Source organism: Hyperolius riggenbachi, chromosome 3 (genome assembly GCF_040937935.1).
Source record: "Hyperolius riggenbachi isolate aHypRig1 chromosome 3, aHypRig1.pri, whole genome shotgun sequence".
NCBI lineage: Eukaryota > Metazoa > Chordata > Amphibia > Anura > Hyperoliidae > Hyperolius > Hyperolius riggenbachi.
The window spans coordinates 226,648,972-226,778,137 of record NC_090648.1 but is presented as its reverse complement, the minus strand read 5'-3'; the positions used below and the strand labels follow the sequence as shown (position 1 = coordinate 226,778,137).

General features: G+C 44.3%; 2 protein-coding genes across 2 annotated transcripts; both read right to left on the bottom strand.

Moving 5' to 3' along the window:
• Nucleotides 1–18,959: 18,959 nt before the first annotated feature.
• LOC137563442 (TRPM8 channel-associated factor homolog) lies at nt 18,960–86,200 on the bottom strand. Its single transcript, XM_068275880.1, has 8 exons — nt 86,120–86,200; nt 42,446–43,067; nt 36,717–37,672; nt 32,803–32,897; nt 31,064–31,277; nt 28,632–28,871; nt 24,402–24,739; nt 18,960–20,206 (listed from the first exon to the last, which is right to left on the bottom strand). The coding sequence occupies exons 2-8, from the start codon at nt 43,060–43,062 to the stop codon at nt 19,931–19,933; spliced, it is 2,736 nt and encodes a 911-aa protein (XP_068131981.1). The 5' UTR covers nt 43,063–43,067; nt 86,120–86,200; the 3' UTR covers nt 18,960–19,930.
• An 8,167-nt stretch (nt 86,201–94,367) lies between these two features.
• LOC137563441 (guanylyl cyclase-activating protein 1-like) lies at nt 94,368–122,888 on the bottom strand. Its single transcript, XM_068275878.1, has 4 exons — nt 122,322–122,888; nt 109,608–109,757; nt 97,981–98,071; nt 94,368–95,678 (listed from the first exon to the last, which is right to left on the bottom strand). The coding sequence occupies exons 1-4, from the start codon at nt 122,517–122,519 to the stop codon at nt 95,551–95,553; spliced, it is 567 nt and encodes a 188-aa protein (XP_068131979.1). The 5' UTR covers nt 122,520–122,888; the 3' UTR covers nt 94,368–95,550.
• Between the last annotated feature and the right edge of the window lie 6,278 nt (nt 122,889–129,166).

The following is a 129,166-nucleotide window of genomic DNA, read 5'->3' as shown; positions in this document are numbered from 1 at the left end:
AAGAAACCTACTGGATATATACTTCAGGGACTGTAACACCAAAGGGTTTGAATCAACGAAATTCATATACCTGCTATCTCGGTGAGAAATAGTTTTTTCTCCTACAGTTTGTTTTGAGAGACTATAGTAATGTTTTAGATCCTGGGGGAGGTGTTGACTTGTATTAAATTTGTGGGTTGACCTCCAGATTTATAACATTTTTCCCTTTGATACTGTAACATTATGCATTTGCATGTAATTTTTGTTCTGCACCGCCCATGTTCTCCTCCCTTCTTCTGCCTTTCTGACCCTCGTCCCTAACCTCTTCCCCCCTCCCTTCCTTCCCTTTTCCCTAATCTCCCCTTCTCTTCCTCTAGCACACTAGTGGTTTGCATATGGTATGCAGATTGACTAGACAAGACAAGACAAATAACATTTATATTGCGCTTTTCTCCTTGCGGACTCAATGCGCCAGAGCAGAGCAGCAGCCACTAGGGCGCGCTCTATTGGCAGTAGCAGTGTAAGGGAGACTTGCCAAAGGTCTCCTACTGAATTAGTGCTGGCTTACTGAACAGGCAGAGCCGAGATTCGAACCCTGGTCTCCTGTGTCAGAGGCAGAGCCCTTAACCATTACACCATCAGCCTAATGCCCAGATTGTTATTATACCCTTTCCGCCTCTTGGGTACACCCTGGGTGACTTGCCAGGGTTTTCATGATACTGCCATTCACCTTTATTGAAATGTATAGTATGCATCCTTTGCGTGGGTGCATATTTTTGTTGGTACCGGGACTTGTTGCGTAGCAACAATGTGCAGCACACTGGGAGTGGTGTGATGGTTATACATCCACCAACCATTGGCGAGTCTAGGGCCGGCCAGGTGTAACTCTATTATGCCCCTGCTGCTTTTTCTGTCCAAACACGCTCAATTGTTTGCTGCCGGGGTTGCCTTGGCAACATTTGTTTCCTCCACGCGTGCGCTTTTTCCGTCTTGGGCGGTGGCGCGATTTCATTGTCCAATAGGTTTGAAATGGCAGTTGACTGACAGGTATGACACGGGATATAACTTATGAATATTGTTGTTGAGGACAAACGTTGATACTTTGGTAGCACTGATTTTGATATGATGTGAGCGTCTTTCAGTGTATGTGACTCTATATGATGCTGATCACTGACATACATTGCTTGTACATTTGGTGGGCGTACTGTTTACCTTTCATACTGATGAGGAGGTGGTGTCTTATGATCATGGGTGGTAATGCAGTAGTTGTTTGTATATATATGGAGTGCAATTTATGTTGGCTATATGTCTGCACTTTTCTGATGAAGGGGACCCTGCGTGGCCCCGAAACAATTGTCAAATGAATGGTGTTTTGACACCTGCTTTGAAGAAATAAAACATTGAACTTTTTGCTCATGAGAAGCCCGGTGTAGTGAAAAATTTTGCTACCCTTCATATTTTGCAACTTGCCATAGAGGACATTGTATGACTGTGTAGGCGTGGCTCCTCTCTGTTAACACGCCTGTAATTTTTTGCAACCACAGATCCCATTGAGCTAGAAGGAGGATTGTTCCCTACAGGGGGGGTTATTAGTTGAGCAAGAGAGGGGATTGTTCCCTAGGGGGGTTATTAGTTGAGGAAGAGGGGGTTTGTTCCCTCCAGGGGGGGTTATTAGTTGAGCAAGAGGGGGGATTGTTTCCTCCAGGGGGGTTATTAGTTGAGCAAGAGGGGGGATTGTTCCCTAGGGGGGAGAGGGTTATTAGTTGAGCAAGAGGGGGGATTGTTCCCTCCAGGGGGGGGGGTTATTAGTTGAGCAAGAGGGGGGATTGTTCCCTTCAGGGGGGGTTATTAGTTGAGCAAGAGGGGAGGGTTCTGTGTGAGAATAGGGTTTGGTTGGGTTGCATTTTCTGATACAGATAGGTTAAAGTCAATGGTTAGGTTGCACTTTCTGATAGCTATACCTATAAATAAGTGCAACCGGTTGCAAAATCTGCTAAAGTTGCAAAAAATTTCACCACACCGGCATGCTAACCAACCACTGGACTTACTGTATGCTACACTTTATGCAACTTTTTTTATGTTGTGTTGCGTTCCTGTTATACCGGAGTGACAAGGCAACATCCTACTGTAAACGTGACCTCGCAGCATGGAGTAACTTTCCTGCAGGAAGTGGCATCACTTGCATAGCAAGAATACCCTGTACATGAGTTCTAGTATATGTAATGGCATAATAGGGAGACATACTTTCCACTGAAAGTTTCTTCCAGACTCTACCTCTGCATGTGTGCATGTTTGTGTGCCTTTATGTAACCAAACATATATGTTTCCATGCACTGTTTGTACTTTACAATGTATGTGCGGGGTCCGTTAAAAATGGCGCCAGTTATCGTAGTTAAAAAACGGCGCCCCATAGAGAACCATTATCACTAATTATTTTTCGTTTTTGACAGCTAAAAAATGGCGCCGGCTTTAAAAACGATATTTATCGTTTATATTTATATTTGTATTGCTCCCAAACGATATTTATCGTTTTAACCCCTGCTTTGCTGCCGTTTTGAAAATATTTGCCCGCCGGCTTTAATGTTTAATAGCAAAGCCGCCTTAAAAGCTAAAAACACCATATTTGCAGAGAACGTTGAGAAGAAAATTGTGAACAAGAGGAAAAAAAAATCTTTTAAAAAGACCTTTTAGTTTTTGAGAAAATCGATTTTGAATATTCTTCTTCTGACCGTGAGAAAATTAAACGCCCGCCGACTTTAGCGGTTAATAGCAAAGCCCCTTTAAATGCCAGAAACACCAAAATGTGTAGGGAATGTTAAGAAAACTAGTGGGAACACGAAGAAAAAAAAATTGTTCAAAAAGACCTTATAGTTTTTGAGAAAATCGATTTTAAATCTTCAAAGGAAATGTAACTATTTAAATCGCGTACTGACATTCCCGTGGAAACTTTTTCCGCCGACTTTAGCAGTTAATAGCAAAGTCCCCTTAAATCCTAGCAACACCAAATTTGCAGGATATGTTAAAAAGATGGGGTCCGTTAAAAATGGCGCCAGTTATCGTAGTTAAAAAACGGCGCCCCATAGAGAACCATTATCACTAATTATTTTTCGTTTTTGACAGCTAAAAAATGGCGCCGGCTTTAAAAACGATATTTATCGTTTATATTTATATTTGTATTGCTCCCAAACGATATTTATCGTTTTAACCCCTGCTTTGCTGCCGTTTTGAAAATATTTGCCCGCCGGCTTTAATGTTTAATAGCAAAGCCGCCTTAAAAGCTAAAAACACCATATTTGCAGAGAACGTTGAGAAGAAAATTGTGAACAAGAGGAAAAAAAAATCTTTTAAAAAGACCTTTTAGTTTTTGAGAAAATCGATTTTGAATATTCTTCTTCTGACCGTGAGAAAATTAAACGCCCGCCGACTTTAGCGGTTAATAGCAAAGCCCCTTTAAATGCCAGAAACACCAAAATGTGTAGGGAATGTTAAGAAAACTAGTGGGAACACGAAGAAAAAAAAATTGTTCAAAAAGACCTTATAGTTTTTGAGAAAATCGATTTTAAATCTTCAAAGGAAATGTAACTATTTAAATCGCGTACTGACATTCCCGTGGAAACTTTTTCCGCCGACTTTAGCAGTTAATAGCAAAGTCCCCTTAAATCCTAGCAACACCAAATTTGCAGGATATGTTAAAAAGATACTGGGAAACAATATTTTAAAAAAAAAATTGAAACATTTTATTTATTTTATTTTTAAATTAAAATTTTTGGGTTATGTTCAGAGTGTGGGAAAAGTTTTGAAAAAAATGACGTGGGGTCCCCCCTCCCGAGCCTCTGTAACCCCTTGTCTCCCATGCAGGCTGGGATAGCCAGAATGCGGAGCCCCGGCCGACTGGGGCTTCGCACCCTGAGCTATACCAGCCCGCATGGTCCATGGTATGGGGGGGCTTCGGGGGGGAGGGGCGGCCAAGCCTTCCCCTCCCCCCCGGAGCCCTTGTCCAATCCATGGACAAGGGGCTCTTCCCCACCTCCGGTGCCCCAGGAGGAGGTGGGGGCGACGACTCCCTGGGGGGGGTTCATGGTGGCATCTGGGAGTCCCCTTTAAGAAGGGGAACCCAGATGCCTGCCCCCCTCCCAGGAGAAATGAGTATAGGGCTACTTTGTACCCCTTACCCATTTCCACAAAGGGTTAAATGAAATAAAAACACAACAACGAGAAAAGTCCTTTAATGTTCTAAATTAACCAGAAATACTTACCTGTACCTTTAAGAAAAAAATCCCACGTCAATTAGGTCCCACGACAGTATCCTCCATCTTGCGACCTTCAGTTACATGTTGATTGAAGATCTCCGCTGCCCCGACGCCACACACGCCGCCTCCGCCGCACTCACTGCTCTTAGCTATACTTAGTATAGCTAAGAGCAAAAAGCATCTTTAAATTTTAGCTCCAATGGTCCCCATTGGTTCCTTAACAGACCAATGGGGATCAGGAGGATCCCCATTGGTCGATAAGGAACCAATGGGGAGCCTTGGAGCCAAAATTTAAAGATGCTTTTTGTTCTCAGCTATACTTAGTATAGCTGAGAGTTGCGTCTATGCATCTATATAGACGCATTAGCGCTAGCTGCCGCTGCCCTCCCTGCCTCCCCCCACCTGTCACCCTCACCCATGCTGGCACCCATGGGTGCATTGGGTGCCAGCATGGGTGAGGGTGACAGGTGGGGGGAGGCAGGGAGGGCAGCGGCAGCTAGCGCTAATGCGTCTATATAGACGCATAGACGCAACTCTCAGCTATACTTAGTATAGCTGAGAGCAGTGCGGCGGAGGCGGCGTGTGTGGCGTCGGGGCGGCGGAGATCTTCAATCAACATGTATCAGAAGATCGCAAGATAGAGGATACTGTCGTGGGACCTGATTGGCGTGGGATTTTTTTCTTAAAGGTACAGGTAAGTATTTCTGGTTAATTTAGAACATTAAAGGACTTTTCTCGTGGTTGTGTTTTTATTTCATTTAACCCTTTATGGAAATGGGTAAGGGGTACTCCTGCACCCCTATACTCATTTCTCCTGGGAGGGGGGTGGGTATCTGGGGGTCCCCTTCTTAAAGGGGACTCCCAGATGCCACCATGAACCCCCCCCCCAGGGAGTCGTCGCCCCCGCCTCCACCTGGGGCAAGGGAGGCGGGGAAGAGCCCCTTGTCCATGGATTGGACAAGGGGCTCCGGGGGGGAGGGGGAGGCTTGGCCGCCCCTCCCCCCCGGAGCCCCCCCATACCATGGACCATGCGGGTTGGTATAGCTCAGGGTGCGAAGCCCCAGTCGGCCGGGGCTCCGCATTCTGGCTATCCCAGCCTGCATGGGAGACAAGGGGTTACAGAGGCTCGGGAGGGGGGACCCCACGTCATTTTTTTAAAAAAATTTGCTATCAATTTTTTTTTTAATCTTCTGAGTGTGGGAAATAAATTTAAAAAAAAAATGACGTGGGGTCCCCCCCTCCCGAGCCTCTGTAACCCCTTGTCTCCCATGCAGGCTGGGATAGCCAGAATGCGGAGCCCCAGCCGACTGGGGCTTCGCACCCTGAGCTATACCAGCCCGCATGGTCCATGGTATGGGGGGGCTCTGGGGGGGAGGGGCGGCCAAGCCTCCCCCTCCCCCCCGGAGCCCTTGTCCAATCCATGGACAAGGGGCTCTTCCCCACCTCCGGTGCCCCAGGAGGAGGTGGGGGCGACGACTCCCTGGGGGGGGGGGGTCATGGTGGCATCTGGGAGTCCCCTTTAAGAAGGGGACCCCCAGATGCCCACCCCCCTCCCAGGAGAAATGAGTATAGGGCTACTTTGTACCCCTTACCCATTTCCACAAAGGGTTAAATGAAATAAAAACACAACCACGAGAAAAGTATTTTAATAATCTTAATTAACCACAAATACTTACCTGCACCTTTAAAAAAAATGTTCCCACGCCAATATATCCTCGGAAATGATCCAACGAATAACAATATCCTCTTATCTTGCGATCTTCAATTAACTTGATTGAAGATCTCCCACGCCAATTAAAATACTATACCTTACAATGCGTCCTGCGTAGGGACGCATAGCACGGCTCCCGCTGTCCTCCCCGCCTCCTCACCTTTCACCCTCACCTAGCCTGGCACCTGGTGCACCCATGGTTGCCACCCTAGGTGAGGGTGACAGGTGCAGGCAGACGGGGAGAGACAGCGGAGCTGGCAGCTATTCGTCCTGCACAGGACGCATCCTAAGGTATAGTAACCGGCTCATAAATGAGCCGGTTCTTTTTGTATTGAATCAAATGAATCGATTCATTTGATTCTATACAAAAAGAACCGGCTCATTTTCAGGTTCTTTTTGTATAGAATCAAATGAATCGATTCATTTGATTCAATACAAAAAGAACCGGCTCATTTATGAGCCGGTTACTATACCTTAGGATGCGTCCTGTGCAGGACGTATAGCTGCCAGCTCCGCTGTCTCTCCCCGTCTGCCTGCACCTGTCACCCTCACCTAGGGTGGCACCCATGGGTGCACCAGGTGCCAGGCTAGGTGAGGGTGACAGGTGAGGAGGCGGGGAGGACAGCGGGAGCCGTGCTATGCGTCCCTACGCAGGACGCATTGTAAGGTATAGTATTTTAATTGGCGTGGGAGATCTTCAATCAAGTTAATTGAAGATCGCAAGATAAGAGGATATTGTTATTCGTTGGATCATTTCCGAGGATATATTGGCGTGGGAAATTTTTTTTAAAGGTGCAGGTAAGTATTTGTGGTTAATTAAGATTATTAAAATACTTTTCTCGTGGTTGTGTTTTTATTTCATTTAACCCTTTGTGGAAATGGGTAAGGGGTACAAAGTAGCCCTATACTCATTTCTCCTGGGAGGGGGGTGGGCATCTGGGGGTCCCCTTCTTAAAGGGGACTCCCAGATGCCACCATGAACCCCCCCCCCAGGGAGTCGTCGCCCCCACCTCCTCCTGGGGCACCGGAGGTGGGGAAGAGCCCCTTGTCCATGGATTGGACAAGGGCTCCGGGGGGGAGGGGGAGGCTTGGCCGCCCCTCCCCCCCAGAGCCCCCCCATACCATGGACCATGCGGGCTGGTATAGCTCAGGGTGCGAAGCCCCAGTCGGCCGGGGCTCCGCATTCTGGCTATCCCAGCCTGCATGGGAGACAAGGGGTTACAGAGGCTCGGGAGGGGGGGACCCCACGTCATTTTTTTTTAAATTTATTTCCCACACTCAGAAGATTAAAAAAAAAAATTGATAGCAAATTTTAAAAAAAAAAATGACGTGGGGTCCCCCCTCCCGAGCCTCTGTAACCCCTTGTCTCCCATGCAGGCTGGGATAGCCAGAATGCGGAGCCCCGGCCGACTGGGGCTTCGCACCCTGAGCTATACCAGCCCGCATGGTCCATGGTATGGGGGGGCTCCGGGGGGGAGGGGCGGCCAAGCCTCCCCCTCCCCCCCGGAGCCCCTTGTCCAATCCATGGACAAGGGGCTCTTCCCCGCCTCCCTTGCCCCAGGTGGAGGCGGGGGCGACGACTCCCTGGGGGGGGGGGTTCATGGTGGCATCTGGGAGTCCCCTTTAAGAAGGGGACCCCCAGATACCCACCCCCCTCCCAGGAGAAATGAGTATAGGGGTGCAGGAGTACCCCTTACCCATTTCCATAAAGGGTTAAATGAAATAAAAACACAACCACGAGAAAAGTCCTTTAATGTTCTAAATTAACCAGAAATACTTACCTGTACCTTCAAGAAAAAAATCCCACGCCAATCAGGTCCCACGACAGTATCCTCTATCTTGCGATCTTCTGATACATGTTGATTGAAGATCTCCGCCGCCCCGACGCCACACACGCCGCCTCCGCCGCACTGCTCTCAGCTATACTAAGTATAGCTGAGAGTTGCGTCTATGCGTCTATATAGACGCATTAGCGCTAGCTGCCGCTGCCCTCCCTGCCTCCCCCCACCTGTCACCCTCACCCATGCTGGCACCCAATGCACCCATGGGTGCCAGCATGGGTGAGGGTGACAGGTGGGGGGAGGCAGGGAGGGCAGCGGCAGCTAGCGCTAATGCATCTATATAGATGCATAGACGCAACTCTCAGCTATACTAAGTATAGCTGAGAACAAAAAGCATCTTTAAATTTTGGCTCCAAGGCTCCCCATTGGTTCCTTATCGACCAATGGGGATCCTCCTGATCCCCATTGGTCTGTTAAGGAACCAATGGGGACCATTGGAGCTAAAATTTAAAGATGCTTTTTGCTCTTAGCTATACTAAGTATAGCTAAGAGCAGTGAGTGCGGCGGAGGCGGCGTGTGTGGCGTCGGGGCAGCGGAGATCTTCAATCAACATGTAACTGAAGGTCGCAAGATGGAGGATACTGTCGTGGGACCTAATTGACGTGGGATTTTTTTCTTAAAGGTACAGGTAAGTATTTCTGGTTAATTTAGAACATTAAAGGACTTTTCTCGTTGTTGTGTTTTTATTTCATTTAACCCTTTGTGGAAATGGGTAAGGGGTACAAAGTAGCCCTATACTCATTTCTCCTGGGAGGGGGGCAGGCATCTGGGTTCCCCTTCTTAAAGGGGACTCCCAGATGCCACCATGAACCCCCCCCCCCAGGGAGTCGTCGCCCCCACCTCCTCCTGGGGCACCGGAGGTGGGGAAGAGCCCCTTGTCCATGGATTGGACAAGGGCTCCGGGGGGGAGGGGAAGGCTTGGCCGCCCCTCCCCCCCGAAGCCCCCCCATACCATGGACCATGCGGGCTGGTATAGCTCAGGGTGCGAAGCCCCAGTCGGCCGGGGCTCCGCATTCTGGCTATCCCAGCCTGCATGGGAGACAAGGGGTTACAGAGGCTCGGGAGGGGGGACCCCACGTCATTTTTTTCAAAACTTTTCCCACACTCTGAACATAACCCAAAAATTTTAATTTAAAAAAAAAATAAATAAAATTTTTCAATTTTTTTTTTAAAATATTGTTTCCCAGTATCTTTTTAACATATCCTGCAAATTTGGTGTTGCTAGGATTTAAGGGGACTTTGCTATTAACTGCTAAAGTCGGCGGAAAAAGTTTCCACGGGAATGTCAGTATGCGATTTAAATAGTTACATTTCCTTTGAAGATTTAAAATCGATTTTCTCAAAAACTATAAGGTCTTTTTGAACAATTTTTTTTTCTTCGTGTTCCCACTAGTTTTCTTAACATTCCCTACACATTTTGGTGTTTCTGGCATTTAAAGGGGCTTTGCTATTAACCGCTAAAGTCGGCGGGCGTTTAATTTTCTCACGGTCAGAAGAAGAATATTCAAAATCGATTTTCTCAAAAACTATAAGGTCTTTTTGAAAGATTTTTTTTTCCTCTTGTTCACAATTTTCTTCTTAACGTTCCCTGCAAATATGGTGTTTTTAGCTTTTAAGGGGGCTTTGCTATTAAACATTAAAGCCGGCGGGCAGATATTTTCAAAACGGCAGCAAAGCAGGGGTTAAAACGATAAATATCGTTCAGGCAGGACAAAAAAAAAAAAAAAACAACAGTTTTAAAACGATAAATTTCGTTCTGCACTATTTTAACCTTTAAAACGATAAATATCGTTTTAAACATATATCGGGCAGAAGGGGGCGCCATTTTTTTGCCGGCGCCATTTTTCACTAAACGCGTATGTGCTGCCTTTTGCTGTGTCATTCATATCTATGTGAGTGTGCTTAAAAGGAACCAAACGGGGTTGAGTGACATATGGAGGCTGCCATATTTATTTCCTTTTAAACAAAACCAGTTGCCTGCCAGTCCTGCTGATCTTTCTGGTCACTAACGTCTGATTCAAACACCTGCAACTAGCATGCAACTAACTTTGTCAGATATTTGTTAGAGACATCTGATCTGCATGCTTGTTCGGGGTCTATGGCTAAAAGTATTAGAGGCAGTGGCTCAACAGGACAGCCAGGCAATATGCATTGTTTAAAAGGAAATAAATATGTCAGCCTTCATATGCCTCTTACCTCAGGTTCCCTTTAAAGTGGTCCTGAACTTTTGCACAGGACAGAAGGAAAACAGAGAAATGCACATTGTATGTATTTAGAGAGTTTAGCCTGTCTTATTCCCCCTCATCTATCACTAGCCAGTGTAACCACCACCGTAATTTGGTCTCTCAGCTGTGTCAGCTCAGGAATCTCCTCTGCCTCAGCAGAGCAGCTAACTAGATGTTAACCCTATGTCTGCTTCCATGAAAGCAGGAAGTAGACACTGCAGATTTATTGTAGAGTTTGTATCAGCTGTAACACATGTTTTTCTTTAAAGGTTATTATGCTGCTTCTTATCTTTTAGAGCAGAGAGGAAGTTCTGAGTTCAGATCCGCGTTAAGGATTTTGCTGTAAGGCCATCCATCACTCATGGAACACAGTTAACCCTTTAGCCCTATGAAGGAATCTGGTGTATTTGTAGCCCTGAAAAGGCTATTTCTACATAGATAGGGGTATGTAATTAAATTGCTCCCCACTACTGAAATAACAATGCAAAACAGCATAATTAGCAGATGTTTATTTCTCTCTACAAAGTACAGCATTATCACAGCAAAGGTGTTCAGAGATTACTTATAGGAAGGAGCTTGGAATGTACCAAGAAAGGAAGTAAATTCATTGTTTTCATACACTTTTGGTGGAAGGGATTGGCCATTTCCTTGATATATTATTTTGATTGAAAGGGCAATTCATTCCTGTTAGCTAGTAAACCATTAATTGTTAGCAGGGCTGGGGTGCCGGATTTGTACTTTTTACCGCCCAAGGCCAACTATAGTGTCTGTATGGTTGTTATCTCTGTGTGTCCCAATGAGAATTATTCTTACTCTCCATCATTGGATGCCACAGACAATAACTATTTTAGTAATATGCGTATAGATATGTTATGTTTTCTTAAGAACTTTTATGTTTGCAATCTCATTAATGATGGACCCATTGTGTCACCATGAGAGTTAGGCTGATGTGTACCTGCAGGACAGAGCTTACAGGTCTTGCAGGGATGACAAAAGTACAGGACAGAGAGTTCAAAGGTTAAAGCTGTCCTTGTAGATAGGCATGGCTCCATAGAACAGCTTTACCCCTCACTGAGCCGCCCCTAAATTTCTGGTGCCCTAGGCCATGGCCTTGCCAGAAATCCGGCCCTGCTGACAAGGTCCTGCATACAAAGCACTGTGCTGCCACTGTATGTAAATAACAGTCTTCCCACATCTCCTTAGAGCAAAATTAGTACTAAAGTTACTTGAGTTATCTAAAGGTGGCCATACACTGGTCGATTTGCCATCAGATTCGACCAACAGATAGATCCCTCTCTGATCGAATCTGATCAGAGAGGGATCGTATGGCTGCCTTTACTGCAAACAGATTGAGAATCGATCTCAGCATGAAACTGGTCACAATCTGTGAAGCTGCCGCTGCCGCCACCCCCCGCCCGCTATACATTACCTGATTCGACCGACGCTAGCGGCAATACATTACCTGCTCTGCAGGCACGAGTCCCCTGGTCACCACTGCTCCTTCTCCTCTGAGTTCTGGGTTCCGGACCGGCTGGCTTCACTTCTTTCTGTCCGGGGAAGTTTAAACAGTAGCGGGCGCTCTACTGTTTAAACTTCCTGCCGGGACAGGAAGTGAAGCCAGACGGAACCCGGAACTCAGCGGAGAAGGAGCAGCGGTGACCAGGAGACTCGCGCTGGCGGAGCAGGTAATGTATTGCCGCTAGCGTCAGTCGTCGGGCATTCGAATTCTGCTATCGACGCACTCCCGACCCGCCGGCGATCGAGCGAAATGTTCCGCGCGGATGGATCGATGGGAATTGACGGGAACGATTGATTTCGGATGGAAATCGATCGTTCTGTCAGTGTTTGCGCAACGATTTCACAGCAGATTCGATCACAGTGATCGAATCTGCTGTATATCGGCGGGAAAATCATTAGGTGTATGGGCCCCTTAAGAGTAGAAACTTTTAAAACACCATTTTCATATTAGAAGCATTCACCATCTTTTACACAGGATGCGAAAGTTTGGGAAAACTTGTTAATTGTCATGATATTCCTGTATAAATCAGTGATTGTTATGATAAAAAATGTCAGTTAAATATAAAGCACATTTGGACAAGCCAGGTGCTGTGAACTGATGAAACTAAAATTGAGTTATTTGGTCATAACAAGGGGCATTCTGTATGGAGGAAAAAAGCATTCCACAGAAAAACACCTGCTACCTACAGTAAAATATGGTGGTGGTTCCATCATGCTGTGGGGCTGTGTGGCCAGTGCGGCCAGTGCAGGGACTGGGAATCTTGTCAGAGTTGAGGGACGCATGAATTCCACTCAGCAGATTCTGGAGACCAATGTCCAGGAATCATTGACAAAGCTGAAGCTGCCCCGGGGCTGGATCTTTCAACAAGACAACGACCCTAAACACTGCTCAAAATCCACTAAGGCATTCATGCAGAGGAACAGGTGCAACGTTCTGGAATGGCCATCTCAGTCCCCAGACCTGAATATGATTGAAAATCTGTGGTGTGTGAACTGTCCATGCTCGGAAGCCATTAAACCTGAATGAACTAGAGATGTTTTGTAAAGAGGAATTGTCCAAAATACCTTCAACCAGAATCCAGACTCTCATTGGAACCTACAGGAAGGGTTTAGAGGCTGTAATTTCTGCAAAAGGAGGATCTACTAAATATTGGTTTCATTTCTTTTTTGTGGTGCCCAAATTTATGCAACTGCCTAATTTTGTTTAAACAATTGTTGCACACTTTCTGTAAATTCAATAGACTTCATTTCACTTCTCAAATATCACTGTGTGTGACTCCTATATGATATATTTAACTGACATTTTTTATCGTAACAACCAACGATTTATACAGGAAAATAATGACGATTCACAAGGTTGTCCAAACTTTCGCATCCCACTGTATCTGCATCTGCATAGGATTTCCTTCTGTGAAGGTTCTCATTTATCCAGTTCATGATATATCCAAAGAAAAGTAGGATTCAGCTGGACAGCTTTTTGTTCTTTAAAAGACATTTCATCACTCCTGCAAAGAAACTTCTTCAGTTCTAATGAGTGAAGGGAAACATCTGAATCTACCCCCCTTGTGACTGCGCTCCCCTAGCTCCTGCATTTCCAACATGCACTCCCACCCAGACAGCAGTAAAAGGGATGTGGATCAGACATAATGTGCATGAACAGCCAAGTACTTCCGGGTTAAAGGTTGGTGACGTAGCCATGTTGTGGCGGCGGCCACTAGCAGGGCCTTTTGCAGGGGAACGGGAGTGATTGGGAGGAGCGGTACGCCTCAGCACTCATGCACACACATGCTTATAGCCTCTATTTAAATAGATCAGTTCAGCTTAGGTAGCCTTTAAAAAGAATCTGAAGCTATTTTTTATTTTATAATGCAGTCCTCTTACTTAATGTATTTTAAAATGTTCTGCCGCATATCCGCCCCTATCTCTGCCTATCTCCACCCCTGTCCGCACCTCATGCGAGCTCCCGAGGCTCGCAGCATAGATTATTTATTTATTGTATTTATAAAGTGCCAACATATTACGCAGCGCTGGACATTAGTTAAATTGGACCTGAACTCAGAACTCCTCTCTGCTCTCTAAAAGATACACAACAGCATAATAACCTTTCAAGGAAAAACATTTCTTTGTTACAGCTGATACAAATCCTAAAATAAATCTGAACTGTTTCTACTTCCTGATTCATGGAAAAAGATATATTGTTAACAACCTGTGCTTTCAAATGATGGCTTATCTGCCATCTCTGCCGTGGCAGTCATGTGACACAGGGGATATATTAAATTACAGCTTGTGATTAGACACAAATGAGGGGAATTAGACAGGCTAAACTCTCTAAATACATACAGGGTGTATTTATCTATATTCTCCTTCGGTCCTATGCAAGAGTTCAGGTCCACTTTAAGGTTGCAGACAATATTTAGGGGCGACATACAGCAATAAGACAATACAGGAATACATGCAAATCAGATCACACAGCACAGTATGAGTACAAGGCAATGCTTAGTCAGTCCCTAGATGGGAGCATGGAGATTAGGCCAGTCGAGTTCAATCAAGAGTTCACTCAGATCCATAGGATGGGTATACGGTAATGAGGGGGCAATGCATGAGCAGGTAGGAGACATAAGGAGGAGGGCCCTGCCAAAGGTTTACAATCTAGAGGGAGAGGGAGAGACACGATAGGTAGGGTACCAGAGTTCATCTGCGGGTTTAGAGCATTAGTGAGGGGTGGTAGGCCACAGTGAAAAGGTGAGTTTTGAGGACCTTCTTGAAGATGTTGAAGGAGGATGAAACCCTAATGGGGGGACGTAGGGAGTTCCATAGTGTTGAAGCAGCTCTTGAGAAGTCCTGGAGGCGTGCATGGGACTGGGTGATGTGGGGGGCAGTCAGACAAAGTTCATTGGAGGAGCGGAGTGAGCGGCTAGGTGTGCACCTTTGAGTAAAATAGGAAGTGTAGGTTGGGCAGGTTTTGTGTACAGATCTGTAGGCCAGACACACTATCTTGAATCTGATTCTGGACTGGACAGGAAGCCAGTGGTGGGATTCACAGAGTAGAGCTGGCGTGGTGGAGCGATTGGAGGAGTATTTTACATTAGCAGTGCGCGCTGAGCTAGTGTGACAATCTGTCAGCAAGAGCACAGATATCTGATTACGTGATGATCTGCAGTATGACCACCAATGCAGATATATTTGAGCAAAGTAATCAGTATCTTCCTGATAGTAAATCAGCGGAAGGCTCACTAACAATGTTAGTGCTTGTAACAATCAGACGAGATCAGTGTCACACCCAGAGCCTTGATTATTGGGGATCCGCAGAATCACCAATAATACAAGGATAGACCCGATTATATAGCAATCTGCAGAATTGCTAATAATGCGGGCTGATCAAAAGAAGGTAGTAGACACACGAACAATGTGGTAACAATTAATGCAGTATAGATTCACAAAGTAGTGGAAATGTCCACCACACGGTGATTCCTCAGATGTGTGGTTACCTCTGAATGGGAACACCGTGTGTGAGATCCTCCAATGGGGCAGAGGAGGAGTCTCGGCCTCTGGCAGTAACGGTCTGCTAGGGCAGGCGTCTCAGAGAGGCAAGCCTCAGAGATAACCCTACAGTGGGAGACATTCCACTGAAGGGAGAAAGGTCAGACAAATAGGGGTTCGGCAACAGTACAGGCGGCAACAGTACAGAAACGTGAGACGAGAGAATAGTCAGAAACCAAGCCAATAGTCGATAACGGTACGGACTAGTAAAGTACAGAAACAGAAGGCTGATTCAGAGTCAGTAAACAGGCAGCAACTTGAATCAGATAGGCAGAAGCACAATAACGATTAGAGCAAAGGATAGTCAGGGATAGCCAGAGTCATACACAAGTAAATAATCATATACAATCCTAATCTGAGGTGTGAAGTCCTTGGTTTCGACACCTGGGATCTAGTCTAAGGTCTGAGCTCTAACACAGAAGTATTTACGACAGCAGACGACTTGCTACTAACAAGCAAGTCCTATATGTAGCTAGAGAGCTGCCCAGCGCCGCCCCAGAGCCCCAGCCAATCCAAAGACCTGCTGGAGTCAGCTGGCCGGCCTGGTCAGCTGACTCCCCTTCTAGAGGCATAAAGTTCCTGTCTCCGCGCGCGTAAGGCGGAGACTATGAGGCGGCGAGGGAGCGGACGACCCCCCAGGCAGCAACTGTGCGGCGGAGTCCGCCGAGCTTACAGACTCCACCGTCTGCACTACCCCGCCCGCCGGCAAGGATGCGGGGGCTACCGCTTGTGATGCGGAATGTTCTGGCGGCGGTTCCGTTACCCGTTCCGCTACAGCTAGGTTGTTGAGGAAAGTGGATTACCCATAGCTCCCAACTGTCCCTCTTTCGGAGGGACAGTCCCTCTTTGGGAGCCCTGTCCCTCTTTCCTCCTCATTTGTCCCTTTTCAGCACTTTGTCCCTCTTTCTATGTAAATATATATATTTCTCTACTAAGAAATTAGTTTTATTGACTCTAAACTTTGTTCCCATCCTTTAAATTGATATTTTACTAATTTTAAAATGTTAATATGAAGGAAAATGAACCAGGATAGGAAGGACCGGTGTGGTTTGAATTATAAAACAACATATGTGATGAATGATGCGGAAATCGAGACGAGTAGCGATTCTGTATCGTTCAGGCACAGCAGAACAGAATGACATTTTTGTTTTCTTTTTAAACAAATGTCTTTCCTTTCCCTCTCTTCTGCTGGGAAGCAAACCCCTCACCCAGAGAGGAAATGTCACACGTGGCTAACCCTCCTGCTGAGACCATTTGGTCTACAGCATTCCCAAAAGAAACCAGACACAACCAGTAGAGATAAGGAATTCCCTCCAAAACCTTAGAATCAAACAAAGAGAACTTTAATGTATTTGTAATTCAAAATAGGCTTGTCACAGAAAGACAAAAAATACATTTTCTGATACCCATAAACCAGTTCTATCATCCACCCGAATTACAATTTTCCAACTGTCAGGGGTCAGTCGGGAAACTGCTTTATTCAGCATGCGCAGACCGAACGCAATAGAATAGGCATGTGTAGCCTCATTTGATACAGGGTTGCAGGCCGCTTATGGATATAGTCTCGGATTTGCGATACGCCAATCTGGGGTGGAGTCACACAGATGATTAATAAATGTTACATTTTCTGCTCTGAGTTCTGGGGGCGGCAACCTTGCTGATTAGGAGGTAACCCCGCCTTAAACACACCTACTTTCCAGGTAAAGACAGCCCAAAACTCAGTTCCTATAAAAGTTGGGGCAGGAACAAACCCGCCCAGTTCTCCAAATTCCATCAACCAGTACTGTCTATGCATGCGTTCCAGGAGGACCGAACGCATGCTTTCTTTCAAGGACTTTTCTGATATCAATGCCTGCATTTGAACTGGACTTTATTTCTTCCAATATCTCACAAGGACTGCTCAGCTAAGTAAACCTTTCACAATTATTCCCTTTTTTTTTAAGCTTTGTGTGTATATGTTAATTAGTGTATATAAATGTATGTAATGCATTTTTGTTATTAAACGTTTAAAAATCGTTTAGCGGTTATGACCTGGTGCTGAACATACACAATCGTACCTATTCTCCTGAAACCGCTACGCTGTGTTTAATAGAAGTGTACATTTATAACCCGTATGCGTGGACCCGGCTCAGATATTCAGATCTGACCCAGATTCCTGCATACTGCAAAGGGTTAACAGAGCGTTCTCGAAGTATTAGCATAATTACAGTAGCGGGCTGTGTAACCCGCTTGGTGGCAAATCTTTGAATTGTACATGTGTGGTGAATTCTTTGGCGCCCGAACGCCCCTCCGCTAGTCGGTTCATCAACTCGTGAAGTCAGGTTACGCTTCGTGATGAGCAAAATGACAGTGTGAGAGGATTTCTGACTCTGATCGATTGACCTTGATCGCAGACCGACCCTTGCGGTCTGTGACAACATATTTTTCTTATGAAATCTTTATAGTATGCGTGATTAGGGGTGTGATGGAGGCGTGATCAGGGGTGTGGCTTAAGTGTCCCTCTTTCTCATCTCAAAAAGTTGGGAGGTATGGAATTACCTGTACTTATTATAAAAGGCAGAGGACTCACCTTCACTATCAGAACTAAAGTACCGTATTTCGCGCCGTATAAGACGCTCCGGAATATAAGACGCACCCAGGTTTAGAGGGCAAGAAACAGGGAAAAAAGAAATATAAACTAAACTTGGTGCGTCCATATTTCAGGAGCATCTTGTACATGTCCCCCCCCAAATGGTGTCCTCCTTTGTACCTTATGTGTCCTTATCTCCCCCTGTCTACCCCAAGTGTCCTCTGGTCTCCTACCCTGTGTCCTGTGGACTCCCCCCTGTGCCCCCTCGTGTGTCCTCCTTTGCCCTCTGGTCTCCCCCCTTTGTCCTGTGATGTTCCCCCTGTGTCCTCTGGTCTGCCCCCCTGTGCCCTCTGGTCTGCCCCTCTGTGTCCTCTGGTCCCCTCTGTGCCTTGTGGTCTGCCCCCCTGTGCCCTCTGGTCTACCCCCTCTGTGTCCTCTGGTCCCCTCTGTGCCTTGTTGTCTGCCTCCCTGTGCCCTCTGGTCTTCCCACGTGTCCTCTGATCTGCCCCCTCTGTGTCCTCTGGTCTCCCCCCTTTGTCCTGTGATGTTCCCCCTGTGTCCTCTGGTCTGCCCCCCTGTGCCCTCTGGTCTGCCCCTCTGTGTCCTCTGGTCCCCTCTGTGCCTTGTGGTCTGCCCCCCTGTGTCCTCTGGTCTACCCCCTCTGTGTCCTCTGGTCCCCCCTGTGCCCTCTGGTCTGCCCCCGTGTCCTCTGGTCTGCCCCCTCTGTGTCCTCTGGTCTGCCCCCATGTCCTCTGGTCTGCCCCTTCTATGTCCTCTGATCCCCCCTGTGCCCTCTGGTCTGCCCTGTGTCCTCTGGCCTGCCCCCTCTGTGTCCTCTGGTCCCCCCGTGTCCTCTGGTCTGCCCCCTCTGTGTCCTCTGGTCTGCCCCCTCTGTGTCCTCTGGTCTGCCCCCTCTGTGTCCTCTGGTCTGCCCCCATGTTTCCCCCCTGTGCCTGGCTCCCCGCTATGTGTTTATCCTACCCCCACCCCGCTTACATGTCTAAGCCCCCTCCCTGCTTACATCGCCTGGTCCCCTCTGTGTATGCAGCAGCAGCGGGCAGCAGCTTACCTCCTCCATCTTGCCCGCGGCGATTGAAGACATCCGGCTCCTGTGGGCGGCTTCCTCTAGTGCCGGATTCTAATGACGCGTAATTGATGACGCGTCATTAGAAGCCAGCACTAGAGGAAGCCGCCCACAGGAGCCGGATGTCTTCAATCGCCGCGGGCAAGATGGTGGAGGTAAGCTGCTGCCCGCTGCCGCTGCATACACAGGGGGGACCCGGCGACATAAGCGGGGGGCTTAGACATGTAAGCGGGGGGGGGGGGGGGGAGCAGGATAAACACATAGGGGGGAGCCAGGCACAGGGGGAAACAGGCAGGGAATCTCCGACATAGCGGCAGTTCGTATCAGCGGGCGTTCGGAAGTCGGGAATTCCCTGCCTTTGCCGTATAAGACGCAGGGACTTTTTCTCCCCATTTTTGGGGAGAGAAAAAGTGCGTCTTATACGGCGAAAAGTACAGTAGTTACTTTGCAGGAGTCATAAAACATCTTCTGGAACAAAAAATATGTATCTAATAAGTTTCTTTTTTCTTTGGATATTTGTACATTTAAAGAGAATCTGTATTGTTAAAATCGCACAAAAGTAAACATACCAGTGCGTTAGGGGACATCTACTATTACCCTCTGTCACAATTTCGCCGCTCCCCGCCGCATTAAAAGTGGTTAAAAACAGTTTTAAAAAGTTTGTTTATAAACAAACAAAATGGCCACCAAAACAGGAAGTAGGTTGATGTACAGTATGTCCACACATACAAAATACATCCATACACAAGCAGGCTGTATACACCCTTCCTTTTGAATCTCAAGAGATCATTTGTGTGTTTCTTTCCCCCTTCTGCTCTCATGCACTGAAGTTTCAGGCTGCTCTTTTCTTCCTGCAAACAGCTTTGCCCTTGTCTGAATTTCCTCAGTATGTGAAAGCCCAGCCAGCTCAGAGGACACTTTATCCAGCTTGTAAAAGATACGAGAGCAGAGAGAAGCTGCACTAATCTAAATATCACACAGGCAGTGTGCAGAGAGGGGCCTGAAAGGGGGAGTTCATAGCAGAACCACAACACTGAAGAACTTGGCAGCCTTCCAGACACTGGCCGACAAGTCTGACAGGGGAAAGATACATTGATTTATTACAGAGGCTGTGATAGCAGAAAGTGTTGCAGTAAGCCAGAACACATTAGAATAGCTTTTGGAACTTGTAGGATGATAAAAAACAGGATGCAATTTTTGTTACAAAGTCTCTTTAAATGAATGCTTGGTTTGGTTCAGCTTTCATTGCTGTTATATAAGCCTTCATAGGATTCTCCCACTCAGGCAATGTGGATAATTTTTGACTGGTACTTTCTTCGATGGGCCAGCCCCAAGACTTGAGGAATGGAGACAGATTCTTATTGACAATACGAGAGAAAGTCTCAGCATAGAGATTCATCTTAGCTGTTTTGTCATGGCTGACATTTGGCATTGACTGATATTCCAAGAATAGTTGTTCGAAGGGTTCCCAGCCGAAGGCTTCCTGTAGCTGCAACACACAAAACACTGGCTATTAACTGCTGGCATGAGTATTTGTACAAGATGCATGTTTAGGATAAAAACACAATCTCTACATTTATTTATGGATATACAGTAAGAGCTACATAGAAAATAAACTTATTTTGACAAAGTTTGTACTTGTGATATTGTTCCTTATCTGTTAAGGGACATTTACTTTTTCTGCAGATGTCATCATTTTATCAAATTATGGTATTAATCCACCATATTGTTTCATGTGTGGCTGTCATAAAAGGCACAATAAAAGACTGGTCAATGGTATTTAGAGAAATTATTATGTCATACAAATGGGGCTTTCTCTGACGTCTTATTGATAATGAAGGTGAACATGGGACAATGCTATTATACAACATTTATCATATTTGATGCAATCATTCCAGAGAAATTCCCTTAGGAAATGTCAGTCATATGACCCATAGATGTGTACACAATGTATGGAGCTAAGAGAAGAGTGGAAGTTGCTTCCCCACCACAAAGCTGTCACTGTGAAGTACAAAGAGGAGATGGGCAGGGTCAGCTCTGTGTTCAGAGGTAGGAACTAGTCGGTGCCTCCTTCCAGATCTTCCCTGACTACTTCATGTGAGTGATGATTGGATAAGGGGAGGAGTTTAGTTGGTTCTCAGACTTGCTCTTCTCTCAGGTATCAGTGATTGGTTCTGTAAGTCAGCTTTACAAACCCAGGTGGTCAGGTAATAAACAATGAGTAATGCCAAAATAACTGATGTGCAATGTACCTCTAAATTTCTCTCTGTTATCTGTATCTTGCTCATCAATGTATTTCTCTCTCTCTCTCTCTCTCTCTCCCTCTCTCTCTCCCTCTCTCTCTCTCCCTCTCTCTATTCACCTCACTTCTTACTCTCACGTCTAACTCTCCTCCCCCACCTCCTTTCACTTCCTGTTCCTCCTGTAATGGATAGTGGAGATGCCGCCGCGGAGACAAGCGGCATGGCGGCTATCTCCGCGTATCAGCCAGCGGCTTCGGCCGCGCAGTTACATGCTGATGCTCTGCCTGGTCCTTCTATTGCACATAGATTGAGGGCTACGCGCCCGCGCGCCAGGCGACAGGACCTTTATGTGAATAGAAGGGGAGTCAGATGATCTGCCAGGTCAGCTGACTCCAATCGCTATCTTGGATTGGCTGAGTGACTGGGGCGGCGTTGCGGAGCTGCTATGTATATGTAGTGGTAGTCTGTCAGTTGTTCCGTGTCTGCTGTTGCGAATGCTAACGTGTGAGCGCACAGACCTAGTCAGATCCCAAAGTGTGCTAGAACCAGCCGGAGCTGGGGATCCACACTTAGCCAGATTCTGTTGATAGCTTAAAGTACTAGTTTATTGTATTATCTGTTATGACCTTCTGCTTCCGTTGACTATTCTCCTGCTTACTGACTCTGTACCTCTGCTCATCTGATTCATGTTGCCAACCCTGCCTGGACCGGACACTGAATCAGTCTTCTGTCTTTGTACCTTATCTGTCCGTACGTTGCCTACTCTGCTTGTCTGACCTTCTTGCCTCACCAGTGGGCCTAGCCACTGGCGAGGGATCTGTGGCTTCGCACCTGCTCCTCAGGTGAAGCTCCACTGCAGCACTGTCTGTAAACACCTGCTCCTCAGGTGTCCCTTGGCTGCAGTGTAGTCTTAATCACCTGCTCCTCAGGTGAATACCCTTTGCAGCACTGTCAGTAATACCTGCTCCTCAGGTGCCCACTGGCTGCAGTATAGTCTTAATCACCTGCTCCTCAGGTGAATATCCTTTGCAGCACTGTCTGTAACACCTGCTCCTCAGGTGTCCACTGGCTGCAGTATAGTCTTAATCACCCGCTCCTCAGGTGAATATCCTTTGCAGCACTGTCTGTAACACCTGCTCCTCAGGTGTCCACTGGCTGCAGTATAGTCTTAATCACCCGCTCCTCAGGTGATCATTCTCTGTTTAGCTGACACCAATCGTTACACCTCCCCTGCATTGCGGCTACAATTGAATGCAGCTAAATTGCAGCATTAGTAACCACGTCTGTGTAGACAGTAACAAAAAGTCTCATGTCATATCTGAGTACAGCTGTGGCCCCACCCAGATGCATGCTTAGTATCTAGTATTTTTAGTGAAGGAAAACAAAGCCTCTTCTTACAGAATACTTATTTCTACTAGCTCCTACTGGCAGGCTTTTTTTCTGTTAAAGTCACATTCTATACTTTTACTTTCTTTATGCAGCACTTTGTACTGGGCTGACTAAAGATTATTACGCTAAAAAAAATCTTTGAAACAATCTCTGAACGCCTTTTAAAACACCATTTACACTTACCTGGGGCTTCCTCCAGCCCACCGTAGGCTGCGAGGTTATCCGGGGTCCTCCTGGCTACTCTCCTAGTCTCGCTGGTGGCTCCGTTCAGAGGAACCACGCATGCGCGGGACTCTCATGCCGGCCGGCGTAGCGTAGCGTGCGTGACGCGTACTAGCAACTTCAGGCTGAAGTCGCCGATTAACAGAGCCGCCAGCGGGACCGGGAGAGGACCAGGAGGGCACCGGAAGACCTCATGCCCTACGGTGGGCTGGAGGAAGCTCCAGGTAAGTGTAAATTGTATTTTTAAAAGGTGCTCAATGTTCCTTTAAGTTTTTTAATTTGCTGGGGTAACTGGGGCCACAAGTTTACAGATCAGTACCTGACCTAATATTGCCAGTTGGTTTAACTAAGATAGTGGAAAGAACATTGATATGACAAGTGGATTAACCTCCAAGCTTTTCCCTAAAAAAAAAACTAGCAAATGATTTCTGATGGTTACTAATCTTATATATCCCCACTGGTTTTTGCAGTGCCTCACAACCATCACCCATTGATAATAGTTGATGGGTAAAATTAATTCTCACAGGAGTTTTACTCTTAAAGTAGACCTGAACACTTGCACACTACAGAAGGAAAACATAGAGAAAGGTGACCTGTATGCATTTAGAGACTTAAGCCTGTCTAATTCCCCCTCATCTGTGTCTAATCACAAGCTATAATTTGATCTCTCCTGTGTCACCTGTCACGACAGATAAGGCAGATAAGCTCATTTGAAAGCATAGGATATTAACAAATATGTCTGCTTATGTGAAATCAGGAAGTAGACACACTGTAGATGTATTGTAGCATTGTATCAGCTATAACAAAGAAAAGGTTATTATGCTGTTCAGCGGCATAACAATAGACCCTGCTAAGGATGCAGCCGCAGTGGCCTCCATGGGGGGAAAAGTTTCTTTTCCCTGTCCTGAGAGACTGACAACTAAGGGCACAGAAAGAAAAACCTTTCTGCTCTCTGCACAATTGTTCTAATGACTGCATCTGCTCACCCACAGATAACGTATCATACAAAGTTTTGCAGACAAAGATTTGTAGACAGTCCCTTTTCAGTGTGCAGCAGGGTCTTGTGTACAGCCCCTGCCCCCAGCCTCTCCACCCCTCCCCAAGTGCTGTGTACTATAGTGATGCTGTTAAAGTCTGCAGAGCCAGTTCTGCTCCATCAGAGATGTACAGAGTGAGTATAATAAGCTGAGGCTGGGAGCACACTCGTCAGTTGGTTTTCTGTATGTGTTTTCTTCACACCATGGGCTTGATTCACTAAACCGTAATAACACATATCATGGCCGCGCTAGCATTTTCGCACGCAATCGCAAATTTTCGCACGCAGATGCGCATGAAAAATTTGCAATTGCGTGCGAAAATTCACGCTACCGCGGCAGTGATATGAGTTATCACGGTTTAGTGAATCAAGTCCCATGTGTATCTATATGTATGAAATCATGCATGTTTTATTACAGAAGCTAATGTAATTGATAGAGAAAATGCCTGCAGTGCTTCACTGCTGTCTGTTTTTATCTGCATGGAGTAAATACATTCAAGTGTGCACTAGCCAATTGTATAACATTGGTTCTCAGTTTACCTGTGCGGGGGAGGGGGGAAGCATCCAAAGTTTTGCAGGGGGGCCCGGTGATTTCTAGTTCTGCCCCTTATGCTGCTTCATAACTTTTAGAGCAGAGAGGAAGTTTTGAGTTCAGGTCCACTTTAAGAATCGAAAAAACTCTTTTTTATAAAGAGAAAATTGTTCTACTGGTTGCTGTAGGAAATCGTGGTTGTGAAATATAATTGCTAATACTTTTTGTTACCATTATATCAAGGGATTGCACCATTTTATACCTGAAGAAAAGTTTCAAGTGCTGTCCACACTGACCATTTCTCCAGTTTGGCACCATTCTGTAAATACTTCTTAATACGATCCTCTCTCACCGTTGGCCTTAAGTCACCATGAGCTTTCTCTCTTGGAATGTTAAAGAGAGTTTCATGTACGTACACGGACCACAAGTTGCATGTAGCTTCTGTAGTGTTAGGTGGAAATTCCCAAGGAGATCGCTGTTGATTATGTCCTAGTTCATGAACTGGACCCCAGATTCCATTTTTATTCATACCTTCAAGATCTACTAATGCAGCTGCTGACTGTAGGTGGCACATTATAGGGTACCCAGCATGCATCCATCCTATGGAAATAAATTAGTTAATTATATAACTGTGAATAAGGCCGGGTATTTATTGTAGAATTCCAGCCAAAACATGTTTTTCTTATTTGCTTAGTTTTAGACACAGTGGGAAAGGTTTAGAACTTCCTTTGGGTTTTCGCTGCTCTCTGTTAGTGTTACTGTTTAGGTCAACGTTAACTTTGTCTTGAATATTAGCTATTTGATTCAGTTTAAGCAGAGCTAAATAGCAGCGATTTTCATGATGCTTAGTTCAGGCTTCTGCTCAGTTGACATATTTTACCTCTATGAGATACTTGAGCTTTTGTAGGTTTGGGCCTCCAGAGGTTAAAGTGAACCTGACGGAAAAAAAGTGTCCCTGGGGCGGGCACTTACCTCAGGAAGGGGAAGCCTCTTGATCCTAAAGCAGCTTTTCCCACCCTCCCCAGCAGAGGCGTTCCAGCGCTGGGACCTCCTAAAGTCTTGTTGCCACTGCACGCAGGTAAACTAGCAGCTTACTGCTACAGCTCTAGCGGAAATAGACGACCCCGATCAGGTCTGCTCTACTGCGCCGGAGCCTGAGAAGAAAGCCGTTAGTACGCCTGCACAGGCAGGCAACTTTTATTATTATTGTTTTAGTTAATTTGGATGTGCCAGCGCTGGATTGGGCTGGCTGAGGAGGACGGGTAAGCCTCATTAGGATCCAGAGGCTTCCCCCTCCAGAGGTAAGTATCCGTAAATAATATTTTTTATTTATTTAAAAGTACAGATTATCTTTAACCCTTTGGGGACCACTGATAGTAAATCCTCCACCAGCATTTAGTGGCACTTTATCTGGTCTGAGGAAGTAGGCAAGTTCCCACGAAACGCGTTGCCTGTGCTCTATATTAATAAACAATTCCTATCTTATGAATCTGTCGTCATTGAGGTAAGCCACCTCATTTTTTCTATTTTTAGTTGTTTTTAGCTACTTTAGGACCGCGGTGACTGAAATCTATGCCCTGTTTTGGTGGGCTTCTCTCTGGAAGGGCGTAGATTTCAACCACCGTCCGTGGCGCACACTCGCTGTTTCCGTCGCTCCCCGCTGATTGCGCCACTCAAACCTGACGTTTCTCGCCGCAGCTCACAGGCTCTCTATGACGGCAAAGCGATGTGAGCCGGTCAGGAGACGATTTCATTGGCTCCTGGCCGTGTCTATCAATGTAAGCCGCTCCCATAGGCTTACATTGATAGACATGGTCAGGAGCCAATGAAAGCGGTTCCTGACCAGCTCACATGACTCTGCCGTCATAGAGACGGCAGAGTCCATGTCCTGAGGATCCCAGCGTGCGGCAGTGACGGCGGTTGCGGCAGGTATGCGTGAAGATTCGTCGGTTTTCCGTCGGTACTTAAAGAGACACTGAAGCGAAAAAAAAATATGATATAGTGAATTGGTTGTGTACTATGAATAATTACTAGAAGATTAGCAGCAAAGAAAATATTCTCATATTTTTATTTTCAGGTATATAGTGTTTTTTCTAACATTGCATCATTCTCTAATATGTGCAGATTACACAACACTCAGCATTCAAAATGAGTCTTTCAGAGCAGTCTGTGAAGTAATGACCTCTCCTCTAGCAGAGGAAAAGTAAACAGTTCACTTACAGTTGAGATAATAAAAGTCAGATAACAGCCCTCTCCACGACTAACTTAAGGGGCCCATACACTCAGCCGATTTTCTGGCCGACCGATCGATCCCGATCGACCGATCGATTGATCGTTTGCTAATCGGTTGACCAATCGACCGATCGATGGCCGATTTCGATCGATTTCGATGGATTTCCATCGAACTGGCAGGGTAGAAAATTTAGGTCGATCTGATGAGATTGCTTATCAGTTTGCATTGGCCTTAATGGAAATCTGATGGCAAAAAAATGCCATCAGATCGAATTTCAATAGATTTCAAACTGAAATCTATTGGAATTCTATCCTGGTAAAAAATGTTCTAAAAACGCATCAGATAGATCATCAGATGCATTTCTTATCTATCTGCTGCCAATCTGACGAGTGTATGGGCACCTTAAGTCTGAGAGCTTAATGGCTTGTTTGCATAGAGATAACAACTGGAGTTTCTCAACTCTTCCTGTACTGGAAACAATTAGACTGATGTATCTGATCTTAATGTTTTATTTCTTAGCTGTACTACACATACAAATCATAATATCATCATTTTTTTTCGCTTCAGTGTCTCTTTAAGTGTTTAATATATTTTATCGTCTTGGGCGCCTCTTCTCCTGTACTTCTCCCGAAAATTAGTCCATAGAGATCATATATGAGTAAACTTATCCATTCTGCCCCGGGCCAAAAAAACCCGAGTTCCTCCAGCCGCATAATTTTACTTGAAATGTCGATCAAATCTGCTGCCCCGGGTATATATTCTGATTTTAAATATCGAGCTACCAAGGCTCTTGCAGCAGTCATTAAGTGATGCAATAATGAGTTCTTCATCTCTTTAATAGATATGGGGTACATTGATAACATGGCCACCTCGGGGTAATGGGGGACTGCACTAAGATACCTCATACCATTCAAACACCATATCCCAAACCGGTTTAACCTTAGTACAATTCCACCACATATGGAGATAGTCTCCAACCTGAGCTCCACATCTCCAACAGGTCACAGAACTCAAAGGGTCCCACTTGCTCATTGATAGGGGGGTTTGGAACCAATGAATCATAATTCTATAATTACGTTCCCTAACATTGTTAGGTACAGAAATTTTATGTGTCATTATGGGAGCTTTCCTCCACTGATTCAGGGGAAACATCCTCTGTAGATCAGATTCCCAACATTCCCGTACCCTTTGAAATGTACAAAGGAAAAAAAAACAATAATATTTGATAGATCTGTGACAGTATATGTGTGGGGCAAGCTACAGAAGTGCATACCTCTTCAAACCTAGTTAGGTCCTTAGATACTATTTTAATGGAAGTCAACGAGGCAATATATGTTCTAAATTGAATGGACTAAAACCAGCTAGAAGAGGAATCCGAGCCTTCCTCACCTGCCCTGATCTCTATGGACTCCTTATTTATTTGGGGCCGAACTATATTACGCAATTGGGGCCAATCTGATTGATTATATCCTCAAAAAGTTTTGGTCCTAACACCTGGAGTAAAAGCTAGATTATCAAAGAGAGACATCAAAGGGCCTGGAATGGAAGAAAACATATCGTTTGAGGTACATGTGGAATCCCAGACCCGCAGGACCTGTCGGACCAATAATGGCAAGGCTCCACATGTTGTCCTGGCAGGCCCAGGGGTCCAAGGTAACGCTCTTGTATCTAAATTCAATATTTTTGATTCCAACATTACCCATTGTTTCACATCTCGATTTCTATACCAATCAAAAATATGTATATCAGTAGCTTTATAGTACATTTCTATGTCAGGGAGGGCCAACCCATTATCTATCATTTGTTTGCATAAAGAGTTATAGCTAAGGCAAGCCGGTTTACCATGTCCCGACTCATATTTTATGAAGGTCGGATCAAGGGGAGGTGAGCAATATGCAGGGCTGCTGCAGATCTATCTAGCGGAACGATTTTTAGGGTCTAAAAACTTGTTAAAATATTTCACCCATTTTGCCCTTATCAGCCACAAGTGAACTCCACCTGACCTGTCCTCAGTCTGACCTTCACGTGACGTCTAACTACGCAGGCTTCCTGTCTGCCCACACCTATTCTAAAAGCACGAAGGAAACCTAGAGGTTCCCCCATGTGTACATTGACTGTTCCACAACCTGTTGGTACAGAGTTGTCAGAATAATAATGACTAAAGATGACAGCTATATAAGAAATCATTCATTTACCATGCATTTTATAAATGTACATCCTATATGTAGGTGTACAAGTGCATTTAAAGTCAATTCTCACCAGCTGAGATTTGCACATCTGCTACAAATCTTTCAGGTCTTAGAAATTTCCTTGGGATTGATGAAAGGTCAGCTATACATGCCATGATTCCATCCCATTTACTCATGAGAGCTTCTGGATCATCTAAAGTTCGGATTGCATCAGAGGGGACAGTTAGAATAATATTCTCTGTAATAAGTTCAGCCCAAGGTGCAGGCAAGTTCCGAATGGTGTCCACCCAGGATGAAAGTGTTGTCTGACCTACAGAGTATGAGAAAGCATTGGGCGTTATGCACAGCAATATTCAGCAGAAGATTCTATACAGTGACTGGTAAATTTGTAGAGAAACTAAAGTGTCACTCAAATCACAGACCTACAGCAATACAACTTGCAATAAGACCGGGCTAAAATCCAGTAGTCTGCCATTATTAGAAATTATTTTCATGATATACTAAAAGTATTGTCCATGAGCTTCTGTTGAAGATAAGTGAGCAATATTCCCTCTTAATCGAACAGACACACCTCCAGTTTTACCTTTCTCATTTGCGTGAGCTTATGTAAAATTTTCATTCGTGAATGCAGTTGAGTCTCATTTCAGCAATCAGTGGGCAAGGGTGCCAAATTCTGTAGAAGAGTTTGTTGTCACTCCCAAATATTGCATACGTACATTGTCACCATGTATTGTTTTGGTGCACAATATTGCTGAGACTTATTCTTTTCATTTACTGCCTCTTCTATGCAGGCACTAACTTCCCTGCACTTTTTGCCGGTTTCCACTCATAACACTAACATCCCGTCTCCACTCACAACACTAACCTTTCCCCTCCCACCCCAACACTAACCTCCCCCCTCTTCTCTTAACTCTAACCTCCACTCTCCTTTCCTGTCCTCAAACTAACCTCCCCCCTGTTGTTAACGCTATATGGAGTATTGATTTTATCAATGCTCCCGCTGCTTGAAGTGCTCGGTGGGTGCACCAGCTTACCGTTTGGCTTCATGATCAAGCACTTGGCTATCTATTAGCCAAGTGCTCTGATTGTGCGCCAAAATTCTGGCCCCCAATACCCCATAGCTGCAATATATTGTGGTCTATGGGTTATTTAGCCTACCTAGTTTAGGTACCAGAATGTAGGCAAACTTTTTACAAGACATTTCTGAAAATAATTTAACAGCGTCTTTCTTCACTACTTTCCAAAGCATGCCTCATTTCCTTTGCTCTGGACCATATTCTCTCTTATCTTATCCTAGCTGACCTCCTCTTTTCATTCCTTCTTTAACATTGTTTTTTAACCTCTCCATCTCTACCGGCATTTTGCTTCCTCATTTAAGCAAGCAATTATAACACCACTAATCAAAAAAATCTTCTTTGGACCATATAGCCCTCTGTGGCTATTGCCCAGTCTTGCTTCTTCATCCATTCAGCACTGTCTGGCTTTCTCTCTACTAACTCCTTGTTCAGTCACCTTCAGTCCAGTTTTTGTCCCCACCATTAAACTGAACAGTTCTTACTAAAATTGCTAATTACCTCTTGGTTGCAAAATCCAAAGGATCATTCTCCATACTTCTTTACTCTAACTTTGACTCTTAATCTGTTGATTACCCACCTTCTCTCCTCCATCTACACTCATGGCCTTGGACAGTCAATTAATATACTTTAATCAAAACATGGCAAGCTTGGATCACTGAGAAAAACAGGCAGGGGCTTAGGTGAGTCGTATTACTGTAACTCCCTAGGCCAATAGGATAATAAAAAAAAACACTTCTATTATCCTATTTTTTTATGTCTCTTGCTTCTAACAGTTGTACCACGTTTTACTCCATTGAGCTATCTGTGCAACCCCTTTATAAGAATTGTTGTTTGCCTACATTGCTTTAACCCCGACAAAAGTCTGATACTAAAGTAAAATTACATTATTGCTGAAAAAAAGCCAATCCCTTCAGTTCAGCGCTATACATTGTAAAGTTGAATAGCAGCGGCATTTCAGCTTACTTGAATGTATTGCTTGCAAAACAGTTATTTGTTAGGAGTTCCTAACAGAGACATATGGGAGTGTGGACGGGGATATGGGAATGTCCAGGTTTACTGCCACGAAATGGATTTGTCCAGGTGTGGAAAATGAGCAACTAGCTCCTACTCTGTGTAGTTAATTACTCATACAACAAGATGGGTGGTTTTTAGGAACTACACACTGCACAATAAGATTACATATTCCAAGCTTGCAAAGAAGAATTTCAGCATCAGTTTTGGTAATTTACAGGTGGCTACAAACTGAAATGCATAAAGGGGAGTTTAACATTAAAGTATTCACAGTCACTAAAAAATCTTCTTTTTCTGAAAATATTAACTTGGAATCATAATGTAAAATAACATGGGCTGTCCGATTTCATGCGTATTCCCATACAGAGAAATCACAATTCACGATACTTGTAAGTGTGAACCCTGCCTAACTTACCATTTATAAATGTTGGTGCTTGTTGTGCTCCATATACTGTAACTGGTATAGTCCCCAGTTTACAGTTTGCTTTCACCACAACGTACACAAGTCCTCCCCAATAATTGGATATAACAATTTTCTCTTCCACAACAGGTTTTTGGCGCACAACTGCTGGAGCACGACAGAATTCTTTTTTTGCATTCAGGTTATCTGAGTGACAGCCGACTTGAACCTGTAGTGAGAATCAAACAGCAAAAGACAACAACAATCCAAGCAAAATGTATGTACATTCTTACTCCCTCAATGGATCTCTAAAAATTGTGGTGTAACTACAGGTTCTTCAGCCCCATTGCAAATGGTATAACTGAAGACATCATTACTACTACAGCAACAATAAACAACTAATGCAGCAACTGGAAGAAGGCCCCAGGTGGCTCCTCAGGTCCAGGGGCCCTGATGCAGACGCAACTCCTGCATCCCCTATTGCTACACCATGGACTAAAACCCCAGCGGGTTAGATGCAATTGGAAGCCCTAGGGGTAATTACAAATATTGATTTTTAATTATTAATTTAGTTATAAGTGAAAGGATACCCTGGGAAGGGACAGGGGAGGGGGGGGGGGGGGGCCTGCAGTCTTTCTGGTCCATCATTTTCCTCCCAGTCCCTTCCATTGTGCCGCTGTCCCCCCAAAAGGCTCACTGGCTATCCTAGCTGTGGACTACTGCGCATGTGCAATTCCAGACGCAGGCATCCTTGATAGTATTCCTGTGGACGGGAGGGTTCTGTGCATGTGTAGTTCATAAAGCCATGTAGCTACTCCGTGTGAAGCCTTGTAACCACCCATAGCAGCACAATTGAGAAGGCATGCCTCTGGTACGCAATAGCCTGCGAGTCGGCGATCTTTCAGAGGGGGACAGTGGCACAATGGAGGGAACTCAGAGGACACTGAAGGACATCAAAGACTCCAGGGAGGTCTGGAAGAAGCCCCAAGTAAGTAAAAATCTTATGCCCCCCCCCCCCCACACACACACCACCACCACCTCAGGTTTCCTTTAAAGGACACCTAAAGGGCAAAAAACAGCCTAATTTGGGTACTTACCTTGGGAGTGGGAGGAGGTTTCCCCATCGCCCTCCTCCTCGCCATTCCTTCACTGAGACCCCCGCAAGCCAAGTGATCAGTGTGGACTTTTATAAGGTTCTATGATCGTGCTGATTAATTTTAATTGCAATGCGATCAGATGATGGCATTGCCCCGCAACACTAAAAAAACAAGCTTCGTAGATACCTGCAGTAATGAGCATTAATGTAATTCTTGGCAGCAAAACACACCTTAAGTAAGGCTTTCTACTGCTCACTTCCTGTAGCACTTCCTGTGCGCACAGGCAGATTCAGTAGGCATCCGGGCATTTGCACCGCAACGCGGTACATGAAAAGGTTTAAAAAATCAGAGGCACCATTGAATTACATGGCTTCCGGTCAACACGCGTTACCGCAGATGCTGGCCCATAATGCACTGTTGACCTAGTGTCAGATCGGATGCTTCCGGCGCACCGCATTCGATTTGAAATATCCCATAGACTTTCATTGCTTTAGCATTAAAAAAGGGTAACGCAACCCAATGAAAACATACCAGTGTGAAAGGAGCCTGATGCCTCTGATAGCAGTAAGTTGCAGGACCAAACTGATAAAATGCCAAAGTGGAGAAGAGAAAACCTTTTAAAATCCAAAAGAACATGAAGATGTTAATGAACATTACCTTAAGGTCTTCTCCCAGAGCTGAAACCGGAAACACGAGTACGGCTGTTTTTTGAGGGGGCAGGTAGAGTCCAGTACTCCTCCAAGCATTACCACCTAGAGTACAATACAGGCACCAGAAGAAAAGTTCAGAATGCAGCATGTATATCGAAAGTGTAAGTATGGATTGTGTGGCCTGCTTAAAAACTTTGATGGGCCTCTCCAACCTTCACATCCCTTTACCTGACTCCCTTTGGTCTCCCCAACAGCCTGGGGGCTTTCCTGCCAGGAGTCACAAAACATGCATGGTCATCATGATTCTATCACACCAACACAAGTTTTGGAGGATGGACTATTTTGCAGGAAGAGTGATTGGGTAGTTGCTAACCCCCACAACCTTGCGTCCCTCTGCAGTTTCTGGGGTTGTTTTCCTATTAATACACCCCGGATATACTTGGATAAACAACTTGTTTGAAAATGGTTGCCCCTATAGCATTTACTGTAGCAAAAGATTTACACCAGTTTGCAGCAGTAGAAAAAAGACTACCACATAGTCAAGATTAAGATGGTGCATGACATGCTTGTGAAATAAATATCAACATAAACACATGATATAACAGAATATGATATAATTTTGTTTCTGATGTTCAGCCTTTCCTGTCTCAGTGAACTCTGGGTGCACCTTAAGCATTTTGAGCCGGAATTACTAAGGGAAACCAAAGATGAAAACCATTGGAAAATGAAAGTGATAATTTTAATCCTGGCTGGAATTATTAAAAATGCCGTCAAATGTATTGTTAGGTGTCGAAGTTTGAAAACCTGGGTCAGTTGGGATCATAGAATGTTTTCTGAAAGCGACAGTCTGGATTTACTACAAACAGTTCTCATTGGTGGTTCTTACATGTGACTGAGGGTTCTCAATGGCTAATTCTTTAACTTTTCAGCAAGCCTCACTTTCAATCCTATATTAGCCAGGCCAATAGAGTTGCAAACTATTGTTACTTAGCAGTCAAGAATTTCAGATGAATCAAACCACTGGTGTAACCCCTGTCATCATGGGAGGGGGGGGGGGCAGGGCCCCCCTAGGGCCCGCTCAGGGACTTGTGGGGGGCAGGAGTGGTCGCAGCATAAGAGGAGAGTGTGGCAGATCGGTGGGGAGGGGGGAAATTCCCCCCCCCCCTCCCTCACCTCGGGCTCTCCTCTCAACGCTCCCCTTCCTGCAATCATTGGTGGCAGCGGGCAGCGGCGGCGGCGGCAGGCTGAAGCTGAACACATTACCGCCTTCTCGCTGGAGGAGAAACTTCCTGTGATCCCCACCGATCTGCCACACTCTCCTCTTATAATGTAAAAAAAGGAAAAAGAAAGCCCACATGTACAGCACCACTAGGAAAATGCAAAAAGTTTATTTCGTAATTCTAACATCCAATAATTATTGACACAATGAAAATCAACATGATAATAAAATCAATTAAAACTACGGCAAAATCAATTCCCTGCTGAGAAAAGCAATCATATAAACACAATAGTATACATTATGGCATCATAATACATGAGAATATATACTGAAAAAAGTATTCAATAATACCAGCAAGGTGGGCGTCAATCATATAAACACAATAGTATACATTATGGCATCAGTTGTCCTCTCTCCTTCAAAGCGGGGTGACACCCGCGGAGCTAGCGGGACTGTCCTGAGGGGTACCGACCTATCTTCCTGCTGACTGCATCATACCAGCTTCACTTGGGGATAAGTATCTTCTTTGTTGCACTCTGATTTTCCTCTCATGCACTTTACCTTATAGGCTGCTCCTATATATTTGTGTGTTTGCAGCCATTGCACAGATTATTTGTATATACATGTATATTTATTTATTTTTTGCTATTTGCACAGATTTTTTTGCACTATTATTACTGAACCCGGGTTCAAGCATTGTTGGGCTCTTATCAGACGCCCACCTTGCTGGTATTATTGAATACTTTTTTCAGTATATATTCTCATGTATTATGATGCCATAATGTATACTATTGTGTTTATATGATTGCTTTTCTCAGCAGGGAATTGATTTTGCCGTAGTTTTAATTGATTTTATTATCATGTTGATTTTCATTGTGTCAATAATTATTAGATGTTAGAATTATGAAATAAACTTTTTGCATTTTCCTAGTGGTGCTGTACATGTGGGCTTTCTATTTCCTTTTTTTTACATTATATATGTCTGAGCCCTAGCACACTTGGTGATTTATTTATATTGCTAGTGTTGCGGACACATATTTTTTGTGACACTCTCCTCTTATGCTGCGACCCCTCCTGCCCCCCAAAAGTCCCTGAGCGTGCCCTGGGGGGGGGGGCGGATTTTTTTTTTGCAGGGGGGCCTGGGATTTCTAGGTACGCCCCTGAATCAAACACAAGTTTTTAAGATCACTTATGTTTTGCAGTTTGGTAAAGTCTTAGTACTTGGCACCTGTGTTGTCATTCGAGGAGGTGAAGAGAATTCTCTTCAACAATAACACAGATAAAAGTAAAAGCTTCAAGAATTTCTAACACTTTCCCACTCTAACACCAACTGGAATATTTTGACTGTAGCTGGAGTTTAAGGAAGTTTCTTTTAAAGCCTTGTACACATGGTAGGGGGAACTTGACAAAGGTGGCAGTTCTAGGCTTTCAGGGCCATGACTTTAGCGTGGGCACAGATGCCCTTCAATGCTGAATTTTTAAAACATATAGTTACATAGTACATAGTTACATAGTTATTTGGGTCGAAAAAAGACATACGTCCATCGAGTTCAACTAGAGAACAAAGTTCAATACCAGCCCAGTGGCGTTCCTACCTAAGGGTGCAGGGGGGCGGGGCGCACCGGGTACCAGTCAGCCAGGGGGGTGTCGCCACGACCCCCCTACACCTGACTAAGGAGGGGAAGAGCAGCGCTAGGAGGAGGGGTGACAGCAGGGATAGCGGCGGGGAGGGGGAAATATTCCCCCCTCCCTCACCTGGGTCCCCTCCTTCTGCCTCTCTTCTCCCCCCAAAAATGCGGGCAGCGGGCCGGTGGCAGTGGGCAGCGAGCAGGCGAGCGCGGAGTATACTCACGTTACTTCCGCGTATCAGCCTGGAACGCTGCGTCACCGTCACGTGCCTCTTCTGCGCCTCCAAGATTGAACGTATTCTCTGGGCAAATCTGCAGACATGATTGAACGTATTCTCTGGGCAAATCTGCAGACATGATTGAACGTATTCTCTGGGCAAATCTGCACACATTACGTGTATTTTCACCCGGGTTCACGTCAAATTACAGTTAGCTCCGCCCTCATCCGATCATGGCCACGCCCATTTTTTTGCCGTTGCATGTTATAGCGCCACCCATTTTTTGCCCCTTCACCTTTTTTTTTTGGGGGGGGGGGGTGTCTTATAATACCCAGCACCGGGTGTCAAATGCCCTAGGTACACCACTCTACCAGCCTGCTCCCTCACATATCCCTGTTGATCCAGAGGATCATTTTCCTCTTTCACACCACTGAAGGAAGCCACTACATTGTGCACATCGTCTTACCTCCTGCTCCCTCCCTAGGAACAATATACATCACTTGGCTATCTCATATGTCTGTATCATAACCTGAACTGTTATCCAATCGATCAAGTTCTGCTTGTGTGAACACTGAGGGCTTGATTCACTAAACTGTGCTAACTCATAGCACGACCACGCTAGCTTTTGTGTTCGCATGCAATCACTAATTTTTGCCAGCGATCGTGAATTTCTGCAAGCAATCGCGGGCGCAATGCGTAAACGCTAGTGCAGCCGTGCTATGAGTTAGCACGGTTTAGTGAATCAAGTCCTGTAAGTGTATACATGTTTTTCTGGTGTTTATATAATATTAGCATATTCTACTAGAATTTGTAGCATCAATATTTTTTGTTAGTTAAAACATCAATAATACTCTACCAGGATTAGTTGCATCAATCTGCACCGTAACAGGAGATGGATCCAACTCGTCAACATTGTCCACTTGTGGATCATCCAGTTTACCCAGACAACAGATTTCCTGAGCCAACCACATCAGAAAACTTTCCTTGGAGTACTTCTTCACTTTATTTTGATTACCAACACTAGGAAAGGTACATTCCTTTACTAGATTTACTAATTCTTGCTGTAATGGTGCATTGAGAGGGGTGGCTGGAAGCTTCATGAAATCTAAAATATCCTCCTTGAGTGCAGGTAGCCAAGAAATCATAAGTGATTGAATCTCTAAGCTGCTTCCCAGGGCATCCAGGAATTTTTTTATTGCTGTGACAAAAACATAGATCGTATTAAGTGGCTCAGTAAGTGCATCATAAATTTTTCTTTCAGCTGTTCTTGGTGAAATAGTAAGTCCAACCTTATTGAGTATTTTGTTTCCAGGATATTGGGTAATCGTGTCTGGATTGAAATAGGAAAAATACCATGCCTGACCAGCCATGATCAAGCCTCCTCCTTCGGCCACAAACTGCAAGAGTTCTTTCATTTCTGCATCGCTATAAGATGTGCAGCAGTAAACACTTAAATTTGGGTCTAGGTTAGATATTATGCAAGGCACCTGTTGATTCCTCAATACTTGATAAAAGTCTCTCAGTGATTTGTTTACTCCAATGTTCTTCTTACCATCTCTATCTAGCCATGAAATAACATTCAAGATGAAGGTTGTCAGCTCTGGTTTAGATAACAAGGCTTCATGAGTTCCAACAAAAACCCGCCCTTTGCCATAATATGCGGCACCGAAAAAACACCGATTTGTATCAGTCAGTGCAACTGGAAAAGCTAGAGGTGAATGAACCAGTTGTACTGATGGATAAGTACTACCAGCGATATCCAACTTGTCAATGCCCTTCAAAAGTTGCTTCAGATCAGTCGATAAGTCCACACTGTAGTAGAAAGAATGAGTCAAAATATAACTGTCACCATTCCAATAAAGCTCAAGTTCAAAACTACAACCTTAACCTCCCTGGTTTTATGATTATTTCTGGATTTTAGTGTCTGAAAACGGTGCAATTTTTTCACAAGCTTTTAGACTCTAAAAATCATACAGCTACACAGATCTGCAGCAGCCCTGCACATTACTCACCTCCCATGTATCCAACTCGGGGTAACCGCTCTGAGCTGCGGATTTCTGTCCCGAGCCTGACTCGGGATTACCACTAAGGAGGTTAAGGGCTGGTTCACACTGCCACTGCTATCTAAGCGCCAGTGATTTGAAAAGGCTCTTGCTAATGTAATGCTATGTGTGTGTTCTCACTTGAGCAAAAGGTTTTTGAATCACTGGCACCTAGAAAAGCGCTACTAGTGTGAACGTGCAAATTCTGGTCTCACTTTCTTGCTCATGATTTTCTCATTAGATTATAAGGTGTGTTTGCTAGAACAGAAGAGTATTGTCCTGTTCATCTCTGCTGGAGACCCCCATGCGTCACTGGTTGTCAGTGTTCAGTGGTTGTTTTTCCCTGTATGGCTTGCTTGTTTTTGATAACATGATCAGAGCAAACTTTTTTTTTTGTTCCTGCATTGATATATGTCCTTCACATCAATAATTCTGAACTTATATCTATATGTCCCTGTTGAAGTAGTATTTGACCAACCTAAATTGTGTGCCAGGCACACTACAAGTGAGAATAGTAGAGTGCATCCCCATTTCCTCAGTTGCAACATTCCAATGATTAATTTATAAGTAACGATAATGCTAAGACTGTTGCCATCAGTTTCAGCTATTTAGCCTTTTGCATCCCCAGAAGTGAATCATTTTATGAAATCAGTTGTCACAACAGCAGACCTCTTTAATTATTGCAATAAAAGCATGAGACAGCGTTTTCCAGAAAACACATATAGACTTAACCAACGGTTACAAATACAGGTTTGAACCTATTACTTCCACTTGAATCTCCCGCCGCGGGAGACTTCAGCAATCTTTGGAAGCACTTGGGCTTCCGAAGACTGGCTGAGCGCCAAGCGCCAAAGCTGGGTGCCGTCATAGCAGCAATGCTATGCTGCGCACCCCATGTAACAGTATTTCAGGGCTTCGGTGGTTGCCAGACCCCCAAATTATATCTCCCTCCGAGTTTCAACATCTCGGCAAAAAGCTAAGGGCCCCGATACACTTTTTTTTTTCTCATGAGTTATCAGAGCACCTGATCTGCATGCTTGTACAGGGTATATGGCTAAAAGTATTAGAGAAAGAGGATTAGCAGGACAGCCAGGCAATCTGCATTGTTTACAAGCAAATACAGTAACTATGTAAGCCGCGATATTCCTCTCACTTCAGGTGTGTTTTATTGCCGGAAGGATGTGAGTAATTGCTTCCCCGCTACTCTCTGGGACAGCAATGCTGAGAAAATAGCTGGAGGGGGATTGCAGACGGGAAGCATCAGGCAAGGGAGCTGACCCCTCCTCCCCGACCCCTCCTCCCCACCGCTGTGCTCGCTGCTCCCCCTTCCTGGTTGCTAACCCCTCCAGCTCGTACGGGAGGCAATTATACTACCTATGGGGGGGTCGCGGCATCCTCACAAGTTTGCCTCAGGTGGCAAAAATTCTAGAACCAGCGAGGTGGCAAAAATTCTAGAACCAGTGGCAAAAAGTCTAGAACGTGCCCTGTGTGCACCCTAACGTCTCAAAAGACAGAAGGGGGGCAAGGGCATCCGCACGTCGGTCAAATTGGGGCACCTGACCCCCCTGGCTGCCAGCTGCCCCCCACCCCGCCTAGTGACAGCAAGGCAGCCCAGCGTCACACCTCCGATCAGCCAGCGACCTGTAGGTGCGGGCTCTAGGACCTCACAGACACCACACTGATATGGGAAGGTTACATCACTTCCGCATATGCAGCGTGTTGTTCACAGAGTACCGTGCGCCTGCTCTCACTGGCTGACTCGTCACCGGCTGATCGAAGGTCTGACTCTGGGCTCTGGCTGCTGCTGTCACTAAGGTGAGGGGGGCACCTGTCACTACATACACTGGGGGACTCCTGTCACTACATAAACTGGGGGGTTCCTGTCACTACCTAAACTGGGGGTCCCTGTAACTAACTAAACTGGGGGTCCCTGTCACTACCTAGATTGAGGGTCCCTGTCACTACCTAACCTGAACTGGGGGTCCCTGTCACTACCTGAACTGGGGGTCCCTGTCACTACCTGAACTGAACTGGGGGTCTCTTTCACTACCTGAACTGGGGGTCCCTGTCACTACCTGAACTGGGGGTCTCTGTCACTACCTGAACTGAACTGGGGCTCCCTGTCACTACCTGAACTGGGGCTCCCTGTCACTACCTGAACTGGGGGGCACCTGTCACTACCTAAACTGGGGTAAACCTGTCACTGCCTAAACTGGGTGGCACCTGTGTCGGAGGCACTTGCAATCAAATTCTTACTATAGTCTTAGTCTAATGTCCCACCATTGCTAAGTTCATGTAAATTTGGCTCCACCCATGACCACACTCATCTCCTGGTCCATGGCCGCGCCCATTTTTGGTGTGGCCTGCTTCATGCAACGCATACCTCCCCCCCCCCCCCCCCCCTGGAAATTTTTCTGCGGGGCCCATGAAGTATTTGCTTATCTCCCCCACACACTCAACAATGTCTGTATGAATAGAAATGTGGAGTGTAGCTATCCCCCTCCTATCTCATATGGGTAGCACACTATTAAAGAGCGTAACACACAGGCTGCATATGGATGTGAAGGTGGATCACTGGACACACCAGTGTCTCTTAGTTCTTTCCTAGTACCATTGTTTATTACTAAAACATGTACTACCCACAGAAAGCCTAATTGGTGGTGAAAAAAACAAGGTATAGATCATTTTGTTGTGATAAGTAGTAATAAAGTTATTGGTGAATAAAAGGGAGGAGCAATGACAGGTGAAAATTCCTCTGGTCTGTTAGGGTAAAAACCCCTTAGGGTGAAGTGACATGTTAAATACAGTAACCAATTTTTTTAAAGTATACGTAACACAGTAACTATGTAAGCCGCGATATTCCTCTCACTTCAGGTGTGTTTTATTGCCGGAAGGATGTGAGTAATTGCTTCCCCGCTACTCTCTGGGACAGTAATGCTGGGAAAATAGCTGAAGGGGGAGTGCAGACAGGAAGCATCAGGCAAGGGAGCTGACCCCTCCTCCCCGACCCCCCCTCCCCACCGCTGTGCTCGCTGCTCCCCCTTCCTGGTTGCTAACCCCTCCAGCTCATACGGGAGGCAATTATACTACCTATGGGGGGGTCGCGGCATCCTCACAAGTTTGCCTCAGGTGACAAAAAGTCTAGAACCAGTGGCAAAAAGTCTAGAACGTGCCCTGTGTGCACCCTAATGTCTCAAAAGACAAAAGGGGGGCAAGGGCATCCGCACGTCAGTCAAATTGGGGCGCCTGACCACCCTGGCTGCCAGCTGCCCCCCCCCCCCTGCCTAGTGACAGCAAGGCAGCCCAGCATCACACCTCCGATCAGCCAGCTACGAGTGGGTGCGGCGCTAGGACCTCGCGGACACCACACTGATATGGGAAGGTTGCATCACTTCCGCATATGCAGCGTGTTGTTCACAGAGTACCGTGCGCCCGCTCTCACTGGCTGACTCGTCGCCGGCTGATCGAAGGTCTGACTCTGGGCTCTGGCTGCTGCTGTCACTAAGGTGAGGGGAGCACCTGTCACTACATACACTGGGGGACTCCTGTCACTACATAAACTGGGGGGTTCCTGTCACTACCTAAACTGGGGGTCCCTGTCACTACCTGAACTGGGGGTCCCTGTCACTACCTGGACTGAACTGGGGGTCCCTTTCACTACCTGAACTGGGGGTCCCTGTCACTACCTGAACTGGGGGTCCCTGTCACTGCCTGAACCGGGGGTCCCTGTCACTACCTGAACTGAACTGGGGCTCCCTGTCACTATCTGAACTGGGGCTCCCTGTCACTACATGAACTGGGGGGCACCTGTCACTACCTAAACTGGGGTGAACCTGTCACTGCCTAAACTAGGTGGCACCTGTGTCGGAGGCACTTGCAATCTAATTCTTACTATAGTCCTAGTCTAATGTCCCACCATTGCTAAGTTCATGTAAATTTGGCTCCACCCGTCATGGGTCATCTCATGTCATCTCCTGGTCTATGGCCACGCCCATTTTTGGTCTGGTGTGCTTCATGCACCGCATACCTCCCCCCTCCCCCCCACCCCCTCTGGCCCCCCCTGGAAAATGTTCTGCGGGGCCCCTGAAGTATTTTCTTATCTCCCCCACACACTCAACAATGCCTGTATGAATAGAAATGTGGAGTGTAGCTATCCCCCTCCTATCTCATATGGGTAGCACACTATTAAAGAGCGTAACACACAGGCTGCATATGGATGTGAAGGTGGATCACTGGACACACCAGTGTCTCTTAGTTCTTTCCTAGTACCATTGTTTATTACTAAAACATGTACTACCCACAGAAAGCCTAATTGGTGGTGAAAAAACAAGGTATAGATCATTTTGTTGTGATAAGTAGTAATAAAGTTATTGGCGAATAAAAGGGAGGAGCAATGACAGGTGAAAATTCCTCTGGTCTGTTAGGGTAAAAACCCCTTAGGGTGAAGTGACATGTTAAATACAGTAACCAATTTTTTTTAAAGTATACGTAATACTATTACATATGTGTATGGATGACAATTTTATTTCATCTGTGTACTCACTCATTGCTGATTGGAATCGATGGCATCTCTGCACTCATGCCAATGTTTTCCTTTTCCCCCTGTTTACTTGTGAAGTAAATTCCAGCAACAGATGTTATTTTGTTCCCTGGAAAATCAAACCAAAGATTATCTTCCCTATGGCTGGAAAACCAGTTATAGGCTTGAGCGCCAATCAGCAGGCCACCGCCTTCTTTTAAAAAAGAGATAATCTCCTTTGCTTGGCAGTCGTCATATCCAGGTACACACAACACTCCAAGACCTTTTGTCAGACCTGTGACCTTCTCAGTCTTGTTACCTGAGGAAGAGAGAATCTCTGCCAGCAGACTAAGGCTGGTGCCAACCCCTACTACTGCATCAGGAAATGGTTTTAGCCATAATACAGCATTCTTCAAAAAATCGGTGAGCTGAGGAAGTTCCAGATATGCTTCATGGGCTAATACTACAATCTTCCCCTTGCCGTACCTAGAAGCTGCAATAAGGATACTTTTATTTGGGGTTACCACCACTGGGAAGGCTGTGTCACCGATCAGAAGAAGTGTGCCAGGTGTGGTGCTTCCGGAGAAATCCAGACTATTCACACCCTGGACAAGTGAGTTGTAATCTTTATATGCTTCCATGTTTACTGTAAATTCCAAAGAGAAAACAGCAGTGAGGAAAATGTAAATAATGATTAAATAACGACAAAGAATTAGATAAGCTGACACATCATATCTCAATGTGAAAAGCAAAATCATGCTGGTTAGCTATACTAATATGGACTGGGTAATGTGTTGGGAACAAAAGGATGACACATCAACTGAAAGAAGTGAATATTAGCAATCCACACCTACAGATGGCTGCATTAACTGCTGCACCCCACTGCCCCCAAATATATATATACTCAGCATTTTGTATGGACTCACATGCCTGTATGCATGCCTGACAATGTTGGGCAATGCTCCTAATGTGATGACAGATGGTGTCATCGGTGATCTCCTCCCAAATCTGGACCAGGGCATCAATGAGCTCCTTGACAGTCTGAGATGCAACATGGTAGCGTCAGATAGACCAAAACTTAATATTTACTATTGGATTTGGGTCAGGAGAGCATTGGGGATAGGTATCAATTCCTTCATCCTCCAGGAACTGCCTGAATATTCTTGCCACATGAGACTGGGCATTGTTGTGCACCAGGAGGAACCCAGGACCTACTGCATGTAGAAGAAAGAAATGTAAATAGTTGGTGCTACAAGAAGTTCATCCTGATACCTACTGGCAGTCAGAGTGCCTATGTCTAGCATCCCTCTATGGATATGTCTGCCCAGACCATCACTGACCCACCATCAAACCAGTGATGCTGAACAATGTCACAGGCAGCATAACGTTCTCTATGGCTTATGCAGACCCTTTCACGTCTGTCACATTTCTCAGGGTGAACCTGCTCTCATATATGCAAACGAGATAAACAGAGGAACACCAAGAGCCCCAATAGTGTAGTATGTATTGTCAAAGGGGATAATGACAAAGAGTAATAGTTGTTATACTCACAAGCATGGGTCACCAATAGGAAACCACTGTAAAGGCAGGAGGGGAGATTATACTGACCCCACTCAGGAATAAGAAGTCGCTCTCTGTAGATAGTAGAAAAGTGTCGCAACCCTCCACCCAGGGTGGATACAATATTATATAGGAGAGAACAGAGGCGCCAAAAGGATAAAAGGGGTTTTAAAGGAGCTTAAAAGCCAAAAATTTGGTAATTAGAGGAGGCAGTGGTGGACTTACCTCCTCCAAGCAGACACAACACGACTGTACATTCAGTCTATTTATTAACGAACTCCAGATAAAACAAAGCAACGCGTTTCACGGGTCAGCACCCGCTTCCTCAGGCAATAGAAAAAGGAGTTACAGCATCTAGCAAAACAAACAACACTTAGGACCTCACAGAGGATAAAACCCCTTTTATCCTCACAGAGGTGCCGAGTGTTGTTTGTTTTGCTAGATGCTGTAACTCCTTTTTCTATTGCCTGAGGAAGCGGGCGCTGACCCGTGAAACGCGTTGCTTTGTTTTATCTGGAGTTCGTTAATAAATAGACTGAATGTACAGTCGTGTTGTGTCTGCTTGGAGGAGGTAAGTCCACCACTGCCTCCTCTAATTACCAAATTTTTGGCTTTTAAGCTCTTTTAAAACCCCTTTTATCCTTTTGGCGCCTCTGTTCTCTCCTATATAATACTGCTCTCATATATGCAAAGCACAGGGTGCCAGCACAGCAAACCTTCTGGCAATGGCAAGTATTGCTGTGCCATCCTGGAGGAGTTGGACTACCGATGCAACCTCTGTAGGATCCAAGTATCGCCTCATGCTGCCAGCAGGGACACTGACCCTAGCCAAAAGCAAAACTACTGAAGAAACTCTCAGAGAAGAAAAGGAGGGAAAAATGCCAGTGTCCTCTTGTTAAAAAAGGGATGAGGTGACTTTCCACCTTAGGCAAAAAACACTGAGACAACGGGAGCCCAATAGCGCAATATGTCAACAAAGTTGAAAAGTAAGAAGGATGAACTGGTACTCACAAATGTGGGTTGTAAGAAGGGGCAACTCACCACATCAGGCATGTGGAGAGTTATGACCCGTCTTCACTCCGGTGTCCCAAATATGGCATATTGGGGGTGGTCGCTCAGTACTGGTACTGATCAAGGCCAAAAAAACAATTAACGCCAATGACCCCTCCAAAATGGTAGGTTTGTTTTGCACAAAGTGGGAGAAGAGGTGCCAGTTAAAACTAATAAAATATAAAAAAAAGGAGGTGGCTTTACACTCAAATGATACTAAAAGTATTGTAGGAAAATATTTAATTTGCACAGCCTCTGAAAATTAAATCTTGTCTTACAATTACTTCAATTACTTTTAGTTTCAATATTTTTATTGAACATTTTCATATAACATAAAAGGATCAGACATGAAAAGAAAAAAAGTGCATCCCACACAGGGGAGCAAGTAATTTGTAATACAAACCAAACCAAAAGCCCAGAGGGGCACTTAGGCAGCTACAAGTCGTCATGTACCGGAGAGTCTAGGGCCGAATAACAGTCATGCACCTTTAAATAATAATCTAAAAAGACAAAACTAAAAACTTAATACTAAGATCCTGGAGGTCCAAAGACAAGCAGTGCCGAGGAACTGTAGTCATGGAGAAGAAGTAAAAATGAGAAGAGAGGAGGGAAATAGACCTTCCATCCCCTCCATGTGCCCACCCCTTGCCCACGGGGGTAGAAAAGAGAAAAGGAAGGAATTAAGAGAAGAGAGTAGGAACAAGGAGATTGGAAGCCAGGAGAGGAGAAAAAAAAGAAAAGAAAGGAGTCCATAGCAGTGTCAACAGACTTTAGTATGTGGTAAGCAGCTCAGAGTCTAGGCCTGGAAATTCAAGTTGAATCCAAGGTCTCCAGATACAGAGAAACTTTTTGTGTGTATCGTGGTGGATACTAGTTAATTTCTCATTCACCATAAATGCGGGCTTTAACTTCCAGAAAGTTGGAGGGGGTCTTCTTCCAGTTCTTTGCTATGGTCATTTTTACGGATATAAAAAGGTAGGGAGCCAGTTTATTTTAGTTTTCTGACAAACTATCTATTTTACCATGGAAAAGAGCAATCCATGGATCTTTCCGTAGGGTAATGTGAAAGGGGCACTGGAGGAGGACAAAGGCCCTACTCCACAATCTAACAAGGCGCGGACACTGTTACCATATGTGGAACACCGTACCTTCCCTCCCACAGCCCCTGAAGCACTTGGGGCCATATGCAATTCACTTTTTCACCTGAGATTTCTCCCAGGTGATATTTTTAAACTTGTCAATAAATGTCCTTTTAAGCCAGCAGAAAGCAAGAAAATACTCAAAATAATTTTAGTGGTACTATTTCACCATCTTGGTACTTTTTTTTGTTGAAAAGTGCTGAAAAGTTATTTTAAATTGGAGATGAAAAATTATCTCCTGGGAGAAAAGTCAGGTGAAAAAGTTAATTGCATATGGCCCTTAGAGTCTAATAAGGGGGATCATTTTGCTAGTCTAGCTGGCACCAGATACCATCTGGTAAGGAACTTATAGGCCGATTCCATGGCAAAAACATTAGAAAAGTAACCAGATATTCTTTTCCAACTGTCTGCCCAGTCTTCTCGATCTTTGTGTAGACCCATCTCCCATTCCCAACCCGATTTATAGGGGTGCAGTCTGGAGGAATTAGACACATGGGCCCATATGCAATTAACTTTTTCACCTGAGTTTTCTCCTAGGAGATAATTTTTAATCTTCAATTTAAAATACATTTTTAGCACTTTGCAATGGAAAAAGGTACCAAAAAGTAGGTAAAACATTACTGTAAAAATATTTGAGTATTTGTTTTCTTGCTGGTGGCTTAAAAGGCTTTTTTTTTTTTAAATTGTAAAAATATCACCTTGGAGAAAGCACAGCTGAAAAAGTGAATTGCATATGGCCCATGGTCTCAAAAAAAGGAGAGGAGGAATGGAGGTTGTTTATCTCATAGAAGAGAGGAGATCCAGTGCTTAAGTTGCATGTACTTGAACAGTTAAAATGGATAATGGGGAGCAGACAAATAGATGAGAGGACTGGAGGCGCCCAGAATATTTGAAAGAGTCCCAGATGGTTAAGTCTGACAGAAGAAATGGGATGAGATGTTTAGGTCTGAGGAGTTTTTGGGATCCAAGGGAGTGCATTAAGACTGACTGGGGCACTATTGGGAACCTCTAAGAAGGTCCATAGGGGGGCAGCCTGGACTTTAAAAAGAGAAAGCAAACGTGTTGCCACAGTAGCTCTGTAGTATAAAAGAATATTAGGGGCTCCCAATCCACCATCAAATCTGTGAGCAAGAAGCGTAGCTTTACATATCCGGTATCTCTTACCTGCCCATATGAAGGAATAGATCTTGTTTTGAAGAAGCCGAATATAATGGCTAGGGATCAGAATAGGAACCGTGCAAAATAAATAGGGGATCTTTGGTAAGATGGACATTTTAATTGCATTAATTCTACTGAATATGGAGAGTGGTTTATGAGATCAGGATGACATTAGAGTTCACATATACTTGAGGAAGGGGGGAAGTTAGCGTCATGTAATGTGTCCACACTGGGAGTTAGTGTAATTCCTAAATAAGGGATTGAGTTTGACCAGTGAAACCAAAGAGGTTAATTCTTCCTTGAGAGTTTTGTGTAGGGAGACATCAATGGCTAGGGATTTTGACTATTAATAGTAAGGCCAGAGATATGAGAAAATCCTGTAAGAGGTGCCAAAAGGTTAGGGATGGAGGTTAGTGGCTGCGTAATAGTAAGGAGCATGTTGTGTGCAAACAGGAGCACTTTATGGTGAACCCCCACTACCTCCATACCATGGATGTTGTCATGGCTCCTAATGGCTATGGCTAGAGGCTCTAATGTAAGAATAAAGAGAAGGGGAGAAAGAGGGCAGCCTTGCCTGGTACCCCTCTGTATTGGAAAGGGGTGGGAAGTGAGTCTGAAATACCTGACGTCCGCTGTGGGATTGAAATAAAGCATATTGACCCAATTGAGGAAATGGGGGCCAAAACCCCATTTGAGAAGGACAAACTTGAGGTATTTCTAAGAAAGGGTATTGAAGGCCTTATAAACATCAATGGAAAGGAGAAGCCCAGGGATACATTGAGTATTAAGAAGATGCATAAGATGTGTTGCTCTCCTGGTATTGTCACTAGCCTGCCTACCAGGCACAAAGCCCACTTGGTCCTTATGGATGATTTGAGGAAGAAAGGAGTGAAGTCTCTGAGCCAGTACCTTCCCAAAAATCTTGAGGTTGTTGTTTATAATTGACTTACAATTATTTTTAATGTTGTTTGAGAGGTAAGTTACTTCCTTTTGTTTCTATTTTATTGGTTTTAACAGAGTTGTATCCTATATGGCAGTGTTCCCCAACCCTGTCCTCAAGGCCCACCAACAGTGCATGTTTTGTGGAAATCCGCAGAGGTAGTTAATCAGCTCTGCTGAGACACTAATTACCTCACCTGTGCTTGTTTGTGGTTTTCTGCAAAACATGTACTGTACTGTTGGTGGGCCTTGAGGACAGTGTTGGGGAGCTCTGCTATATGGGCTCCTCTTCTCCTTTGTTGTCCTCTTGTTAAGCCATTCCTCTTTTGGTAGTCTTCTTGTTGCCCCTCTAGTGCACTGCACCTGTCTAAAGCTAGATGCTGAAGCCTTATACACATGGTAGACTGAATTTGGCCAAGGCCACCATTCACAACAGCACAGCATATTGACCCCCTCTTTATTCCTCCAGCCAGAAGACACTCCTTCTTGTGTTGCAGCATTAGGCGAAAAATAGAAAGAAATAGAGCATGTGTGTGAGAGAACGCGGAAAAGCCGCCGCGTGTGCTGACAGCAAGGAGGCTGATTCCGCTACCAATGCGTCGGTTTGCACGTGGAAGCGTGCGTCTGGTAACATGGCAGAACGCGGAAAAGCCGCCGCATGTATTGACAGCAAGGCGGCTGGTTCCGCGTCCAGCGCGGCGGGTTGCACGCAGCAGCGTGTGTCTGGTGTGGCTGAGTCTGTTAGTTCACACAGGCTTAGGAATACGCGCGCGCGTGCTGAGAGGCAGAACTTTTATGGTGGGCATGGGGGGATCAGCTGACCAAGCCGATCAGCTGACCCCAGAGCTGGTAACTATTGGTTGATCACTTAGGGGTGGCGCGGCGGGTTGCACGCAGCAGCGTGTGTCTGGTGTGGCTGAGTCTGTTAGTTCACACAGGCTTAGGAATACGCGCGCGCGTGCTGAGAGGCAGAACTTTTATGGTGGGCATGGGGGGATCAGCTGACCAAGCCGATCAGCTGACCCCAGAGCTGGTAACTATTGGTTGATCACTTAGGGGTGGCGCCAGAGAGCACTACTCCATATATAGTTACTGCTGGCCAGTCACAAGTTGTCTGCCGTTGCGAACACTACGTGGAAGCACTCAGACCTTAGTCAGATCCAACAGTGTGTTTGAACCAGGAGGACCTGGGAATTCACACTGAGCCAGATTACTTGTATTATCATTCTGTTATTCATCAGACTAGTCCCAGGGTGTAGAGACCACGGACCTCACACCCAGACTAGGCATTGTTTGATATCTGTTATGACTTATTGCTTTCCTGACTACTCCTCTGATCTCCGATTCGGTACCTTGCACATCTGATATTCCGTTGCCAAACCCTGCTTGCCTTGGATACCGAATCAGCCTGCTGTCTCTGTACTTTGTCTGTCCGTGTGTTGCCGACCTGGCTTGCCCGACCTCGAGAGCTATCTCTCCCCTTAATAGATAGTCTCCGGATCAGATAGAGATATATACCGTCAGGTGTCTCTCACTCCCTGGTCCTTCCTACCACCAGCCTGACTCCTCCCCTTGGAGAGTCTCAGGCTGCTGGAAGGTTCCTGTACTCTCTAAAAGCAGTACTGCCTATACTGCCAAAGTTCACCTGCTCATCAAGTGTGTTTCTCAAAGTATTACTGTTACACCAAACACTCTTATATACATAGGTTAGTAATATATCTGTATTATCGGTGATTCTGCAGATCATCAATAATCAGGTATATATCTGTATTCTTGGTGATACTGCAGATCACCAATAATCAGATTCTCTCTGCGTGCTGACACCGATCGTTACAGAACGGCAGAACAAACCCAAATGGAAGCACTCAGCAGCCGTCTTGATGCACTCACCACTACGGTGGAGAATTACACCCGAGTGCTGGACAGTCACCAGACCCAAATCAACGCTTTGTCTGGGACTGTAGAAGTCTTTCAGACGGCTGTGAATGCAGTGCGATCTCCTCCTAGCACAGACATACGCATGTCTGTACCTGAAAGGTTTTCTGGTCGCAGATCTGACTTCTGGAATTTTAGAAATAGAGTGTTATCATACTTTGAGTTAAGGCCTAATTCATCAGGAACCGTGGCACAGAGAGTAACCTTTATTAAGACTTTATTGTCGGGGGATTCCCAGACTTGGGCATATAGTCTTCAGACAGGGGATCAGGCCCTAACCTCGGTGGAAGAGTTTTTTAAAGCTATGGCCATAATTTATGATGATCCGGACATTGCCTCTACCGCTGAGCGGAAGCTCAAGATGTTACGGCAGGGCAAAGGTCCGGTAGAGAACTATGCTGCGGAGATTAGGAAATGGGCAGTGTCAGCTAGATGAGACGCATTCGCTCTTCTAGACTGTTTCTTATCAGGGTTGTCAGACGCAGTTTCTGATTTAATGCTGGGTCATCCTGAGCCGAAATCTATTGATGAGGCCATTTCATTAGACATCAGAATTGATCGTCGTCTACAATATCAAAGACAGTCCCGGGGTAGGAACAATGTGAGATACTTGTCCTACGCAGCGCCTCCATCTGTTCCATCTCCACCCGCTTCACCTCCACCAGAACCAATGCAGATTGGTCGGTCAAGATTGTCCCGGGTGGAACGGAAGCGCAGAGAAACAGAACAGCTCCGTCTGTACTGTGCAGAGGGGGGTCATAAAGTGCAGAATTGTCCAAAGAAGTCAGGAAACGCTGCCGCCTAGGTGTAGTCGGAGGTAATACCCTAGGCGCGCAGTCATTACCTCTAGATGATAAACGTTTGCTTCTCCCTTGTACTATATCCTGGAGGGATAAGACAGAGACCACTGAGGCCTTCATTGATTCTGGCTCAGCAGCCAATTTTATGGATTATGAATTTGCTAAGAAATTGGGGATCCCGATCTCCCCATTAAAACAACAGATTCGGGTCACTGCGGTGGATGATTCCCCCCTGCAGAGTAACCACCCTTTGTCTCAGACCCCAGAGTTAGGAGTCACTATAGGGGTGTTACATAAAGAAAGTTTACAATTCCTGGTGTTACGAATGACAACCTCCACAATCATTCTTGGCATGCCATGGTTACAAATTCACTCGCCTCAGATCAATTGGGCTACAGGTCAGCTAATGAGCTGGTCTATCCATTGTTATCATCATTGTCTAGCGAAAGTAACCTTAGGTAAAACCAAGATTCACATGGAGGAATTGCCAGATCAGTATTCAGAATTTGCGGACGTGTTTTGTCCCAAGTCAGCAGTTAAACTTCCTCCACACCGTCCTTTTGACTGCCCCATTGATCTCAGGTCTGGTGGCATGCCCCCTGGAGGTCATCTCTATAATTTATCTGGGCCAGAGAAATTAGCCATGCAAGAATACATCCGAGAAAATTTAGCCAAATTTTTTATTTGTCCTTCTCGGTCCCCAGCTGGGGCAGGTTTCTTTTTTGTGAAAAAGAAGGATGGAGGCCTTCGTCCATGCATTGATTATCGGGGCTTAAATAAAATCACAGTAAAAAATCGTTATCCTTTGCCTTTAATAGACAATTTATTTACTCAAGTCACCAATGCTAAGATTTTCTCGAAACTGGATTTAAGGGGTGCATACAACCTTGTGCGTATCAGGGACGGTGATGAATGGAAGACGGCCTTTAACACGCCCGACGGGCACTACGAATACCTAGTGATGCCCTTCGGGTTGTGTAATGCCCCGGCCGTCTTTCAGGAGCTGATTAAAAAGTCTTCAGAGAGGTTTTGGGCAAATTCGTCTTGGTGTATTTAGACGACATACTAATTTTCTCGTCCAACCTCTCAGAGCACAGGAAACATGTTAAGTTTGTGTTACGGAAATTAAGACAAAATATGCTGTATGCTAAGTTGGAGAAGTGCATTTTCGAAGTGACCTCTGTCGCCTTTCTGGGGTACATAATTTCGACCTCAGGGTCTATGGACCCTGGAAAAGTTTCAGCTGTCTGGGAGTGGCCCCAACCTGGAGTGGCCCCAAGGACTGAAGGCGCTCCAGAGGTTCCTGGGGTTCGCCAACTACTTTAGTAGGTTCATAAAGGGGTACTCTACGGTGATCTCACCTCTCACCAGTCTCACCAAGAAAGGGGCAGATACTCACCACTGGTCCCCTGAGGCCCATGCTGCTTTCTCCACTCTGAAGAAATTGTTCTGTTCTGCACCCATATTGAGACATGTCGATATCACCTATCCCTTTATCGTGGAGGTAGATGCCTCAGAGGTAGGGGTAGGGGCTGTGCTGTCTCAGCGTTCTGGTTTGCAGGGAAAATTGCACCCTTGTGCCTATTTCTCCCGTAGGTTTTCACCCGCAGAGAAAAACTACGATATAGGCAATAGAGAACTTCTAGCCATCAAGTTGGCCTTTGAAGAATGGCGACATTGGCTAGAAGGGGCAGAACATACCATTACTGTTTACACTGACCACAAGAATTTGGAATACATTGAGGGCGCTAAAAGGCTTAGCCCCCGACAGGCTCGGTGGTCATTATTTTTCTCAAGATTCAGATTTGTAATCACGTATACCCCTGGTAGTAAAAACATCAAGGCTGATGCCTTATCCAGATGTTTTGAGCCTGAGACAGCACAGCCCTCAGACCCAGAAACCATTCTCCCTCAGAAGGTGGTCCTGGCAGCCACTGAGACCTGGAGGGACTGGACAGAGACGTTGGGTCCGTTCCAACAGGATGTACCAGAGGGGAAGCCTGAGGGGGTCATGTTTGTACCATTGCCTTTTCGTCTACAAATACTGCAGTTGTTCCATTCCCACAAGAATGCTGGGCATCCTGGGGCCACCAGGACCTCATTGCTAGGTGTGCTTGGTGGCCGTCATTGGCAGTTAACTGCAAGGAGTATGTGAGAGAATGTGCAGTGTGTACTAGGAGCAAACTCTCCCGTCAGGCACCTGTTGGGACATTGCAGCCCTTACCAGTCCCGAGCGAGCCATGGACCCATTTGTCCATGGATTTTGTGGGCGAACTCCCCAGGTCTGAGGGCATGACGGTCATTTGGGTGGTAGTCGATCGATTCAGTAAGATGGCCCATTTTGTCCCCCTGAAAGGACTCCCCTCGGCCCAGGAATTGGCCGATCTCTTCATCCAGCATATTTTCCGGCTGCATGACATTCCGGAAAATATAGTGTCTGATCGGGGAGTCCAATTTGTTTCCAAGTTTTGGAGGGCATTCTGCCATCAGTTAGACATGGAGCTTTCTTTTTCATCAGGCTACCACCCACAGACCAATGGCCAGACCGAGAGAACCAATCAGTCTCTGGAACAATTTCTGAGGTGTTATGTTGCAGATGCTCAAACTGACTGGGTCAAATTCTTGCCGTTTGCAGAATTTGCACACAACAATTTGAAAAGCTCCTCCTCAGGATTTTCTCTATTTCAGGTGGTGACAGGAAGGTCACCTAAGTTCACCCCACTGCCAGTGGCTGCTACTCCGTTTCCAGCCCTGGAGAATTAGCAGAAGTCTTTAAAACAGGTTTGGGGAATGGTTAAAAGGAATTTGGGAAGGGCTTTTCAGAGTCAGAAGAAACAGGCTGACAAGAGACGTTCCGTACAGTGGGAATTTCTTCCAGGAGACTTGGTCTGGGTGTCCACACGACATTTGGCTCTGAAGCAACTGTCCCCCAAGTTGGGTCCTAGATTTGTGGGTCCTTTTCCAGTGACCAGGAAAATCAATAATGTCACTTATGCCATTGATCTCCCCACCAGCATGCGAGGTGTGAGATCATTTCATGTGTCCTTGCTCAAGCCAGCAGTGCACGTGGATTCCGCTCCCCCCCCCCCCCCCCCCCCGTGTTGATTGATGACCAACCTGAGTATGAAATTGAGAAGATTCTGGACTCACGGCTTGTGCAGAACTTCGTGCAGTATTTGGTTCACTGGAAGAGGTATGGCATAGAGGAGAGAACTTGGGTGCCAGAATGTCGTATGCACGCAGAGGAGTTAAAAAGGGAATTCCATGACTTGCATCCTGGGAAGCCGGGTAGGAGATGTCCGGAGTCCACTCCTCATGGGGGGGGGGGGGGTACTGTGAGAGAAAAGCCACCGCGTGTGCTGACAGCAAGGCGGCTGATTCCGCGTCCAATGCGGCGGTTTGCACGCGGAGGCGTGTGTCTGGTAACATGGCAGAACGTGGAAAAGCCGCCGCATGTATTGACAGCAAGGTGGCTGGTTCCGTGTCCAGCGCGGCGGGTTGCACGCAGCAGCGTGAGTCTGGTGTGGCTGGGTCTGTTAGTTCACACAGGCTTAGGAATACGCGCGCGCACTGAGAGGCAGAACTTTTATGGTGGGCACGGGGGGATCAGCTGACCAAGCCAATCAGCTGACCCCAGAGCTGGTTGATCACTTAGGGGTGGCGCCAGAGAGCACTACTCCATATATAGTTACTGCTGGCCAGTCACAAGTTGTCTGCCGTTGCGAACACTACGTGGAAGCACTCAGACCTTAGTCAGATCCAACAGTGTGTTTGAACCAGGAGGACCTGGGAATTCACACTGAGCCGGATTACTTGTATTATCATTCTGTTATTCATCAGACTAGTCCCAGGGTGTAGAGACCACGGACCTCACACCCAGACTAGGGAACTTGTGTTATCATTCTGTTATACATCAGAATAGTTCCAGGGTGTAGAGACCACGGACCTCAAACCCAGACTAGGGAACTTGTTATACACCAGACTAGTTCCAGGGTGTAGAGACCACGGACCTCACACCCAGACTAGGCATTGTTTGATATCTGTTATGACTCTTTGCTTTCCTGACTACTCCTCTGATCTCTGATTCGGCACCTTGCACATCTGATATTCCGTTGCCAAACCCTGCTTGCCTTGGATACCAAATCAGCCTGCTGTCTCTGTACTTTGTCTGTCTGTGTGTTGCCGACCTGGCTTGCCCGACCTCAAGAGCCATCTCTCCCCTTAAGAGATAGTCTCCGGATCAGATAAAGATATATACTGTCAGGTGTCTCTCACTCCCTAGTCCTTCCTACCACCAGCCTGACTCCACCCCTTGGAGAGTCAGGCTGCTGGAAGGTTCCTTTACTCTCTAAAAGCAGTATTGCCTATACTGCCAAAGTTCACCTGCTCATCAGGTGTGTTTCTCAAAGTATTACTGTTACACCAAACACTCTTATTTACATAGGTGTTCAGAGGTTAGTAATTTATCTGTATTATCGGTGATTCTGCAGATCATCAATAATCAGGTATATATCTGTATTCTTGGTGATACTGCAGATCACCAATAATCAGATTCTCTCTGCGTGCTGACACCGATCGTTACAATGTGTATTCACCTTAAAGAGAATCTGTATTGTTAAAATCGCACAAAAGTAAACATAGCAGTGTGTTAGGGGACATCTCCTATTACCCTCTGTCACAATTTTGCCGCTCCCCGCTGCATTAAAAGTAGTCAAAAACAGTTTTAAAAAGTTTGTTTGTAAACAAACAAAATGGGCACCAAAACAGGAAGTAGGTTGATGTACAGTATGTCCACACATAGAAAATACAGCCATACACAAGCAGGCTTTATACAGCTTTCCTTTTGAATCTCAAGAGATCATTTGTGTGTTTCTTTCCCCCTGCAGCTCACTGAAGAGTTACAAGCTGATTGTTTGTTTCTTCTTGCAGACAGCTCTGCCAGGTTGTCTGTAATTCTGCAGTATGTGACTCATCAGTATGTGAACAGAGGATTTATCCAGCTTGTAAAAGATAAGAGAGCAGAGAAAAGCTGGCTAATGTAAATAACACACACACACACAGGGGAGTGTGCATAGAGGGGGCATGCATAGCAGATCACACTGAAAAGTTGGCAGCCTTCCAGACACAGGACGACAAGTCCGACAGGGGAAAGATAAGCTGATTTATTACAGAGATGGTCATAGTAGAAAGTGCTGCAGTAAGCCAGAGCACATTATAATATGTTTAGGAACCTGTAGGATGGTAGAAAACACAATGACATTTTTGTTACAGAGTCCCTTTAAGCCTTGCATGGGAGGTACTGAAGAGTTTGGGATGACCCACTCAGTAAGGGTTTTTTTTTAATTTGAGAGTAAAGGAAAGGTGAAAATGCCTTTTAAGTAACCCTGAAGTGTTTCTAAAAAATAAATCATATTTATGACCAGCAGAACATGGAGGGAAAAAGCTGTGCACAATCAGCTTCATTATATTGGGCATAAGCAGACTTTATCTACATATACCCAGTTGTGATATGCTCATACATGGCCAGGAGAGCAGCTGGAAGTAGCTTATTCCATGGGCTCCAGTCAAATAAGTTTAGAAGGACCCTAGGGTACTTTAAAACACTAGTGACACCAGGCATTAACGTTCCTGAAGAAGTTTATTGAATCAACCACTACATGTGCAATGTTAATGACACATCACACCACCTTTTCTTGCTACAGCTGTCAAGGTGCAGCTACATGAAAAAGTTTAGCATACTTGCAGAAATTGTGTATACTGACAAATCAGTCACATGTAGACTATGACAATCCACTTTGCCTGCACATTTTTTCCTAGTTATGTTAGAGATCTAAGGAAAGTGTCCCAAGTTATTACGGATACCGATGCTTTGCTTCACAGCCAGTAGAGGTCACTGTGGACTTTCTAAAGTTAAAGAAAAACTAAAGAGGGATTTGGAATGAGCTATTAGGCTTTGTTCACATCTAAAATCAAAATCGCAAACAAGATTTTTTTTACTCCTCCCGGAGCTTACCTGCGCTCTACGATTATTTGTAAAGCTCTTTTCAAAGCGCTTTTGCAGAGCGATTTGTTTTTTTACTTCCTGACACAAGTCAGAAAGTGAACTATTTGACCCGCAAAAGAATAAATACAAAGCGATTTTGTGAGTGTTTTTTGTGCTTTTCCTATTTCCATTGTAGCAAAATCGCCCTAAAAATGGTACATGCAGCGCTTTGCTGAGCGGAAAGCTGATGAAACGTTCAGATATGAACTATCCCATAAGGATTCATTGCACAAGCGATTTTAGGGCGTTTTTTAAGATCGCCCTAGGTGCAAACAAGGCCTTAAGGACATTCTTTGAAGAAAAAACTGGCCCTTGCCATACTGCTTTCCTGCTTTCTGAATCAGGCATAGAATTAATATCCCCATCAGTTTCTATGATTTCCATTCTAACCCCACTGGCTGCATGATTGTTACAAGTGTGTGCTCAGGAACTAAAGAAGGCATATGACTGCCACCACATCCAAGAAACTGACATTTAAATGTAGCAGCCTATTAGCTCCTTTCATTACAGGTTTCCTTTAAAGAGACACTGAAGCGAAAAAAAAATGATATGTTTTGTATGTGTAGTACAGCTAAGAAATAAAACATTAGGAGCAGAGACATAAGTCTAATATTGTTTCCAGTACAGGAAGAATTAAGAAACTCCAGTTGTTATCAATGCAAAAAAGCCATTGAGCTCCACGACTTTCAAAGTCACAGAGAGCTCTGTCTTCTGAAGCTTATTATCTCAACTGCCTGGCACTGTATTTTCTTTTTCTCCCCAGAGGACAGGTCAATAGTTCACAAGACTGCTCTGTAAAAACATTTAAAATGCTGAGTAGTGTGTAAACTGCAAATATTAGAGAATGATGCAATGTTATAAACACTATATAACTGAAAATAAAAATATGAGAATATTTTCTTGGCTACTAATCTTCTAGTAAGTATCCGTACTACACAACCAATTAATTATAGCATAATTTTTTTTTCGCTTCAGTGTCTCTTTAACCACTTCAGCCTTCAGTCGTTTTTCACCTTATGCATCCCAGCAATTTTCACATCCCATTAATTTGCCAATAACTTTATCACTAATTATCACAATTAATTGATCTATATCTTGTTTTTTCCGCAACCAATTAGGCTTTCTTTTCTTCATTCTTATTAAGATTTTTTTTTTTTTTAAATCATTATTTTTCAGTTTTTCGACACTGGTAAAAGACAAATAGACAAACACCCGGCAACCGGGAGCCCAATCTGGTGTAATACCCTCTTAGTTGGTTCGATGTGAAAAAATAATCTAATGCCAATATACTCACAAAGGTGGGTTGCTCCCAAGAGGCAACCACTCGTATCTGCAGGTGGAGAAATACCGTCTCCACTCGGCCTTTTCTTTAGTTCCACGGTCGCAACTCCAAAAATGAAAAAATATATATATTTTCGACTCTCCAGGTGAGAGAGAACGAAAATGTCCTACTGAGTAGGATATGAATGATAAATTTGGAAGGTTGGAGGCGCCCAATTGGAATCAGAACTAGATCACGATTTAAGGGAAGTGTTTTTCCAGAAGAATAAAATCAAAGTTTCTTAATAAAATGCAATAAAATATATGCAATAAAATATAATTTCATTTATTGAATGCGAACAGCACTATGACAACGCGTTTCTCGGCGTAAGCCGCTTCCTCAGGTCAAGTGAGTGCCTTGATGAAAAATAAAAACATGAAGTGGCGCTCAGAACTTTTGTAGCCATAAGCAATGCATAAGAACACAGCAAATTACAAATTAAAACCAGAGTGTGGATACAGAAAAAAAGACATTTACAGACAATGATATTCATTGCTATGCATGTATTAATACACTAGAGGACATTTACAGACAATAATATTCAATGTCACGCATGTATTATCCAATATGATAGATTAATATAAGAAAGGCTAGCATTTCCATAGTGTACAGGTGGTATTGGGTATGACCTAAAACAATAAAAATATTTATGTAGTGCAAAAGCAGGGAGTATAGCTGCAGATCTATAGTGATGGAAGTTCTTAGGAAGATAGAAATTCTTTAATAAATTAGTAGTGGTATCTAAACTTTTGACTGTATACCCATATATGTATATATGTGTCTATCTATGGGTGGTTGGCCCTAGTGCAGCAGGTTTTGGGAAGGAAGTACGCATATACATATATAATTACATATATGTGCGTGACTCTGTAGGTGGTATAACCTGGTATAACAAGTTTAGGAGAGGATGAGGGGGGGAGAGGGAATTGGGTGGGAATATGCGGGAGACTTGTAGTATAGGGAGCTATTTTTAAAAAGGGGGGGGGGGAAGGGGAGGGGGGGGGGGTGTGGAGGAAGGAACAGAGGGGTGGAAGGAAACCAGACCCAGTCGGGTATGTGATGGTAGCAATCTTACCGGCTAAGTGGCTGTGCAAAAATCCGGATGCGCCTGTGGTTGCCTGTGCGCGTCACCCGGTCAGATATTTGAATGGTCGGGCCAGGAATGGTTGCGCAGTGCGTGATGACGCACGATGTTGGCCATGGGAAGTGCCAATGGGAGGGCCAGGAAGGGTTGCGCAGTGCGTGATGACGCACAGTGTTGGCCATGGGAAGAGCCAATGGGAGGATGGCGGCGCGACGAAGAGTCGTGTGGGCGGAAGTGCCGCAGCGGCCATGATGGATGTGGGCGGTGACGCGTAGTCAACCTAAGGAGGGACGAGCTAGAGTGGAGTGACGCAGCGATGGATTGTGAGGGCGGAAGTGGCCTCGCAGTCATATTGGAGATGGGCGTGAGGACGTGGCCGACCTCTAGGGGGCCGGCGGGGGGAAGCTGAGGGCAATGGCCATTGTGTGATAGCGGGGGGGCCCAACACAGTGACCACCCATGAATAAAAAGTATATATGGATATCTATAATAAATATATACATATGTATATATGTGTAGGACATAAATATGACCAAGATGTGGATGTAGAGGCTAGAATAGTTAGAGACAGCTAGAGGAGATCTGCTAAGTGAGGCGCGTCGATCTCAGGGGAAAACACAGTTGGGCCTCCATATGGAGGAGGGTGTCCCACGGGGATGGTACTGACCAACCCTAAAGTGTGGGCAGAGGGGGTGGGCAGGCGTGATGGGAGCGTGGAGGGTGGACTACACGCAATGGCCCTTTTAAGAATGGACCCAAAGTAGGCCGGTGCTAACGGTCGTCTAAACGGGAAGCTTAAGGGGTTCCTGTGGTCCTATGGAGTGGTCTGCCCATGGGCACCACTTTTTGGGCCTACCTCAGAGGGACTGGTGGCTAGTGGAGGGGGGGGGGGGTATGAAACCATGGGCAATGAAGGTGTTGCAATATTGTGTGTCCCTACACTAAAAGAATGTATCTCGAGGGATGGATGAAAGTCAATAAGCAGGTCAAGGTAATCCATACATATATTTGCACTCGCATTTGTGGCTAATAATATACCTCATATGCCCACAGAGATGTTAAGAAGTCTTACAGTACAGTGATCTAGGACCTACTTCTTCAATTTGAACTCTGGTTAAAACATACGTCCTGTTCTGAGTATGTAACCTGATTTTTTAGATACAGCGGTGGGACCAGTGTGGTTGTCTTCATAAAGTAAATGCCCCGGGCTCTATGGGGGCAGTAGGTATGGTGATACTATGTTAAAACTTGTCAAGAACCTAAGTGCCGTGAGCGCTCTGTTGGAGGGGGTGAGCCGGTTCTCCGGCTCTATGTGCTGGGTGGAAGTAGAGGAATACTAGGGATGTACGATTAGTATATAGCGGGTAATGATTACAATTCATGATTGAAAGGATTACTACGGATGATTGATTTGTATATAGCGGGTATCGATTATGTTTCCAGATTAATAGACTTTTGGCCCTAGTCATTAGAGGTTATGTTCTAGGCAGATGTTTAGGCCCTCTGGTTGGAGGGTCCTCAATTTGAAGACCCAATACATCTCCCTGGCTCTAAGTGAGCGTGCGGGTCTATGGCTTCTTCTGAGATCTGTTCTATGGGGCATAGTCGCGCTTCGGTGGGATCCTGCTTATGGAACTCCTTGAAGTGTCGGGATAGGCCATGTTTGTTGAAGCCTTTTTGTATGTTACGTCGGTGTTGTCCCCACCTGCTACTTAAGGTTTGTGTGGTTCTTCCTATGTATTGCAGGTTGCAGGGGCACGTGACCATGTAGATTATGTTCCGGGAAATACAACTTATTGTGTTTTTAATCGGGAAGACTTCTCCTGTGTTTGTGGATTTGAATTGGTTCAGGCCAATCACCAGTTTTTTACAGCATAGGCATTTTTTCCTTTTACACCTCTGTAATCCATGTGCTCCTGAGTCTTGTAGATCAGTTCTAATTCTGGTTTTCTGTTTCTTTAGTTTGCTTGGTGCCAGTTGACTCTTCAGTGTCCTTGCTCTTCTGTAGATACATTTTGGTTTCTTCTTTAGGTGTTCTTTCAAATAAGGATCTTTTAACCACTTGCCGACCGCCCACAGCCCATGGGCGGCGGCAAAGTGGATCCCCTAAGGACCGCAATACGCCTTAAGGCGGTGCGTCCTTTTGCTACGCCGGGGGAGCGATCGCGTCATTGATGACGCGCGCTTCCCCCGGCAACTGGCTCCGCCCACCCACCGTAACATCCCGCCGGCCATACGGAAGAGCCGGCGGGATGTTAACCCCGCGATCGCCGCTACAAAGTGTATAATACACTTTGTAATGTATACAAAGTGTATTATACAGGCTGCCTCCTGCCCTGGTGGTCCCAGTGTCCGAGGGACCACCAGGGCAGGCTGCAGCCACCCTAGTCTGCACCCAAACACACTGATCTGCCCCCCCCGCCCACTGATCGCCCACAGCACCCCTCAGACCCACCCCCTGCCCACCCCCCAGACCCCTGTTTGCACCCAATCACCCCCCTAATAACCCATCAATCACTCCCTGTCACTATCTGTCAACGCTAATTTTTTTTTATCCCCCCCCCTGCCCCCTGCCCCCTCCTGATCACCCCCCCACCCCTCAGATTCTCCCCAGGACCCCCCCCAGACCCCCCTCCCCCCTGTGTACTGTATGCATCTATCCCCCCTGATAACCTGTCAATCACCTGTCAATCACCCATCAATCATCCATCAATCACCCCCTGTCACTGCCACCCAACAATCAGCCCCTAACCTGCCCCTTGCGGGCAATCTGATCACCCACCCACACCAATAGATCGCCCGCAGATCCGACATCAGATCACCTCCCAAATCCATTATTTACATCTATTCTCTCCTCTAAACACCCACTAATTACCCATCAATCACCCATCAATCACCCCCTATCACCACCTGTCACTTTTACCTATCAGATCAGACCCTAATCTGCCCCTTGCGGGCACCCAATCACCCGCCAACACGCTCAGATTGCCCTCTGACCCCCCCTTATCAATTCGCCAGTGCATTAATTACATCTGTTCTTCCCTGTAATAACCCACTGATCACCTGTCAATCACCTGCCAATCACCTATCACCCATCAATCACCCCCTGTCACTGCCACCCATCAATCAGCCCCTAACCTGCCCCTTGCGGGCAATCTGATCACCCACCCACACCAATAGATCGCCCGCAGATCCGACATCAGATCACCTCCCAAATCCATTGTTTACATCTATTCTCTCCTCTAAACACCCACTAATTACCCATCAATCACCCCCTATCACCACCTGTCACTGTTACCTATCAGATCAGACCCTAATCTGCCCCTTGCGGGCACCCAATCACCCGCCCACACGCTCAGATTGCCCTCTGACCCCCCCTTATCAATTCGCCAGTGCATTAATTACATCTGTTCTTCCCTGTAATAACCCACTGATCACCTGTCAATCACCTGCCAATCACCTATCACCCATCAATCACCCCCTGTCACCTCCTGTCACTGCCACCCATCAATCAGCCCCTAACCTGCCCCTTGCGGGCAATCTGATCACCCACCCACACCAATAGATCGCCCGCAGATCCGACATCAGATCACCTCCCAAATCCATTATTTACATCTATTCTCTCCTCTAAACACCCACTAATTACCCATCAATCACCCCCTATCACCACCTGTCACTGTTACCTATCAGATCAGACCCTAATCTGCCCCTTGCGGGCACCCAATCACCCGCCCACACGCTCAGATTGCCCTCTGACCCCCCCTTATCAATTCGCCAGTGCATTAATTACATCTGTTCTTCCCTGTAATAACCCACTGATCACCTGTCAATCACCTGCCAATCACCTATCACCCATCAATCACCCCCTGTCACCTCCTGTCACTGCCACCCATCAATCAGCCCCTAACCTGCCCCTTGCGGGCAATCTGATCACCCACCCACACCAATAGATCGCCCGCAGATCCGACATCAGATCACCTCCCAAATCCATTGTTTACATCTATTCTCTCCTCTAAACACCCACTAATTACCCATCAATCACCCCCTATCACCACCTGTCACTTTTACCTATCAGATCAGACCCTAATCTGCCCCTTGCGGGCACCCAATCACCCGCCAACACGCTCAGATTGCCCTCTGACCCCCCCTTATCAATTCACCAGTGCATTAATTACATCTGTTCTTCCCTGTAATAACCCACTGATCACCTGTCAATCACCTGCCAATCACCTATCACCCATCAATCACCCCCTGTCACCCCCTGTCACTGCCACCCATCAATCAGCCCCTGTCACTGCCACCCATCAATCACCCCCTGTCACTGCCACCCATCAATCAGTCCCTAACCTGCCCCTTGCGGGCAATCTGATCACCCACCCACACCATCCGATCGCCTGCAGACCCGCAGTCAGATCACCTCCCAAGTGCATTGCATCTGTTCTCTCCTCTAAACACCCACTAATTACCCATCAATCACCCCCTGTCACTGCTACCCATCAGATTAGACCCCTATCTGCCCCTAGGGCACCCAATCACCCGCCCACACCCTCAGACCCCAGCCCTGATCACCTCGCCATTGCATTACTTGCATCTATTCCCCCCACTAATCACACCTTGAGACACCCATCAATCACCTCCTGTCACCCCCTAGCACACCTACCCATCAGATCAGGCCCTAATTTGCCCCGTGTGGGCTCCTGATCACTCGGCCAAACCCTCAGATCCCCCTCAGACCCCCTTCCGATCACCTCCCCAGTGCATTGAGTGCATCTATTTTCCCCTCTAATCACCCCCTGAGACACCCATCAATCACCTCCTGTCACCCCCCTAGCACTCCTATCCATCAGATCAGGCCCAATACAATCGGTCATCTAAAAGGCCACCCTGCTTATGACCGGTTTCACAAAATTCGGCCCCTCATAGACCACCTGTCATCAAAATTTGCAGATGCTTATACCCCTGAACAGTCATTTTGAGACATTTGGTTTCCAGACTACTCACGGTTTTGGGCCCGTAAAATGCCAGGGCGGTATAGGAACCCCACAAGTGACCCCATTTTAGAAAAAAGACACCCCAAGGTATTCTGTTAGGTGTATGACGAGTTCATAGAAGATTTTATTTTTTGTCAAAAGTTAGCGGAAATTGATTTTTATTGGGTGTTTTTCACGAAGTGTCATTTTTCACTAACTTGTGACTAAAAATAAAATCTTCTATGACCTCGCCATACACCTAACGGAATACCTTGGGGTGTCTTCTTTCTAAAATGGGGTCACTTGTGGGGTTCCTATACTGCCCTGGCATTTTAGGGGCCCTAAACCGTGAGGAGTAGTCTAGAAAACAAATGCCTCAAAATGACCTGTGAATAGGACGTTGGGCCCCTTAGCGCACCTAGGCTGCAAAAAAGTGTCACACGTGGTATCGCCGTACTCAGGAGAAGTAGTATAATGTGTTTTGGGGTGTATTTTTACACATACCCATGCTGGGTGGGAGAAATCTCTCTGTAAATGGACAATTGTGTGTAAAAAAAATCAAACAATTGTCATGTACAGAGATATTTCTACCACCCAGCATGGGTATGTGTAAAAATACACCACAAAACACATTATACTACTTCTCCTGAGTACGGCGGTACCACATGTGTGACACTTTTTTACACCCTAAGTGCGCTAAGGGGCCCAAAGTCCAATGAGTACCTTTAGGATTTCACAGGTCATTTTGCGACATTTGGTTTCAAGACTACTCCTCACGGTTTAGGGCCCCTAAAATGCCAGGGCAGTATAGGAACCCCACAAATGACCCCATTCTAGAAAGGAGACACCCAAAGGTATTCCGTTAGGAGTATGGTGAGTTCATAGAAGATTTTTTTTTTGTCACAAGTTAGCGGAATATGACACTTTGTGAAGAAAAACAATTCAAATCAATTTCCGCTAACTTGTGGCAAAAAATAAAATCTTCTATGAACTCACCATACTCCTAACGGAATACCTTGGGGTGTCTACTTTGTAAAATGGGGTCATTAGTGGGGTTCCTATACTGCCCTGGCATTTTAGGGGCCCTAAACCGTGAGGAGTAGTCTTGAAACAAAATTGACCTGTAAAATCCTAAAGGTACTCATTGGACTTTGGGCCCTTTAGCGCAGTTAGGGTGCAAAAAAGTGCCACACATGTGGTATTGCCGTACTCGGGAGAAGTAGTATAATGTGTTTTGGGGTGTATTTTTACACATACCCATGCTGGGTGGGAGAAATACCTCTGTAAATGACAATCTTTTGATTTTTTTACACACAATTGTCCATTTACAGAGTTATTTCTCCCGCCCAGCATGGGTATGTGTAAAAATACACCCCAAAACACATTGTACTACTTCTCCCGAGTACGGCGATACCACATGTGTGGCACTTTTTTGCACCCTAACTGCGCTAAAGGGCCCAAAGTCCAATGAGTACCTTTAGGATTTCACAGGTCATTTTGCGGAATTTGATTTCCAGACTACTCCTCATGGTTTAGGGCCCCTAAAATGCCAGGGCAGTATAGGAACCCCACAAATGACCCCATTTTAGAAAGAAGACACCCAAAGGTATTCCGTTAGGAGTATGGTGAGTTCATAGAAGTTTTTATTTTTTTGTCACAAGTTAGCGGAAATTGATTTTAATTGTTTTTTTTTCACAAAGTGTCATGTTCCGCTAACTTGTGACAAAAAATAAAATCTTCTATGAACTCACCATACTCCTAACGGAATACCTTGGGGTGTCTTCTGTCTAAAATGGGGTCATTTGTGGGGTTCCTATACTGCCCTGGCATTTTAGGGGCCCTAAACCATGAGGAGTAGTCTTGAAACCAAATGTCGCAAAATGACCTGTGAAATCCTAAAGGTACTCATTGGACTTTGGGCCCTTTAGCGCAGTTAGGGTGCAAAAAAGTGCCACACATGTGGTATCGCCGTACTCAGGAGAAGTAGTATAATGTGTTTTGTGGTGTATTTTTACACATACCCATGCTGGGTGGGAGAAATAACTCTGTAAATGGACAATTGTGTGTAAAAAAATGAAAACATTGTCATTTACAGAGATATTTCTCCCACCCAGCATGGGTATGTGTAAAAATACACCCCAAAACACATTATAGTACTTCTACTGAGTATGGCAATACCACATGTGTGGCACTTTTTTGCAGCCTAACTGCGCTAAGGGGTCCAAAGTCCAATGAGCACCTTTAGGCTTTACAGGGGTGCTTACAATTTAGCACCCCCCAAAATGTCAGGACAGTAAACACACCCCACAAATGACCCCATTTTGGAAAGTAGACACTTCAAGGTATTCAGAGAGGGGCATGGTGAGTCCGTGGCAGATTTCATTTTTTTTGTCGCAAGTTAGCAGAAATGGAAACTTTTTTTTTTTTTTTTTGTCACAAAGTGTCATTTTCCGCTTACTTGTAACAAAAAATAATATCTTCTATGAACTCACTATGCCTCTCAGTGAATACTTTGGGATGTCTTCTTTCCAAAATGGGGTCATTTGGGGGGTATTTATACTATCCTGGAATTCTAGCCCCTCATGAAACATGACAGGGGGTCAGAAAAGTCATAGATGCTTGAAAATGGGAAAATTCACTTTTTGCACCATAGTTTGTAAACGCTATAACTTTTACCCAAACCAATAAATATACACTGAATGGGTTTTTTTTTTATCAAAAACATGTTTGTCCACATTTTTCGCGCTGCATGTATACAGAAATTTTACTTTATTTGAAAAATGTCAGCACAGAAAGTTAAAAAAATCATTTTTTTGCCAAAATTCATGTCTTTTTTGATGAATATAATAAAAAGTAAAAATCGCAGGAGCAATCAAATAGCACCAAAAGAAAGCTTTATTAGTGACAAGAAAAGGAGCCAAAATTCATTTAGGTGGTAGGTTGTATGAGCGAGCAATAAACCGTGAAAGCTGCAGTGGTCTGAATGGAAAAAAAGTGCCTGGTCCTTAAGGGGTAGAAAGACTGTGGTCCTCAAGTGGTTAATAGTAGGGGCCAGTATTTTTCTAGAGATTTCCGGATGCCCGTGTGGTCACTGGAGAACCTGGTGATGAACGCCGGCTCTTGGATGTCGTCTGTCTGGATTGTTTTCTTTCTTTTCAGAAGGGTACCCCTTTCTGTGTTCCTTGCTCTGCGCTTGGCTTCTTTCACCAATTGTTTGGGAAAGTGTTTTTCTCTGAACTTGTTGGTCAATGTCTGTGCCTGGTTGTCAAACGCAGTGAGATCGGTACAGTTTTTTCTGATACGCAAAAATTGGCCAAATGGAATGTTGGTTTTTCATGGCTTATGATGATTGCTCCTGTAGTCTATATACGAGTTGGAGTCTACGGTTTTGAAATGGTTCCTTGACTTAATGGTGTGTTCTTCTGTGTATAATACTACGTCCAGATATTCTATTTGAGTATCATGAATGTTATGTGTGAAGGAGATGCCCCAGTCGTTGTCGTTCATATACTTGGTGAATTCTAGTATGGTGTCCATTTCTCCTTCCCATATCAGTATCAGGTCGTCTATGTATCTTCTATAATATACGATATGTGTTTTGAAAGGGTTGTCATACTTCAGATGTAGTTTTTCAAATAGACCCATAGTCAAATTAGCATAACTGGGGGCAAAACTGGCCCCCATCGCTGTGCCTCTCTCCTGTTGGTAAATATTATCCATAAATTTGAAGTAGTTGTGTGTGAGTATAAAATGAGTGGAGTTTATAAGGAAATACTTCTGTTTTAGTGGGATAGTCTCATCTTCACTTAAGAAGGACCACATGGCTCTTAGGCCAATACGATGGTGAATGTTTGAGTATAACGAGGCCACATCTAATGTCACCCATCTATAACTGCTCTTCCATGGTATATTCTGTAGTTCAGATAGCAATTGCGTTGAATCTTTCAAGTATGATGGAGGTTTTAGTACATATGGCTGCAGGTGTATGTCAATGAGTTCTGAAAGATGAGACGTCAGGGAATTGATTCCGGAGATTATCGGTCTTCCGGGTGGGTTTATCAGGGACTTGTGGATCTACGGTAGATGGTAGAAGTGAGCTGTGGTCGGCCTGTCAATTAATATGAATTCTCTCTCGTTCTTGCTAATGATGTTTTCATCTCTTGCCCAATCCGTCAACTTTTTTAGCTCTGTTCTGTAGTTCTTGGTTGGATCCGTTGGTAATACTATATAATAATTCGTATCGCTCAGAATTCTGATTGCTTCTCTGATGTAGTCCGTCCTATTCATAATAACTATCCCTCCTCCCTTGTCTGCTGCTTTGATGACTATCGAGTCATTGGATTTCAAAGTGTTGATGGCCATTGTCTCCTTTTTTGTGAGGTTTTGTTTCTTTTCGGTTTTCTCTAGGTTCCTGAAGTCCTCCAAGACCTGGGTGTAGAATCCCTCTATGTATGGGCCTTTCTGGGAGGTTGGGTAGAAGTCTGACTTATTCTTCAGGTTGGTATGGATGTAACGTTCCCGCGTTGAATCTTCATGGTCTATATTATCATCTATGGCATTATCAGAGTTCAGTATGATGGGTATGGGTGCTCCATTGGTTTAGTTCATAACGTTTTTAGTTTTTTTCATAGCAAAAAATCGTTTTAATGTCAATTTTCTTATAAAGCTATTCAGATCAATGAAAAGCTCATACAGATTAGCTGGCTTGGTTGGACAGAATGACAGGCCTCTACTCAGAACCGACTCCTCTGCATGTCTCAATTGGTAAGAGGAGAGGTTGAATATGGACCTTGGCCTATTTCCCTTTTCTTCCTGGCTCCCAATTTGGAGGGCGGTACCATGTCTAATCTTTTTGCCCCCTCTTTTGCCCCTTTTCCTCCTCCTTGGCCTGGTTTTGACTGAGCTCCCAATGCAGGTTGTCAAACGCAGTGAGATCGGTACAGTTTTTTCTGATACGCAAAAATTGGCCAAATGGAATGTTGGTTTTCCATGGCTTATGATGATTGCTCCTGTAGTCTATATACGAGTTGGAGTCTACGGTTTTGAAATGGTTCCTTGACTTAATGGTGTGTTCTTCTGTGTATAATACTACGTCCAGATATTCTATTTGAGTATCATGAATGTTATGTGTGAAGGAGATGCCCCAGTCGTTGTCGTTCTTATGCTTGGTGAATTCTAGTATGGTGTCCATTTCTCCTTCCCATATCAGTATCAGGTCGTCTATGTATCTTCTATAATATACGATATGTGTTTTGAAAGGGTAGTCATACTCCAGATGTAGTTTTTCAAATAGACCCATAGTCAAATTAGCATAACTGGGGGCAAAACTGGCCCCCATCGCTGTGCCTCTCTCCTGTTGGTAAATATTATCCATAAATTTGAAGTAGTTGTGTGTGAGTATAAAATGAGTGGAGTTTATAAGGAAATACTTCTGTTTTAGTGGGATAGTCTCATCTTCACTTAAGAAGGACCACATGGCTCTTAGGCCAATACAATGGTGAATGTTTGAGTATAACGAGGCCACATCTAATGTCACCCATCTATAACTGCTCTTCCATGGTATATTCTGTAGTTCAGATAGCAATTGCGTTGAGTCTTTCAAGTATGATGGAAGTTTTAGTACATATGGCTGCAGGTGTATGTCAATGAGTTCTGAAAGATGAGACGTCAGGGAATTGATTCCGGAGATTATCGGTCTTCCGGGTGGGTTTATCAGGGACTTGTGGATCTTCGGTAGATGGTAGAAGTGAGCTGTGGTCGGCCTGTCAATTAATATGAATTCTCTCTTGTTCTTGCTAATGATGTTTTCATCTCTTGCCCAATCCGTCAACTTTTTTAGCTCTGTTCTGTAGTTCTTGGTTGGATCCATTGGTAATACTATATAATAATCCGTATCGCTCAGAATTCTGATTGCTTCTCTGATGTAGTCCGTCCTATTCATAATAACTATCCCTCCTCCCTTGTCTGCTGCTTTGATGACTATCGAGTCATTGGATTTCAAAGTGTTGATGGCGATTGTCTCCTTTTTTGTGAGGTTTTGTTTATTTTCGGTTTTCTCTAGGTTCCTGAAGTCCTCCAAGACCTGGGTGTAGAATCCCTCTATGTATGGGCCTTTCTGGGAGGTTGGGTAGAAGTCTGACTTATTCTTCAGGTTGGTATGGATGTAACGTTCCCTCGTTGAATCTTCATGGTCTATATTATCATCTATGGCATTATCAGAGTTCAGTATGATGGGTATGGGTGCTCCATTGGTTCTGTTCATAACGTTTTTAGGTTTTTTCATAGCAAAAAATCGTTTTAATGTCAATTTTCTTATAAAGCTATTCAGATCAATGAAAAGCTCATACAGATTAGCTGGCTTGGTTGGACAGAATGACAGGCCTCTACTCAGAACCGACTCCTCTGCATGTCTCAATTGGTAAGAGGAGAGGTTGAATATGGACCTTGGCCTATTTCCCTTTTCTTCCTGGCTCCCAATTTGGAGGGCGGTACCATGTCTAATCTTTTTGCCCCCTCTTTTGCCCCTTTTCCTCCTCCTTGGCCTGGTTTTGACTGAGCTCCCAACGGGGATGAGATTGTAATTGGTTTCAGATGGCTCTCTGGATTAAGTATTTGTATCCTTGGTCTCAGCGGTGGTGTTTCTCCCAGGATCGTCGGAAGTTCTAAAAAAGAGCTCGATGAAGTGCCTCCTGTGGTGTTATATTCAGAGCTGCTGCTTACGTATTGTGAGGATTTGTAAATCCGACGATCCTGGGAGAAACACCACTGCTGGCACCAAGCAAACTAAAGAAACAGAAAACCAGAATTAGAACTGATCTACAAGACTCAGGAGCACATGGATTACAGAGGTGTAAAAGGAAAAAATGCCTATGCTGTAAAAAACTGGTGATTGGCCTGAACCAATTCAAATCCACAAACACAGGAGAAGTCTTCCCGATTAAAAACACAATAAGTTGTATTTCCCGGAACATAATCTACATGGTCACGTGCCCCTGCAACCTGCAATACATAGGAAGAACCACACAAACCTTAAGTAGCAGGTGGGGACAACACCGACGTAACATACAAAAAGGCTTCAACAAACATGGCCTATTCCGTCACTTCAAGGAGTTCCATAAGCAGGATCCCACCGAAGCGCGACTATGCCCCATAGAACAGATCTCAGAAGAAGCCATAGATCCGCACGGCTCACTTAGAGCCAGGGAGATGTATTGGGTCTTCAAATTGAGGACCCTCCAACCAGAGGGCCTAAACATCTGCCTAGAACATAACCTCTAATGACTAGGGCCAAAAGTCTATTAATCTGGAAACATAATCGATACCCGCTATATACAAATCAATCATCCGTAGTAATCCTTTCAATCATGAATTGTAATCATTACTCGCTATATACTAATCGTACATCCCTAGTATTCCTCTACTTCCACCCAGCACATAGAGCCGGAGAACCGGCTCACCCCCTCCAACAGAGCGCTCACGGCACTTAGGTTCTTGACAAGTTTTAACATAGTATCACCATACCTACTGCCCCCATAGAGCCCGGGGCATTTACTTTATGAAGACAACCACACTGGTCCCACCGCTGTATCTAAAAAATCAGGTTACATACTCAGAACAGGAATGTTTTAACCAGAGTTCAAATTGAAGAAGTAGGTCCTAGATCACTGTACTGTAAGACTTCTTAACATCTCTGTGGGCATATGAGGTATATTATTAGCCACAAATGCGAGTGCAAATATATGTATGGATTACCTTGACCTGCTTATTGACTTTCATCCATCCCTCGAGATACATTCTTTTAGTGTAGGGACACACAGTATTGCAACACCTCCATTGCCCATGGTTTCATACCCCCCCCCCTCCACTAGCCACCAGTCCCTCTGAGGTAGGCCCAAAAAGTGGTGCCCATGGGCAGACCACTCCATAGGACCACAGGAACCCCTTAAGCTTCCCGTTTAGACGGCCGTTAGCACCGGCCTACTTTAGGTCCATTCTTAAAAGGGCCATTGCGTGTAGTCCACCCTCCACGCTCCCATCACGCCTGCCCACCCCCTCTGCCCACACTTTAGGGTTGGTCAGTACCATCCCCGTGGGGACACCCTCCTCCATATGGAGCCCAACTGTGTTTTCCCCTGAGATCGACGCGCCCCCACTTAGCAGATCTCCTCTAGCTGTCTCTAACTATTCTAGCCCTCTACATCCACATCTTGGTCATATTTATGTCCTACACATATATACATATGTATATATTTATTATAGATATCCATATATACTTTTTATTCATGGGTGGTCACTGTGTTGGGCCCCCCCCGCTATCACACAATGGCCATTGCCCTCAGCTTCCCCTCCGCCGGCCCCCTAGAGGTCGGCCACGTCCTCACGCCAATCTCCAATATGACTGCGAGGCCACTTCCGCCCTCACAATCCATCGCGGCGTCACTCCACTCTAGCTCGTCCCTCCTTAGGTTGACTACGCGTCACCGCCCACATCCATCATGGCCGCTGCGGCACTTCCGCCCACACGACTCTTCGTCGCGCCGCCATCCTCCCATTGGCTCTTCCCATGGCCAACACTGTGCGTCATCACGCACTGCGCAACCCTTCCTGGCCCTCCCATTGGCACTTCCCATGGCCAACATCGTGCGTCATCACGCACTGCGCAACCCTTCCTGGCCCGACCATTCAAATATCTGACCGGGTGACGCGCACAGGCAACCACAGGCGCATCCGGATTTTTGCACAGCCACTTAGCCGGTAAGATTGCTACCATCACATACCCGACTGGGTCTGGTTTCCTTCCACCCCTCTGTTCCTTCCTCCACACCCCCCCTCCCCTTCCCCCCCCCCTTTTTAAAAATAGCTCCCTATACTACAAGTCTCCCGCATATTCCCACCCAATTCCCTCTCCCCCCTCATCCTCTCCTAAACTTGTTATACCAGGTTATACCACCTACAGAGTCACACACATATATGTAATTATATATGTATATGCGTACTTCCTTCCCAAAACCTGCTGCACTAGGGCCAACCACCCATAGATAGACACATATATACATATATGGGTATACAGTCAAAAGTTTAGATACCACTACTAATTTATTAAAGAATGTCTATCTTCCTAAGAACTTCCATCACTATAGATCTGCAGCTATACTCCCTGCTTTTGAACTACAGAAATATTTTTATTGTTTTAGGTCATACCCAATACCACCTGTACACTATGGAAATGCTAGCCTTTCTTATATTAATCTATCATATTGGATAATACATGCGTGACATTGAATATTATTGTCTGTAAATGTCCTCTAGTGTATTAATACATGCATAGCAATGAATATCATTGTCTGTAAATGTCTTTTTTTCTGTATCCACACTGTGGTTTTAATTTGTAATTTGCTGTGTTCTTATGCATTGCTTATGGCTACAAAAGTTCTGAGCGCCACTTCATGTTTTTATTTTTCATCAAGGCACTCACTTGACCTGAGAAAGCGGCTTACGCCGAGAAACGCGTTGTCATAGTGCTGTTCGCATTTAATAAATGAAATTATATTTTATTGCATATATTTTATTGCATTTTATTAAGAAACTTTGATTTTATTCTTCTGGAAAAACACTTCCCTTAAATCGTGATCTTCCTCAAATTGAAGATCTAGTTCTGATTCCAATTGGGCGCCTCCAACCTTCCAAATTTATTATTTTTCAGTTTTTGGCCATTATAGCTATACATGCTACCATAATTAAAACCTATGTATTTTATTTGCCCATGTGTCCCGCTTATTACACTATTTAAATTATCTCCCAATCATAATGTATGGCGTCAATATTTTATTTGGAAATAAAGGTGCATTTTTTCAGTTTTGCATCCATCACTATTTACAAGCTTATAATTTAAAAAAATGTTGGTAATATACCCTCTTCACATGCATATTAAAAAATTCAGACCCTTAGGTAACTATTTATGTTTTCCATGAATCATAAGGAGGACAGGAAACTTTTTTTTTTCTTCAGAAAGATTGCGGGTTCTTAAAGAAGCCATTGGTCTTTCTACCAGGGACTTAGATCAATGAATGGGAACTATGTTCCCATTCACTGATCTCCGGGCTAGCGGGGGGCAGTGCGGGAGTAAGCGGGAGCGCGCAGCAGCAGCCTTTTGGACATGACAGTCACGTCCAAAAGGCAAAAATAGTTAAAGGGCAACTGAAGTGAGAGTTATATGGAGGCTGCCATATTTATTTCCTTTTAAACAATACCAGTTGCCTGGCAGCTCTGCTGATTTTCAGCCTCTAATACATTTAGTCGTAAATGCACGCAGCAGATCAGGTGTTTCTGACGTTATTGTCAGATCTGACAAGATTAGCTGCATGCTTGTTTCTGGTGTTATTCAGACACTACTGCAGCCAAATAGATCATCAGGGCTGCCAAGCAATTGGTATTGTTTAAAAATAAATAAATATGGGAGCCTTCATATTCACTTCAGTTGTCCTTTAACCACCCTGGCATTTGATTAGTTTGCGGCGCTCGGCCGCGGGTGGGTTTTTTCACATTTTTTTTATCATGTAGCTAGCCTAGCGCTAGCTACATGATTCCCCCCTCCCTGCGCCATCCCTCCCACCCCTCTGATCGCCGCCGGCGATCATACCCAACAGGAAATCCCGCTCTGAACGGGATTTCCTGTTAGCGCTTCACTTGTCGCCATGGCGACAATCGGAATGACGTCATCGACGTCGTGACGTCAGGGGGAGTCCCGATCCTCCAGTTAGTGCAGCCTGGCGGTAATTGGCCAGGCTGCGCAATGGGTCTGGGGGGGCCCTCTTTCGCGTCGTGTAGTGGCAGAATGGCGGCGGCGATCGAGTGAAACATGCAGCTAGCAAAGTTAAGAGGTTAAGAAGTATTAATCACTTTGCAGCAGCTCCTATTTTAAAATTCAGAGATCCAAGGATAGAACAAATAAACCTCTCTAAGCTGCGGAGATTATCAATACTGCTGCTTCTCGTCTTCTGATCTTGGATAGCCTTAAACCTTCATAAGTGAGCTTAACACTGTGAAGAAATACAAGTCTGTGACAGCTGCATGTTCTGCCTCATGAAAGAACAGTACTCTGATTCGGAGAAAATCCCAGTGACTACCTGGACCTATATGTATCTTGCCATACCGATGAGTGAAGTTACAAAAAGTAGTTTGCTCCATTGTTTTTTTGTAAACCAGTCTAATATTTTAAGTCTTTCACATTCAGAAACTTTGTTGAAAAAAAGTGAAAGATGAAAGTGGTCTTTAAAACCCTTTTAGTGATCTTCAGTCCAACGAACTTCGGCTTCCCTTACCTGTTGGCCAGTCGCTATGCAGTGTGCTAGCTGCCCAGGCTCAGGCTGCTATGAAAACATGTATGGTTTTCAGTCCATATTGTCTATAAAAACACTGCATGTCTGGGAGATAAGATTACATAATGTGATCTCGCAAATTTTGCAAATTGGAGCAATCTGTGCTTAAATCGATGCTGCCTTCCCTGTATAGGCAAAAAGTATGTATCCGTAAGAGATACATTGGATCTCTATATCAATGTTTTGAAATCTACTGCCACTTTCTCAAAGTATCTATTTGTATATATAAGAGCACTCTAGCCTTCTTACAAGCACCACCTTTCACCCATCGTGGGTAGCAACTCACCTGATTGTATTGACCACTATTAGACTTGTCAATAATGGCTTTAGTAACTTTAACGATCAGTGTAGCAACACAGATGTCTGATTATGTGTGATCTGCAGAATCACCAATAATACAGACAATATACCTGATTATATGGTGATCTGCAGAATCACCAATAATGCAAGTATAGCTAACAGGATAATGCAATAGTGAATAGTGCTTGGTGCAACAGTAACAGAGTAGAATAACTAGGCCTCACCAGAGGAGCTGGTGGGCACTATAGAACACAGTATCGGATAGATAGATAGAACCTCACCAGAGGAGCTGGTGGGAACTATTAGAACACAGTAACTGGCTAGTTTGGCAGAACCTCACCAGGGGAGCTGGTGGGTACTGTTTAGAACACAGTAACTGACTAGTTTGGCAGAACCTCATCAGAGGAGCTGGTGGGTACTATTAGAACACAGTTACTGACTAGATGCAGAACCTCACCAGAGGAGCTGGTGGGTACTATTAGAACACAGTTACTGACTAGTTTGTCAGAACCTCACCAGAGGAGCTGGTGGGTACTGTTAGAACACAGTTACTGACTAGTTTGGCAGAACCTCACCAGAGGAGCTGGTGGGTACTGTTAGAACACAGTTAGAACACAGTAACTGACTAGTTTGGCAGAACCAAGAGGAACCAAGAGAGTAGTAAGTATTCAGGCAGAGTTTCAGCAACTAGATCAGATGGGCAGAGGTACAGAATCAATAAGCAAGAGCAGAGTCAGAGATAGCCAGAGTCATACACAGAGTATCAAATATACAGTAATAATAATAATCCTAGTCTTGTGTGAAATCCCTGGTTTCCTCCCAGATCAAGCACTAGCGGATACTAGTCTAAGGTCTGAGCGCTAACACGTATGTATTCGCAACCGCAGACAGATTGCGAGTGAGCAGGGAAGGCTTAAGAAGCAGAGGAGACCTCACAGCCGCGCCCACCAATAATCAACCAATCCAGAGCGGTGTGAGTCCCCTCTGACGTCAGCCGACCAGCGGGTCAGCTGACGCGCCTCCTCCCAGCATAAAGGTCCTGTCTACACGCGCGGCCGCGCGATACAGCAACCCTCTGTGTAAATGACAATTCCGTCCTCGGCGTGCTAGACGCCGAATGAAAGGAAAACACCTCTGAACAGGGACCCGAGGCGGCTGCGGAGACACCCGGCGTGCCCGCAGCCGCAGATGTTACAGTACCCCCCCCCCCCCCCTTGAGGCGTAGACTCCAGACACGGGACACCAAGTCTGTCAGGATGCAGCCTATGGAACTCTTCTCTAAGTTCTTCCGCATGCATACGATGACTAGGGACCCAAGATCTCTCCTCAGGCCCATACCCCCTCCAATGAACCAGGTATTGTACAGAGTTGCGCACAAACCGAGAATCCAAAATTCTGCTCTATCTCATACTCAGGTTCCCCATCAATCACCACAGGGAGGGGGGGGGGGGGGGGGGGGGGGAGAGGAATCCACATGTACTGCGGGTTTTAACAAAGACACCTGAAATGTCTTAACACCTTTCCAACCGGATGGAAGTGAAACAGCATATGTGACCCTATTGATTCTCTTGGAGACAGGGTATGGGCCTATATATCTAGGACCCAATTTAGCAGAGGGCTGCTTCAGAGCCAAATTTCGAGTAGACACCCACACCAGGTCCCCCAGTGCAAAGTCCCACTCTCCCAAACGTCTCCTGTCAGCCTGTTTTTTCTGGGTCACAAAAGCCTTCTTGAGATTTTTCTGAACCAAAGCCCAGATCTCTTTGAAGGTTCCCTGCCACTCCTCCAGTGCTGGGAAAGGAGATGCCACCACAGGCAAAGAAGAAAACTTAGGAGATCTCCCCGTCACAATCTGAAACGGAGAGAACCCTGAGGAAGAACTCTTCTAATTATTATGGGCAAATTCTGCAAACGGCAAGAATTTGGTCCACTTAGTCTGGGCGTCAGCCACATAACATCTCAGAAACTGTTCTAGGGACTGGTTAACCCTTTCTGTTTAGCCATTCCTCTGTGGGTGGTAGCCGGAGTAGAATGATAGGTTCATGCCCAGATGATTACAAAAAGCCCTCCAGAATTTGGAGACGAACTGGACTCCCCTATCTGACACCACATTCTCAGGGATACCATGTAAACGAAAAATGTGGTGAATGAAGAGCTCTGGCAGTTCTGGAGCAGAAGGGAGTCCGTCCAAAGGAATGAAATGGGCCATCTTAAACCTATCGACTACCACCCATATGACAGTTTTTCCCTGAGACCTAGGTAGTTCCCCTGTAAAGTCCATGGACAAGTGTGTCCATGGCTGTTCTGGCACAGGTAGTGACTGTAAGGTGCCAATGGGAGCTTGTCTGGAGGGTTTACTCCTGACACAAACGGAACAGCTCCCCACAAAGTCCATACAGTCAGACACAATGGTGGGCCACCAAACACATCTGTCCAATAACTCCTGCGTACGGGCAATGCCAGGATGACCTGCATTCATATGGGAATGAAACACATGAAGAATCTTAAATCTGAACTGGAGGGGTACAAGTAGAACTCCATCTGGTTTCCCTTCAGGGACTTCCTGCTGAAATGGGCTCAGTCTCCCTGGGCCTCACTATCAGTGGAACCAGAGGAGTGAGACGGTAACCCCTCCACTTGGATCTCGGTAGCCCCCACTGTGACCTTCTCCAAACAATGATGATGACAGTATGAGGACCAGGCGAACAATTGTCTGGAACCCCAGCCAATCTGAGGAGAGTGCTTTCTATGCCACGGCATACCGAGAATCACTGTGGAGGTGGACATCTCCAGAACCAAAAACTGTATCTGTTCTTTATGCAACACCCCCAACTGACACAGTAATAACGGAGTCTGAGTGAGTGGTAATTTCCCTTGCAATGGTGAATCATCCATTGCAGTCACTATAATCTGACGTCCCACAGGAAGGAGAGGAAAACCAAACTTAATGGCAAAGTCATATGCCATAACATTAATTGCAGAACCCGAGTCTGGGTGGAATGGACTTGATCCTCCCTAGTTATATAACACGGGAGAAGTAAACGCTTATTCTTTAGAGGTAAGACTGGACCGCCTAGGGTAGTACCTCCAGCTAAACCTAGGCAATGGGGTTTTCCGCCTTCTTAGGACAATTCGCTACAATATGCCCCTTCTCTGCACAATAGAGACAGAGTTTCTCGGTACGCCTCCTGTTCTTCTCCACCTCAGTGAGCTTAGACTGTCCAATTTGCATTTGCTCATCAGGCGGAGGAGAAGGAGGAACAGGAGGAGAAAACACACCAGAAGCAAGTCTCCCTGATGTTCTGCCTCGAGTCTGCCTCTGGTATCGCACTTCTGTTTAGTGAACCCGCCACTGCATACCTGTTCTGTTCAGTGAACCCACCGCATCAGTGCGCATACCTGTGCAGTTAAGTGAACCCGCCACTGCATACCTGTTCTGTTCAGTGGACCCACCACTGCATACCTGTTCTGTTTAGTGAACCGCCACTGTATACCTGTTCTGTTTAGTGAACCCGCCACTGCATACCTGTTCTGTTCAGTGAACCCACCGCATCAGTGCGCATACCTGTGCAGTTAAGTGAACCCGCCACTGCATACCTGTTCTGTTCAGTGAACCCACCGCATCAGTGCGCATACCTGTGCAGTTAAGTGAACCCGCCACTGCATACCTGTTCTGTTCAGTGGACCCGCCACTGCATACCTGTTCTGTTTAGTGAACCGCCACTGTATACCTGTTCTGTTTAGTGAACCCGCCACTGCATACCTGTTCTGTTCAGTGAACCCACCGCATCAGTGCGCATACCTGTGCAGTTAAGTGAACCCGCCACTGCATACCTGTTCTGTTCAGTGGACCCGCCACTGCATACCTGTTCTGTTTAGTGAACCGCCACTGTATACCTGTTCTGTTTAGTGAACCCGCCACTGCATACCTGTTCTGTTCAGTGAACCCACCGCATCAGTGCGCATACCTGTGCAGTTGTTCTGTTTAGTGAACCCGCCACTGCATACCTGTTCTGTTCAGTGAACCCACCGCATCAGTGCGCATACCTGTTCTGTTTAGTGAACCCGCCACTGCATACCTGTTCTGTTCAGTGAACCCACCGCATCAGTGCGCATACCTGTGCAGTTAAGTGAACCCGCCACTGCATACCTGTTCTGTTCAGTGGACCCACCACTGCATACCTGTTCTGTTTAGTGAACCGCCACTGTATACCTGTTCTGTTTAGTGAACCCGCCACTGCATACCTGTTCTGTTCAGTGAACCCACCGCATCAGTGCGCATACCTGTGCAGTTAAGTGAACCCGCCACTGCATACCTGTTCTGTTCAGTGGACCCGCCACTGCATACCTGTTCTGTTTAGTGAACCGCCACTGTATACCTGTTCTGTTTAGTGAACCCGCCACTGCATACCTGTTCTGTTCAGTGAACCCACCGCATCAGTGCGCATACCTGTGCAGTTAAGTGAACCCGCCACTGCATACCTGTTCTGTTCAGTGGACCCGCCACTGCATACCTGTTCTGTTTAGTGAACCGCCACTGTATACCTGTTCTGTTTAGTGAACCCGCCACTGCATACCTGTTCTGTTCAGTGAACCCACCGCATCAGTGCGCATACCTGTGCAGTTAAGTGAACCCGCCACTGCATACCTGTTCTGTTCAGTGGACCCGCCACTGCATACCTGTTCTGTTTAGTGAACCGCCACTGTATACCTGTTCTGTTTAGTGAACCCGCCACTGCATACCTGTTCTGTTCAGTGAACCCACCGCATCAGTGTGCATACCTGTGCAGTTAAGTGAACCCGCCACTGCATACCTGTTCTGTTCAGTGGACCCGCCACTGCATACCTGTTCTGTTTAGTGAACCGCCACTGTATACCTGTTCTGTTTAGTGAACCCGCCACTGCATACCTGTTCTGTTCAGTGAACCCACCGCATCAGTGCGCATACCTGTGCAGTTAAGTGAACCCGCCACTGCATACCTGTTCTGTTCAGTGAACCCACCGCATCAGTGCGCATACCTGTGCAGTTAAGTGAACCCGCCACTGCATACCTGTTCTGTTCAGTGGACCCGCCACTGCATACCTGTTCTGTTTAGTGAACCGCCACTGTATACCTGTTTTGTTTAGTGAACCCACCACTGCATACCTGTTCTGTTCAGTGGACCCGCCACTGCATACCTGTTCTGTGAACCCGCCACTGTATACCTGTTCTGTTCAGTGAACCCACCGCATCAGTGCGCATACCTGTGCAGTTAAGTGAACCCACCTACCTACGTGAGTGCACGCAGTGTGATATACCACTCCGTGCATACCCGATATGGACAAAACAGGTAGAGGAAGAGGTAGTGGCAGAGCCAGAGGAAGGCCACCCGGCAGGTCTGCGCGAGGTCGTGTAAATGTAATTTCGTGTGGACCTGACCCACAGTACAGTACTCGGAAGAAGGCACGTCCCATCACCTCCCAAGATTGTCAGGACGTGGTTGAGTATTTAGCGACACAGAACACCTCATCTTGCTCAGCCACCAGTGCTACTACTAGCACCACTTCCGCTGCATTTGACACTTCGCAAGAATTATTTAGTGGTGAAATCACTGATGCACAGCCATTGTTGTTACAGCCAGATGAATTTTCACCAGCTCATATGTCTGAGTTACGCGGCAACATTATGGATGTAACGTGTAAGGAGGATGAAGGACCTACTGATGTTGGTGCATGTTTGGATTTGTCTGAGGCAAGCGAAGCTGGGCAGGATGATTACGATGATGACGATGATAGGGATCCTCTGTATGTACCCAATAGAGGAGATGAAGAGGGGGACAGTTCAGAGGGGGAGTCAGAGAGTAGGAGGAGGAGAGAAGTTGCTGAAAGAAGCTGGGGCAGCTCTTCGTCAGAAACAGCTGGTGGCAGTGTCTGGCACCATGTATTGCCACCTATGTACAGCCAGCCAACTTGCCCTTCAGCATCAGCTGCTGAGGTCCCCATAGTGCCCACATCCCAGGGTGGCTCAGCGGTGTGGAAATTTTTTAATGTGTGTGCCTCAGATCGGACCAAAGCCATCTGTTCGCTCTGCCAACAAAAATTGAGCCGTGGAAAGGCCAACACTCACGTAGGGACAAGTGCCTTACGAAGGCACCTGGAGAAAAGGCACAAACAGCAATGGGATGGCCACCTGAGCAAAAGCAGCAGCAGCACACAAAAGCAAAGCCACCCTCCTTCTCCTCTTCCTCCTCCATCAGGTGCATTATCTGCTTCTGCCGCTTTCTCCCTTCCACCTTCACAGGCACCCTCCTCCACTCCGCCTCTGCCCTTGAGCGGTTCCTGCTCCTCTGCCCACAGCAGCAGTCAGGTGTCCATGAAGGAAATGTTTGAGCGGAAGAAGCCAATTTCGGCCAGTCACCCCCTTGCCCGGCGTCTGACAGCTGGCGTGGCGGAACTGTTAGCTCGGCAGCTGTTACCATACCGGCTGGTGGACTCTGAGGCCTTCCGTAAATTTGTGGCCATCGGAACACCGCAGTGGAAGATGCCAGGCCGCACTTATTTTTCGAGAAAGGCCATACCCCAACTGCACCGTGAAGTTGAGAGGCAAGTGGTGTCATCTCTTGCGAAGAGCGTTGGGTCAAGGGTACACCTGACCACGGATGCCTGGTCTGCCAAGCACGGGCAGGGCCGCTACATTACCTACACAGCCCATTGGGTGAACCTGGTGGTGAACGATGGCAAGCAGGGCGCAGCGGACCAAATTGTGACACCTCCACGGCTTGCAGGCAGGCCTCCTGCCACCTCCTCTCCTCCTGCTACATGCTCTTCGCTGTCCTCCTCCTCCTTGGCTGAGTGGCAGTTCTCCTCTCCAGCTACACAGCCCCAGCTCCGCAGGGCCTATGCTGCATGCCAGGTACGACGGTGTCACGCCATCTTAGACATGGCTTGTCTCAAAGCGGAGAGTCACACTGGAGCAGCTCTCCTGGCTGCTCTTAAGAAACAGGTGGATGAGTGGCTGACCCCGCACCACCTGGAGATAGGCAACGTGGTGTGCGACAACGGCAGCAATCTGCTTGCCGCTTTGCATATGGGGAAGCTGACACACATACCCTGCATGGCACATGTCATGAATCTAGTGGTTCAAAGATTTGTGGCAAAGTACCCTGGCTTAGCGAATGTCCTGAAGCAGGCCAGGAAGTTCTGTGGGCATTTGAGGCGGTCTTACACAGCCATGGCACGCTTTGCGGAAATTCAGCGCAAAAACAACATGCCGGTGAGACGCCTCATTTGCGATAGCCCGACTCGCTGGAACTCGACCCTGCTCATGTTCTCCCGCCTGCTAGAACAGAAGAAAGCCGTGACCCACTACCTCTACAACTACAGTAGAATGAAACAGTCTGGGAAGATGGGGATGTTCTGGCCCGACAACTGGACACTGATGAAGAATGCATGCAGGCTCATGCGGCCGTTTGAGGAGGTGACCAACCTGGTGAGCCGCAGTGAGGGCACCATCAGCGACTTAATTCCCTACGCTTACTTCTTGGAGCGTGCTGTGCGTAGAGTGGCGGATGAAGCTGTGAATGAGCGTGACCAGGAACCGTTACGGCAGGAACAGGCATGGGACCAATTTTCATCAGACCCAGCTGTTTCCTCAACACCTGCGGCAGCACAGAGGGGGGAGGAGGAGGAAGAAGAGAAGTCGTGTGCAGAAGACGAATCAGACTCAGAGGATGATGAGCAAGGTGTTTCTTTGGGGGAGGAGGAGGAGGAGGGGACAGCGGCAGGAGAACAACCTCAGCAGGCATCGCAAGGGGCTTGTGCTGCTCAACCTTCCCGTGGTATTGTTCGCGGCTGGGGGGAGGAGGTTGACTTACCTGACGTCACTGAGGAAGAGCAAGAGGAGATGGAGGGTACTGGATCCGACTTTGTGCAGATGTCGTCTTTTATGCTGTCCTGCCTGTTGAGGGACCCCCGTATAAAAAACCTCAAGGGGAATGAGCTGTACTGGGTGGCCACACTACTAGACCCTCGGTACAGGCACAAAGTGGCGGACCTGTTACCAACTCACCGGAAGGTGGAAAGGATGCAGCACATGCAGAACCAGCTGTCAACTATGCTTTACAATGCCTTTAAGGGTGATGTGACGGCACAACGCCAGCAAGGTACCACTGCCACTAATCCTCCTCCCGTGTCCACGCAGTCAAAGACAGGACGCTTCAGCGATCTCATGGTGATGTCGGACATGCGGACGTTCTTTAGTCCAACGCCTCGCCGTAGCCCTTCCGGATCCACCCTCCACCAACGCCTGGAATGGCAGGTAGCCGACTACCTGGCCTTAAGTGTGGATGTAGACACTGCTGTGAACAGCGATGAGGAACCCTTGAACTACTGGGTGCGCAGGCTTGACCTGTGGCCAGAGCTGTCCCAATTTGCCATCCAACTTCTCTCCTGCCCTGCCGCAAGCGTCCTCTCAGAAAGGACCTTCAGCGCAGCTGGAGGCATTGTCACAGAGAAGAGAAGTCGCCTAAGTCACAAAAGTGTTAAGTACCTCACCTTTATCAAAATGAATGAGGCATGGATCCCGGAGGGCTGCTGCCCGCCCCAAGACTAAGTCAGTCCCCGCACATACAGCATCTCTGCCTGCACGCCGTGTGACTGGCTGCCTGGCCTGCCCCAAGAAGACTAAGTCGCTCCCAGTCCCTCCACACAGCATGTCTGCCTGCAGGCCGCTTGACTACCTTCTCCGCCACCACCAACAGGGTCCGGGACTCCAGGCGGATTGCTGAATTTTTTAGGCCGCTGCTAGCAGCGGCCGCTGTAATAATTTTTCGGGTGCGTGTACATGACTGCCTAATTTTTCTGGCTGCACTGCGGGCAGCTGCAACAACAAAAGAAAAGGCATGTACATGCGCCCATTCCCCTTCGTGATCATTACCTTGCCGTGGTGAAGGGGCTTGCGTATCACAATGGAGCAATGACCGGCGCCTAGATGAGTGTCTCGGGGGGCACACCCACGATAATAAGGTCGTTGCCTCATTGTGGTCAGACCAAATTTGATCAGCTGGACAGTCACTGTTCTGTCATTCAGCTACATCAGCCAGGTGACCATATGGGCTGTAAAGCCACCAAAACCTGCACTCTCGCCATGGTGCGCACCAGTAAAGCACGGCCGTCACTACACAAACAGCTGTTTGCGGTGCGTTACACGATGAGTTTGGTGTGTCAGTGTGAAGCAGTACCTTAATTACACTACCTGATTGATGTATACACATGCAAGATGTTTGAAAGCACTTTAGGCCTGTCATTTAGCATTCAATGTGATTTCTGCCCTTAAAACGCTGCTTTGCGTCAAATCCAGATTTTTCCCGGGGACTTTTGGCATGTATCCCACTCCGCCATCCCCCCCTCCAGGTGTTAGACCCCTTGAAACATCTTTTCCATCACTTTTGTGGCCAGCATAATTATTTTTTTTTTCAAAGTTCGCATCCCCATTGAAGTCTATTGCGGTTCGCGAACTTTAACGCGAACCGAACCTTTCGCGAAAGTTCGCGAACCCGGTTCGCGAACCGAAAATTGGAGGTTCGGCCCAACTCTACCAGGCAACTGGTATTGTTTAAAAGGCAGCCTCCATCTACTTCTCACTTCAGGTTCCCACTTTAAGGTAGAAAAAAATAGGTAATCTGTTGTGAATCAAACCCACTGTGTCTGTTTTTAAGCTGAGTGATGTGGAAACACATTACAACTGACAACACTTGTTAATCAATTTGCTAGTTCACATCTAATGGGTTTTTCCATTAGCAGAACTGTTTGTATTTTTGCACACATTTGCAGCTGCACATACTTTTCAAGGTATACAGACACCCATTTCTGGTGTTGAAAAGTCCAAAACAAAAACCACAGGTGAGCCTGGTTTATAGTGTGACGGAAGCTGAACAAAAATTGGTAGCCAATATGTAATGAAAAGATTGTGGAGAGAGAGAAATAGAGTGAGAAAGAGAAAAAGAGTGAGTGAGTTATAGTGCATGTAGCTAATTATACTTACTTGATAGTGCAGCTGGAGCAACAGATGAGCTGTGAGTGCGGAGCTGTATACAGGATACTCTGAAGCTGTAACTGGTTTCTAACCACTTTCCAAGTGAGTGAAAAGGCAGAAGGAAGGGTTTAAGTACGGTATCTATTATTGGCCCATGTGATTGGTCCATCACATACTTTCCTGAGTCATAACAAAAAAACTTGAGCTCAGAACTCTCAACAAAAAATAATATTTTTTATTTAAACAAAAGCAAATATGTCAAAAGAAGAAAAATGAAAAATGGTGCAAATTGCCTCAAAGGGTTTATAAACTAAATATGTAATAATTAAATCCTATGGGGCACCTGATTCTCTTGCAGTGTTTATCACAAGGTTTCCCAAGGACCTGAGAGTCGCATAAAATCCAGTGTCAAAAAAGAAAAAGTGTAATTTCCAGAAAGGGGCATTTGTAATAATCTGAATGTCCACCATTAGGGATTGAATGAATAAGTATTGGGATTGCATCTTGCCCACTAGTCCTCACTGCTATATGCAGACCCCATAGACTTTACCAGCTTTAACGATTCACAACTGGCTTCATTAAAATGAAAAGTAAGAAAGTGGACATTTTCTTTTCCATCGTATTGCTTGATGGGTAGGCCACTAAAGCCATTATTAAAATAAATACTCTATGCAGTGGCCACACAGTGTAATACCCAGCAACAAGGAGCCTGTGTGTGACCATGTACAAATGTGCAGTATATGAGGAAAATGACTATTAATAATAATAATAATAATAATAATAATAAAAAGGACCCTCTTCTAAGCTTTATTAACCCCTTCATCAGCTGCGCAGGTTGGGTGGTTAGGAAAGTAGAACCTGCAAGCATGGGGCTCCACTCCTCAGCCAATACCTACAGTATCCACACAGCTATTAACATGGTTGAGGCTTATCTGAATTTCAAGCCACCAATGATATAACCCAGGCACATCACTCTGCCACAGCATCCAACTAGGTCTGTAAATTACTGTTGCTGTTGAAATCCGGGTTTCCTGATTCAGAAACCTGGATAATGCCTTGCACAAATACTTCAGAACCATCACTTGCCGATACAGTCACAAAGCTGCATTCCACGTCATGCTTCACGTGACTCAGATGCTTCTTCTTTCCAGCTTGAAAGGAGGAAGCATCAGAGTCACATGAAGTAGGACGAGGAACGCAGCTTCATGACGCTATCCACATATTATGGTTCTGAAGTACTGTGTACTTCATTATCTGAACAAGTATGCAAACAGTAACACTACTGTAAATACCACCCTGTAGAATTGCCCCAGCTGAGTCCCAGATTTTGAAGAGGACTAGTGTCAATTGACAGCTCAGTGTCATTGGACAGCTCTGGGCCTTTTCCAGCCAATCGTTCTGCACTACTCTCTTTCTACAGGATCTCTCTTCCCTGTTCCACAATGTGTTGTCTTCTCTCTTCACTACTCTCTTTCTCTCCAACTGCCAGTTCACAAGCTCTTTCTCTCTATCTGCCAGTCTACTGGCTCTCCATCTTCAACTAACAGTTCACTAGCTCTCCATCTCCAGCAGCCAAGCTCACCATCTCTCCCAATCCAACCGCCAGTTCACGAGGTAGCCCTCTCCAACTACCAGCTCAGTAGTACTCAGTCTCCAACTGCTGACTGGCCAGCTATCCTATTCCAACAGGCAGCTTACCAGGTCTCCCTCTCCAACTGCCAGTTAATAAATCCTCCCTCTCCAACTGCCAGTTCACCAGCTCTCCATCTCCAACTGCCAGTTCACCAGCTCTCCCTCTCCAACTGCCAGTTCACCAGCTCTCCCTCTCCAACTGCCAGCTCACCAACTCTTTATCTCCAGCTGCAAGTTCACCAGATCTCCCTCTGCAACAGCTAGCTCACCACATCTCCCTCTCCAACTGGCATTTTACTAACTCTCCATCTCCAACTGCCTGCTCACCAGCTCTCCCCATCCAGCTGCCAGATCACTAGCTCTTCCTCTACCACTGCCAGCTCACCAGCTCTCCCCTTCCAGCTGCCAACTCATCAACTCTCCCTCTACAACTGCCAGTTCATCAGCTCTCCCTCTCCAGCTGCCAGGTCACCAGCTGGCAACTCTGCCTCTCCAACTGCCAGTTCACCAGCAGTCCCTCTTCAACTGCCAGCACTCCCTCTCCAGCTGTCAGTTCAGCAGCTCTCCCTTTCCAACTGCCAGTTCACCAGCTCTCCAGCTGCCAGCTCTCCCACTCCAATTGCCAGGTCACCGACCTCTGCTGAAATCTGATATCTAGTGGTGCAAGATGTCAAGCTAAAATAATTATTCATATCAGGTATATATGTATGGAGTACCTAATAGTCACTCTAATAGTGTATGGTGGCCTTTAGACTGACTGACATATGGGTATGATTGTAAAGGGGCCATTAATTGTGAACCCCATCAGAATGACAGTGACATGATATGTATATTGCATTTTGTCATAACACCCACTGTATATATATATATATATATATATATATATATATATATATATATATATATATATACACATATACATATATATATATATATATATATATATATATATATATATATATATATATATATATATACACACAAACACACAGATCACGCACATACTATTGCATCACAATAAGATTGGCCGATCTATGTGTGTGTGTGGGAAGCTGTGTTGTGAGTGCAGGTATGCCTGAAGTGAGAGGGTGCGCTCCAGAAATTGCAAGTGGCATTGTTTTAAAGGGTTGGGTATCTCTAAGAATGTTTTTACAACCAGTTGATCAATAAAGATGATAAACAAAACAGACAAATGATAAGCGCTCAAGGATGCACCTGACTTGTAAGCCATCAGCGGCAATGCAGAGCCCCCTAGGGCTGAATACATGCCTCTAATGCAAAACAGATGCAAAATTCAGCCCTAGGGGGCTCATGTATTCAGCCCTAGGGGGCTCTGCATTGCCGCTGATGGCTTACAAGTCAGGTGCATCCTTGAGCGCTTATCATTTGTCTGTTTTGTTTGTCTTATGAAATGTGTATACCATTTATGAATAGCAGCACAAGGAATTATGTTTTTATTGCTAGGTTAGAGGTAGGTCTTCCCCAAGGGGGTACGTCACCGCCGTGGGGAAGTCTATTAGGTCATAATTTGTGCACTAATTATCGCTGAAGCTAACACCCCCCCTTGGTCTATAGTGATGCAGGGTGTGTAATATAGTCCAGTTTCTGGAGCTCTGCCCACTGATGCAGCTTAATCACTAATTCCCCCTCCCTCTCTTTGCCTGCAGTGTATGCTGGGTGTGTAATTTAGTCCAGTTTCTGGAGCTCTGCTCACCATTGCAGTTAAATCATTCAGGTATGAGGTTGTTTGAAAGCGCTGCCATGTCTCCCACTGTGCAAACAATAAAGATGATACTTTTAAAATTCAAGGAGTGGCGGTTTGAATAGTTGTTGCCTACAATTTTCCTTACAAACCTGCCTTCCTACCTAACGTAGGGGTTGGACTAAAAGTGATTATATGAGGCTTGTTTACTGCAGAATTTTCAATTGTAAATATCATTTCACCATATTCTCTGGAAAACAGCTATTTACATAATTGAAAGGATTGGTATGCTAGAAAAAAATGTATTTACACATAGAGATGTTTGATACAAAAAGGACCCTTTATTTAAATACTTTAAATTTTAAGTGTTGTAATGCTTTTTTATGCTTTATGTGTTTTTGGGGAATTTAAACCTTCAACAAAATGGGTGGTTTAGGTACATTTTCACCTTACAGGGGTGCTTGGAAGCATTATAACCACTCACCTGACTCTCCTCATGGGTTTATCACAAGGTTTTCTGACAGCAGGTGAACCGACAGAAAATCAGATACAGCATCCTGACTTAATATTTATCTAATTATATAAATAACCAACAGTGTGTGCAGTAAAAGTGTATGAAATGTCAGCAAAATTATGTATTGCTTTTATAAAGCTTATAAAGATTTTTAAGCTGAATGAAGCGATGATTTTATGTATTTATCAGCAGCCCCACCGATTCTCATGATGGGCATATCACAAGGTTTTCAACTGGGAGCTGTGGCAGAAAATCCTGTGTTAACAGCTTACCATAGCTCAGTCTCTCAATTTTCTAAGAAAAGAAAGATGGACACCTTCAAAACACACCCTGCAAAACTTTTAGTCATGCCCCTAGCACACCAATAGTCATGCATACCATGTAGAATGTATGAGCAAACCACATCTTTTCATAATTTGTTAAAAATAAGCAAAACATCAATTTAAAGTATCAGAAAAAAAGTTCAGAGTCATATAAGCAATTTTTAGTAGAAAAATACATATATTTATACAGATCTGTATATCAGTTCTGAAACAGGGACAAATGAGGAAAAAGGAGGAACAGAGGGATTTGGTTTCAAAATAGGCATCGTCCCTCCCAAAAACTGACAGGATATTTTACCCAACATATTTTACCATTTTCAGGACTGCCGAATGTGAAATCTACGTCTTGTTTGTGGCTCTAGATTTCACCTGTTATCCTCACTAACTCCCTATTCAATCAACTGAATGATGTTAGGGCGTCTTGCCTAAGGTCGCAATCTGAATTGGTGCAGGCTTACTAAATAGGAAGAGCCGAGATTTGAACTCAGGTCTCCTTTGTCAGAGGCAGGGCCCTTAACCAGTACACTATACAGCCACATACTAAGTTAACCACATTTTGGACATGGTAGGTAGTAATTAGTAAAGTCTAGTGGTATGCTGGTATTGATAGGTAGATTCTCTAGTGGCATGCAGGTAGCGATATTCAGAATCTTGTGTTGAATAGATTGTTTGTGATTGATAGCAATAGACTAATGACAGGCAGGTAGTGATCGGATTCTATCAGAAGGCTGGTAGTGATAGTTACGTTTTAGCAGACAGATAGTGATCATTAGATTCTAGTGGCAGACAAGTAGTGATAGTAAAAGAGACACAAAGCGGAAAAAAATGTTGATATAATGAATTGGATGTGTAGTATGGATAATTACTAGAACATTATTAGCAAAGACAATATTCTCATTTTTATTTTCAGTTATATAGTGGTTTTTTAGAACATTGTATTATTTTCTAATTTTTGCAGTTTACACACTACTCAGCATTATAAATGATTTTACAGAGCAGGCCAATTAACTTTTGACCTGTCCTCTGCAGAGAAAAAGAAAATACAATGACTGACAGTTGAGATAACAAGCTTCAGAAGACAGAGCTCTCTGTGACTTTGAAAGTCATGGAGCTCAATGGCTCTTTTGCATAGATAACTGGAGTTTCTTAACTATTAATGTAATGGAAACAATATTAGACTTATATCTCTGGTCCTAATGTTTTATTTCTTTGCTGTACACATACAAATCATTATATCATTTTTTTTCCGCTTCAGTGTCTCTTTAAGGCTCACACGCACGCTCCACAAAAGTCTAAATGCCTGATTATCAAACAACTTGAAGAAGTTGGACAACTTTTGTCAAGTAAAACACGTGCAAAAGACAGGGGCCCATATGCAAATCACCTTTTCTCCTGAGTTTTCTCCTAGGTGATATTTTCACAACCTATCATAACATTCCTTTTAAGCCTCCAGCAAGCAAGAAAATACGCAAAATAAATTTGGTAGTACCTCTTCACCAACTTTTGGTTACTTTTTCAATTATAAAATGCAGAAAATTTGGTTTAAATAGAAGATGAAAAGTATCTCCTATGAGATAACTCAGGTGAAAAAGTTAATTGCATATGGGCCAAGGTTTTTTCATTGATAAGAGGCAACCAACGACTGATAAGACGATTCCCCCCCCCCCCCCCCCCCCCACACACACACACACTTTTTTCCCCACCAACAGAGCTTTCTGTTGGTGGGGTCTGATGGCTCCCCAGATGTTTTTTTTTTTATATAAATATTTATTTGTTTTATTTTTAAATATTTTTCTCTATTTTTTAATTATTTTTTTAAATCCCCCTCCCGCCCCCCGCCAGCCTATTAGTGTGATTAGCTGACATAGGCTTCAGCCTATGACAGCCAATCATGTCCCTGCCTCAGATCGCAGCGCTGTACATGGTAATGAGACAGCGTCTAACCGTCTCCAAGCGGTGATCACCGCTGGGAGACTCAGCTCCGCCTACCAAGCAGGAGATGCACGTGCAGCGTGTGCGCAATCTCCTGCAAAAGCAAACCCCAGGACTTTCCGCTGATTGGCGCTAGGCGGTCCTGGGGCTGCCGCCGCGGCCACGCCCACCGGTGTGACGTGGTCGGCAATACGTTAATATGAAGGAAAGTGAGCCAGGATAGAAAGGACCAATGTGGTTTGATTAATAAAAAAACATATTTTTTGTATGAAATCTTTATAGTATGCATGACTAGGGGTGTGGTTAGAGGTTTGGCAGGGGTGTGGCTTAAAGAGAACCTGTACTCAGTAAAAATATTTAAAATAAACACATGAGGTAACTTCAAATGAACATTACAGAGTTACCTTGCCATCAGTTCCTCTCAGAAGCTCACCATTTTCTTCTGACAATAATCCCATCCAGTTCTGACAATATTTTGTCAGATCTGAAATATATCAGTTGCTGTCAGTAAAATATCAGTTGCTGTCAGTTATAGCTGAGAGGAAAACTGATGTACCAGGTAATGTTCATGTTTCCCTATGGCTCAAGTGGGCAATGTTACAGTTTAACTGTGTGCTGACCAGAAAGCTGTTATGGGGTAATGGCTATTTTCAAAATGGAGGACGGGAAATTCCCTTGATCATAGTGAACAAACAGGACGCGGGACAGGAGAAAGACACTGAGGAGTAGACTACATGGAAGGTATGACTTGTCCATGCTTATTTTGACTTTTATTTTCAGTACAGGTTTTCTTTAAGTGTCCCTCTTTATGATCTCAAAAAGTTGGGAGGTATGTATGTACATAAGTATCCACAGCCTTTCCATGAAGCTCAATATTGAGCTCAGGTGCATCCTGTTTCCCCTGATCATCCTTGAGATGTTTCTGCACCTGTGGTGAGTTCAGTTGATTAGACCTGACTTGGAAAGGCACACACCTGTCTGTATAAGTTCTCACATTTGACAGTTCATGTCAGAGCACAAGCCAAGCATGCATTCAGAGGAATTGTCTGTAGACCTCAGAGACAGATTAGAGACCTGACCTGAGGAAGATTACAGAAAATTTCTGTTGCTACAATGCCACTGTTTTGTAATGATGCATTCACATAGGCGTGTTAGTAGTAGTAGAATCCATTGGAGTGATGTCAGATATGATATGTGGATTTGCAGTTACAGTGAAGTATTCTTTTTTGAACTGTATGCTGCCCTGGCACACATGCACCCACCTCATTCCACCTGCTATTCCAATCACAAGCTGATGCATATGCCGATGTATATTTAAAATATACCTGGATGGCTGTACCTCTGATGAAAGCAATAAATCAACAGTGAGACAGTGCCGAGTCTGTATCTTTTTTTGCATTAATAGTTTAACAAAATTTGTTAAACAATGTTTCTTAATGTACACCACCCGGGGTTATAGTTAATTTCTGAATGACCGTCATGTTGGATTGAATAACGGAGGATCATCATTTTGCCACAATTCTTGTAATGATCGTTTACACGATTGTCCATGTACAACGGCACAAACGATGCTTGCCGTTACAGCAGATGGATTGGGGAACAATCTTTCCTTGGTGGAGATCCTCGATCCATCTAGCCATGGGTACTCAGCATCTAGTCCTCCTGAGCTACACTATCTTCTGGAAGGGTAGGCATCTCCAAACTGCTGTTCACCATGCCTCCTAAATAAACAGTGAAAGAGGGTGTGGCCAACCTGCTACCCAAATCCTGAGTTTGGGTGGTGCACCTCTTGGGAACTGCAAATAAGATCTCTACCGTCAGTTGAGGAGCCCATGAAACAGTTGAGGTCATGTGATCACAATTTTTGTGATAATAAAGGTATGTCAGGTTTTTCAAGCAGCCTGAAAAGCAGTCTGACAACAGAAAGGGGAGGGAGTTCTTTTACTAAAATAAAATAGGCTGGCCTAGGACTTTAATTGTCATAAGTGTTTTAAGAAACAGAATCAGACTTCCTTAGACCTTTCTTCCTTTGCTTAAAATGGCTTTTTTTTAATATTGGAGAAACCCAAGTGCATTATTTTTTGAAATAATACATTCTGTAAACATACAAGTACTAAACGCCATTAGAAAATATTTTCTCCAGACACACAAATCTAATATTTACATTTTATTACAACTTCTTACAAAGCAGCAATTTATATACAGCATGCAAAAGGCACAGACATACATGAGACAAAAATACCGGTATGTTCTTACGGAATAAGAACATTTCTGTACATTCAATGTTAATAAACCACTTTATAATAGGCTTATATACTGTACAGAGCATCACATGTCAATGCACTGTACACATCGTCTTAGCTCAGCTGTTCATTACATAGCTTTTTGTTCTTTATTTTAGCTCCACACATGTCAGTATTTACAAATGTCTTAAAATACTACATGTATATGTTTTTTTGAAAGCACAGCAAAACCCAGACCTGTAAGAACTGTACAAGGCAAACTCTTATCACAATCAGGGTTATGCGTGAATATAAATAGTGTATAGAAGTCAGTAGAATATCTGTTTCATGAGCTAAATGTGATTCCCACTTCCCTACAACTTGCTTCCTGTTTTGTCTAGATTCAGCTGCTGGGTGGGTCGGTCAGATGTGACACTAAGCAGGAAGGACAAAAGCCTGACTACATGTCCCAGAATCCCTGCATTACAGTAGAAATCTACAGGAAGGGTAGGAATCTATTGTTCACACAGCTACAAAAAGATATTTCTCAATTTGGAAAACTTCATTTCAAAAGGTAATACTTTACACCAATTAACATAACTGCTTTCAGAATGTGTTTGGAACAATGTAGATTCAGCTGAATATTAGCTAGTTGCATATTTTGCTAATGCTACATTTGTTCTTATTTTTCACGGTTCCTTCTTATCTGCCATACGTAAATGCACTTTTGATGTTGTTGCTTCTTCCTCCTTGTCACGCACAAACATCCTCTCATGCCTTCCATGCTGCCTTTACTAAGCACACAGCCTTCTTCATGCCTGCCTTGATGACAGCTTACATTAAATACCACCGGATAAGTCCTTTAAATACATTAATTCTGTGTTGTCCAACTTTGGACTAACACAAAACCACCTGGTGATGCGTTCGTCTTCCTTCCTGGTGTTGCATGTCTTCCTTGACATGAAAAATATTTGATTTTCTGTTGTAATTCTATTAGCATATTGGAGGCTAATCTAATACTGTTGCGTGGATCTTATCCAGGATGACAGTAGTTCCACAGTATCAGTAAAGTATATTTTTTAAACCATTTTCTCAACAAGGCTGAAGCCACTGACTCAGACACTGTGCCTTCGATTGTTAATCATGGTCATGATGTGAGTCAGATCCAGACTTTTCATCATCACGTCCATAAACTCCTCATCTTTCCGTGCTCCCTCCACAAATTCTTCCAAAGACAACTCACCTGTAAAGGAAAAAATAAAAAGAAAAAGACTGAGAATGCTCACAGAGTCCCTCTGGGTATCAGATGGAAGTGAGGCACTAGAGAGATAGACTCTTTGCCAGAAGTTACTAGAAGCAATCAATGAATAAGGATGGCCGATGAGATGCAAATAATTCTTATGCAAATGTATACAGCTTACAAATGGACCCATCTAATTTTACGTTAGACGGATTTGTTCCATGTCCAAGCTTGACCATCCTTAGCAGTAAAGTACTTTACTGAATAAAGTTATCAGGACAAATCATAGATGCAGAGGGTAAAGGTGGCCACTCACTCATCATTCAACCAAAATGTTCAATGTTCACCTTTTTTAAAATGAAAATGAGCAAATTTATAGAAAAATCAACTTTTTTAATCAGAAAAATTGTTGAATTTTCAATCTTTTGATGTTTCAGGTACGGTAGAAAATGTTGATACATTTTTTTAAAAAAAAAAAGAAGGGAAGATTCATTTGATAAGGATGCTCAAAATGTAATCCCTACTCCAAAAATAAGCCCTAGTTACAGTTCATAAATAATTATATTGAAATAGTGTCCAAGCAGCTATGGTATACATGTAAAAAAGTAAAATTAATTGCCAGTAAAATGCAGCAGGACAGATAGACCCTTCACCAAGGAAAGCAGACTCCCAAAAGAAGACCCCACATGACCCAAAACAATACGGGCTGGCAAGTGCTGGGCTCTCAATAAATGACTTTTGTACATGGAAAAAGGAAACTTTGAAAAGTTATGATGTTCCAGAATGTGACTATATTTGAATAAATACTATTTTTTTTAAATATTCTTTATTTAGAATAATTTTGTGTAAATAGATACAAATAGGAATATTTTTTGTTTGTTCAAGAATAAATGTAGATTGTTGTTCACAGAAAAAATGTAAACATCCTCTGAAAATAAGCCCCACCCCGTCTTTTGGAACAAAAAAACAAAGACAATGGGCCTGATCTGACTCACTTTTCCCCCTAAGTTTTCTCCTAGGTGATATTTTCACTTTGTAAATAAAATTCTGAGTTCAACAGGAGATGAAAAATTATCTCCTAGGAGAAAATGTAGGAGAAAAAGTGAATTGATTCGGATACATTGTCTTATTTTCAGAAAAACAGGGTATCTATACCTACACACTGGACTTTTTATAATAAATCCAAGATTTACTGAAGACAATCTGTTTCTGCATTTAACTGCAATTGAATACATACTAATCAAACCTTGGTATGAATGAAGTCGGGGTCCAAACATTTGCTACTTACAGCAGTCAAAATTTTGCTATTTACAGATTACAAAATATTTGTCTGTTCCAATATACAAGAACCCGGACCCAGAGAGGGGTTATTGTGAGTATTGGTGATACTAGAAAAAATATCTTCATAATGTATAAGGATATAAATGTGTTTCTGCATAGTGTATACTTATCAAAATCCCACATACCAAAGTGTTTTCTGTACTATATTTGTAATTTATTGGTTGTATTGGTTGCAGTTACCCTCAGGACTACATTTTTTTGAAATAAAGAAAATGGAAAGGATATTTCTTTTTTTCATTTTTCCCCATCAAATGCAAAGGGTTTAAAGAGACACTGAAGCGAAAAAAATATATGACATAGTGAATTGGTTGTGTACTATGAATAATTACTAGAAGATTAGCAGCAAAGAAAATATTCTCATATTTTTATTTTCAGGTATATAGTGTTTTTTCTAACATTGCATTATTCTATAATATGTGCAGATTACACAACACTCAGCATTCAAAATGAGTCTTTCAGAGCAGTCTGTGAACTAATGACCTCTCCTCTAGCAGAGGAAAAGTAAATAGTCCAGGAACAGTTGAGATAATAAAAGTCAGATAACAGCCCTCTCCATGACTAACTTAGTCGGAGAGCTTAATGGCTTCTTTGCATAGAGATAACAACTAGAGTTTCTCAACTCTTCCTGTACTGGAAACAATTAGACTGATGTATCTGATCTTAATGTTTTATTTCTTAGCTGTACTACACATACAAATCATAATATAATTTTTTTTTCGCCTTATTGTCTCTTTAAAGGGAAACATAACAAGGTGTTAAATAAACATATTGCCTTAGTTATATTGGGTATTGCAAATAATCTTTGAATTATGTTTTCCCTTGCTTGTAACATGCTTTGCCTTATTTCTGAAAAAGCATGATGATGGTTACAAATTCTGCAGGATCCATGTGAGAAAAATTGTAATGGACCAGTACAAAGACAGAATAATACATCATCTCTCATGAAGATAAACGTGGTTCTCACCATCTCCATTTACATCAATCTTATCAAATACTCGATTGGTAAACTCTTCAGGGGTTGTGTCATGATCGCAGCCATTAATCGCTCGTACTGCCTGGGGTGGAGAAAATGAGAAAACAATTTCGGTGAAGTTTCACTGGATAGGCGTAAAAAAAAAGAATTAACTCTAAAAATAATTCTTGTCAAACTCTACATACATACATTAGCAACAAAAAGTAGATTTAACTTTTCTTAGGAATTTTTTCAAGGTAATTTTAAAAGTATCTAGCATTAATGTCCATGTCTTCACTTTAAAACGTACCCGAGATGATTCAAAGGTAAAAAAGGGGCTGGAGGAAGCCCTAGGTAGTTATAAATTCTTACTTTTCAATCATACCACTTAAGGACCAGCCGAATTCTGGCTGATCTGTGCTGCGTGGGCTCTCCAGCCCACAGCACAGATCAGCAGGCAGCCAGGGCGACCAGACTTCCCCCCTTTTTTCCTCACTAGTGGGATGTCCTGCTGGGGGGGTCTGATCGCCGCCGGCTATATTTGTGTTGCGGGGGGTGCTCCTCAAAGCCTTCCTCCACAGCGTTTTCCGCCCTCCCTGGCTTTCCCTCCCCTCCTTTACCTGGGCGGCGCAGGACGGGGATCCGTCCTGCGCCGGAACTGACAGGCTTCAGCCTATCATATGCCGGCGATCCCCAGCCAATCAGAGGCCGGGGATCGCCGATCTCCTTTATGGCGCTGCTGCGCAGCAGCGCCATATGATGTAAACAGCGGTGATTTCTTCCCCGCGTGTTTACATGTCGCCTGCAAGCCGCGATCGGCAGCTCGCAGACTGTTCACGGAGACACCTTCCGTGAACTGGCATGGAAAGGCCGCTGAAACGAGCGGCCATTTCGATGCTATACCACTAACGACCTGCTGACGCCTATCGGCGTTAGGCGGTCGTTAAGTGGTTTTTAAACACAGATTAGCCTTGAAAGAGGAAAAATAAAAATAAAACATAACTTTTAATGAAAGATCAAAGATAAAAAACGTAGTAGCACTGCTAGCACATAATTGTTTGGTGACAAAACAGTGGAAGGTGATACCAATGAATGGTAATATCCTCAGCTTACATTGCAAGGGATAAATTCACTCTTCTCACTACACTGATACATACAAACATACACCCCCCTACATTAACAACCTAACATGTTTTGGCCCCTCTATAAGTGGGAACCTTCCTCAGGGGAACAAAAAGTACTAAACCTACCAGGTGCTAAGTGCTAAAGTGCATTAAAAACAGTACATTGTAATTTATCACAAGTAACAGTATGATAGCATGTTGGCCTAAGCAGCAGTGTTGGCTGCTTAGGCCAACATGCTTGCTAAAAAAAAAAAGCCAGATACTTACCTAAGGAGAGGCAAGGCTCTAGGTCCTAATGAGCCTTCCATCTCCTCTCCCGGTGCCCTCGGTGCAGCGATGTCCCCAGGAGCATTATTTGACTAGTTTGGTCAAATAGTGCTCGCTCTGCTGGCGAAGGTGACTTAGGAAAGTCTTCGGGAGCCCGAGTGCTCCCGAAGACGGGTCGCTCCATACTAGATATGGGCTAATCACTGTTTGCTTAATATACTGTATACAGGTCCTTCTCTAAAAATTAGCATATTGTGATAAAGTTCATTATTTTCTGTAATGTACTCATAAACATTAGACTTTTTATATATTTTAGATTCATTACACACAACTGAAGTAGTTCAAGCCGTTTATTGTTTTAATATTGATGATTTTGGCATACAGCTCATGAAAACTCAAAATTCCTATCTAAAAAAATTTGCATATTTAATCCGACCAATAAAAGAAAAGTGTTTTTAAAACAAAAAAAGTCAACCTTCAAATAATTATGTTCAGTTATGCACTCAATACTTGGTCGGGAATCCTTTTGCAGAAATGACTGCTGCAATGCGGCGTGGCATGGAGGCAATCAGCCTGTAGCACTGCTCAGGTGTTATGGAGGCCCAGGATGCTTCGATAGCGGCCTTAAGCTCATCCAGAGTGTTGGGTCTTGCGTCTCTCAGCTTTCTCTTCACAATATCCCACAGATTCTCTATGGGGTTCAGGTCAGGAGAGTTGGCAGGCCAATTGAGCACAGTAATACCATGGTCAGTAAACCATTTACCAGTGGTTTTGGCACTGTGAGCAGGTGCCAGGTCGTGCTGAAAAAGGAAATCTTCATCTCCATAAAGCTTTTCAGCAGATGGAAGCATGAAGAGCTCCAAAATTTACTGATAGCTAGCTGCATTGACCCTGCCCTTGATAAAGCACAGTGGACCAACACCAGCGGCTGTGGGTACTCTTGAAACTGGACTTCAGGCATTTTGGCATTTCCCTCTCCCCAGTCTTCCTCCAGACTCTGGCACCTTAATTTCCAAATGACATGCAAAAGTTGCTTTCATCCGAAAAAAGTACTTTGGACCACTGAGCCAGTACTGCTTCTCTGTAGCCCAGGTCAGGAGCTTCTGCCGCTGTTTCTGGTTCAAAAGTGGCTTGACCTGGGGAATGCGGAACCTGTAGCCCATTTCCTGCTCACGCCTGTACATGGTGGCTCTGGATGTTTCTACTCCAGACTCAGTCCACTGCTTCCGCAGGTCCCCCAAGGTCTGGAATCGGTCCTTCTCCACAATCTTCCTCAGAGTCCGGTCACCTCTTCTTGTTGTGCAGCGTTTTCTGCCACACTTTTTCCTTCCCGCAGACTTCCCACTGAGGTGCCTTGATTCAGCACTCTGGGAACAGCCTATTCGTTCAGAAATTTATTTCTGTGTCTTACCATCTTGCTTGAGAGTGTCAATGATGGCCTTCTGAACAGCAGTCAGGTCGCAGTCTTACCCATGATTGTGGTTTTGAGTAATAAACCAGGATGGGAGTTTTTAAAAGCCTTGGGAATCTTTTGCAGGTGTTTAGAGTTAATTAGTTGATTCAGATGATTAGGTTAATTGCTCGTTTAGAGAACCTTTTAATTTTATGCTAATTTTTTGAGAATTTTGGGTTTTCATGAGCTGTATGCAAAAATCATCAATATTAAAACAATAAAAGGCTTGAACTACTTCAGTTGTGTGTAATGAATCTAAAATATATGAACGTCTAATGTTTATCAGTACATTACAGAAAAAATTTAACTTTATCACAATATGCTATTTTTTTGAGCAGGACCTGTACATAAAATTGGCACTTGGCAGAAAATAATGTGAAATGTCAATGCAATGAGGCAAGATTTCTATACCTTGTCTACATATCGAGAGAACATAACTTTAGCTCTGTATTTCTCTATTTAAGGAATCATTTATTTTGTAAGGAAATATGAAAACAAAACATTGATGACATTAATAATCTCTTATTACTGAAGCTAGTATAACCATTACCATCAAAGGGGACTGTGATCTAATAGATAATAAAATAAGATGATACTAACTTTACAAACCACTCAGAAGTAGTTTTTTTAAATACTGTATATTCATGTGTAATTACTTTACATTTTAAACAATTACAGTCTTTGTTTTTTTTTGTTTTTTGTTTTAGAAATTTTGCTGAATAAGTGTTTGTTTATGCAGTAGGCCATAAAGTGAGAAAGTGTATATTGTAGAGAGCAGAAAGAGAGGGGTACTGTGAAGTTGAAAATAGGTGGGCTGAGGCCGTATACATAACATGTAAATACATAACAGGTACTCAAACTGTTAGATGGGTCACCAGTGCATGCCCGTTTTTAAGGAAAATTGTTGCTATCAGAAACAGAAATAGGGCCCTAGGTGAGCAACAATTTTGGGACCACCCTTAATGGCCACCTGGCTTTTTTTGTAATATTTGTTGGGGGGAGGGGGGGGGTTAGCATAAATCAGGTAGTTAGACTATTTCAGGCCTTAGGCACCTACCTACGTTGCCTTGTGGATAATCCGGCTCTGGTTGCTATGATTAGTATGTTACTAATTTGACTTACATATCTATGTCAGGTCACGGGGTCATTTCTAATTTAATCTCTACAACAGCTTAGTGTTTAGCAGATTAATGCTCTTAATAGCAGGTAATCATAACTAATTTTAAATCCAGATAAATTGCCAGGACAGCTCAGCAAGCACCTTGAGACTCGTGTATATACAGTAGACTTGGTTTTTAATATCACCTCTATGCTGATGACGCCCGCGTAAGAGCAATTCAGAGTCCAGCAATTGACGGACCCCGAATTACATCTCGGAATCCGGGTTACTATGACTCAGAGAGGAGTTTAGCAGCAGCAGGGAGAGCCATCATTCAGCTCGCCCTGCGCCCAACACACTGATGGCCATTGTATCCGTACATGCATATTACCACATTAACTACACCCTCCTACTTCCATCTCAGCAACAGTGCCAGAATTCGTCCCTTCCTTCCACAGGAGGCTACATAAATGCTTGTAGATGCTCTAAACATCTCTTTGTCTTGACTATTGTAACGTCCTACACGTTGGTCTACCAAAAATCACACGTCCCTACTGAATTATGCTGTCCCCTCATCCACCTCTGCTCCCACTCGTCCGATGCAGCCCCCCTCTGCCAATCTTTACACTTGCTACCTATTACCCAAAGGATCCACTTGAAACTCCTCACCCTATCAAACAAAGCTCTACATAATTTGTCACCTCCTTACATTTCCTCATTGATCTCCAGATACCATCCCACCCAGAACCTTCATTCCTCCCAGGAGACTCTCTTGTACGTGAGCTTAGTCACCTCCTCTCACTAACGCATCCAGGACGAGTATCATCTCTTTTATGGAACAGCTTGAAAACGTACTCTCGAAACCCACTAGTTCAGACAAGCCTATAATTTGCTATAGGTAACACTGGAGGTTCATTGCCTTCTCCACTAACTTGGAGTCTCCTTTCCTAATGTCTCCAACCCACTACTCTCTAGAGTGTAAGCTTGCAAGGACAGGGATCTCCTCCTAGTGTTTCTTATTCTGCTGTAATTTATCATATGAACATCTACCAGTATTGGTGATGTCTCAAAACACACATAAACTACGTATTTGTATATTTATTGCGGGGTTTCCTGATTGTACATAGTTTTGAACAACTCATGTATCTGTGTGATCCACTATTTGTTTTGTACTATGTACATCGCCATGGAAGATGTTGGCACTATATAAATAAAAAATAATAATATTAAGTAGATATTAACCACCCTGGCGTTCTGATAAGATCGCCAGGGAGGCTGCGGGAGGGTTTTTTTTTAATAAAAAAAAACTATTTCATGCAGCCAACTGAAAGTTGGCTGCATGAAAGCCCACTAGATGGCGCTCCGGAGGCGTTCTTCCGATCGCCTCCGGCGCCCAGAATAAACAAGGAAGGCCGCAATGAGCGGCCTTCCTTGTTTTGCTTAGATCGTCGCCATAGCGACGAGCGGAGTGACGTCATCCGACGTCCTGACGTCTGCCGCCTCCGATCCAGCCCTTAGCGCTGGCCGGAACTATTTGTTCCGGCTGCGCAGGGCTCGGGCGGCTGGGGGGACCCTCTTTCGCCGCTGCTCGCGGCGGATCGCCGCAGAGCGGCGGCGATCAGGCAGCACACGCGGCTGGCAAAGTGCCGGCTGCGTGTGCTGCACTTTATTTCATGCAAATCGGCCCAGCAGGGCCTGAGCGGCAGCCTCCGGCGGTGATGGACGAGCTGAGCTCGTCCATACCGCCAGGCTGGTTAAAGTGGATCAGAGATGAAAAACTAACTATAACAAGTAACTTGTCTATATATCTTATCTAAAATGTAGATAGTTTACACAGCAAATCTAGCTGCAAACAGCTTTGATGGAATATGATTGATTATTCCTGTGATACAATGACAGCAGCCATGTTGTTTGTAAACATTACACAGAAGCAGGTTTATCTGCATCTTGAGCAAAAATACCTAATCCCCCCTCCTCCCTCCTCCCCTCTGCCTCTGAAATCTCTGGCCAGTAATACCTCCCCCTCCTCCTGCCCAGACTGAGCTCCCATGAGCCCTTGCTACTGTCTGAAAGTGCCTTGGCTCTCTGGAAACCTGTGGGCGTGGCTTCTTTAGTTTATAGGGAATTAGAGTATTAAAACAAAAACAAAAAAGTATTTGGCTTGAGGAATGCCCTATAAACAATAGGAAAGGAACACAATTATGAAATGAGTAAAAGTTCATTTCGGATCCACTTTGTTAGGCGTGTATGCAAGGGCAGACTCGGTCATGTGACCAAGCAGACTGAGGGATAAGGGGCAATATATGTGCAGTGCATGTGTGTTGGATATTAACAGTGTGAAAGTGGAACTCATGCCTAAGTTTGTATCTTAGTCTAAGATAGAGTGGGGGAGTCTGGAGGGTTTCATTACTGTCTGCGCCCTTGCTAGAGCATTTTCCACTCAGTCTATTAAAGTAACTACAATAACAGAGACAGGAAGTGGAGGGGATAGCTTCTCAATAACAGCGTTTAAATGAGTTTGCACAGTACTGTAAAAATATTTTTTTTGCAGTGTGCGAATGCTGATCACATTTTACCTGTCCTGGGGAAAACTAGACTTCATAGCGACGCAATGGAGGCTCATGGAAAACCCAAGGAAATGAAGATGAATGTAAAATCTCACCAAGGGAGAGATTCACATAAGATTTACTTATTTTACATAAGAATTGATCAGCAGATCAGAGGTGTAAAATAAAATCTTATTTCGTTCATGAGAATTGCAAATTAAGAAGCGAAACCTCCCCAGAAAGGAGACAATTATTGGTTAGTCATTTTCAGAAAAGAGATGATGGACATATTATTTCCCAACAAATATCTGGGCACTGAGTGCTGATTTTAAAATAGGAAGAACCTCTAGAATATCTGGTAAACATACTCTGTATGCAGTGCTGCCATTTGTTTATGTTGGCATGCTTACTCTAACTCTTTGCTACCAAAATCTCGCTCCGAAATCCCACCTCTGGTTACAACGCCAATTTAAAAAAATTATTTGAATGCGTCAAGAAACCACACATTACAGACCAAAATTTAATTGAAGACAACCTAAAATATATATGTATTGTAAAAGAAAAATGAGTGTAGAGTTCAAATATAGTATTATCAATTTAGTATATCACATGATCATTAAGTCAGTATTTATTAAGTTGATATGTTCATAAACAATAAACTAAAAGCTTTATCAGTGCTTACAGAGACAACAACATACCCATACCGCCACTAAATATATAATGTGTATGCGAAAGTTAATAAAGCATGTGTATATATTTGTACAAACACTCTTAAAGCAAACCTGAAATGGAAAAAAAAAGAGATAAATAGGTGTATGTGTAGGTGGTGATGATGAATAGAACCTTCCTGCTGTTTCACATTCCTGTTTTCTATTTAAAGTGACTCTGTAACAAAAATTACAACGTTTTTTCTACCATCCTACAAGTTCCTAAACCTATTCTAATCTGTTCTGGCTCACTGCAGCACTTTGTACTATCACGGTCTCTGTAATAAATCAATGTATCTTTCCCCTGTCAGACTTGTCGGCCTGTGTCTGGAAGGCTGCCAACTCTTCCGTGCTGGTCTGTTCCTCTATGCACACTCCAGTGTGTGTTTTATTTACATAAGCCAGCAGCTTCTCTGCTATCTTATTAGTGATAGAAGAGTGCTGGATAAAAATCCTCCTCTGTTAGGCTGTGAAAGAAGGGGACAGAAGGTAAACACACAAATGATCTTTTGAGATTCAAAAGGAAAGCTGTATGCAGCCTGCTTGTGTATGGATGTATTTTCTATGTGTGGACATATTGTACATCAATCTACTTCCTGTTTTGGTGGCCATTTTGTTTGTTTATAAACAAACTTTTTAAAACTGTTTTTGACTACTTTTAATGCGGCGAGGAGCGGCGAAATTGTGACAGAGGGTAATAGGAGATGTCCCTTAACACACTGGTATGTTTACTTTTGTGCGATTTTAACAATACAGATTCTCTTTAAGGGCTGTATTTCAAAGTGGGAAGTGTAAACAGCAGACATGCCGGTGTCACACAAAATCTGGTTTATTCAGCTCCCAAAGAGAAATAATGACCTTTTGTACTTTTCCGTTATATCCTTTCATCAGTAGTGTTTTCTCTGCTAGCAAATGTTTGGCTTATATTCACTATTCAGGAGAACTGTAACTTCGGTGAAACTGCTGTTTGATATCTCTGATAAAACACTGGTTTATTAAATTTTGCAATGAATGATGAAGGGAAAACAGGCAAGTTCTTAGAACTACTAGTACTAACCACCCCTTTAATTGTACATAGATCACTGTAATCTGTGAATGTCAGTGCCTGAGATAGCACGGACGGACTTTTGTAACCAGCAGTAACAGCAGGGGGAGCCTTGTCACGTTTTGGGGGAAAAAAAACAAACAGATGGTTTAGCCCTACTTTTATCAACTGCCGAAAACTGCACTGTACAGCTCACCTGCTGCCCTTCCCCCATCATGACTAGTGACAGCCAAGGACCCCCGCACTCAAGCATCAGCAGGCTTTGAGGGAGACAGCTATCAGCGCAGACTCTGCTGTGCAATGAGCCAATCTCTCCCTCTCCCTCATCCTTTCACTAAGTGTCTGACACAGATGACGTGCGGCTAATGATCTGCTTTGCCGTCCATCCGGCGGCTTATCCCCTGATGATGTACGGCTGTCATGATGGGGGGAGGGCAGCAGGTGAGCTGTACAGTGCAGCTTTTGGCAGTTGATAAAAGCAGGGCTAAACCATCTGTTTTTTTTCCCCCAAAAACCTGACAAGGCTCCCCCTGCTGTTACTGCTGGTTACAAAAGTCCGTCAGAGCTATGTCAGGCACTGACGGCCACAGATTACAGTGATCTATGTAAAATTAAAGGGCCATCACAAAAAAAAAGACACAGGAAGGCTTCTATATACTTATTATATCTACTGTGGGATGGCTGAAAATTGAATGATTCGCGGTAGTGGTCCTTTAAGGTAAGCCTTGAGGTAAGCCCTCGTCTAACATTATTCTAACATAATGGCCCTAAAGACACTTTAAACTATTTGTAAACGTGAGTTTATGTATTATGTGTTGTTTGTATGAATCTGTATGTAGTAATAGGGTTAGGCCATGATTATGTAAGGCAACAATTCTTTTTTTAAGATCCTCAGAGATTTATCTGCCATGAGGTGCCGTGCTGAACTTCCAGTGACCAGTATGAGAGAGTGTGAGAAGTATAACACCAAATTTAGAGAGAACTCTCAGAGGATCTTAAAAAAAAAAAAAAAAAAAAAAAGAATTGTTGCTCTACTTAAAGGTGGCCTAGTCAGGGTCGTTTCTAGCCTTTTTGTCACTCCAGGCAAGAAGTCCTGCATCACCCCCCCCCCCCCCCCACACACACACACACACATGGAAAAAAACAACCCACACGCTAGAGAATATAAACCATGTGCCGTATAGGGTGGATGCATAATACAGGGAGTCCCTGAGGTGCAAACAACCCATGCATCCTGTTGCATTTCATTGCACACCCTCCTCCTGCACTACCCGCTGTAACCTGCGCCCAAGTCTCCCCCGCTGATTCCTCTTGTATGCCCCGCCATGGCTGTCAAAGGATTAATCCCATGAATGTATCTGCAGACCTAATGCTAATGCTTGAAAAGCAGTCAGCTGTCTGTAACCAGAATATCTTTTCCTAGAGCTGTGTACAAAGGGAGAAGAAAATATAGTGCACAAGTTTCTTCACCTCAGAGAAATCAAGCAGTAATGCGCTGCCTGACACTGTTACTACTATTATATATCGCTGTGCAGTGGCATCATTGAGATTAATGGAACTGGGTTCACGTTACCCTGGAGGACTTATTCCCCTGTGTCACACTACAATGTGCACAGTGTGAACACCATATAAGCTGCCCTGCAGACAGCATGTCCAGCCAGATGCTGGGTGCAGAACACTGTCAGCAAGGCACTGGAAATAAAGGATAAAATATCAATTATCATTGGTTTCCTGCCTGATTCATTTACCTTTATTTGTAACTGGCAGGTAGAATCTTAGCTCGTTATTTATAACTCAGAGTGACATGCACTTTTCAATGGTAGCTTACAGGATAGCCCTTAAAATAAGCACTTTATCTGGTACATGCCCTAGATATAGAGATTTTAGTGACTCACACAGTTGGAGTCTGCCCTCCTAAAATACTCCACTTGCATGAAACTCAGCATTTCGTCTTTGCTCTAAAAGATTCTTTATAAGAAAAAACCTACTACCAGAAAAAAAATTGGTAGCAGAGCAGCATTCAAACAGTTAAACACAGCACTTTCTTCTTCAGTGGAAAGCTTATATCAGAAGCTGAAGCTATATCCGAAGTTGAAGAAGTGATTACATTATATTCTTTATCTCTTTCGGGACTGGACGGCTCTGGCACCTTAAGGACCAGAGGCGCCTTTTCCCTATTGTGCCCTAGGATTATTGTGATTGGCTCACTTTAATCATGGGGTCAGGAGCCAATGAAAGACAGTAAAGCAAGCAGTTGCAGCAATGGAACATCGCGGAGGACGGCATCAGTGCGCACCAGTGAATAGTGGGAATCTAGATTAGAACTACATTGGTCAGCAAGTGGGTACGTTTCCTTATCAGCCACAACCACTATTAGTAAACATTCCTGGCAGTGCTTCAGCTGAACACAAGCAGAAAGTGTACACAGAAGACAAATTCTCAGTGGATAAATTATTATAATACATACTGTAAATACAGCAGCTATGCAACAAATCACAATAGCAGCTTTCAGAGCAGATAAACTGTACTTTTGGAACTTGTAATTTATAAATGGATGATAATACTTATGCACAAATGCAAATATATAAACATTATGTAAAAAAAAAGAAAAAAAAGGAGGAAAAACATTTATATTGAATGTTATATCAGAGTTTAATCCCACTTTAACAAATTAATGTTGTTTGAATCAGTACATGTGAAACACCAAGTTTTCAAATCATGCTAGATATATATATATATATATATATATATATATATATATATATATATATATATATTTATATATATATATGTCATAATGTGCCCATTTTTGTCATGATAAGGATATTACAACCGACTGGCAGCCATTTTCAATTAGCAGTGCATGCACAGGCACATGATAACACTGATCATCTGTTGAATGTAATTAGGTTGCTTAACCTGTGTTAAGAGGCAGGGGTTTTTAGTGATAGGAGTGTGAGGGGGTTCCTGAGGGGCTAAGGTCAGGCACCACCAGGGGGGTTCAGGTTTGACATCACTGGGGGGGGGGGGGAGAGGGGAGGGAGGGTTCTGCCACTGTGAGAGTAGAGCATAGCAAAATACTGGTAAAGATTACCAATATTTTACTATTGTAACTAAGGAGTAGAATATCAGTAATTTTACAATATTCTACTAGCAGCTATCTCCGGCACCTTTTCTACCGGGCATCTACAATGCCTGAACAATGGAGATGTATAAAATACATATTATTGCTAGATAGTGATAAAATAGACCTTGATGAACGACTTGTATTTTAGTGCTACAGAAGGTCTAGAACAAATAGAAGCTTCAAAGTATCTAATTATTAGATAAGATAGCCGGAGTAGTCTCTGCCCTGTGCACATCATTCTTATTATTTCATATACAGATAGTATTCTGACCTTTATTATATTAAGCAATTCATGTCGGTCAATGCATCCATTTCCATCCACATCATATAGCTTGAAATACCAGCGCAGCTTCTGTTCAATCTTCCCCCGCAGAACAAGGCTGAGTGCTGCCACATATTCCATGAAGTCTATATATCCATCCTGCAACCAAAACCATAGAAGACATCATTTTAGAACTAAGGGAACATAAGAGAGGTATTTTTGTGTTCAATTTCAGGAAACGCCAGCTTTGTTTTAGGCTAGGTTCACACAGTGGTCAGTTGCATAACGCATGCGTTATAATGCATTATAATGACTGTGAACTGAAATGGAAAATGACCATAGACTTTAATACAAAGCCTGCATGCAGTGAGTTAGAATACCATGATCAGTTACAACGCAGTTCTGTGAACAGGCCCATAGAGTTGTATGGGCAGTGAGTTGACATGCAGAATTATTCTGCAACGTAACTGTCCACTGTGAACAGGGCCTTAGGCCCCGTTTACACTTAAAGAGGAACTCCAGTGAAAATAAATAACAGTGTTTAATTTTTTACAATAATTATGTATAGATGATTTAGTGTCAGTGTTTGCTCGTTGTAAAATCTTTCCTCTCCTTGATTTACATTCTGACATTTATCACATGGTGACATTTTTACTACTGGCAGGTGATGTCACTGGAAGGAGATACTGCTTGCATTTTTTGGCAGTTGGAAACAGTTATTTACCACAATGCAACAAGGCTCCCACAGTGTGATGTCAGGACCTCAGTGCTGTGAGGCGCTGACATCACACTGTGGGAGGGGTTTCACCACAATATCAGCCATACAGAGCCCCTTGAACATCCATTTGAGAAAAGGAAAATATTTCTCATGGGAAAGGGGGTATCAGCTACTGATTGCGATGAAGTTCAATTCTTGGTTACAGTTTCTTTTTAATCAGTTGCTCTTAGTTATATCTAAAAGGACAACTGTTTTTCAAAGTAATGCCCTTGTTTTCCTATGGCACAGTTCACACTATACGCGTTTTAACTAAAATATGTTTCATAATGCACTGCTATGGAGAAGAAGAAAAAATGTGTACCAACTGATTAAGTGTAAACGGGGCATTAGAGTCTCTGTTGATAGAATTTGCTTGACCTAACATAATTTCTAACAATAGTGGAGACAACAATAATCTATTGATAAACCTCAGTAGGCATTCAATCCTTCTCATTGCCCAACAAAGATAAATGTGTCACAAGATTTACAACAAACGTAATTATTGAGCATACAATATAAGGTATCATACTTGAGTCCATAGAAAATGGGTGCGGTTTTTCTGTGGACGATTCTTTGCCGTTTCCGCACACTTCAGCCGACATCCAGCTGACAGCAGCCGACTGTTGGCAATAGGAATCACACGCGGTTGAAAGTGGCTCTCAAAGTAATATTTAGATAAGAAGCATCCAACTTCAGACCTTGAGTGCCGGCATCCTTACACATTTTTAGTATAGCTTTAAAAACAAAATAGTAAAATGATGCAATATATTCCTGAGGACTGTAGTTGGACATGCCTGAGCAAAACTCACACACGTGAGTTAAACAGATAAAGGATTTGAAGATCTTTGCAGGCAGTCCTTTGACTCAGAATAATAATAATATTACTTATTTATATAGCACCAACATCTTCTGTAGTGCTGTACATAGTACAAAGCAAACCACAGGGAGCTTAGATACATAAGAAGTTCAAGACACTGTACAGTCATGACATTCAGTAATACAAGTACAAATACATACATAGTTAACGTGTGGACTGAAATATCACTTAAATTAGTACACCTTCATATGGTAAGTTACAGCAAAATAAGAAACAATATGAGGGGGTCCCTGCCCTTGCGAGCTTACAATCTAGATATAAAGAGCAATGTACTAATAGAAATATAGGACTATTGTCTGAAATCATCATCTTCTGTTTATTTGTTAAACATTTCAAGACTGGATGCTTAGCAGCAGAAGCCTTGTTTTCCTCAAAAGCATTTGGATTTGATTACCAAGGTATTAGATGGTACAGTATTTTTAGATCTTTGCTTGGAGAGGCTTTAGGTTAGAAAATGTCCTAATTACTAATCTTCCCTTGAAGTTAAGCAGTTCTGACATTATCTTCTCCCCGCCTTTATCTTCTTCCTCTTCTTGCTGAAGTTCAATGTTTGTGTTTATGAATGTCTGAATGTCTTTTCCATTCTAACCCTGTGAGGGCAGAGTACTGCTATTGATTTCTATAACTACTGTATGTTGTTAGACACTGTCTGTGTCAGTTATTGTCACATTCAGCTTGGTTACCACCTCTTTATCGCACACCTATGTTTATCTTACTTTATACAGATACACGGTAGGTGAAGGTGCCATACAAATCAATAATAGTAATGTTGCCTGGGGTGCTATTTTTAAACCTATAAGATATTCCTGAACTACTAAGAATGTTAGCTGAGTAGATCTCAATCTGTTTTATACACAGAGGGTCCCCCCTACTTACAAATGGCTCGAGTTACAACATTTCAGACATACAAAGGTGTCTTCATGTACAAAATATACAGGACTGTTTTTTTTATGTCATTTGACGGTATTGTATAAACTGTTATAAGTAGCATAAAACAGTTTAAAAGTGTACTTAAAACAACCAAAAAACATTGTTTACACTATATGTCCAAATCCAGGGTTGTCCAGAAGTAAATCGATTACCCATGTTTATTGTTTAATACAACTTACAAACAAATTCAATGTACAAACAATCTCCCACAACAGAACCTTCTATATATATATATATATGGTGTTTTATTGAATAAACAACACAAAAACAATACATTACACAATGCAGAGAAAACAACAACAAAAAAATATAACAACACATCAAGGATCACTTCCCATGGGGTAGAAAAGTACAGAGAAATAGGCACATCATACAGTACAAAGCAATAAACCACATCATAGTGATCAACCTATTGATTATCAGATTATCAATACTAGTGGCATAAAACAAACGGTCAGACAGGCTAAGAGTGTTCAACCTAGCCTTAAGAAGGGAAATAGGTAGAGACGGATTATTTCACTGATATGCTATTACCCATAAGGCCGCTAACAACAGATACCTGTGTAGCCTGGGAAACGGACCCGGAATTCCAGAGCTAGGAGCATATAAAAATGCCTAGATTTTAGTGACCCAAACTGGGAAAGGAAAACCTGAGATGCTTTCCAGGCAACCTAAAACTCCTGGGCTACCGGGCAATCCCAAAATATGTGGGATAGGGTACCAGTAGACCCACAACCCTGAAACATAGCGGGGAGACATATGGAAAAAATTTATGCAATTTGGCAGGTGTATGATATCACCTAAGCATCAGCTTCATTGGGGTATCCCTAAGAATACTGGAACTGTGCAACAAAACCTTCTTGTAAGTAGGAGGCTACCTGTATTATTACAGTTACACAGCTTTGCATAATTTTCAGTTTGATTATTCAGAAAGCAGAATACATTTTTATCAGCAATCAAACAGCAAGCTGGAATAATGTGATCCACATTCAGGTAATATACAGTGTATTTAGACTTAGTGTTGTAAAATGAGGCTTTGGATTTAATATCATTAATATAACATAGGGCTAAAATCAGTAATGCAGGTATATTGCCTTAGCTAAGTATATTTACTGTACCAGGATAAACAGGATGTCAAGCTGCAAATGTTCCTTGTGAAGCAAACACAATTTAGCAGTTGATGAGTTTGTCTAATGGCATTTTACTGAAAATAACAGAGAACCACAAAGTTACTTTGTAGCATATGGAGAATTAAGAAGAGAAACATGCTACCTCATGTATGAGTGTATTTTTATAAAAAGCCTCAAGTTTTAAGTTAGGTTCACAGTAGGAATGCAACATAATGGCTAAGCGGCGCCGCACTTTATTCGCACGTTACATCACATACAGTGAAGCATAAGAGTCATGATGTGCGTGTATTGCAGTAATGCACTGCATGCAATGTGTTGGGATGCTGCAACGCACCTGCTGCACTGTGAACGTTGCATAGGTGGTGCATTGCAGTGTAGCAAGCAGTGTTATAAAGCGTCCATTATGCCGCACTGCACCATTGTGGACATAGCCTTGCAGTAAAAAAAATGCAAGTACTGGTGTAATTCTACACTAGTCAGCTGACAATAGTTCAGGAAGAAAGAATGGAGTGGGAGAGGTTAGATGTCACTATTCTTTTAGGATCAGGAAAGTATAAGACCAGTTCACATTGGGCAATTAAGCCAAATGGATCTGGTAAAACGGATCCTGTTTCCGCTTCACTGGATCTGTAAGGCTTGGTTCACACTGGCAAAAGGATCTGTGAAAACGGATCTGATCATCGGTTGATCAGATCCGTTTTCACTCCGTTGCCACTCTTGTTGCAGCAGCCGGGCAGTGAGGGAGGGTTAAAACTTACCCAGGCTTTCATCTTCAGTTGCTGCCGGGCAGTTTCTTTCAGGCTTCAGGCTTCTTCCGCCTTCAATTGCGTCCCACCTCCATGTGACTGCAGGAGGAAGCCTAGTCATGTGCCGCGAGCAATTGAAGACGGAAGCCCGAGTAAGTTTTAACCCTTCCTCACCCGCCGTGGCTGCTGCACCTTCCCTCTCCCGCCCTAGCTGCTGCATCCTCCCTCACCTGCCTGGCTGCTCAATTCACTAGGCCTGGTTCACGTCCCCACATCCCCCCCAGACCCCCACCAACAGTGGATTTTGTCCCTTAATGGTCCATTTCTTCACTAGTGTGAAGAAATGTTCCATTCTCCAATTGCCCCCAAAGCAGGGCTTCATCTTTCGCTTTTGGTCTGCTGGGCTCAGCAGGCAGGAAGAATCGGTGCTGCAGCAAACTTGCAGTCCGTTCAGCGGATCGTGCGGAATGGATCCGTTTGGACGGATGGATGTGAAAGGATCCATAAGTTAACATTGAACGCATCCATTCCATTTGTGCAGTTTCCCTATCAACTGATCACATGCTTCTCCATGATTTCTGCTACAAACAAACAAGCAAGTAAAGATCTGTGGGGTTCCCTAAGGATTGATTTACTAACATTCTCCTCATCTGGAGAACAGTGAGGTTATCACATTGGGCCTGATGTACTGAGAATACATACGAAACCCTTTTAACCTTGCCTGGATCTAAGTGAAAACTGTCTATAATTAGATGACAGAAGTCTGAAAACCTTGGCTGCATCTAAGTGACGGTTGCAGAAAAGTAAGTGAATTAAAATGTATGTTATTTTGTTTGCATGTGCTGTATGTGCATGCAGACTGGGATTATTTCACAAAGAAACTCATATTGGGGGTTTGTTCATTATTATTTTTATCATCAAACTTTATTTATAAAGCACCAACATATTATGCAGTGCTGTACACAAGATAAGGGAGACATTACCACATTAAGCAATGTTACACAGGGGCATTACACCATTAACCCTTTCCCTGCCAGCCAATCTGTCCTAAACACAAACATCTACTGCCAAGCAGTTTTTAGACATTTTGCACTCATTAAGGTGGCCACTAACGGTCCAATATCTAGCAAAAAAATAGTTTGAGCCATCAGATAATTCTGATCGGAAGAAAAATCGTTCACTACACCATCAATTAACCAATCTTTGCTTCCTATCTATCACAACCAACAAAAAAAATCCAATTTTTGGTTTCACGAAAATCCAATTGGACGACTATTTTTATAATCGTTCATAATCGATTGTGCCCATCAACTGACATTATTTACAACCAATCTGATCAGAATTTATGATCGCTCAAATGATTTTTCGCTAAAAATTGGACCGTTAGTGGCCACCTTTAGGTTTACTAGGTATTTTTGACACAAAAACCTACATGTAATAGGACATATCATGTATTTGTTTTTTTTTTCTGTAATGAATTGGGCTTGAACACTTAAAACAAAATTGTGGTTTTTTTCAAAGAAGAATTACATTTACTGACAAAAATGCTACTGCTTGTAAAAGACCCACAGTATAGGTAGCAGGTATAGTTGCCCCAGTATAGGTAGTAGTTATAGGTGCCCCCAGTATAGGTATCAGTTATAGCAGGGCCGGATTTACCATTAGGCACTGTAGGCACGTGCCTAGGGGCGGAGCCGTTTGTGAGGGGCGGGCGGATCATTACCCACCCAAAGGGTCTCTTTCTCTTCCTTCCTCCCTCCTTGTACAGCAGGCAGCGAGAGCGGCGCATGCAAAATGATTCTTCCTACGTTCCGGACCCATCGCTGATGTCACTCCTCAGCAGCGCCCCCTGCATCCTCTCCATGTCATGCTGTGTGTAACCATGGAGAGGACGCAGGGGGCGCTGCTCAGGAGTGGAACCCTCTGCCTGGAACGCAATGCATGGAGGAGCCGAGCATCCTCCGTACCACCGAGGGGTCACTTGGGTGGCCGCCTCTCCTCCTCCTATTCGGGTCTCCTCAGTTTGCCATCACCTTCTTCCAGGCGCTGACTTGGGAGGTAGGAAATTTCCCCCCGGGCCACCTCCCTTACAACGATTCGGGCCAGCCAGTGTAATACTAAATGTAATGTCTCTGCATCGCCATGGCCGCTTATTATAGCCCCGCCTCTCGATGTCCACGTGACCACTGCCCAGTACAGTATTTTAGATAAGTGAGTGTGGAAAGTATGCAGGCTGCTCGGCTCTGCAGTGCCCACCACTTATTCACTATTTCCTTCACCCTCCCTTTATGCTCCTCCCCTTCTAGTTAACGTGCCTGTGTTTAGTGTGCTGCCCTGACTTGCTCTTGGGCTCTAGTGCCCGATTCTGCCCCAAGTTCCCCTCCTGTCCGGCATATGTGGGAGAAGAGGGACTTGAAGTTTCTGCAGCTCCACTGCCTCCGACTCCCAGGACAGCTGCCTGCCTGGACACAGGACAGAAAGAAAACATGAAAAACATGAAAAAGTGCACTGTATGTATTAGAGAGTTTAGCCTGTCTAATTCCAGCTAATCTGTGTTCAATCAGAAGTTGCAATTTCTCCCCTGTGGAACCTGACTGCCACTGTAGTTAAAGCAGCCATCAATCAGATAATGCTACCCCCAGTGCTACTTACCCCGGGCTTCCTCCAGCCCCCAGGAGCCGCTATGTTCCTCACAGCAGCTCCGCTCTCCGTTGCTGGCCCTCGGTCCCAGACCTCCAGGTCATCCTCTAATGCACCTGTGCTGGCACCGCTGTCAATCACCTCCATGTTGCCCAGGGTTTACTGCACAGGCTCAGTTCTGTGCCTGCGCAGTATGCTCTGGACCATGTGGAGGTGATTCACAGTGGCGCAGTAGAGGATAATGGTAACGCACCGTCAGAGACCGGGAGCCAGTTGCGGAGAGTGGAGCTGCGGCAAGGGACATAGCGGCTGCCAGGGGCTGGAGGAAGCCCCTGGTAAGTAGTACTGGGGGTAGCATTATCTTATTGATGACTTCTTTAAGCTCATTTGAAAGCACAGGATGTTAAGCCTATGTCTGCTTCCATGAAAGAAGGAAGTAGACACAATGCATATTTATTGCAAGATTTGTATCAGCTGTAACAAATCTTTACAGGTTATGCTGGTGTGTATCTTTTAGAGCAGAGCAGAAGTTCTGTGTTCAGGTCCATTTTAACCCTTCCACTGACTGCTCTCTGCATGTGCTCTCTTTACCTACCTGGCCTGCTGTACTCTCCCATCTACCTACCCCTACTGACTCCTCTCTGTGCTCTCCCACCTACCTACCCCCACTGTCTACTCTCTGTTCTCTATATACCTACCTACTGTACTCTCCCACCTACCTACCCCCAATTGTCTACTCTCTGTGCTCTCCTGCCTACCTACCCCCACCAACTCTTCTCTGTGCTCTCTATACCTACCTACTGTACTCTCACCTACCTACCCCCACTGACTCCTCTCTGTGCTCTCCCACTTACCTATCCCCACTGACTCCTCTCAGTGCTGTCTATACCTACCTACTGTACTCTCCCAACTACCTACCCCCACCGACTCCTCTCTTTGCTGTCTATACCTACCTGCCGTACTCTCTCACCTTCCTACCCCCACTGACTCCTCTCTGTGCTCTCCCACCTACCTACCCCCACCGACTCCTCTCTTTGCTGTCTATACCTACCCACCGTAATCTCCCACCTACCTACCCCCACTGTCTCATCTATGTGCTGTCTATACCTACCTGCTGCATTCTTCCACCTAACTATCCCCACTGACTTCTCTCTGTGTTGTCTATACCTACCTGCTGGGCTCTCCCACCTACCTATCTGGATATCTATTCTACATTACATTGTGTGGTTTTATTAAATAAGAAAAAAGGGGCACGGCATTAGGGGGTGTGGTCTGTTTTAAGGGGCGGAGTTTAGGGCGCCAGAGCTTATGTGCCTATAGGCTCCTGAGCTGTAAATCCGGCCCTGAGTTATAGGTGCCACTGTGGGGAGGGGGGCGACACCATCTCCCTCCAAATCTCCCTCCTGTGGCCCCCGCAGAGCTTAATTTTGGTGTGTGTAATTACTCACCCGATCGCTAGCTCCATGAGGTATCCCCTCCGGTAGCAGGCTCCTCTCCTGATCTCCTTGCCTGCCAAAACGTACCTAGTATGTGCTTGGCAGTTAAAGGGTTAAACAATGGTACACAAAATAGTGGTGTGACAATAAACCATGGTGCACAGTTTGCAATGTAGGGGAAAATAAGCAGACAAATCACTGAGTCTATGAGGCTTACAATTTATTCTTCTCCTTACAATTCTAATTTACTAACCTGTCAGCATATCTCATATGGACTAATATAAACCAGGTAAGAAATGTAACCCACAATATATACACACTTATGTTTCAGTTCAATATATAAAAGTGTGATAGATCTGTGTGCTTATATCACAGTCATAATATCTTCCAGTTCTGTCTATAGTCTCATAGGATGGATCAAGACTTCAAAAGAACGAAAATACAATGTACTTTTATAGTATAGTTCTTTCATTAGTGTAATTCAAACATAGTTTTTCTGTAAACAATGTTATTGTATTAACTTTACTCAAACAAAAATGAGCAATTAATAATCTTCATTTCATAGCTTCCAATAAATAGTTATCAAATATTTCATATTCATGTAAACGTGATGCAATTTAAAAAAAAAAGTTATATACTCACTTATAGAGAGGGAAGGCTATGAATCCTATAGAGCCTCCCCAGTCCTCTTATGAATCCTTGTTCCAGCTCTGTCATCCACATTGCAGGTATTCCACCAACTGGTCGAATACAGCTTCCAGCTTTAGGGATCCGTGGAAGGCTTTGGAAGCACTCATGGCGAAGAGTGCTTCTGAAGACAGGTGGATATGTACTGCGCATGCGCAGAAACGCATGAGTGCTTGCATGCGCGGTAAGTGAGCCACTCCTCATTGGTAGCACTCGTGGCACAATTGCTTCAAAAGCCTTCCGAGGGCTCCCAGAGATGGCAAATTTGAACTGGAGGCAGCGCTGGAACAAGGAAAACATGAGAGGACTGGGAGGGCTTTATAGGATCCGGAGCCTTTCCTTTCCATAGGTGAGTATATAACTTGATCACATAAATCTGAATATTTGCTAACAGGGGCATTGCTAGGATCCTAAAAGATCTGGGGCACTCTACCGCAGCGTAAAATGGGCAAGGCCTTGCAACAGAATGTGGGTGTGGTCATGGGTGGAGACATATATACATCAACTTTAGCAGCAGTGTAATAAGGCCCGCCCAGCAAATCATTTGATGAAGCCCTTTCTCTTTTAATACTAAAAAGTAATGTCCTAGAGCCGGATCCTTACCCCTAGTGACACGCCTGTCTTGCACAGACACAGGTGCATGCTAGGACCTGTAGTCACACAGCATCTCAACAGACACAGTTATAATACAAGGTGGAGTGCTGGGACCTGAAGTTACACAGCAACTGTAAAGACACACACAGGACAGCTTGGCATGCTGGGACTTGTAGTCGCACTGCTCTTGAAAAGACATAGGCACAATGCAGCTTAACACGCTAGGCCTTGTAGTCACACAACTAGCCAGACACAAGATACATGTAAAGATGGTCAATAAGGTATAATAATCTTCCTAGCTGGCAAGAAGCTTGAAAAGGAGACAATTAAACTTAGCAGCTGCTGAGTTAATCTGATGCTGCTCGCACAACTGAAATGTAGCACCTTATTGATCATCTCTGTTTAAATTATGTTTTGCGGACCTCAACACACCTCAAACAATTTTAACACGAAGGATGTATATTAGCCCCTTTTTAAAGAAGTTGAAATAAACAGATACGTTTTAGGCTCCCTGCACACTGCAAATCCGTTTTGCGATTCTGTTTCCGATTCAGATTTTCAATTTCCGATTTTCCCTGAATGCAGTCAACAGAAAAACGGAGGAAAAAACGCAGCATGCAGTAACGATTAAAAATCGGAATCGGATGTAAAAAACTATTAAAAATCAGAATCGGAATCGCATGCAGTGTGCAGGGAGCCTTAAAGTGGTCCTGAACTCTTGCACAGGACAGAAGGAAAACAGAGAAATGCACCCTGTATGTATTTAGAGAGTTTAACCTGTCTAAGTCCCTCCTCATCTGTGACTAATCATGAGTGTGATTTGATATGAATAAAAAGCAAGCTAGATATGACAGTTCAGTTTCTAGGAGAATAAAAAGAGTAAAAAGGGCCCATACACTTACACGATTTCCTGCCTATATACAGCAGATTCGATCACTGTGATCGAATCTGCTGTGAAATCGTTAAGCAAACGCTGACCGAACGATCGATTTCAGTCCGAAATCGATCGTTGCCACCGATCTGTCCGCGCGGAAGATTTGGCTCGATCGCCGGCGGGTCGGGAGTGCGTCGATAGCGGCGTTCGAATGTCCGACTACCGATGCTAGCGGCAAAACATTACCTGTTCCGCCGGCGCGTGTCCCCGCTGTCCCTTCTCCGCGCTGGGCTCCGGCTGGCTTCACTTCTTTCTGTCCCGACAGGAAGTTTAAACAGTAGAACACCCTCTACTGTTTAAACTTCCCCTGACAGGAAGTAAAGTGAAGCTGGAGATCTAGAGCCCAGAGCGGAGAGGAGAAAGCAGAGACCGGGGAACTCGCACCGGCCGGATCAGGTAATGTATGCAGGGGACGGCGGCAGCTTCACAGACTGTGAATCAGTTTCATTGTGAAATCGATTCAAAATCTGTTTGCAGTGTAGGTAGCCAATAGATCCCTCTTTGATCAGATTCGATCACAGAGGGATCTATCTGCTGGTCAATCTGGTGGCAATCGACCAGTGTATGGCAGCCTTAAGGGAAGAAATTACATCAGGATTGCCTTCAGTCAGAGGCAGTAAAAATGGAAAATTCCTAAAAAAAAAAAGGTTTCTCTTTTTTTACTATATAAAATTCACTGAAATCAAAATGTGAACAATGCAATACACAAGTTACGTAAATATAGCAAGTATGTATCTACTTACAGTGTATATATGTGGGTTTTTTTTACCTTGGGATAGTATGGTTGCCTCTGCTGTTTAACTTTTCAAACCAAAAAAAGACTGGCATTTCAGGAAAGTCAAATTTAGGATTAGGGCTATAGATACATTTGTTTATCTCATTTATTTATTTTCACTTCGAGTTTTCTTTAACTGCAATCACATTACATAAGAGCAGTTATTTGCATTTAGAACTTTGCCACCACCAAGGCAAGGGGTGCAACTAATTGTTTTGGTCACTTCTACGCAGTGCAAACACACACATCCATAACTACAAGGTGAAATATGGAATGCTGGAGACAGATTAATTCCTCCAACAACTTTAGTTCTTCTGAAAAGTATCCCAGTAAATATCTATAATATTCCTCTGTTAAAAAAAAACAGAATTGTGATTTGCAGATATCCAAGCATTGCACTCTGGCAATGTGAATCTTGGTACCAGTGTTGATTCACTGGCTAATTTCACACGGGTGCGCTGTACAAAACAGTGTGCATGTTAGTGTGCGGCAGTGATTTTGTGGCAATAGTGCCGCATGCAGCATTTCAGGAGCGATTTTAGTTTCCTGACCAAGAATCACAGATGCAATCACGGCAAAATTGCAGCAAAATCACCTTACTTTTAGGGTGAAATGGCCCCTAATACTTGCAAAGGATGTGATGCCAGGAAAGTTAATTAATGTCTCCTTAGTCCTGTGTGATTCACTGTTTGGAGATGAGGATGAGTCATGATATTGGAGTTAACAAAATATATAGATAAACACAGATGAAAAATGAATTTAGACTTATGAAAACAAAATCTTTCTGAAGACTGCAGGGAAATGAAGTTCTGTCAAGTATCTCATAAAAAGAAGACTTATTCCCTTTGAAGCTAACCCTGCCTGAAAATCTGCCTTTGATAACCTCACCAGTGTCTGGTACTTTGTGTCAGTGATTTTTATACACAGAGATAATTAAATTACTTGAGTGAAATAAAGGTGGCCATACATCTATCGACGTGGCGGCTGGCTGACCATCCGTTTCGATAATTATTAATGTTAAGTTAGCCAGTCATTTAGCAACACCAAGTCGTTTTTATGGGTCTAAAGAAACCAGAAATTGTAGAAGATCCAACCATATCCCAGTATGGCTTTTTTGACCATAGTCTAGGAAAGAAATGTATAGCTGATCACTTACCCATACTTTAGATACAAGTAAGCTGGTGATAAAAATACGTGAACAAATGTAAGTATCTCACCTTGTTCATATCAAAAGTCCGAAACATTTGCTCTATGTAGCTGTTTGCTTCTCCACTTAATCCTCGCAAACCAAAGAACTGCTTGAATTCATGGAGAGTGAGCTGACCAGATGGGCACTCGGTCATAAACTTCTTATACCAATGGTGAATTTCAACGGCTTGTAGGTCGTCCACTGTAGAACTGCTAGTATTTCCCATTGCTGATTTATGTAACTGCTTTATCAAATATAAATTATTTTCCCACAGACCTGTCTTCTCTTCAAATAGCTTCTAGAAGGTCCTTCTGCAGGTTAAGGCTGTTAATCTTGGCACAACTGTTTGTAAGAGCCTGTGAGAATAATCCACTTGCAATCTGCTTTGCAGGTGAAATGTTATATTGTAAGTATCTTCCCTTTATGTCCCTGTCTAGTAAAACCTGTTACCTTATTTTTCTGAGTGATGATCCCTTTTTGAAGATTTAGTAAAGGTAGTTTTTAAATGTGTGGGTATTCTGTATTCTGGGGTCTCTCCGTTTACTGGCAGTCCCCTCAGCACAGTTCCCCGCTAATAAGTATTACCCTTGCATTGTGACAAGGCTTTTAAACTGCCCTTGTACCACTTGGCAGTCACAGGGTGTTTAATCCAGTTTGATGCCTACTAAATAAGGAATGTATTCATGTTCTAAGCCTGTACACATGTCAAGGTTAATCTGAGACTTGAGAGATTATAGTTCTCATATCAGAGGCCCTTGATGTGTCCGTTTCTTTTTTATATAAGAAGGAACAACCACAGGGACTAGTAAGTCATAACAATTTCATGTGGTGCTTCCACACTTTTATCTGGGCATAAAGACTGCAGACCTCTAGCGTGTTTCATCAGCGTAAGGGGGTTTAACTCCACCCCCTCTTCTATAGCAAGTAAAACTATCCAGTAAAGCAGCTTTCAGTACTCATCTCTTAGTGCTTACAGATTAGAAAGTACTGAAATAGTGTTTGAAAATCAAAAAGACACACGTGAGAAAATGTATCATACTTTAGGTTCGCAAAGTCAAATCTTACAGCCAAGTGTAAGCTTTGTTGTGTACTAAGAATAAAAAAAACAGTTCATGCGGCACTCTCTCTCTCTCTTTATCTATCTATCTATCTATCTATCTATCTATCTATCTATCTATCTATCTATCTATCTATCTATCTATATATATATACACACACACTTTGGGGTGGCTGCACAAAGCTGCAGTAATATTGCTGTGTGCAGACAGCATAGCGGAATATTACCATTGCCGCTCTCCCTCCACTGCGCTGCTCCCCTCCGAGAGAGCCGCGACACATACCCGAAGCTGCCGCGACACATGTATGTGTCGCGGCACATGGGTTGGGAACCACTGACCTAGGGACTTTAAATAAGCTGGATTATGGCAGGCACCTAACGAGCATGGCCAAATCAAGAAAAACATACTAATATTTACCTTTTCCTTTCTGAAATGCCTGCATACAATGTCCTGTCACACAAGTGACAATGATAAAAACAACAAATTTACAAACAAATTGTAGTAACTTGTGCAAGGCATTTTGCTTCTACAGGGTTTTCCTCACCAAATCCCCCACATACTACCACAAACCATGCACAGCACAACAAAATGTATAATTTTTCCCTTCTGTACCTTATCCAGTTCCTTAACCATTTATGCCACCCGGACGTGTGGCTGCTACAGCCACAGGGATGCAATAGTCACGTCCCTGCAACTTGGGGGGCTGTGCGGGTGATCATGCGGGCGGATGCCCACGATTGCGATGCTGCTGGTAGCAGAGGGGATTGGCTGCAGGGGACAAAAGTCCCCTGTGCCAATCTGTACATGTCCACTGAGAATAAACACTGTTTTTGTTCAAAAACAGTTTTTATTCTTAAATAGAACTGCCGCGCTTCCTTTAGCCGCCGATTTCTGACGCTAATCGCTAGATTTATGAATGGGAACATAGTTCCCATTCATTAAAAGATACCCAAAGTGACATGTGACATGATGAGGTAGACATGTGTATGTACAGTGCCTAGCACACAAATAACTATGCTGTGTTCCTTTTTTTCTTTCTCTGTCTGAAAGAGTTAAATATCAGGTATGTAAGTGGCTGACTCAGTTCTGACTCAGACAGGAAGTGACTACAGTATGACCCTCACTGATAAGAAATTCCAACTATAAAACACTTTCCTAGCAGAAAATGGCTTCTGAGAGCAAGAAAGAGATAAAAAAGGGGAATTTCTTATCAGTGAGGGTCATACTGTAGTCACTTCCTGCATCAGTCAGGACTGAGTCAGCCACTTACATACCTGATATTTAACTTTTTCAGACAGAGAAAGAAAAAAAGGAACACAGCATAGTTATTTGTGTGCTAGGCACTGTACATACACATGTCTATCTCATCATGTCACATGTCACTTCGGGTATCCTTTAATCTTCCCGCAGGATACAGTGATCGCAGGCTTTTATTGAAGCCTGCGTCACTTCCCTAGTCACAATGCACCAATACATTGTTTCCTATGTAGCGTACTTATACGCTGATAGGATTTGCTCAGCAGGGACATTCTGTGGCCAAATAGTAAAATTACACCTTATGACTTTAGGAAATAAAATAAATGTATATGTATGTCAAGAGGGCATATTATTATAAATTTATGGGCTAAAAATTAGCGATGGATGTAAAACTGAAAAAATTACCTTTATTTCCAAATAAAATATTGTCACCATGACCATACATTATACTAGGGATATCATTTTAGGGATATCATTTTAACGTTGCAATAACCAGGGCAAATGGGCAAATAAAATGTGTGGATTTTAATTATGGTAGCATGTGGAATTTTAAAACCATAATGGCCGAAAACTAAGAAATAATGATTTTTTTTTCATTTTTTCTTATTTATTCCGTTAAAATGCATTTAGAGTAAAATAATTCTTAACATAATGTACCACCCAAAGAAAGACTAATTGGTGGCGGAAAAAACAAGGTAACAACTAACAAGATCATTTCTTTGTGATAAGTAGTGATAAAGTTATTGGGAAATGAAAGGGAGGAGGGAGAATGAAAGGGAGCGCTGAAATGGGAAAATTCCTCTTGTCCATAAGGTGTAAAATACCTGCAGGCTAAAATGGTTAAAATGATATAAAATTCTGACATAACATTCAATAAAAATTTGTTTTCCTACTTTTTATTACCCACTCAGTTACTATATTTGCTTTTGTGTACAAGTAATATTGTCTGTTTACAAATTACAAGTTCCCAAAGTACATTTTATCTGCTCTGAAAGCTGCCATTGCATTTTATTCATAGATTTTAATATATAAAGCTATCTAGAGATAATTTCTTATATGTCTCTGCTTGTCGGCTCAGTACAGTTCTGTTTCAGCACATGGCTGGCTGTAACTAATTGTTGCAACAGAGGAATGTAAACAAAAGACAATGCTAGCACCTTTTTTGGTGCAGATCATAAGCTGAAGTAGCTTTCCATTGAAGAACAAAGTGCTGTGTTTAACTGTTTGAGTGGTGTTCTCCGGCAATTTTTTTTGTGGTAGTAGGTTTAAGGCCGTAAATAATCTTTTAGAACAAAGAGGAAATGCTGAGTTTCAGACTACTTTAATCACTTATCCATATTTTCCACTATCCTGACATCCTCCACTTCTGAACCAGACCAATGTGGGAAGCAGTGTCAAAAGCTTTTTCAAAGTCCTAGAAAGAGGGTTGTCCAGAAAGTAACAGCCGTTTGCTTTTATCTGCCTGTCACGCAAGGTATTCTTTCTGTGTAATTTAACTTAAATCTGTCTTCTCTACCTGCACCATTTGTCACATGACTGCAGAACACCAGTAACTGTTTGTCCAGCTACATACAGTATATATGAAGCCCCTTCCCCCTTCAATTTCTCCTACCCATAGGTGAGTATGATGCTACTACAAAGGGATTAAAAACCTTGTAAGAAGATAAGATAAATTATTTTATAATGGAAGTGATTACGTGGAGAAATGATCAGAAGATACAGTTTCAGTTCAGGCTAGACATAATTCTGCTTGAAATGAGAAAAAACAAAACATAAAACTTGGGAATGCATGCAGTTCATATGAACAAAGACGGGGGCGTTGCTAATATCCTAAGAGATCCGGGGCACTTTTGGGTACTCCAGCTGGAAAATGGGGGCCGCCATACACCATAATGTGGGTGTGGTCAAGGGTGGAGCCAAATTTACATGAGCTTAACAGTGGTCTAAGTAGGCCTGCTCAGCAAAATGTTGGATGAAGCCCTCTCTCCATTAATACAAAAATAAATGCAGCATATAACATGAATAGACAGTGTCACTTTACACATAATTAGGCAGTTACCTGGCTTTTGAGATGGCAGTACTGGCTTTCTGCTGGGCGGGCTGGTCTGCTGTCAGGTTATCTCGCAGTACCCCCAGAGCATTCCCTAACCTTCTACTGGACCCCCTCCCATGCTCCCATGGGCCTCCCATTCAGGCACCACAATTCACAGGATGCCCCCATAGATGAACCACAGCTCCCTGCATGCCCCCATAAAGTAGAGTGACCATATTTTTGTGGGTCCAACCTGGGACGGGGAGGGGGGCGTGGGGGGGGGCCGAAAAAATGGGCGTGGCCATGACATTGTATGGGCGGAGCTAACGTAATGATGTAACAGCGAGGCATAAGAAAGCAGTGTTTACGCCATGATGTGGACAAATGAGACTTTGTATCATGGGTGTGCAGAAACTGTGTGATGCTAATAGTATACCGTAACCACAAAGCAGCAAACATAGCCATCTATGACCATTAAATAATAAATGCAGTAACAGTTACCCCGGACACCAGAAAATAAACGCAATAGGCAACATGTCAGTATAAAATAAATGCAATGCGGGCAAACATGTCAGTATAAAATAAACGCAATGTGGGCAACATGTCAGTACAAAATAAACGCAATGCGGGCAAACATTTCACCAGAAAAGAAACGCACTGCGGCCAAACATTTCACCAGAAAAGAAACGCAATGCGGGCAAACATTTCGCCAGAAAAGAAACGCACTGCGGGCAAACATTTCGCCAGAAAAGAAACGCAATGCGGGTAAACATTTCGCCAGAAAAGAAACGCACTGCGGGCAAACATTTCACCAGAAAAGAAACGCACTGCGGCCAAACATTTCACCAGAAAAGAAACGCAATGCGGGCAAACATTTCGCCAGAAAAGAAACAATGCGGGCAAACATTTCACCGGAAAAGAAACAATGCGGGCAAACATTTCACCTGGAAAAGAAACAATGCGGGCAAACATTTCACCTGGAAAAGAAACAATGCGGGCAAACATTTCACCAGAAAAGAAACAATGCGGGCAAACATTTCACCTGGAAAAGAAACAATGCGGGCAAACATTTCACCTGGAAAAGAAACAATGCGGGCAAACATTTCACCTGGAAAAGAAACAATGCGGGCAAACATTTCACCAGAAAAGAAACAATGCGGGCAAACATTTCACCTGGAAAAGAAAGCATTTACTCACCTGGCAGAAGTGTCCGGCCTCTGGCGCGCTGCTCCGTCCCGGGACCGTCTTGTTCCTCCTGCTCTGGTCTCCCGCGCTGACAGGGCTACGGCAAGATGGCGCCCGAAGCCCTGTACTAGTGACACAAATAGGTCTCCAGTACAGGGCTCCGGCAGCCATCTTGCCGTAGCCCTGCTCGCCTGCTGGTGTCGGAAACAGACACCGGAAGAGGAGGCTGGAGCGGGGCTGCGGGCAATGAACTGGCACGGCGTCTATAGACGCCACTGCCAGTTCATTGAGGAGAGAGTGGCCAGAGTCCCGAGGCCGGGACGTCCCGCTGCTCAAAGCGGGACGTTTCCCGGGACCTCATTAAGCCTGGGACAGCGGACCCCGAATCCGGGACGTGTCCCGGGCAATCCGGGACGTCTGGTCACTCTACTTTAAACAGTTTAGGTTCCCTTTAAACAGCGGGGGGCGGGGCAGACTGCGGCGGGAATCCAGTTGTTAGCCAATTCAATGCAGGCAGAAGACAGGGAGGGAGGGGAGCAGTAGCAGCAGGGCAGAGCAGGGCGGCGGGGGGCCGAGGACGGAACACTGATGTCACATACTCCCGCAGCTGGGACGTCCTGCATCTAAAAGTGGGACTTTTCCTGGGACCCAAGCCAGCCTGGGACAGGGGACCCCGAATCTGGGACCCGTCCCAGGTAATCTGGGACGTATGGTCACTCTACATAAAGGCATCACAGTGCCTAGCATGGCACCACAGCTCCCAGCATGCCCACATAGTGGCACCACAGCACCCAGTATACCCCGACTGATGCACCACAGCTCCCAGCATGCCCACATTGAGGCACCACAGCTGACTCTGCCTGGGGGACATCCGGGGCACCCCAGAATAGATCCGGAGCACATGCCACTGATCTTTGGGGCTAGCAACACCCCTGAACAAAGACATCTGGATAAGTGGTAAAATATTTTAACACATTTTCCTTTAAACATTAATTGAGCCTTAGTTTCAGAACTGAATCAACACTGGCATTGGATGTATAAATACACTTTAGCTTTTTACTGCCATGTCAGATTCTTGAGTATTTTAGGGATTGTGTAAAACACAGGTATCCTATAATGCTCCAATTTGCAGTAACCCTGTTTTTTTGTTGTTGTTTTTGTTTCCCTCGTCTCTCACAGGTTGACAAGAGCTCTCTCCTGCCCTGGTGTCAGTTTTTTTTCAGTGTTTGAGGGGAACCAGTCTAAGGCCCAAATGCAATTACCGTATATTCTGGCTTATAAGACGACTTTTTAACCCCTGAAAATCTTCAGAAAATTCGGGGGTCGTCTTATACGCCGGGT

Excerpts from the sequence above, each read along its gene's own strand:
- LOC137563442 (XM_068275880.1), bottom strand. The coding sequence starts at position 43,062 with ATGGAAGCATATAAAGATTACAACTCACTTGTCCAGGGTGTGAATAGT. Across the intron at positions 32,898-36,716 it reads GATTGATGCAACTAATCCTG|GTGGTAATGCTTGGAGGAGT; the intron begins GTAGAGTATTAT and ends ATTGTACTCTAG. Across the intron at positions 24,740-28,631 it reads AGATGTGCAAATCTCAGCTG|GATGGATGCATGCTGGGTAC; the intron begins GTGAGAATTGAC and ends TTATTTCCATAG.
- LOC137563441 (XM_068275878.1), bottom strand. The coding sequence starts at position 122,519 with ATGGGAAATACTAGCAGTTCTACAGTGGACGACCTACAAGCCGTTGAA. Across the intron at positions 98,072-109,607 it reads AATTGCTTAATATAATAAAG|GCAGTACGAGCGATTAATGG; the intron begins GTCAGAATACTA and ends TCTCCACCCCAG. Across the intron at positions 95,679-97,980 it reads GATTGATGTAAATGGAGATG|GTGAGTTGTCTTTGGAAGAA; the intron begins GTGAGAACCACG and ends TTTCCTTTACAG.